General features: G+C 41.4%; 2 protein-coding genes across 2 annotated transcripts; one reads left to right on the top strand and one right to left on the bottom strand.

Annotated features, from left to right (window-relative positions):
* Positions 1-4,918: 4,918 nt before the first annotated feature.
* slc6a1l (solute carrier family 6 member 1, like) lies at positions 4,919-17,084 on the top strand. The gene is made up of 15 exons (XM_080491902.1): positions 4,919-5,202; positions 6,765-7,148; positions 8,534-8,665; positions 9,327-9,427; positions 9,700-9,809; positions 10,089-10,221; positions 11,977-12,111; positions 12,188-12,291; positions 12,365-12,489; positions 12,616-12,728; positions 13,275-13,406; positions 13,685-13,787; positions 14,087-14,187; positions 15,480-15,647; positions 16,194-17,084. Exons 2-15 carry the CDS (start codon positions 6,911-6,913, stop codon positions 16,287-16,289), a joined length of 1,791 nt encoding a protein of 596 aa, XP_080348028.1. The 5' UTR covers positions 4,919-5,202; positions 6,765-6,910; the 3' UTR covers positions 16,290-17,084.
* Positions 17,085-17,863: 779 nt separating this feature from the next.
* Positions 17,864-114,832, bottom strand: iqsec3a (IQ motif and Sec7 domain ArfGEF 3a; the record flags this gene model as incomplete). Its single annotated transcript, XM_080492407.1, has 14 exons — positions 17,864-21,643; positions 26,261-26,304; positions 27,544-27,636; positions 30,018-30,176; positions 30,607-30,706; positions 31,936-32,061; positions 35,557-35,696; positions 38,913-39,079; positions 41,964-42,086; positions 48,498-48,659; positions 56,065-57,356; positions 65,869-66,562; positions 95,442-95,522; positions 114,237-114,832. The coding sequence occupies 14 exons, from the start codon at positions 114,830-114,832 to the stop codon at positions 21,095-21,097; spliced, it is 4,326 nt and encodes a 1,441-aa protein (XP_080348533.1). The 3' UTR covers positions 17,864-21,094.
* Positions 114,833-117,165: the final 2,333 nt, after the last annotated feature.

Here is a 117,165-nt window from a genome sequence, read left to right as displayed (position 1 = left end):
ATAAATAGAAGATTAAAAAAAAAAAAAGGTCAGTGTGGCACAAAAATATGTCATGGAAAAGTATGTAAAAACTATCAGTGTACTTTAAACACGTTTTTTTTTCGGCTTACCAGAGAAAACCCAGATGCACGCCGGGAGAACATGCAAACCAAATAGTTAGGTTGATTTTCACTGGGGGAATGTTAGAGTTCTCAGGCTTAACGGCTGGTTGATTGCGTTTTTCCTCAACAAAGGTTTGTTTAGTCGGGATCATTCACTCCTTATTGTCTCTCTGTCAGTATTCGTGTCAGTGCACTGAAGTATTGTGAAACAGCTGTAAGCCTCCATCCAGGTTTGGGTCCCTTTCGAAAAAAGCATTTCAAGATAGATTTTAAATGTAAAGTTGTTTTGTTTGTCATCACAAATTGTGATATCTAAAACATCTAAAAAGTTTTAAAAAGAGTTACAGTGATTGATGGAGTGACCATATTTGTTAACTTGTTCATCTCCTTTTGTTTCATCTAAACTAACAAAACCAAAACAAAAATTTTGTAAAAAGGAGTCATGCAAATTCTTTTTTTCAGTATTTCTTACAGAAGCATAAAGATTACAGTGTTTCGCTTCCCCGTCTCCGCAAAGCATCTTCTATTACCAGATGTTGCATGTAATTGATGCTTTTATTTTAAAAATATGACAAAACCTTGAAAATCAAGACACAAAAAATTAATCCAAGGAGGTTTTCAACATACACCCAGTAGAAGTTGACCGTCCGTCCTTTCTGTTAATGAAGCAATTCCCACATTTTGTATGTGCAATATCAAATTTATTATACACACAAAGCTTAAGTAGTTCACGCTCATTCAATTATACAGTGATACTCACTTATATATGTATATATTAGGGGGTAAAGGGATACTTTTTCTAGCACAGATCGACTACCAAAGTAACTTTTCCTGTCTAAGCATATTTAACGCTTAACATTACCAATGAAAGTGAAGTTATTTTTCTTTGCTTGTAACTTTTTTTTTACTCAATGACATCTTCTATGAACCCGCTTCACTCGGTGTTGCGTTTCCAGTCGTTACTACTTGCCCATTTGTCTCCATCAATATTTATTGATGGTGCTGATCTTCTGCTGTGCTTCAGCAACAGTTCCCACCGGGTGAGAGAAAAGCAAAGCGGCATGACCTTATTGTTTTTAAGATGAAGGAAACACAGAACGCCACACAGTAATGGATTCCAAAATCCTTCCATATAACAGATTGTAATTTTACTTGATAGCTTTTATGGTGGCGGTGCCTCGCTGTAATTCGTCTTAGGATGCATAAAGGACAATTACTTTGGGTACAGCAAGGTCACGAGGATCCGAGACAGATGCAAAGATAAAGGAGGAGTAAAGGAAGGAGATTAAAGTGAAGCTCGGGAAGCAGAGAAGACTGTGAAAAATCCACATTCATGTAAAAAGAGAAAACTGGAAATGCAGAAATGTGTATGCCCTGTGTCACTCCTGTTCCAGTTGTTCTTTCAGCGATGAAACCGGCTTTTTTCCCCGTGTTTTAAAAGTCATTACCCCGTTCCTCCGTATCTTTTCATCTCATTCTCCTCTTATCTACCCGGGCACGCCTGCAACATATCAGCTTTACCTCAGCATTTATTTTTTTTTAATCTCACTATCATTTCACCCTGCCTCCCAACTCATATCTATACCTTTTCAACTCATTCTTCGCTGAGGTTTCTCAGCCCCCCAGCTCCCTCTCCTTTCATCTCTTCACTCTTTCCCTCTCATTAACGCAATCATGCTCCCTCTGATGTGCACCTCGCCCCGTGTTTGTCCTTAACCTGTGGAAATTTATGCGGCATCCATCGTCCTGCTGGATGAAAATGTTGGTGATATCAGTCTCCTATCTGCGCGCATTCCAATGGCCCCTGGGCGTTCCTTGCTTTATAATAACCTCCGCATTGATTCAGAGGCCGCGACACGTGCTGAGAATTAAAGGGCACTCGCAAGGATGCCTCTAAGACAGACTTTTCCACCCCCCCCCGAAAAAAAACTCCTCAAATTCCTGTCATGGAGATTATTGTGGAGTTGTCACGGCGCCGGTGTTTTGATTTGCATTTTGCTTTTTCATAAGTTCTCTCCTGGTGTTTCATGTCTTTTAGTGTTTATATTCGTCCAGCTCTTTACTCCCTTCTCCGTATACGAGCTTCATCTGTTCAGTCCTGCTGTGTTTCTGTTGTCCCCCCTCTGCCTAAATCTTCTACGTCTTTGTTTGATGTAATGTTGTTTTGTGATTTGGTCCTGGAACGGCCCCGGCCACTGTTTCTCTTTGCTCCTGTGACTTATTTTTTTTTTCTCATTGTCTCGTGAAGACTTCTGTTTTTAGCTTTAACATAATTTTTGTGTATCCAGGTGCTTTGTTTTCACAGCAAATCCTTCTAACTTGCTTTGTAGAATTGGTTAGTATTTACATCCAGTATTCAAATCCTGGGCCTCTCCATTCAAGGTCAAGACTGAACCCAATGCACCGCCAAGTAAGACTAATCACTCATGGACTCATACATCCGCATCTTTAATCCTTTGTTTGTAGTAATCAAGGAAAAACTGATCCATAGTCATTTGTTTATTTTCTTTCAAGTTGATAAAAATGGAATGTTGTAATGTTTTGGTCAAGTTCTCATCTAAAAGGGGAACATTTATTTTGAAAGAGTTACAATAATATCACCATCCATTTCATTTATTTTTTTTCCCCTCCTGTGAAATAATGTTCTAGTGCACAAGGACACACATAAAAGAATAATAAATGACAAACCATCACAATAAATGTGCAGCGCGGCACTGCAGCACTTCATTTACATTAGTACGATAAAATATATGGTATTTACAGAATTTAGCTTTTCATTTTCCCACTACACACAAAATGTGTATGAGTTAGGATTTATGAGCTGTTTCGCCACGATTTTTTTTATAAAGATTGTTTGTCACTACAAGCACTCATTACACAGTGACAGAACCGGCACTCGTACTTACAAATGACTGTGCTGCGAAAGCTTAGATCCAAACATGCTGACTCAGCAGATTAAAAAGAAAAAGAAGATCCCTACCAGGTAAAGCTGCTGTTATACCAAGATTATGAAAAGTTCCCATACAGTAAACATCTTCAAATACACAATATTTATTTTTTCATGAGAGTCAGTGAGGTGCACTTCTGCTGGGGAATATCTTTTCCATTTCAGATTACGAAACATTTACATTTTGACTCAGAGTCTGAACTAGTTCTGTCTTAAAAAGGCAGCAAGCATCAGCGCAGGAACTTAATGCTGTGAAGCAGTACTTAAAAGCAGCATGGCAATATGTAAAATCTTCACTTCTGCCTTTGTTATTTTTCCTCCTACTCCGCTTCAAAGCTTCCTTTTGCCTTTTTTTTTCTGTCAGTGCAATATTTCCATCTAACATCCTCCAGAGAGTAAACATGATCAAATGTGTCATATTGTGATATAATCATAACAAAGTTTTGTTTTCGTGGCATCATGTTGCTGCCCTTTTGCCTCGGTCACCGACATAATTGCTCTCTATTATTCTTGGCGGGGGGGACACTCTGGTTTCATAATTAATCTGCATTGATCGAGGGACGCTGTATACAGATTGATGAAAACCAGCTTTGACAACCCCAATCCAGCCAGTTATCATCATCTGCGCCCACATGGACAATAAGCCTCGCCAGAGATTACAGTGAATTTACTCCTGATAGGAAAGACTTGCCACGGGTGTAATTAAGCTTTTAATATGATTGTAATCTCTCACTTTTGAAACTCTGAGTCTACAGACGCTCCTTTTTTTTTTTTCCGAGTGTTCATTAGTCTTTTTAATTGGGCTGTGATTGAAAATCTACAGCTGATATTAAATTTTGGGGGGTACCTGCAGGGAGGAATGAGCATTTCATGTCTCACATCTAGCTATGTTTACATCAATGAAGTAATTGTATTATAGCCAGCAGGATTGTTAAAAATACAACATACCTTTGTAAACTACGCTATTATTTTAAATATCAAAACATGAACGGAATTATTTCTACATTGAGAACATAATCAAATTATGTCAAGGTTAGACAAATAAGTGGAGAACATAGAGATATATAAAAAAAAAAAAACCTACACTATGGCTCTATATTTACAGTGTATGGCACGAATTCAAACTGACCCCTATAAATATATGTTTCTGAGTTTATGTTAAATAACAGGGATAATAGTTGTTGGATAAATAATTATTAGAAGTATTTTTAAAAACACATTGAAAGTATTACCTTAGCTTAGCTTGGTGACAAATGACAAACACAGATAATTTATGTATTCAAATAAGTATGTGGTATTTTTGATTAGAGATGGAACTGGAGTTGAATATGAATTTACAGAAAGTTTCTGAGTCTATTTAGCTTCTGTTGTGTAAGCTCATATATGTACTTTGTTTACTGTTTAATTCAGTGAATGTGACTTTTAGTCAGAAGAACAGGAGCTGAAAACAGACTGCAAAACTACATTTGGAGTCCCCACTGTCACGAAATAACCATTATTTTTCTAAAAGTGATACCTTTCAAGCAGAGCTGAAGCCACTGCAGACTAGTATTAGGTCACTTATATGTCGATTTGAGCAGGCTGATACTGGCATGGTCACATTTTGTGTTTATACATCAGCAGGGGCCTCTGCCAGCAGCCATCGAGTTTCATTTTCCCAAAACTCCACGAGCTCTTTCACTCATCAGGCCCTTCTCTGTTGGGAAATACCATGGTAACCGTTCTTCCAAGGGCTGACCTCAGCCACCGCAACAGACACAAACGCGCCATGCACAAAGTGCAGACACACACTGCTGCTGGTGTCGCTAGATTTCCTCCCCACCAGAGTTCGGCGATTGACATAATGTGTCCCCCACGGCCACGGGGCCTCACTGGTCAGAGCGGAGCAGGAATCAAAGCAGACGCACAGGTCGAACTTTATTATCAGCCACTCGATACCAGCTGCAGGAAACCCACACAAGCACAGCGACAGTGGGCTGCAAAGTCAAGAACGGGACACCGGCGATACTGTGGCTTCTCTCTCCGGGGATGGGAGACTGACTTGAACTTTTCCTTTGGATGTTGAATTTATAGTGTTAAAAGTTTTAGGACTTTTGGGCTGCTGGTTAAAGGACGGAGGCTGATGACCTGACGCAGGACTTGGACATCTGTCAGGTAGGATTGATCCCCCCCCCCCGTTCAGTACTGCTTCATTTTTACAATGATGGCAGGTTTTCTGTAGTTAATTTTATAAAACTAAACTTTGTGTCCTAATAATAGCCTAAATGAAAACTGCAATCCAAAAAACTGACAGAAACAGCTTGATCTATTTCAAATCTAAATGGACGACGCTCTCAAAGGGAAGTGGTTTGTTTTTGATGTCCACAGACACACACACACACACACACACACTCATCTGGACACAGCTTAAAAGCTCATTTCCGAGTATTTCGCAGTATTATGAGGTCGACACACGAAGCCACAGCACAGCTGCAATATCTGTGTGAGAATTTGTTCATTGCATATGCTGCATATTGCATACGCTTCATTCGCCAAAACTTCCTTTCATCAACATCATCAAAGGATCAAACCGAGGGATCTCGGAAATACAAAGGCTTTTCATCATGATATTGCATTACGAAATGAATATCCAACCGCTTTGAAAAAAAATAGAAAAGACAATGAGCATAATGAATCAGAATGAATTCAGGAACCAAGCTTTTTAAAGTCACGGTACATTTAAAAGTAGGCAAAAACCAGCAAAACTGTGGCCATTCAGCACGGGTTAAGCAGAGTATGTGTTCTTTCAGGAATTTTATTGGCACACTGTCATTAAACTATTTAGAGTATTTCCGGGTCAATCAATATTTGCGTGGTCAAATTCCTCTCAGTGTTCATACTTTCTGACCTGTGATGTGGAACGTAATCTGTAATACGTATTTGTTTCTTCAACTTAAAGTTGATTATCCAGTTAGTAGTCAAAGACACTTTCAATATGTTATCAGCTTCATATCATACGAGCAGTGCATGATGCTTCAGTCGACATATTCTCACAGAGAATTTAAAGCAGAATGGCTCATTTGTCTTTTTGATTTGTATGCTGGATAGTAAAAACAAAAGCAAATACAAGCGTAAACAGTTGTTGACACAAGCCTATCAACCAATTAGTAACCATTTAATACGGTAATCAATTCCACATTTTGTCTGGCAATAGTTTCTGTAAGATTTAGCCCCAAGCAATTGAAAGAATATCAAACACTATTATTTATTTTTGTTTGTTCTATCTTTATGAATAAGACCATTGTTTTTATTCTTCAGGTTCCTATCTGTGAAATCCAGTTTAAATGTTCTGACTTTGGCAAAGACTTTATTGTAAGATAACCTGAGAATTGAAACACAAGCAAGACCAATACAGAACATTTTTAGAAAATCCCTTGAGGGATTTTAATTGGTCACTATGACCAATTCTCTTCTGACTTTAAAGATTTGTCTTACTTTGTGCTCAGTCCTACTTTGTTCTTCCATAAAAGTTGGTTTAGATTTTCATATTCTCAGAGATTTATGTGGTAGCAACTAAGTTTACTTTTTGCTGCCCCAACTGTAAAAATCCTCCAGGCTCCGTTAAAATGTAATTTTACCGTCTATTTCCCTTCAGTAAAATAAACAGAAAAAAAAAAAAAGAAGCTGACTGAGGACACTGCTTACAAAGACAAAATTTGTTTTTCTTATTTCCACAGCCTTTCTGCACAATCAGAGTCAGCACACATTTGTGTGAATTGGTCTAAAAGATTTCGGAGACGCTGTAGGAGAAGCTGCAGAGACGTTTTTGCGGCTGTGAGGACGAGGTGGATTTCTGACCCCACTGGTCCTTGCTGGTCACACAATGGGGAAGACTGGGCAGAGCACGCTGGCCTTAAACTCCCCTTCTGAGGTCAAACAAGCGATTCCCTTTGAAGAACTTGACCCAGTGGCTCCCCCTGCAGATAAGGAGCAGAAAGAGGAGCTGCCTGACCGAGGGAGCTGGAAGGGCAAGTTTGACTTCCTGCTGTCATGTGTGGGATACGCCATCGGTTTAGGAAACGTTTGGAGGTTTCCTTATTTGTGTGGCAAGAATGGTGGCGGTAAGTCACGTGTTAGTATTCATTTTCATCTTTAAAGACCAGGTTCTGCCTCATGGATCTCCAATCAAAAAAATCCCCCATTAAACAAAATTTTTCTCAAAGTTCCGATGAATTTTCATTTAAATGTTTTATCCAACTGAATCTGGTGTAAACAAATATATTCCATGGTAGATTGACATTTAGTCTTTTTGAATGAAAACTTTGTACATCAGCGGTAAAACTTTCACAGAGCAAAAAAAAAAAAAAGGGGGGGGGGGGGGGGGTGACTCCTGCATGTGAACCGATCAATCCCATAGATTGTCCTCCAGCTCGATGAATCCAACATGGGGTTTGTGGTCCCTCGAGGCAGCGCCGGAGATTGAAGCAATTAAGGACTTGAAATACACAATTCTGCAGAATCACATCAGTTGTTTGTGCAGTATTCACTGTGGAGGGGTCACACATTCTATTAAACACAAAATTGGGGATTTCAGTTAAGAAAACCTAGGATCCAGTTCATTGAAAAATACAAATACCAAACAAACTGGAGAGGACTTTAGAATCCTTTCAGATCCATCCATCCCACCTCTATACGGCTTTAACTCACTGGATGAACACTGGGCAGAATACTAGTACTTCACAGGAGAAACATAGGGACTTTAGGTGATGTGAAGATATTGAATAAACCCAAAAACATGTTTTTGGACTGTGGGAACGAACAGTACCACCTACCAACTCATGCAAAGGGAGAACATGCAAACTCTGCACAGAAAGGCCTCCAAGTCCAAACCAGACTCGACCTGGGAGCTTCTTCTTATGAGGAAACTCATGGCCGAATTGACCTTAATTCCTTTATTTTCTTCATTATAAAATCCTTTTTTTTTGTAGTTTTGATATGTAGCCTGACATTGTCAATAGTTTATGGAAGACAGAAGCAGGGGTCTCAAACTCAGATTAGGCAGGGGGCTTTTAGTTTAACTGTATTATGACACAATACTGCAAACAGTTGGTACTGATCTATTTCCTAAATATCGAACTGAAACTATCCAATGAACCAATAAAAAAAGCAGTACTGGTATTTTCCACATAATAAAAAAGTACACACTAAAAAAGCAACAAAAAATGATTTTGTTGCCTCTTTTTAACCCCCACAACTTGCTTTTTTGTTTTGTTTTAATCATTTAATTGTCACATAAAAAGGTATTTTCCTTTTGTGGGAAATAAAATCTAATACAAATGTAATTGTGTTGCATTATATTTTTGGCAAATATATGCATTAGCCTTTAATTTTCACATCAAGTCAAGCCTCGGAAGTGTGGAGGGGGTTTGGGTCTAAAATATGTCATTGCTGTATTCATTCACTCACGAAATGTCCCGTCATGTCTTTTTGTGTGGCGTTGTATTAGGGGCCTTCCTGATCCCGTACTTTTTGACCCTGGTGTTTGCTGGGATACCTCTTTTCCTCTTGGAGACATCTCTGGGACAGTTCACCTCAGTGGGAGGACTGGGAGTGTGGAAACTCCTTCCAATGATGAAAGGTAACTCCCCCCCAGACATATACATGTATCTAGATAGTTAAACCAAAAATATTGGTTGTGCATGTCAATTTAAGTTTAAGATGTTGGACACAAAGCTCTCTCACTTTGTGAGATATTATCCATAGTATAACTTGATTGCCTCTTAAATTGTCTTTTCTTCAGCATTGATATTAAAAAACCTGACGTTTTGCTGAATATGCCCAGTTAACATCAGACTCAGCCTCTTTTGGCAAAAATAAAGGCAAAAACTTAACAGTACTTTTTTATTTAATTCTCTTTTTTTTTTTTTTTTTTATCTTCCTGCTCTAATGCTCAGTTGGTACAATTATACCACTGCCTACAAGCCCAGGGAGCGCAAATGAAGCACAATATATCTGCAGCCCGCAAAGACAGCAGCAGTGATAGTGAGTGCGGTGCTGCACCGACTGAAAGCCACTGGCAAGTAAACATTAGAAACAGCAGGGTAGAAAACAAAAAAATAAAAAACTGTGAGAAAGGTGATGGATGACACTGTATTCCATTTCTCTGTTTCACAAACATGGTGCTGTCAGCACATAGTTACTAACTGTACTTTACCTGTCAGGGCCTATATTGTTTAGTTATTTTAAGTGTTCATTATGTAGGCATTAAAACATAAAGTCTGAGCCTCTTCCTCTTTCAGGTGTTGGTCTGGCTGCAGTTGTCCTTTCTTTTTGGCTCAACATCTACTATATTATCATCATTGCCTGGGCACTCTACTACCTATTCAACTCCTTCGGATCGGTACGTATCATTATACTGGTAATCAGCACACCAAACAATGGGTTAATCACTCATGTGGTTTTAAAGAAGTTGCATTCCAGTTGCAGTCAAATAAACACGTTAAGAGGATCAACATATAAAAAAAAAAACGTGGACATTTTGTTTTATACATGCTGTGTGTGTGTGTGTGTGTGTGTGTGTGTGTGTGTGTGTGTGTGTGTGTGTGTGTGTGTGTGTGTGTGTGTGTGTGTGTGTGTGTGTGTGTGTGTGTGTGTGTGTGTGTGTGTGTGCAGGAGCTGCCATGGCAGAGCTGTGATAACCCTTGGAACACGGAGAAATGTTTTTGTAACTACAGTCTGACGGACACCACCAACCTGACCAGCGCCGTCACCGAGTTCTGGGAGTGAGTCAATGAAGTCTGTTCTTGTTTACACACACACACACACACACACACACACACACACACACACACACACACACACACACACACACACACACACACACACACACACACACACACACACACACACACACACACACACACACACACACACACACACAAATGTATGTGTCTGTTTATACAAAGGCCTTTTAGTGCAAGACTCGTCTGAAGGAGCACTTTTTCAAGGTTTCACTGGATGGTGTTTATGCCTGTCTGATTTCGGCGTATGTGTTTCTGCAGGCGCAACATGCACCAGCTGTCCAACGGTCTGGAGGAGCCAGGAGAGCTGCGCTGGCCCTTAGTGGGCACCCTGGCACTGGCGTGGGTCCTTGTCTACTTCTCAATCTGGAAAGGAGTCGAGTGGACAGGGAAGGTCAGACTCCCTGCTGGAATTTTGCTCCATTCTCCGCTTGGAATTCTCTTACTTCCCCCTCTTGTACGTTAAAGCTTCATTCATGCAAATATGATGAGACACAGAGGCAACGAGGAGGCAGACCCCATGCTGATGCTGCCTGCCAGGATGGGAGGAGTCACTTTAATTGACATATGGTGATACAAGAAAAACTTAAATATCCACTTTTAAAGTCATGCCTGCTAAAGGGCTTGGCAGATCCACGGTCAAGACTGAGGTATAAAAGTGTGTATGGACATAAAAACAAACACCAGAATACAAGCTATTTTTTCAAAACGTTACATGGCATTCATTTTTATTTCATGAGTAACTTTGACCAATTTGATCACCTTTATAAGCTGGAGCTATTGTATTGGTTCAGTGTTTTCACTTCAGTCAGTACAACATGTACAAAGGTTTCCAGGCTATCAATATCCAATCAGTAGTTTCCAGCCTGGGGGTCAAAGGGTTTGCTCATTGCACAATTTCAGGAAGCAACGCCATAAGGTGTCATCCCAGATAGACAATTCCCAGTTAGACGCTAGTCTTTTTTTCCCAGATAGACGATTCCCAGATAGACGCCTTATTATAATAATTGAATTATTTGTAACATTTTAGTGACCTAGGATGAATAGTAATGTATTTTTACACATAAAGACAAATAATTCCTTTGAAAAAGTAGCTCAACAAAGTGTGTGTATATATATACACACACACACACACACACACACACACACACACACACACACACACACACACACACACACACACACACACACACACACACACACACACACACACACACACACACACACACACACACACACACACACATCTACGAATTTAGTTCTCATCTAAAAAGTGTGTTTATTTGACTATTTTTATTGTGGCTTCATCTTTGCACAGCTGGTTTCTTCAACATTGAAACATGATCTTTTCAATCCTGCTCTGACGTTTTGTGTTGAAACTGAGGTTGAACGGTGTTATTAATTCCTGTCAGAGTTGTTGAGTTTAAAATGAGACATTATGAGTTCATGTCAGCCGAGCACGGAGACAAACAACTTCAAATGTTCTCAAAGTGATGGAGACAGGTTTTTGTGTCTCGTTTACTTTTCTCCAGTTTTTCTTTATGCTGTCATTTTTCCCCCTTGTTAACATCTTTTCTCTCCATTCAGTGTCTCCCTTTTTGAAATATAATTTTTTTATCTGGATGATTGAGTGATGATGAACCAAGTTGTGAAAGTTGTTCTACCTAGTGCCTGGGACCTTTTGAATTTGATAAAGTTGAGCCAAAATGTATGAGCAGAATCACATTTACACATTCATTGCCAGGGATAATTGGATTTTAATGTGTGGCATCTGAGAGCACTGAGAAAAATGAATTCCCCCCAAGTCCCTGGCCTTGATGGACATTACCAATTAAGCATAATCATTTTGCTACAGAACTGCACTCTACATCCTACAGTTCTTCCAGCTAAGAGGAGCTGTGGAAACATTTTCCTTGCTGTCTCTTTCTGTACTCTGCAGCAAGCAGGACTGTGGATTCATTTCGGATTTATTGAGGCAAATGGCTTGTCTGCAATTGTGATTCGATTTTAAGCAACTCCAGCTCCGTCTCAGCAGAAAGCGACAACAGAACACAGAGGACAATGCATGCACATATTAGAATGTCTTCCCCTTTCATTGCCAGCGGCAGGTTTTAGTTCAGTCTCTTAAAAGATTCTCTTTCTCTTACAGGTGGTGTATTTCTCCGCCACTTATCCCTACATCATGCTGTTTATCCTGTTCTTCCGAGGTGTCACGCTACCAGGAGCCATTGATGGGATCCGCTTCTATATCACCCCGGACTTCAACAAGCTCATCCGGTCTGAGGTACCGAGTTTGCACACGTTTGCGTCTCGTCACGATCATTTCCAAAGACAAACAGCGGGTGTTTGTTGTCTAACAGGTGTGGCTGGATGCTGCAACTCAAATCTTCTTTTCCTATGGGTTGGGTCTGGGCTCGCTCATTGCGCTGGGAAGCTACAACCATTACAACAACGATGTGTACAAGTAAGGACTGGACTTCTTCTGTTTCCACTCCTTTTGTTAACCGCTATGGTTTATTTGGATCTTTGCTCCTCAGGGACTCCATCATCGTGTGCTGCATCAACTCCTGCACCAGCATGTTTGCTGGATTTGTCATCTTCTCCATTGTTGGGTTCATGTCCTATATCACTAAGAAACCTGTGGCTGAATTGGCAGCATCAGGTACTCTCACTTTAATGGTTCACATGGTTACGGTGTTCTAGCAGATGTATAATTATGTTCATTCAAGCACATTTTACTCTCTGAAAGATTAACTGATCACAATTTGAATGTGTTTGTGACATTTAGGTCCAGGTTTGGCATTTTTAGCCTATCCTCAGGCCGTCACCCAGCTTCCCATGTCTTCTCTCTGGGCCATCCTCTTTTTCTCCATGCTGATGATGCTGGGCCTGGACAGTCAGGTATAAGCGATGCTCTCACATTGCTTGGTTGAGTTATATAGAATAAAGTAGCTCCATTAATTTAACTGATTTTTATTCTACTTAATTCACACTCATTACTTTTTACCCAGCTTCACCGCATTAAAAGATAATGATGTAATTCATAATTATTTGAGAAAACTCAGCTAATAAAGAGCAAGAAGAGCATTTTATCAAAACTATATGACATTGACTTTTAAAAGAAATACATTTAAAGACCGTAATTCATCTCATGTTTTTGTTCCCATCAGGAAAATGATTTAATAATTAATTAATTAATTAATTCAAATAAAATCAATGACAGAATTTCCAAAATCTGTGCACTGAATTCCCATCAAACTTTTGGGGGAACAAGTTGCATGCTGGGTAATGCTTTGAAAAGAAGAAATACAAAGAGTAAAAAAAAAACATGTCTGGCTTTGGTGCTTTGTAATTTGTTTTACTGGTATTAAAAATAATGGAGCAGAAGATTCCCCTCGAAAGTGAACTAGTTTTATAACTTGTGTGTCTTGGTGATGTCGGCGTTAGTTCTGCACAGTGGAGGGCTTCATCACCGCTCTCATGGACGAGTACCCCCACGTGTTGAGGAAAAGGAAGAAGGTCTTCATCCTCATCGTCTGCCTCATCTCCTTCATCATCGGCTTCTCCAACATCACGCAGGTGTTGCACCAAAGTCTCGATTAAATGCACGTGTGAAGGCCTGTAAGATTCAATATTAGATAAAGCCGGTCCTTATAATGCAGCGCATCTTAGCACCTGATCGTTTTCGCCGCTCCGGAGGGAGGGAAAAAAAAAACCTGCTGCATTATACATAATGACAAAATGATCGAACAACAACCTGAGGTGCACATTTATCATGCATATTTTATCCAGTAAAGAGAGGGGAGTTAATATTCAGCCTCTGAAGCAGATATGTGTGTCTGTGTGAAATCTCTCAGGGTGGCCTGTACGTGTTCAAGCTGTTCGATTACTACTCTGCCAGTGGGATGTGTCTACTCTACCTCGTCTTCTTTGAAACCGTTTCCATATCCTGGTTTTATGGTGAGACAACTATTTCTTTATTATATCTAAATGATCTCCAATTAAATGTTACTGGATGGAGTTTAATGCCACCGCGGCTGAAAATATTGGACGGGATCTGGATGAGAAGCACTAATGAATCAAGACATGGAAATTTCCTACGTCGCTGTCCAACAGGAAATTACATGTAGCTGCTATTCATCCTCTGCGATAAGACGGCGCCCACTCAGCTTTCTCTCTCGTTCACCCCTCAAGGCTTTTGTTCTCGTGGTTCTTATCTCCACATTAAACACAAACATCCTCCCCTCTTTACGTCACAGGAGCCGAAAGATTTTATAAGGACATCGAGGACATGATCGGCTACCGGCCATGTGGCTGGTGGAAGCTCTGCTGGAAGTTCTTCACGCCAGCCATCTGCCTGGTAGGAGGACAACGGTTCTGGATTTGACCTCCCCGACCCTTCACCTGCTGAATTCTTTCACCCTGTCAAGTTCCCTTCTACCTCCAGGAGATCTGTGAGCCCATCAGGCTGCAGCAGGTGCCAATAGGCAGAGGATTTATGTCCTCACTCAACGGTTGCTTCTGCCAGGATGTGATTTGCACTTCATGTGGTCGACGTTTGAACCCTCAGGGAAATCAAAACAGCGTCTTAATCTTTTGTACTCTTACAGTGGTAGATAAGAAAGTGTGCCCTGAATGTGGAAATTTCTGTAAGTGGATCCTGACGCAAAGACAAAGAGGGCAATCATTTGAAGATTTGAAGATTTAAGGCTTCTCCACACAAAGCGAAAGGGTGTCAGCTGGTTGGTCCATTCATTTGAATGGAAACAAAACAGATATTTAGTACAGCTACTTGTTTCCCAGATGATGCATCATCGTGACTTTTCCCTTCGACAGTAACTAAACACCTTGACGGGTATCAAACTATCCAATTTGGTTAAAGTAAACATCCTAAAGAGTTTCAGCATCAACTGGCCATCGATATTTTATTATTTTTAATAATTCTTTATTTAGAAAAACCTTATCGCTCTTCATGCAAACACACTAAATTAATTGTGTTTTCAGCCTAAGGCCTCAAGCCTGCATGAATTCATTATTATATTACTGTCTTCCACATCATACTTAATTATTATTCTATCCTTATGTGTTAATTTTGTGTCGGAAGAAAAGATAAAAAAGAGAATTTCATTACTGGAAAAACTGCAAAACACTTGGTGAAATAGTTTCCAGGTCATACACAGAATTTTTATGTATGATCACATATAATTTCTTTTTGGACACATTTTTGGTTAAAAAAAAAATTGTTGAGTTATTGACCATGAACCAGTTGATTAAACTTTGTAACGAACAGAAAAGTGGTAATACAGTTTTATCGACAGCACACAGTGTTATTTAAATGCTTTCATTACAAAAGCAAACAACAGCGCCCACAAGTGGTCTTACAGGAAAAATGACATTCTTTTCCACTTTTCTGCTTTAACCGTGAAAACTGGTCGTGTAAATGCGAAACTTTGCTGAAATGAAAATGCAAACTTCAAAAGCTTTCATGTTAACGGGGCCTTGAATACATGAAGGACTCCCATCAGAGTTGTTGGTCTCAAAAAAGACCTTGAAGACTTGGTTATTTTCTAACAATTAAAGCCATAAAACTCATGTTTTCCACTCGACTGGCTAAAGATTAAATGAGCTAAAGAGTACCATTGTGTTTTGTAGGGGGTGTTCACCTTCAGTGCCATTGAGATGACCCCCCTGACCTTGGGGAAGTACGTTTACCCCCTGTGGGGCCAAGTGATCGGCTGGTTCATGGCTCTGTCCTCCATGCTGCTCATCCCAGGCTATGTCATCTTCAAGTTCTGCACCACCAAGGGCAGCATCAAGCAGGTACAAACCCCTCAGTCTTCCTGCTCTTCTTATTTTTTGTTCATGTATTTATTCAAAATATTAAAAAAAAAAAAAAATAGGAATTTGCTCAGAATACTGCCAAGTAGAACAGATGCAACGAGCGTAAAACAGAGAGTAAACAAATTAAAATGCACGGGTGATTTTTGGAGTGAGAAACAAGTGCAGGGAAGCTCTGGATGTTCTCTTTCTGCAGTCATTTGGGAATTAGGAGAAAAGATGGGTTTGGCTCAGCGCCAACGTCATTATCCTGATTTTAGATAGTGGATTCTGAAGACGAGCACAGCTTGTTACAGGTGATATTTTGATAAAGCTCTCACCTTCCAAAATGTTGTTTCTGTTAGCCGAAAGTAACAAAAAACTACTTTTTTTTTTCATGTCATGCGACGAGAGCATTTGAAATCCAAAACACCCATTAACATTATTTATTGCTTTGTTTTTCGGTTGATCTTAACCGTCACCTCCCGGTTCTGAATTAACTGTTCAGCTTTTAATGAGAGGCTGATGTAACTCTCTTTACATGACCAGCGTTGGCGGATGATGACAACTGCCCAGGAGGACAAGAAGCCATCAGGGCATGAAGAATTCACACGAACGGGGAGCGTGGGCGAAGCGCCTGTCTAGCCGGGATCGTTCAGGTTGAAATGATGTGACTGCCAGGACTTAATGTAGTCAACACTTAAATTCGATAATTGGACACGTGAAGTCTTGTCTTTGGAGTACAGCGTCTTACTGGGAAACCTTCCTCTGTCTTTAATGGTCTGGAAAAAAAAACCTGGCAAATAGAAGAGCTGCAAAAGATTCATCTTACAAAATTCATAGAATAGACCGAATTAGATGGATCCTCAGTGAATTTGTGAACATAGCCCACAACTGCGGTATAGTGTTATGACTGGAAATCACCCTATTTGTAAATGTCTGCTACGGAACACAAGTCCCAGTGCGTTGGAAAGCCTACTATAAATGTACCGGTAACGCATGTCGCTGCACACAAAAAAATTTAACAAAAAAACGTGATGCACATTTTAAATGCAGAATTTATGATGCAATGCACTGAACGTTGAAAGTTTTCCAATAAAGGCAATGATTGTGAAAAAAAGCTGCAAATTCCAATAGATTGATTCTTACTAAACAGCTTTGATATACTTTGAAATTTAGATTTCAATTATATGAATTGAAGGAACATCCATGTTTGTATATACAGAATTGTTTGGTGATGCTATTTTTATTTTTTTTCATACTGTGGATGACAAAGAGCAAAATCTAATTATTTTGTATATGGAAATTTATGTATGTCCAAAAGTTTTTTTGAAAGGATCATTCATTTAACAAGTTATTGACCCACAAACTTGAAGATTAAAACGATGTGAATTGTACTCTTTTTTTCTTTTTCTTCCCCAGTGTCAATAAAACATCTACAAAACAAAATGCTTCTGGGAACTCTACGAATTTCTCTTACATGCTGAACAGCAGAGATATTGTGCTTCAAAACAAGTAGCCAGTGCTTCCATTTTGAATCATGCAACAACAACAAAAAAAAACAACCCCAAAAAGCTTCTTAAGAAGCAACAAAAGCCAAACACTGATCTGTTGGCCAGTGTTTCCCACACTGAAAACCCCACACTGCATGTTTAACATGGTTCCCTGCTCCAACACACCTGATTCTAATGAGTTTCTGCAGAATTGGATGGCAACCTAATTGGAATCAGGTGCGTCTGAGCAGGGAGGCGTCCAAACCAGCACCGTGAAGAAAAGAAAAAACAAAAGAGAAAAGAAAAACACGAAATGTTGCAAACTTTGGACGCAACTGATCGGAAGTTTTGAATTAACTCACTGGAGATTATGTGACTTTCTGGGTTTTTAGAAAAATGGGAATGTGCCAATCGATGCCAGAGACTCTTTATTCCAGAATGATTATTTCAGTTTAGATTTCTTAGGAAAGTGGTGGGAAAAAGTGTTTTATCAAACGGCATAAGATTAAAACTTAGTGTAGTGGAGATAAATCAAATATATATAAATCACGCATTAATGCAAAAACCATGAGTGTGAGAGCAGATATTTCATTTAAAAAGCTGAATATTACACACACGCTCATGCACACATAGACGCTTTAATCACCTGGTTTATTGTGTTAACCAAATAGTTCCGACTTGTGTTTTCTGTGGAATCCAAGAACCGAAGCAAAACAGTGTGGTGAATCGACTTAAATCATCTTTAATTGCATGTTGATATACTGCAAAGACAGGTAGAGAGGGATTCAAAGCCAACTGAGGGAGATGATAGTTCATATTGGTGACACTCATTCTCCACCTCTCCTGTCATAAACAGTCCCACTAAATTTTCTATTTCTTTCTTTTTTTTTTTACTAATATGAGCAAACACAGTGTTGGAGAACCAGACAAGACCCACATGTCATTCATGAAGCGGTGCACTGGTATGGCAGAGCCCTTTTTGTGAGTTTCTTCGTGAAAGCGAGCCTCCACTCCGCTTCCGTTTCATCCGCTACACTCCCAAAAATGCTACATTGGTTTCCTTGCGAGTGTAAATGCAAGTTGTTCGTGTGTGTGCGTCGTCGTCATTTTTTTTCCTTTTGCACACGCAAATCTTTCCCCCGAAATGCTTCAACACATATTTAAAGAAGAACTGTCCCATTAGGGGAAAAAAAAATAAAAAATAGTAAAAGGAAGAAAAATAAAATAAAAAATGGCCATGAGAGAGCTGTCTGATCTGCCACGAGGCACCAATGCATATTTGCCCAACTAGCTATTTTGTGGTTGAAGGGGTGTTTGCTATTAAAATGAAATTATTTATACCATATTTTCCTGTTAAATCACAATCCTTCTTTTTTACGAAAAAAAACAAACCTCCCACTAGTGTGCTCACAGGAAAGTCAGTCATGCACGTTAATTCAATACTTTTGGGATTAAAGGTTCAATAGGCCTTCAAACTAATGTCATGCATGAGGAAATCAATCACATTACCTCTGAAAGTTGATTTAAACAAATTAATGAGCAGCCATACAATCATCATCAATCATTGTAATAATCCATAACAGTGGAACTCCTGATGTAATCTGCTAAAAATGTATTATGTAACCTGGAGGTTTGTATCAGCCGGTAAAAGTGTTAAACTCATTGTCACAGCTCCTCATTTGTCACACTGTGCTATGGAATAATAACAAAAGCAATTACTGGGATGAACAGGGAAGAACAGGGTGGCTTTGTTTACTGGAAAAGGTAGGATGCCGCGCACACACACACACACACACACACACACACACACACACACACACACACACACACACACACACACACACACTTGAACCCATCATCCCTGCCAACCCAAATAACAGATCTTTTTTTTTTTTTTTTTTTTTGTTCCCTCTGCCACCTCTGTCTTTTCACGAGGAGAGACACAAAGTGGGGAAAGGACAGAAAAGATGAGATAGAGACCTCCCCACTGTGCCTTTGTGATTATAAATCAACAAATCAGACAGATGGAGGTCAGAAAGGGTGCAGAGTTAACCGAACATCCATTCCGCAGTACCTGGCGGGGCTTATGTTTTAAAGATGGACACATTCAGGCTGGGGCGGTCGCTGACCTATTTCAGAGTGAAGGGTGATGGCAATTTGAAGGGGGGGCTAAAGGTAGCTTGCTTGTCCTTTCTGACACTGCTCCAATGTGATATTTACAATTTCGGCTGAGGTGAAATAGAAAGAGATCAGATAATGCATTTTTTTTTCTCGTCCCATTCTCATTTGAAGCAGGATAGCCAACAGCACAAACAATATCATTAATGCCAGCATTTGCAATATAAGCTGTGTGTAGTTTTTTTTTTTTTTTTTTTTTTTTTGCCTTTTTGAAAATGTCAGAAGGAAAGGTTAGGAGGAGGGGAAAAAAACAGTCACAAGCATCTGAAACAAAACCTGGGAGTCGTAGCGACATCAAGCGACAGTGTCTGGATGTTTTGTGGGCGGACTCGGTCCTGCATTTATCCACCGTTGGATAACACACAATGGCGGCACGACGTTAAAAAAAAATAGATAAATAAATAAACACAGATCTTGACATTAAACTGTTGTAGCTGGAGGATCTTCATGTAAATTCATGGGTGATTCCCTAAAAAAATAAAATGAAGCGTCTGACAAACAGGGGCTGACAATGCGCTATGTTGAATATGTGATTTGCTGCAGTTTCAGAAAAAAGTTCAAGAGCAGTTTCGTCGGCTCAAACCATTTCAAAATGTGAAAAAACTGTTTCCCCCTCGGGAGAGAAGAGTGGCAAGAATTCCTCAACGGTATTAAATATGAAGAGAGAACGAGAGAGCGAGAGAGAGAGAGAGAGAGAGAGAGACAAACGACAATCAACAGAACCATCGTGGACAGACTTTTTGGCTCGGCAGCAATCCGTGTGATTGGTTGCCTTTGATTCCTGTCATCCTTCACTGTGGCATGATGTATGGAGAGTGACAATTGAGTGAGAGTGCTTTCCGACGATATTGAGCCACAGCACAATGGAGGAGTGGATGACAAAGACTGTTTATCGGACAATGCCTTTTTCCTTTTTTTTTTTCCTTCTTTTTTTTTTTTTTAAATCCAGAGGAGCAGGGAGAAGAGAAAAGGCCCTCCATCACATAAATAAATCAGCAGCAGCACAAATGGGGAGATAGGTTTTTCTTTCATGAAATATCAGTTTTTGCTATTCATTTTTTGTTCTCCTTCAGGGAGAAGCCTGAAAGGACTATTTTCTTGAAGCAAAAGGAGTTTTTCTTTCTTTCCTTTTTTTTTTTTTTTTTTCTCTTTTCTTCTAGCCCTAGCGTTTTGTCAAGTGCAAAGAAGTCAGTGTTTAGTGGAGGCGTATGTAATGTATTTTGGCACACGTTTTCCAGTTGAGTGTCAGCTGTGCACGCAGGTGCGCGTGCAGCACAGTAGGCATGAGAGGTTCGGGGGCGACTGGAAGCGAACAGAAGCAGAACGTCCTTGGTTGTGTGTCCATCCGTTAAGATTTAAAAAAAAAAAAGAAAAAACGTTTGGATTGTTTCATGTATTTCTCTCGTCGTTGGTGGTGAATACTGAAACTACAAGGAATCCATCCACAAACAGAAACATCTGTGAGTGTTTCTCTTAGCAAGAGTCCAAACTGACAAAAAGTTATAGAAATTTGTTAAAACTACATATTTCAAAATACATGTGGAATCAAGTAAAACTTTGTATATGCAGTTTATTTCTTCTATTTCTTTTAAAATCTTGGGTTTTCTTGAGTTTATTCTTCTTAAATATATGCATATAAGTTGTACTTTTCTTTTTTTTTTTAATTATAGCTCTTTCATCTGTATGTATATATGTACATTATGTACTTTTTAAATAGGTAGAGAAGGGGGTGTGGTTGGCGTGAACGCGTGTTAAGGGAAAGAATACTAATGAATCTATTTACACCATGCTCCGAGAGCCGCTTGGGGTCCGGTGCAGACTGAGGCGGGGGTCAGGGGGTATATACTGATGCGGGTGATTGTAAGGTGGCGGCGGGGGAGGCAGCGGCGGCTGGTGGTTGTCGCTGCCGTGGGAGCCGTCCGGCGAGCGGACGGGGGTGGACATGGCGGAGTGACTGAGCTGGTGGTGGCCGTGATGGTGATGCTGGTAGTGGTGGTGTGTGGGGGTTTGGCTGAGGAAGGCCTCCACGCGTCCATGGCTGCTGTTGTCCAGCATGAAGACCTTGACGATCTGCTGACACTGGATGAGTGTCTCTGGCCGCAGGTCAGCCACGCCGACAGCCGGTTGCTGGTGCTGCTGGAGGGGGAGATGGTGGGCGGGGGTGCTCGCTGCGGACTGCAGCTGCGGATGCTGAGGTGGAGGCACCGGCCCCTGGGGCCCCTGCTGGAAAAGCAGCTCCCCCCGGTGGTTAAGAAGGGCCACGCTCTCGGGACTCCGAGCCGAGCTGCTGCTGAGCTGGTACGTCTGAAGCCTGTTGTGAATTGACACCTAGTTTAGAAAACAGCCAAGAGAACAGCATCAAAAGTTATAAGACTGGTTCCTCCTCTAGAATTCGTCAAGCCCTCTTTTTCTTTTTTCTTTTTTTAGGGGGGGTGGGGTGGTGAACGCATAGCACACACACGCACATACACACAGGGCATGCGTGGGGGCTCAGGTGTTAAGGGTCGGTGGAGGTGTAGACTCATCGTGACTACTTTTCACTCCCCTCCCTCCACCCCCACAGCGGAAACAGTGTTGAGTGGATGTTGGGAACAGTAGTGTGTGACTGTGGTGAGGAGAAGAACAGTGGTGGGGGTGGGGGTGGGGGAGTGGGGGGTAAAGAACGACGCTACAAAAGGGGCCCGGTGGTTCCAAAGGGGACACTGAGGGCCCCTGTGTCTCCCTTCCAAACCACTGTGTGGCGCTATGGTGACAGTGGACACGAGGAGACTTGGTGAGGGTCGAGGAAACCAGAACAAAGAGGAAGAGGTGGAAGAAGAGGAGGAGAGGAGGTGGGCAGACTTGACAACCACAGACGTCCACAGGCAACACGCATTTAGAGTGCAGACCTCCACATTTCCTCCAGTTTCCTGTCCTTCACGTGTTTTATTCTATCTTATACTCTTTATTTGATTTCTTTTAGACTTTAGACTTCATTTTACAAAGTGTCCCAAGAAATCATCTTGTAACCTCACACTGCTTTCCTCCAAAAACTGTAGACCTCGGCCAAACAACAATATAATTGAACTTCATTAATCAAGTGCATATAAATAGTGTACTAAACTCACAAAATGTGTGTGGATTATGCAGCCACATGAAGTATTTTCTGTTAGTGTTAGAATCCGTGTCTTTAAAAAAAATGAAATCTCCCCTTGAATTAGCAGGCTGCAGCAGGGAACCATTGAAGACTATTTAACACGAGCTGTCTTAGATGTTTTTGCAAAGCATCTAACTTTAAATCCACAATAATTAGAACTCTGCTCTTTCAGTTGCTATCAAAATCATTTGGGAAAGACCCCTTTTCCACAACAATATTTTCAAGTGAAAACGTAAAAATGTCCTTGTGTTTTTGGGTGTTTACACGACAACGGAAACTTTTTGAAAATGTCTCCCAAGGCGGACCATTTTGTGCAAATGGGGAAAATGTAAAATTAATGTCACATATAACAGTAATCCAATTTTGTCGTCTGTCCATGCAAATTTTCAAGCAGGTACCACTCTTAATATTTATAGTGTATCGTTCCCTGCACTCGTGTGTTTTTTCTTTTAATTCGTACATCGTCTGGAACGAAGACACAAAAACAATGTGTTTTCACTTCAAATATTGTTGTAAAAATGGAACTGAACAGTGTCAATTATTTTAATATACAAGGACGTGTAAAGACGCAGAGCAGGGACACTCCAGGACTAACCTCTAGAAAGCAAGCTAACTGGTTAACCACTATGAATATATGAATCAAAACAAACCTATGCAGCCGACTGCAGCTGTTAACTTACATACTCTATCCTCTAAAGTTGTCAACTTTGTTCTTCAGGATATTGCACCAAAGATCTCGGTTTGAAATCAACTTTTGATCTACTGTACAGTTAAGTGTGTCGATCAGATCATAATTTCCCACCAAACCTCTTCCAGATGGGGACTGTGTGAATGAGGTCAGTGGCAATTCTCCTGCAACATAATAGACCCTTAATGTGAGGTATCTGAGGTAAGAAAGGGCTTTACAGCGGCGTTCTTCATTCACTCACAGCAGCTGATGTAACTCTTATGTGAAAGGACTCTATTAACATTTGCTCTTTTTCAATCTGCCAACTGCTATTTCTCCTCCACGACTTAAAATACAGTATCACTGCGGTCCGCAGCACTTCAGATTAAAAAATAAACGATTTCACTGACTTTCCGGCGCCTTTCAAAAGTTTTAATTTCTCAGGAGAAATCAAAGTTCCGTTTCACTGCTCAAAAATTCTGATCAATAGCCAATGTATATTTTCTACAACCCTGTACTTAGTTGAAAATTGTTATAAATCAAATGTAAGTGAATATCTATTGGCTCTTTAGAACAAGCTATAATATGATGCAGGGAAATATGGAGGGCAACTAAATATTGTTCACACTTGCCAGGTTTGATTTGATTGATAAAACACAGGTGCAATAGCTTTGTTAGTGTGGTTAGTTTGAGCAGATGTGAACGTTGTTATCTAAACCTTGATATGCAAAATCCAAATTGACCACTACTCCTGAAGAGATGGATCCCGGCCAGCACACGTCCAGACCTGCTACAATGCAGGTTAACTGCCTGCAACATGGACCAGTGTCATTTAAATAAACTGAACGTAGCCATATTCTCACTGTCTCGGGAAAAGGGACGATTCTGAGAGTAAAATCTAAACAATTTGAAGATTTAAGAAAAGTGCAAAAGGACCTGCCACAGCTAAACACCATGAACCCTTGGGATCTGAGGCTATATGTAGCTGAACTGATACGCTGCTCCAACTTCGCAATATCTGGCCGTTCCTTTTTGACTGCTGTGTGACACACTGTGATTGCACTGTAGAGTTACTAGGGGTTACTATGATGACGAGTTATATAGGAAGGCAAAGCTCGATACAGCAATGTACCCGTCAAATAAAATATATTTGTTTGTCGTCCTCAGTCCTTGCTGTAAAAATCAAAACTGCAGGTTTCCTTACTGTCGTTTTTCTGTACCATTGTAAACCTGCACTGTGAGCTCAGTTGATGTCATTGAGATCTGCATGCACTTTGCCTGCCTCTGTCTGAGCAGCGTGAGCCTAACTGGTTGCACCTGGAGAACAGCTGGCAGGTTTGAAAAGGACTAATTAGGACAATGGCCTCACCTCAGGTGAGGTGGCTTGTTTTCAGTTTGGCTTTTAGTCATGTTTAAGAATAAAAAATAAGACCCCTAATTATAATTTCGGTTTCCCCACGACCTTGTGTTTGTTTTGTTATCAAGCGCTGGCCTTTCTGTGGTATTTAATTCTAGTGTATTGAGTGTGAACATGAACACAAATTAGGCTAAATATTTTTTATCTAATTGTCCCTGCCGTTTCCTTGGAGGTGGACAATCAGAAATTAAAATTCCTAAACATTATTTACCAAAACTTCAAAGATGAACAGCCTGTCACGAGATGTAGTGTCCTTAGATTTATCTTTTTTTTTTTTTCTGGAGTGAACCATCCTGCCTTGGTAGATAAATGTGTTTGGACAGCTCGCGGCTCCCCACCAGCTCTTGACATTTACTGTGGGCTGCATGGCAGAGGGGAGGTTGGCTGGTGAAGGTAGCTCAGACAACCGTGAAGCCGTGCCGGAGGAGCACATATTATTGGAAAATAGAAGAAGAGGCCTCTAGTTGATGTCAAATAATAAAACTATGTATGTTTGAGGAGGTTTTTAGCAGAAGAAACTATTACTGTTATTCTACTAATAGGGTCTAACTGTTGTGGTTTGTTGCTTTTATACTGAATAGGACACCGAGTATCAAACCTCAGATGTGAATGTAGACCGAGAGACAACGAATTTGCCCTGCAAGCATAAAATGAGCAAATCCTTCACATTGCAGGAAAGACCCGTGTTTCTGACTTTAATTATCCCGTACGTAGTAAATAATGCATGTTTGGCTTTAATCAATGCAGAGGCACTAACGGCTGTGAAAATGAAGGATTTCACTGTGAGGTAAATGTAATTACTCCCGCTAAGCTCGGCACCTGAGTAAAAATTTACAGCCTCAAATACTGCCAGAGAGAGCTGCGAGGAATTAAACAGCCACCGAATGTCAAGTTGACCCTGTGTGCTTGGCTCGTCCGCCCTAAACTCCACAGCCACACACATAAAAGTGGTGGGAAAAGGCCATCAGACGCCTCTGGGATGGTAATTGCACAGTCTCATTGGTACTGTAGTGCAGCCTCCTCTCTTGCTCGCACCAAATGTTCACGTAGGGAAGTTCCCCCCTGAGGTCTGGCACAGGGTGAGGAGGTGACGACTTCGGGTCAAATGAGCGTTAAATTCAACCGCCTGCGTGTTGCTGTGTTAATTAAGGTCTCCATGCTGAATGAGGCCGTACGCGCACACGGTTTATGTATTCCACACAAGTCCCCTGCTACTTTTAGCAGTGACTGCTCGGTCCTCTTTTTTTTTCTTTTTTTCCTCTCTCTTCTTCAAAGCCCCCAAAGGAGTCACAATTTCTGCCCGAGCTTGTGAAACTAATTACAACCTATTCCTTTTAAGGCTTAGAGATAATATTTAAGCCTTTGAGTCTGATGCATTTTCAGTGTGAGGAGAACCTGTTCTTTCTGCCGTGATTGTATTAATTTCCCCCAAAACCACCATCTCTCCTTTTTGCCACGACAATGGATTCCTTTAATTAAATAAATTTTATTTTTTTTGTTTGTTTGATTTGGGTTACCTCACATGCCCGCAGCACTTTACCCAGCAGCAATCGTTCTCTCATACACTCTTCACCCACACTTGCTTGACGCCTCTGGTCTGAGAGATATGACCAGTCCTGGGATTTCTTCCTATCTCATCCTGCTGCTTTCCTGACACACTGTGCTGCCTCTCACTGCGCTGACTTACCTGTTGTTTGGGAAATGGACCTGCCGCTAAGCACTTACCTCGAGTGCATTGTGTCCACTTCTGTCATCTACCTCCTGGTTTCCTAAAGACGGGGGTAAAATGGAAGGAAAGCCAAAAGGATGGGGCAAAGGTGGCAGCAAAATAATCTGTGTTAAACACAACTGCTCTTACACTGCAGCATTAAATATTTTAAGAATATGAATTAAATGGTTTGACTGAAAATGAAAAGAAATGAAAGGTGACTGCTCAGCCTCTATTACTAAGACGAGACTGTCAAGCTCTCGATTTCTGCGCCAACCCAACAGATAACAGTTACTCATCAACATCTCTTGTAAAAGACGAATAAAACATAAATCCTCACGTCTGTTGGCTGACAAGTGTATTTGTTGACGTTATCTAATGCAAAGCCTCCAAACAGGGACTGTGTTAGAAGTTAGAGTCAGAGTCTGACCTGCTTTACAAGAATAGTGTTGCTTTTTCATTTTGAGGTTAAAACCGCTTTCCGACAGTGTTTATCTGCATGTCGTATATGTGGATGAATAAACTTTACTGAGAAAAACATTGAGGTCAGGAACCTTTTTTGAGAAAGACAACAGGAAAAGAATCACACATAAAGATCACTACAACGGAAATTATCAATACATACAGCCATTAGATAATCAGTTGAGTAAAACTACCATTAAAAACTGCAGGAAGAGCTTTCCAAGTTAATTCCTGCTACCTGATTTGGCATTGTCTTTAAATATCACCAGGGAATTAAAAGCAAGGTCTTTAGACATGCTGGTCCCTTTTCAGTGCTGAGTCAACATTCGTTTAGATATGAAAGAGGAACCTCCTTACCAGCCTTCAATTTCATCAGTTTTGGGAGCCCCCAACTTCGCTCCATTCAGAGTCCTAATTATTGTACTTGTCTGAGTTGCCAAAAGTAAAACAAAGCTCAATTCTTCAGAACTTATCGTAAACGTCAGATATAGACTCAAGTCAAGTGTTAAACATGGTAAGTATTTCGTTTTCTGTGTCATGAATTCCGAAACAGAAAGATTTAAGGTTATTTAAGTAAATAAAATTGAACTAATCCAAGGTTTTTGAAGATGAAAAACGACAAGCTTTAAAATGAATATGTTTGTGGTCGCTTTTAGACGATCAATTCATAAAAGCAGAAGGCAGCTTTAATTCACTGTCACGTGCCTCAGTACATTTAGAGTGGATTCGAAAAAGCGGCACGGCACACACACACACATACACACATACACACACACACACACACACACACACACACACACACACACACACACACACACACACACACACACACACACACCTGATGGGGAGCCCTGTTTGCCACGCAGCTCGAGCTGTGTGCCATTGTTCTTTACCGAGTGCGCCTTGGCTCCCTGCTGCTTCTCCAGCTCCCCTGTGGAGGAGAGAAAACAAAAACAAATGATCATCCTCATAATCACCATGACAGAGAGCAGAGGAAGTGGATTAGACGGGTAGACGGAGACGGTTAAAGACTGACACCGTTACCTGACATAGATCCTTCTTCCAGAAGTCGGCGCTTATATTTCTCGTTCATGCACATGATCGTGTCTTTTCCCCCTTCTCTCGCTCGCCTTGCGAGCTCAAAATCCAACTCTCCTTCTCACTCATTAAACTTCACACTTGATGGTAATTACATGCCATTTCCAATCATGATTACTAAATGTTGTTTTGTTTGTAGCACTGCAGCGCTTTCGAACTCTGATGCCTTCTAAAAACTAGTCCTCTATTGAGAATACATTTAATTTGCATGTTTCATCTATTCATTGCAAATACATACATTATAGCTCCATTGACTGAACAGCAAACAAAAACGATGTACTTCATGCATTGTTGGATCTGTGTTGGTAAAGAGAGAGTTGGCGACTGCAATATGATAATCAATTCCATTATAGACCGTCTTAGTTTAAATGGAGCCACGTACGAGAGAAATCCATCCAGCAATTAAACAAAACTCGTAGAAGGGAAGTACACCAAATTGCAGCTTTGGTGTTGCATATTCTGCAAATGTTAATTTTTTCACATCCCGAGTAGAATCCAATAAAAGTGTCTCAACTTGTATTCTCATTTGTATGCGTGTGCCAGCGTACGTGTGTGTGTGTGTGTTTTTTTTTTGTTCGAGGTAGCTGTCTATCCTTTGTGCAGCTCTACAGAGAAAAAAAAAACAAGTTCCTTCTGTCAACCCCTTGCCTGTCTCCATATGCTGCTGCTTGCTCTCCGCGGGCTGCAGGCACCTACCTCTCAGTGAAGGCTGAGGCAGTTGCATCAAATCCCAACAGGGATGCTCTCATTGACGCCCGCAGGCGGGAGCCGGGCTCCGGATCGTCAGGAATTTCCATGTGTGTCTGAGTACATGCGAGTGTAAGTAGCAACGCCTGATTGTCTGGAGAGTCTCTGATGCACGCGAGCCCAAACAACTTAGACGCCTGGCTGCTTTGAGGAAACGTCGGCCTATTTTCACCTTCAATCTACTCCGCTGCCCTCCTGCAGTCTGTTTGAGCTGCAGTGCACCAAAGGAAACAAAATGCAAAAGTGAGTGCACCTACATGAACAAAATAGTGACTCCAAGTCAGTGAGTCATTAAAAAACAAAATGAAGGATGACTTCTGATTCACGTCTCTGATCCAAGTATGCATTGATCCTGACACACAGAATTAACCGGATCAACATTATTTTGATTCAAAACATAATACAATGTTAATCCTTCTTCTGTCACAGGGTGCTTTTTAATATGAGGAATATAGACACTTTAGATTTACCCACAATCCATGAAGGCATTCCAATGAGTTACAGGTAATCTTTCGGTTGTGCAGACTCAATATTATTTATGTCAAATTCTCACTGAAGTATTTCATAGCGTTTATGTCTAAGGCTACTTCAGGACTATTGTGCAGGAGGGCAGCGCTGTACAACAGTGTAGTGGTTGGCACTGTTCTTTATAGCGAGAAGGTCCCTAGTTTGTGTCTAAGGCCTTGTTTACAAGTTTTCTCTGTCCAAATTGTAAAGGGCAGATTATGCACCTCACCACGACCCTGAACTGGATAAGTGGGAAAGAAGATGGATGGATGGAGATAATGCAACTTTTCTGAAATGCAGCAACTGCCCATGTGCACCACGGCCGCAGTAAATAGTTCTTCTGCACTCACGTGAGTGGATGGAAACAACAATGGAGGCCTCCAGAGTGTCATGACCCCCAGTGGGTCTTGATAATTTCCCAGTTGAGAGTCTCCAGTATCGCGAACACGAAACCTTTCTGAACTGAAAATGCAGAATTGATGCGTTTTCACTTGAAATGTCGTTGTGTAAACAGAGCCTAAGTTTGGGGTTTAGGGGTGCAGCATTTTCATGTTCTCCCTGAGGGTGATTGAATTCTCTCGTTTCCTTCTACAGCCAAGGAAACTTGCTTTTTAGGTCAACTGGTGACTCGTGTGAGAGTGAATGAGATTTTCTGTCTTTCTCAACCAGTCCAGGTACAGGACGTGAAGGCTGAAGGTGAAAGTTGTATATGTAGGAGGGCCACAATGATGGAATCCCGTGGGTTTAAACTGGGCTTTGTGGAGTTTGCATTTTTCTTCCTGTGCCTGCTTGAACTTTCTCCACCAGTGGCTCTTGGATGTTAAATGGAAAATAAATTGACATACAGTCGGCGAGCACATAACTCACCATTATCCGGAACAGTGATATGGAAGGTCAATTTCTTCATAGTCCTTTAATGTCTTTTTAAGGAAGAGGTAAATATTTGTCACAGGTACTCACACTCAATGCGTATTTGCTCCATTTCCGACACCTCAGCGATCGATTCTTTCAGGTCCTCCACAAACTTGAGCAGCTCCTCAGCACTTTGGGCGCAGAAGTGGAGTACCTGCTTTTTGTCTGAGCCAAACGGTGAGAGGATGGTGATTCCATGAGGGTAGTCTGTGAAGTTTAGAGGACAGTGTCACTTGTTACTGGGTTTCTTACAGGTGTGAATGGAGCAAAAATGTTGGAAAAGGTCCATTAAAACTGGAGGTGTTTCAGAGCCTTTTTTTTATTATAATTTTTTAACAAAAACAAGCACTTTAGTAGAATTTTTTTATATTTTTGGAAAAATTTCATGGTGAATAGACTGAAGAGACTGGAAGGATGATATTTCAAAAAGTAGAAAGGGACGATGTCGGTGATGAAGAAAGAAATACCCATTGTGCATATATTACCCCTTTTAGATAAATCAATGTCATACAGCCGTTGTCAAATGGATTTACTAGATTATATTATTGAGACGCCAAGGTCAGATCAAGACTTATGGTCTACTCCTTTGATGAATATAATGGGCTTCAACAATGATTTATTTGTCACTGTCACTTACATTCATTTTCAAAAAGGTGAAACTGCATGCCAAGAAGGCCCATGGCTTTGCAGAATGTGTAGGCCGCAGAGCTCTTTTTCTTTGGACAAAGCTTCAAGATCTGCATCGGAAAACAAAACAGTTTTGAATGACAGGAGCCCCCATCAAAATATTTCATTTCTATGTTCTTGACACTTCCGAACTATTTAAATGTAACTAAGATTTCCATATCACAGAGCAGCGCGGCTAAGAAAGAACCTTTTGATCATTTGAAAGTAATTCAAATAGCAGACACTCCATGTTAACATACACTACAACCTTCTTAGGGCTCCAGTTCTACCACAAGAGGCCAAATATGTATGAAGAAACAATGGATTTGCAAGGTTTTTTTTTATCAGGATGTATTAGAGATGTTATAGGTTTTTCATTGAATGACGTTCCGGATGAAGAACGATGAGATCTGCGCTGCAGCGCTACTGTGGAGTATTAAAACCAATATATCACATTAGCAGTTTAAAATGCTTCTTGACATGTTCAAGCAGCTAGAACAGGGGCCCAATTCAAAGAACGGCCCCCATCACTCTCATTTCGTGGTAAAATCTTTCAAACCTGCTTTCAAAGCCGACACGAGAAAATGCTCTCGCTGGAATATATCACACCACTAACTTTAAGTGCCAAATGAACAAAAAAAATAAAAATCCACTGTGATGTTGGAGAATCACTTCTTCTTCCTTTTACTTCAAATCGGCCTTATAAACCTCCTTTCCTGGAGCTCCCAATTACTTTCATGCTTTGATTTAAAAAGAAAGAAAAAAAACAGCTGCTCTGCTGTTTGCTGCGTGGCGCGAGACTTAGATAAACACTTGACGTAATTATGAGAGCAGTTAAATACGGTGGATAGATGACCCCTAATGAGCACATTACGTCCAACATTAAACCCTTGATAGTTTTCCAATCTGCGCCGTGACTCCGGTGGAAACACGGCTTGTAGCGCTGCTTTGCTGGGAACACATCTTTGCTTATGGACGCACTGAAACACTGCGTTCGCCACGATTTATTATTAAACGAAATGGCCAGAGAGGCCTGAGTTATGAAACCACATAAAAGAGGAGGCGCCTTGAAGATATGGCTCGTAGTGGAAGTCGGTGATGGTGCATTGCAGCTGTCACGGAAGAATAAGCAGCTTTGAAACTTGACGGTGTAGCAGAAATATCCATTTCAGAAGAATACAAGAAAAAAACAAAACAAAACAAGAAAAATCCAGAAAAAATTGTCACTCTGAATCCTTAATTATCCTCAATTTAATTGGGAGTAAAAAAAAAAAAAAAAAAAAGCTTTCCGCGTACTTACCACAATGAGATCATTGAAAAGGAAGACTTCTCTCTGGTGTGCTGCTTGTTTCTGGGCCTTGTTGACATCGGTCACCTCAAAAAGTCGACTACAGCAAACTAGTCTTCTATGAGGGACGGAGAGAACCTAAAAACAAACAGTGGAAACAAAGATTCGGGAAGTAAAATTAGACCCTGAGTTATTCTGATGAAATGACACATAAATGATTCAGGAGTGACGAAGACCAAGAGAAACAAAACTGGAGACTTTATGTATCATCTTTTTTGAGTAAATATAGAGATGTTTTCTAATCTGAGGAGGCCTTTATCTCCATGTTTTGTTGCAGGATGACATTTTTAAGGGATACTGGACACACACTTCAATTGTATATTTCTTCTTTTCTCTTTAACATTTAAGAAATGTAGGCATATGGAAGGGAAAAGGTGTGGGATTGAATTTAATCCACAAAAAGTTCTTGTTCAGAATAATCTAAATCCAATTGTAATGAAAGTAATAAATGTAGTCATCAAAATAACGGAAGGCATTTATTTTTGCTCTTTTACATAGAGTAATTCAATTCAATCCGATTCAACTTTATTTATATAGCACCACATACAACACAGTCATTTCTAGGATCTTTTAAAAGAGAGAAACCCAACATGATGCCTACAGGCATTTCTTAAATGTTAAAGAGGAGGATCATTGGAGCGACAAATCAAAGTGAAAGAGTTCGATGATTTTACTGAGCTCAGCTCAGGTTTCGACAAATACATGCTACTTTGAAAAAAGCTTAATCTGTGTCTACTTAAGTTTCTGGTTACTTTAATGTAGTAGCCTTGAACAAAGATGTTGGGAGAGATATCACTACTGCTAAATCTTTCTTGTTTTTTTAATTAATTTTTTTTCCCAAGACCTAAATCTAGTTCCTGGCTTGTACTCGTGACTAAACCGGATTAGCGAAAGTGGTGGCATGAATGCACTCCTCTTGGAGGTCTAATGTAAAGATTTTTTTCAGCTGTCCTTAAAGGCCTGGCTTTGCCCTCTTGGAATAAAGTGCTTTTCCAGGTTTAAGCAGATTACCCTGCAAAAACGGTTCATGCCTTCGGAGAGAGATCTAATCGTGTTCCCACCCTTTCACACTCGTGTCTGACTTGTCTCGCTCGGCTTACCGAGCTCGATCACCGCTGCAATCCAAACAGCAGCAGTCAAATTGATTCCAGAAAAAATACAAATATGCACAACCTTTCTTCAGGTTTTTTGGGGGGGGGGGTTTGTGTATATATGCGTTTCCAATTTTCCCTCCCTCTCCGTGTGAGAAAGATTTGCAATGCACCAGGAATTAACTGTTCCTCTCCTGCTGCTCTCTTATCTCTTGTTTCAACAGGGCATGCAGACTCCAGCTCAACCCTGCTTTCTAATTACAATAATGTCACAGACATGTGAAGATGTCATTAGGCTGGAGTGCCTCTTGCTCATTCGCCCAGAAAAGAAAAAAAAGAGCCCCAACAGGATTATTATGAAACTGTTTGAGAGAAATTTGCCAATATGTTCATTAACGGACGAATTTACGAGACTAAACTCATCTTACAAATGGTAACCTCATCAAATATTTAAGGATATGTGAACAGTGCTCACAGGAAAACTTGTGGATACAAAGCTACTTCATCAAATTCAAGAAGGCTCGCTACTCAGCATTCATTGAGTCATCAAATATTTACCAGTCATACAGGGAAATTTATCTCATGCAGGCGACTTCTGCTCGGTGTTGGAGATAAGAAGTTTACAATATACAATGCAGGCATTCAGACGCCGGCTGGGTTGTGGTTCCAAAGGAAGAAACTTTATCTGCGTCGTCTTCTCACAGCAGAAATAGTCACTTCCTGTCACTACAATCCATCATTGTTTTGGCTATGACAGCAGTCTCTCCGTCATCCTATATGATACTCATCTATCACAAAGAGACACTTCTTTTGAGTTTCAATGTCATTTGGAAGGTTAACAGGGTGTATGCACGATGATCATCTAAAATAAGAATTTACGTTGAGACGCTACCATTTACAGGTATGGATCATGGACACGATTAACCTTGAAACTACCGAGTGGGAGAAATAGGGTGCGTCAGAATAGTCCCTCCTATCTCCTTTCCTATACACTTTCCTTAACCGCCAGAAATGTTTAAGTGGCGGCCATGATAAGGAGCATTGGAATTCTCTATAAGCTAAGGAAAGGAGGCTTGTTGCTTCCTTTAGAACCTCCTTTAGCCTCGGAACCACTGATGCTTCCTTTACCAAAGGAGACCAGCTCATGATGCCCCACAATTCCTTGCAGCAACAACATTTAAAGGGACCCGCTCATCCAAACTCAGGATGACTGAAAAGGGAGCAGATCATGAAAGTTACCAAAGCAATAATCTGCCTTGAACAATTTTAAATAATCTAGAACCCAGATTCCAACTATGAATGTTATGCGTGTGCTGTAAAACGAACACAGTAAAGTTTTTGTGCAGCCTATTCTCAGTTTGGTTCTTTATTCACCTGGCAGCCGTTTTACTTTAGTTCCTCTTTTCCTTTGATTTACATTCAAACCTTGTCATATTTGAGATTATATCGGTGGTTAGAGCCTCAGGGGAAAGTGGTAGAAATTTGCTTTTTGTAGTCCATTTTCGGAAATTTGTAGTTTTTTTCACCACGGCTGACATCACTAACCTGCGCCACCATCGGATTATTATTACGTCACCTAGTGGAAGTACGGTCTGATCGCCTTTCCTTAACCCTGTGACGTCATCCACGGTTATAAGGAGAAGTGGATAGGAAAGGAGAAAGGAGGGACAATTCGGAAGCACCCGGAGACCAAGAGCCAAGTACTGCCTCAGAATGAGTGTCGCATCATAGTTCCTGTTTGCCAGCGCAGTTAATTTTAACAACTAATATATAAGTAGAACATATTCTTCAGCTGTGTCTATTTCAGTGCAATCAGTTTAATATATCCGACAACTTTTAGTCTATGAAATCTTAACTAATTTGTATTTGCTAAATCTTTGATATATAGGTTTGTAAAGTTAGTTGTGGACCTTCAGGGGGAGAAAAAAAAACCTTTATCTGTATTTAATAAATAAAGAAATCAGACGCCCTCAGCACTGATAAAATTAATTCATAATTCCCGAAGCTGTTGAAACTTTAAATGGGCACAGGCGATATATTCCCAAATGGATCTGTGTAATCAGTCAATTATAAAACCAAATACTCTGAAAGCCACAAAGAAAATTGCAGAGAAATACTCCTACCGTGGTTATTAAGTGTATCTTATTTTTAATCTTGCATTAAAGTCTTTTAACCTTAAACTGTTTGAAAAAAAAAAAAAAGACGTGTATCTTGGTTGTTAATGAGGTATACAGCCGGAGTAATGACCTGAAGTAATGATTGAGCTGCTGATGAGACACTTAATGAGTAATAAATGTGCTGCGCTAACACTACCATGGCTAGGTGATGGTGATAAGGGCTTGAATAATGAGTGGGTGACTTGGCAAACAGTCAACAAGTTTTCGTGTGTGTGTGTGTGTAGAATATTCAGTTTTGGTGCAGGTCGAGAAAACAAAACCATCTTCTTTTTCCATATAACGTGCATGTTCCTGTGTCTCCTTACGGTTTTCATGCCTACGATGGACTGCTCGACCTTGGAGACGTAGGTGACGTGGTCTTCGTTGGAGCGCAACTCCCTCAGTTGTATCCTCTCGTAGATTCCCACCACCATGTCTCTGGGGATGTCTGCGCCGTCATCCACACCTTGAACAAGAAAAGGCTGATCACTCGCGATGCGTACACACACACATCACAGGACAGGCTTTGTAAATTTCAGCAGACAGCCCTGTCCGTCTGGAGGAATATGGAGTGACAGCTGTTTTAACAGTGGCAGGGGAGCCATGGCGTCTCCGTTCTGGCTGAAATGCAGCAGGCGACAAGCACGTAACATTAAAATGCAACAAGTAGTGTTTACTCATTAAAAAGGAAAGAGTAAAGGTCCCAAAAAATTACTTGAGTAGTACTTGGATAATGGCTAAGCAACCGTAAATCAAAATATAATCAACCTGTCCAAGTTTCTGCACCAGAGTAAATAGAATTCTCTATTTTCTGTATATGTCAGTAGAAAATAAAGGTACTAAGCATTTTCCAAGCATAACAATAAAATACGTGTTTTTCTTTTCATAAGAATTGTACTCAATTAAAAGTGAAAAGTATGTTTCATTGGAACTACTCTCCCAAGGACCAGTTACACCAAAAAATTACTTCCGTAAATGTAAAGTTATTTGCAAATTTCTGCAAAGAATGTTAGAATCAATACTCCTCTCGCTTCTTCTTTGACTTTCTGCCTTTCATCACCTCCATTAGGTGATGACAGAGCAGGTTAACTGGCGAGTGAAAGGTTGAGATCCTGGAGGATTTCCTGTCTGCGACGCAGACGCAGTTGGAGTGCCGAGGCATGTTGACGAAGGTAAAGCCACATGTCATTTGGCTGACGGGTTGCCCTCAAGATGCTCCCCATTATATCCACACAGCTGCACCGGGCTGCGTGCTACATTGGGTTTTCAATGGGCCAGGATGTGTTTGGAGAAAATGAAGCCGCCACAAGTGACGGCGCAGCGGGACACCGCCGAGACATCGCTGCACATTATGGTGTCACGGGGAGATGAGATGACCACAGGGAAACGTGAGTATAGAGTAATAGGTGGCATTTTTATTACTCTTTTTTTTTATTACTCCACGAAAGACTTCAACTCAACAGTGTACATTGAAACACCATCCATGTGTCTGACAAGAGGCTGGCATGGATGCTTCAATATCTGTACAATTATGTTCAGAAACATATATTACCTCGGCAATTAGTAGAAAAAAAACGTGTTTCCAAGTATTTTATTGAGACACAAAACTAAGAGTTTCCGTCCAAGTCAGGAAAGATAAATCCAAATAGAGCCATTCTGGCGGGTCAACCTCACTCAAGCAGACTGAGTGAATCCTGAACCAGGTCAGCGTCCTGCCAAAGAGCAGGTCACCCCGCTCCGTCCTTCAATGCATCTGCCAGATTCAGACTCGGCTTGGCCAAATCCATAAAACCCCCCCCCCAAAAAACCAGGCCAGATATCAAGCGAGAGCCAATGGACTTTTTGATGATCTGCAAGCAGACTTATCCTCAATCAGCCTCTTTAAATTGGACTCAACAAAAGAAAATGCATCAATTCACTTCCATGTAAAACTTGCTGAACGTGAGGCCACCATGGGGAAACGGTTTGAAATTCCGACACCATCCAGAAAAAAAGAAAAAGAAAGAAAATGTGAATAGGCACACAAGATTAATTATGGCAAAACGGGAAAATCTGTTTTCTGTTATGTTTCCCCTTTGTGGAGCGGCTTTGATGCAGACAATCTGTTTTAATTGAGATAATAAATGTTCCTTGGTTCTTCATTACCACTCGTGTCTGGTGCATAATTGCATTTTAGCTTAGCCAGTTAGCAAAAGAAACTATTCTCCTTGCCAGCGCATGAGACAGACCCGACCGGGAAGAAAAGAGGAGCGAGAAACGGAATGCAAAGAGGGAAAGACGGATGACTAAACAGACAACATAATCGGACAGAAAACAAGATAAGAAATAGGATCGGGAGACACAAGTGGGGGGAAAAAGCAAAGCAGAAGAAAAATAGAGAAACCACAAGAGACTGGCATATTTTAATTTGCATAAGATGTTGAAATTGATTTTCCAACTTAATTTAATTGTGAGGAACAGTCTGGATGAATCTATTAAAGTTGTTCTGCATCGACCTCAGCGGTCCCTGATTGATTGCACAGGGGGAGAGGAAAAACGACAACGCTCCTGTTTCTTCGTCAGCGTTCAGCAAACGAGCATCTGTCTGCATATTACAGGGAGGATTTACAGGTGCTTTTCACCCGCAGCGCTGTGAGTGAACATGTAAAGCAAGACCGGCAGGGGAAGAAATATAACCTTACTCTTATCCCATAAAATTTATGGGGGGGAGTGATTGAATGCAGATCCAAAATCGGTCAGACACTCCTACTGATTCATGGTTGTATCTGCTGCCTTGCTCTAAAGCAGGATTTAGGTGCGTTTCTGATCCTTTAGCATGCGCTTCCTCATCCGGTATTTCTTTATTTGGAATACCACTATTTCACAGTGACTTTCAGCTGCTCCATTTCGTTGGGATTACCACTGCAGGACATTGCAGATTGATGCTAGATTTAGTTAGTTGTCGATGCCTGATGCTTATCGTGGCGAGAAAAACTGGACATTCTGGTTTCTGAATTCTTTCTCTCTCTGGTGTATTTAATTTTCGTGGTGGATTTATACCTTTAGCTGGCAAACAATGGAAACCCTGTTGTGGAATCTGCATTTTTCTTCTCAAAATCTGTCACTGGTATTGACAGTTCTTGTTTTTTTTATTACTTCCCTCAAAAAAATGATTTTAAATGTGTGTTATTGGTATTTTTGAGTTATTGAAGCAGAAAACGAAGATGGCCAACAGCAAACTAAATTGTATCCTGCAATATGTTTTACTTTCAAATGTGTGATCTTGACATTCTTAGCTCTACAAGTGAAGTCTATTTACCCACCCATCCGTCTTCTATACTATTTGTCCATATAAAACAGCTTTGAGCCAATTCGTCTGACTATTGGTGAATCCACCAGGCAGTCACACACGCAGCGCAATTTAGATTCACCCACTAACTTCACATGCATGCCAGAGGAAACAGTAGTACTTAAAGAAAACCCAAGCTTCCACACGTAAAAAATAAATAAATAAATAAAATAGCCCCCAAGCCCTGGCTCAATAATAAGTATTCTACTTTTAGAGGGCTAAACACTGTATGACTGTACCTCGGGCATATATGCACCTAAAACACATCTCCTCCCCGCTTGAGCAGATTATGCCAACTAAATAATCTCATTTTAACTCCCTTAATGTGTCTAAGACAAATGCCACGTCCCGTACCTCGTAGATTGCGTATGAAGTCCTCCAGCAGCATCTTGCGGTCAGGCTTGATGTTGGGGCTGTACATGTCGGTGTTGAGCAGAATGATGGCGAAGGCCAGGATGAAGATGGTGTCTGGATTGTGGAACTGCTGCACTATATCAGGATTACACATGCAGTAGCGTTGGCTGTGGGACCGAAAGCAAGGGGGAAAGAAAAAAAATTAATAAATGGAAGAGAAAAGATAAAACTGTTTCATTTTATTTCAATATTTCGGTACAGCATTTGCTTTTACGTGAATGTAATATATCAAAGAGACATCAGGTCTTTATGTATGATGGATGAAAGCCCTTTATATTGGAGCCCGAGGAAAAGGGGAAGGAGGTGGGAGGAATTGCTTTGGGAGAAGATGCGACTCGGGAGGAGGGACGCATGCATAAGAAAGAAGACACTGAGATACGGTCATTTTAGAAAAGATGAAAAGCACCCGAAGAAAAGATAACAAGTATACCATGAGGATGCGATGCATTATGCTGTAAACACAAAGGGATCTTTCAACATACTACAAGCTCATAAAAGTCACGACACAAGCTGATGATGAGGGTGTCCAACTGAACATGAGAGTTATGGCTTTAATTTCCCCCCTGGCTTCATGTGAAGCTTCGAGCTGCCCCCAGCATTAATGGATTGAACAATGCTCGTATAGGTGAGTGTGTGCGTGCTACGCCGAAATACTGTCTGCTAAAAGAAAAACATTTGAAAAATGAAGTTTGGTAGAAAAACAAAAGTTTTGATCATCTAATAATTGATATTTTCTCCAACAAGATAAACACTGTTGGTTCAAAAGCATTAATTAATATGACAAAGTACTTGTGCAGTGTGATTAAATAAAAAAGTGTGGACTGAACATACAGCTGTCATGTGTGGTTACAAAAACATTTATGGATGCATAGTTTTGTTTTGAATGCAGAGTATATGTGTCTGTACTTAAGAAAACACATTATTTAGTTGGTTAGTTAGTAAATTACTTCGTTTTATTTCATTCATTGACAAAACAAAACAAAAATGTAAACAATATACAGGCAAAAGTTTGTGAACTTCTGAATGAAAGGGAGCAGAAATTACTTTATAATGATCATAATAAACAAAGTCTGAGAGGCCTGCACAGCCACTCTCACTCATATCATTTTTCTCTCATGATACTCTTATTTCATTTCGTTGAATTTTAATAATATGCTGGTTTCAATCAAATTTTCAAATCTTGCATGTGATTTAGATTCTTTTTGATTCCCTGTCTGGATTGTTCCATAAATTTACCCCTTTTACAGAAACGTTCCATTAAAAGTGCAAGGCATCTGTATGAACAATCAGACAAATGGAGGCGTGTGTGTGTGTGTGTGTGCACCATGTGAACTTGGCGTGTGTTTATTCACTCATCATGTTTAAAACAAGGCTGTGACGCTCTTTTGAAAACCCACTCAGCTGTCTGAATGGAAACGAACACCCTTGTTACTGTGTAGTTGCACGTTGGTAACGCTCGGAGGTTTGTACAGCTCATCCATTTTTCAATACATGTGAAAATTTAAAAGCTTTAGAGAATTTCGATAAACTGTTTCAGAAAAAGCACAGAGACACTCATTCACATCTCTAAGTGTGTAAACTGTGACTCAACTGCAACAAACAATCCTGCCTGTGAATCCATGTGTGCCACAACACAGAGAAAAAAAACAACCTAAACACTAGTATTTTCTTATCCTTCACATAAAAACACACAAAAGAAAGAGACGGTAAACTGGCACATGATGCTTCTCACTGAGTGGATTTGTCTACAAATGCGATACTCAGTGACGTTTTCCAAATCAGTTCAGCCTCATTTAGGGCGTAATCAATTAGTCATTGAAAGCTACATTGAATAATTACGGTATGTTTAAAAAAACCTAAACAAAACTAAATAGCTTTTTGTATATAGTATAAAACACATTGATTCTGAAAGATGTTGCTACTATGCAGAAAATCAACCTGAATTTATCTGCAGGATTTGGTGCTGGTTGGTTCATATTTGCTCATTCATTAGTACACTGACGCAGCAGATACAGAGTCTTCTGGCTGCTTTTCACTCCCCTCTATTTTTCTTTTTTTTTTTTTTTCACTGCTGCTTCAAATCCCCTTCACTTACTTTGGAGATTTCTCTCTTTCTGTGTCTGTGTGTGTGTGAGTGAGTGTGTTTGGAGGCCATTCAAAGCCCAGGAGGAGGGGAGGGAGGCAGGCACAGCGAGGCAATGGCGGTTATGCAACGCTGGTTATTTATAAACCATCCTCCCTCTTTCCTTTTTCTTCCCCTCTTTCCTCCCTTTTCTCAGCTCGTCCCTCCTCCTCCACCTCCCCCTCCTGCTCCCGATAGCACGCAGAGTCAGCCTGATGTCCAAACATAATCAGTGCCAACCTCTCTGCCCACTGACTATGACAATGCTGCCGCTTTTCTCCTCATTGGGCACCTTGACAACTGTGACAGGTGGTTGTTACTCCAGTGGGGGGCAAACGGGCAAACAGTTAGTATTAACATACCGTTGCCACAGCTGCACTGCAAATTGTCGCCCAGTTGCAAACTTGTGGTCAGAAATTACACAGCGATATCGGGCTATTCGGTGGATTGTCAACATTTGGGTGTACCGGTGCAGAAAGTAAAGAATAACGTGTATTTGAAAAGGCTTGTGTATCTATGCTCACGGGTCACATCATTTCTTGGAAATGAAAGAGCTTGTTCGCATGCTCCTGTTTGTGTGTGAATGATGGTCAAGGTTATCTGAATGGATTTTGTGATACTCTTGTATACACATATCTAATGAAAAAAAAAGTATTGCCCAAATCACAGCTGCACTTTTCAGGATTGTACTTCAGAAAAAATAAAAACCTGAATTGCATCTGAAGCACCGCAAGACAAGCACAGCCCCGAGGTACTTTTTGAGTGACAGTGTTTAGTTTAGTCTTTTTTTTTTCCTTCTCTCTCCTCAGCATCCCCTTCAATATCCACAGACCCCGAGTTAAACTGTGTGAATTTGTTCTTCTAAGTACCTGAAGGCCTCGATAAGACGTTCCACCTTCTGGGCTTCTCCCTGGACACGGATGTGGGCCTGAAACTTCCTCAGGGCTTCGTCCAGCTCCATGCCTGAGAAATCCATCTCATCCACCACGCAGCTTGTGGCGCAACGGAGAGGGAGAGGGATTAGACAGGAAGCAGGGGTAGAAAAGGACTCGGGAAGAAGAAAGTACATTAAAATTGATTTGCAGAATTCAGGGCAGTACATCCGTGTGATGGTATTTGCTCCTTCACCGGTGGGCTGGATGAACCCGCGTTTGGACAACCAAGATAAAAGACGAAGGCGTCTCACCGATCTGCTTCCTAGTCAAAGCACCTCTCTGCTAGTTGTATGCATTCGCCACGCACTGACAGCAGATATAAGTCTGCAACTGGCTATTTCTCACACACACACACACACACACACACACACACACACACACACACACACACACACACACACACACACACACACACACACACACACACACACACACACACACACACACACACACACACACACACACACACACGAGTACACACAATGCCTTCGAGCAGAAAATCCTCCTATTACCTGACAACCTTCGCTTAATGACTTTAATTAAAAAAAGCAAAAGATGCTGTCCAGTGGGTTCAGGGAAGATAAATACGACATGGGAAATTTAGAGGTTAAATGAGGTTTGAAGTGAAAGGTGACTTTGAAAACAGGGCGAGGGGTTTAAAAGTTTCTCCCTTTTTAGTGTGGAATTTTGTGTTGAGGTAGAAAAGCTGAATGATAATTAAACTATGAGACTGAGGAGGTTTTTTTTCTATCACTTTGAACATATCTATACTATTTAAAAATAAATCAATCTGCCTCTGCCGCTATCAGTCTTTTTTTTTTTTTTTTGGCTTGGGACAGCGTGTTCAAAAGAGAAATAATCGAGTTGATCTCAAAATCCTCAGTACTGAACATGCATCACATAGCGGCGTCAAGACGTCGCCTTCTGCCTCTGATCTTTTCCCTACTGGCACAGCAGAAAATACTAGTGTACATGCCCACACACACACACACACACACACACACACACACACACACACGATACTTTAAGATGGATTACTGGGAACAACGAGAGTTAATGAGGTGAGTACTTGACTGTGACACATGCTGCTCCAGCAGAAAAAAAAAAAAGAAATCAGATAGCTGAGTCTACAGTTCTGCCTTACAGGCTGCATACAACCACAGCAAAAATCTGCAAACAAAGAGAATACACTCAACAACACGCTGCTCAAATTAGTATCATCACTGACCTCACTGGCACTGTTACTACAAGAAATACTCCTCCTACTCACGTTTCTAGTTTCTGCAGTTAAAAAAAAAAAAAAAAAAGCTCTATAAATGAAGCGGTTATTAACACTTATCTTTACAGTTACTCTCATATATAATTTACAACTGCTTCTTCTATCGCAGTCACTGAAACAAATAGCCGTGTAAGTAATACCAGTCATTATACTACCACCTGACCAGTGTGTACTATAAAACTACATCAGCCACAGTTATCACCTGCTTTCACACAGTCTGTAATCATGACTATCATTAGTTAAACCATCTTTTTTTCTTTATTTTATTTTCCAAACACTATTGAAAATCATTCTCACAGATCTTTATTCATATCACTAATAATATATGTCAATAATGATATATGTAATCTATGTTTAGTCATTGTAAGATAAAAATTATAATCACACTTACACAGAATTCATAAAGTCTGTCATATTGGAAAAATAATTTGAATCTTTTGAGTATTCCTTTAGTTCAGTTACTTAATTCAGTAAATCTGAAATTGGACGTAAAGGTGTAGTCTGTCATTTTAAACAAGGGCTTCTCAGTGTGCAGGCTGATGAGCCTGAAACAAAGATAAAATCTGGCTCATCTTAATATGTAGTCTACATTTGCATTAAAGCATATTTTGCAATTCCGATGCAAAAATCTGTGTTTCAATAGAATGTTTGAATTATTTATCCTCCATTTAGTTCTGGTTAAAGTTCTTTAAAAAAAAAGAAAAAAAGCATAAGTTAAGAATCTGGTATTCCCCTGAGCCTCGGCTCTTGTGATGCTGCTTTGTTTCACCTAAAACCCCTCTGACAAGCCCAACGGGAGGCCTGCCCTACAAAGTAATTCACTCCTTACGTCAGTAGAGGTAATAGATAAAGGATCCTTCCTTCCTGCCAATCTTGGGAGTTTAAATGAAGTTCACATCCACTGATTCAACAGTCGCCAAAGTGCTTTACAATGAGAATCACATTCACCCATTCACGCACACATTCACACACCGATGGAGGCTGCCATGCACGACGCTCAGTCCATCCACTGGGAGCAACTTGGGGTTTACTATCTTGCTCAAAGACACTTGGACAGATAGGGGATCGAACCTGCAACCTTCCGATTGAGAGACGACCTCCACTAACTTAACATCCTGTTTAAAAAAAAACTGCTATGACTTTGTTATCGTGACATTTGAGTAAGTTACATTCAGGCGAGGTGGGAGCACTGTTGTTGCTAAGCAACCTGTCATTGTCACAAACGTTTGATTTCCTGTTTATTTCACATATGATAACATTACAACATTTCTTCATATTATAGACAACTAACATATAGTTTACTCTCTATCTTCTCTTTTTGGATATCTGTTACTATTGATGATAGTATACTTTACTGCCAGTACTATACTATACTATACTATACTATATTTACTATGTTACCCATGTTTATTACATTGAGTGCATCACACAACATGCTTCACAATCCAGCTATAAGATGCACCACATCAATACAATTAATCCAAATGACACTATTCTGGCTAATCTGACCTTTATTTAAACCAGATAATTCACAAGCAATAGAGGAGTGGTTTTTAAACATTTACTATACAGTAGAGAATGGGCTTGACTTAATCACCTCTCCTGATTGCTGAGCCCACTCATGACTCACTTCCTCAGGGCCGCCACCTCCCTCTCCCTCCCTCTCCGGCTGTCACTTCTTGTTTATGTGATGTCAGACGAGATGCTCTCTCGCCTGAAAACATCAGCCCTCTCCTCCCCCTCACATCTCCTCCCCACACACGACCGTGAATATACACCGACACGGGAAGTCACACGTGTGCACACACACACACACACACACATATATGCTGTCTGTTGATTCCCTGCCAGAAAATAGGCGCATCTGTGTCCATAGCACAGCTTCACCGTACATTTACAAAGCGACACACACGGTGAGAATAAAGAAGAGGTAGGCCAGATGGAACCGTGTTTTGAGCAGCCAATAAGTAAATGACAGGCTGAAATGGTGCTCATTTTTCACGCTAAACAAGTACACTACCTTATCAGTGAATGAGGCCTTGGGGGTGCAGCGTCTTGTGGAACCCAAATCTATAACCACAATTTGGCTTAATTGACTCGAGACGTTTTAACTATTGTTGTTTATGCGTGGAGAAATGGAAGGAGAATGAGGCTCCATTTGCTTTATAAGGAGAGGAAGAACATTCAAATATTGCGGGAGACTGACAGCTTCCAGATAAACAAAGCACAACTGCACTCGCAACCGTCATATAAAAACACATTGGCAAAAGTTTTTATGCTTTGGCATGCATGCACGCACACAGGCTCCGTAAATCACAAGGAGTCTTTTTTTTTTTAACCTTAGACTGCTATCCCTCACCCGCTCTCCCGTGACTTCACTTTATTGAAAGTGCTCTCACACACACTTTGCACTCTCCTACCATGTTTCCTCTTGAACATCACCTCCATCCCAAGTGCTGCTGTGAAGATGAGAAAAAATATACGTTCGTACATCCCGATGTCACCTGTGTGGAGAGAATATCTGCACCTCGAAGCCCTAAGAGGATAATCCTGTTAATAAAATGTCTTTTGGACCGTGGCCGTGTCTGTTTTAGAAAATATAGACGGTAAATGAAGATGACCCGAGGTGAAAAACTTGAGAGTTCCGCACGGTGTTTGTCGGATTTTGCAAAGACTTAATACGATGTTCCAGGTTTCAGTAACTTGTACAAAAAGGCAGATAAAATAAGACTCTACAGAGCCTCCTGGAGTTGATATGGAAATGGAGAGATAATTGGCGAACAGGAGAATGTAATAGAATAAAAAAGACAATTACTGAGATCAAGCAAGGACGGCAGCGGAAGATGGAAATAAATGTGGAGCGCAGGACCGGGTATAAAAAAGAAAAAAAAGACTCCTTCTGCAGTTTCAAAGTCAATAATGGCAATCAGGTAAATGACCTGGAATGAAAGGAGCAGTACAGAATGAAGGGAATCCTGTGAACACAGGAAGTCCTCATAGTCTCCCCTCATTTATTTAATGAGTAACACTCAACAAATAAAGAAGGATGGACACATTTGTCCCTGTTCTCTGAACCCTTAGATCATTTCTCCTGATTTAGCATTTATGATTGATTCACAAACATCTTTACTGCAATCGTCCAGAAGATACTTGATTAAGTCTTGACCTTTACTGACTAAGGACTTGGCTTTAATCCCAGTTGCAGCAAAGGATCGAAAAATGGAGAGTTACATTAAATACCTAGTATAATGGTCATTACTGTAATGCTATAGGTACTCAGTTATATGTTGTGGCATTTTAGTTATGATGTTCACAACAATATAAAGGCTGCAAAGCACATTTCAGTTCCCTTTGTAGGCTTGACTTAAAAATAAAACAGCTTTCTGATTGGGGTGCCTTCACCAAGTCGTAGCCAGACTTTAAAATCAGTTGTGTTCGATGTTGTCTGTGACCCTGGAAGATCTTTTTTCAGACCTGATAAAGGTAGACCAGATATGTTTGATGTTATCAGGGCAGTGGCACTCTTGAGGCTAAACCTCTCACATTAGGAGTTCAGGTATCGAAGGATATCTAAAAAGCTCTGACGGTCTAACCCAGAATGCACCTGAGGTGCATCTTAAGAAGCGAAAGATTTAAGATCTTCAGAACGAGCATCCCATGAATACTAAGTCTGGATATATCTCTGTTGTTTATGTCACATCCATTTCTTTCTTGGTGCCAAACTGGATCATAAATGTTTTTTTTTGTTGTTATTATTATTAATATACAGCAGGCCAACAGGGAAATATTAGACGGACCGCTCTTGGTCTCGGCAGTGAGCTGTGTGGCGCCTGTGTTTGACTGACAGCGGCTGGCGGGCTGCCACAGAGTCGGCACACCACAGGGAGCAGGAGACAAAGTAAACACAGTTTCGCTGTAGCCTGCATGTCATGAGAAGACGGCGTGTTGTTAACAGTGAATCTGAGGAGTGGAAACCTCGCCACCGAGCCGCACGAGAGTGACGTCCGCCGACACTTTTACATGCAGCTGATTAGATGACTGGCCTTCAAGCTGGCATGGGCAGCTGACTAAAATATGTTTGGTGAGGTGAAGTGCAGGAAAGAAAACTGTGTTGATGAATGTAGGACAAGCAAGTATCCTAGTTATGGATTGCTGGACTCCTGTAGTACGCTGTTGTTTTGGCTCATGGCGACCATCTGCTGTGACTTTGATAAAACACTGATGCTTCTGCTCGATGCAAGATGTGATTGGTTGTACCAGACAAACCGTCTGTGCAGATCTCGCTGTATGCCATGATGTTGTCAGCGAGCGTACAAGTATAAAAAGGAAAGTGAATACACACGTTTACACGCATCAATCAATACACGTATTATATATACATATGTGCACACACACACACACAAATTATTCACATAAAGCACTTCACAATGCTTAAAATAGTTATTGTGGTGGTAGGGCTGCACGATATATCAAAAATTGATCAGCATCCAAATGTTGCATTCATTCTCAACATGTCATTTACATAATTATTTCAACATTTCATCAGACCTGCCAGCAACATGCTGAAAGCTAGAAGCACAAAAACCAAAGAAGAATGAATAAAAACCACAAAAAAAAAGAAAACATTGCTGAAAGGAGCTGCAGATGTGTGATGTCTGTGCGTCTGTAAAGGTCGGCGACATCTCAAATAAATTGAATCAAACTTAACTGCTTTAAGAAAACACATGTCAGCTAAATATAAAAAATATATAAAAAGATCACAAGCACTGGAATCTGAAAGTACAAATTCAAAATCTGGATCAATCCCGCTTGGATATAATGGATATAATCCTTGTGTTTCCCATATTGGAATTGGCAAACCGATCAATTTATCCAGCATTGGGATTACGAGTGATTAAGAGTAAATATAAGTAAATACTGAAGTTATGAAGTGGGTTTTATTTTTGAATTCATACTCTGAGCTGAAAACTAAGCCTCGATGAGATGAAACCAGAGCACAGCTTGTAACTAATAAGGCTCAGAATTTCCCCGTGTGCTAAACCCCCGATCAAATTCAGGGCTGGAAGTAGACCATGACCCCCCGATCTCTCAAGCAACAAAAAAAAAAAAAAAAAAAAAGGGATTACTGAAGAGGAAAATGACCTCAAGTGATTTATGAAATATTGTATGAAATCCCGCGAGTGACTCACTCAAGGACATCTCTGTTGAAGGGCTTCTTGCTGTTCCCGAGGAACTCTCCGATCATCTGTCGGCTCAGGCCTTTCCTCTGGAGCAGGAAGTGAGCCACACCAATGGGCGTGTCCGGGATGAAGCCTCGTGAGATCAGGAACTGAAGGCCCTTGTCGGGGTTACTGTGACAGGGAGAAAACAAAGAACATTGAGAAACATAGTGCAGCAATAAAGCAGTTGCTTAAAGCAATACATTAACACATTTATTCACTGTTAGCGGAAACAATCTGTGTGCACTGGAATACACTGGATAAAAAATAGAGGTCGTCTTCAGCATTTGTCATTTATAGAATGTTGTCATTTCAATCTAAAATATAAAAATTCCTCTCCATGCACGCCTGCAAAGTGTGTGTGGAGGATGATGAATCCAATCTATATTCACCGTCTTGCTGAATTCAATAACATTCATGCAGCTTTGAATTTCCATTTATGTGCGCCGCCGTAACATTTTCTTTCAGTCAGGACTCTCCTGGTTAAACTTTTTTTCTTGGATATTTTGTTAATTTAGTCACATAAGTCAAGTCTCCATGGAATGATTTTGTGCGCCACTGAAGGAAAAACAGTGGATGTTCTGAATCATCGCAGCATCGCTCCAACATGAAAACTACATCATTTTCAAGACATTGTCGTGGCCAGAGGATTCATTGGATATGTCACCAGAACTTGATGACATATTTATTGTTACTTAACAGTACTTAAGTGTTACTTAAAACGGAAGAAGGCCGAATATGACTGAAATAAACTCTCATTCCACTTTGAAAATTCTATTACTATTTCAAGCATAATGAAATGATGATAATGACAAACTTTATATAATCAAGTTTCATTGAATTAATTGAACTGTTATACACTCCTTTTATTTTCATTCAGACTTTTTAAGTGGTTAAGAACTGCATCGGTAAAACCTTTGTGTTCTTGTAAACCTCTGCAAAGTTTTACACACTATACCACTCACTCAGTTCTTAGTGACACAGCTTAGACCCATTTTAATTCCATTATGTTTTGATACTTTCTCATCTTTTTGTGATTTGTGCTCACACGATTGAATTCACCATCGTCACAGTTTTCACCGCTGCACGGCTGCACTCAGGAGAAAACTTCGAATGTCTCTGCTACAACATTTTTTTGGGAAGCAGTTCAAGAGTGTGTCATTGCATCTGGTGCAAGTGGTGCATTTTTAATCAGCAAAGATAAAAAAAAAAAAAAAAAAGGTGCAAAGCCATTATCAGGATCCCTCAACCACACACACAAACACAAAGTCACTTGCAATAGTGTGTACTGTTATGATGTACATCTTTTTATAAAGTGTAATCCTTCAAGGATACTTTTTAAGATGACTCTGCGGCATGAAGCAGGGAGTTGTGTCTTGACTATTTATAACCCTATTAAACACAGGGGACAATCGCTCAAGGGATGCTACCGCATTATTGTCACAGCTCGCCCACTCAAATCAACACACAGCGTTTAAACCACAACCTTTACATAAGCAAACGGTGTGTGTGTGTGTGTGTGTGTGTGTGTGTGTGTGTGTGTGTGTGTGTGTGTGTGTGTGTGTGTGTGTGTGTGTGTGTGTGTGTGTGTGTGTGTGTGTGTCCATCCCACAGCTAATGGGCTTTGCAAGGCGAGGGCAGGACAGAGGGGAGAGGAGGATAAAGGGCAGGGTGGAAGGAGGAGGAGGAGGCTGGAGGAGGACCAGACGGAGCAGATGTGCGGGAGTGGCGGAGTGAGGACAGACAGCGAGGACGATGAACGCAGGCTGGACGGCGAGGAAGCATCCGCTGCGACAGCCTCGGCACACTCTCAGCTTCCAGCTCACCCTCACAGCTGAAGGTGAAGTCTTGCCAAATGAATTTGGCAGTTATCACTCATTTGATGTTTGCCCAACAACAGATGGAGCCCACATGCTGATTATTATTTGCGATCAAAAAATGCATGGCAGGGTGAAGATTGGGAAATTGTGCACTAAATACAAGACAGGCAGATCTTTGTAGACGGTTTGCTGGGTGACGCCGTCCTCATTGGACAATCACATGCATGGACTGTTTGTTCAAATGCTGAAAAAGAATCATTTCCTCACGGGAGCAGCTGGCAAACGTGTCACTGCAAAAAGTTAGCAAATTCAAGAGACAGCAGATCGGATTTATTATCAATCCAACGTTTTAGGTGAAACATTCTACTCGTATTTTGAGTGCAAATGTCATTGTTGCCTGGGATATGCTTACATAAAGCATTTTGGAGGCAAGACATGAGCTACGTGGATATGCCAGGACACTGTAAGTGCTGGTAAAAAAAAGTGTAGGATCGTTGACCTTAAAAAGCTGAAAGTAAAGGAAAATGTTTAATTTCCTTACAGCATCTCATTTATGGTAAAAAAGTGCTGTGAAGAATATTAAAAATGATGCTCTAATTGGCCCGGAGAGGTTCAGAAATACAAGCATGAAGCATTTTGGTAACGGCCAGCTGTTTGTCAGGCTTAAAATATGATCTTATTATTAGTTGTAAAATAAAATGTGGTTCTTTTAGGGTGTAGAAATGTGAAAATGGAGCAAGGGTGCAACACAAGAGACACGCAGTGCTGTGATTCAGGGCGACAGGAAGGGACAGCGCCAGACAGGACCCAGATGTCACCGTGAAACTTCCAAATAAACTGCAACATGCCCAGACATTTTTCACCCTCCCACACTTCTCCTGGTTCCCCGTTGCACCCACACAATCTTTTTTTTTATTTTTTATTTTTTTTACTTTCCTTGCATCACATCGGTGTAGCGCGACCTTCTCATAAATACAATCCTCCCTCACCACCTCGACATCAACTTTTATTGGCTCTGCGTTTCATTGCTAATGGACAGATGTGCCGCAGCTGCAAGTCAGAAGCACATTTTACGACTTTTACAAGCACTCGACTGTCAGCGCGACATGTAGCCTGTCTCTCCAGGTGCACACGTTTCTGTTCCACCGACGGATTGACGGCCGGTTAGCGCCCCTGTGCACTTCTCTAAGTGGAAACTCGATTGCGTGTTGTATCTGTAAACCCTGCAAAACCAAAAAATCGTTAGACTAATGCAGGATCACCGTTGCATAGAACTCCTGCTGCCAATCAAATTCGCTTTTGCTAATTCGGCAATACTGTGATACGGCTGATTTCCTGTTCCTTGTGTTCGCTCTTACTTGTTTTGTTTCAAACACATTTTGTTCTTTGACTCATTCCCAAATCAAGTGAACCCTCTTATGATTAGGACTTTAACTTTATATTTGAACATTTGTAATTTATTCCAATACCACGGTGTGGTTTTTGGTGGTACAGAGAAGTCCATATGACGAACACGCTGGTTGATCATGTTTGTGACTGTAATGACTAATATCTGGACGTAGAGTCATTTTTTAGATATTATAAATAGTCAGGACAGGAATATACTAGCACAATAGCAATGTGTGTTCACCCAGAAACATGTACATGAGTAGATTTCCAAGTTTATGTGTTTGTTTTTTCCTCGATACAAATCTCCACTAAAGTTCAGAGCAAATGAGGGTTAAAAAAAAGAAAAAAAGTAAAGGCGTGCGGTTCCGTGAGAAATTAAAAATGTTTCCTTTGTTCGCCATCTGGATATCAGAGTTTGTAATTATGTGCTGGGTCATTTAGCACCAAGGGCACAATGTTAATTCAGGAGAGGTTTTCCGATGCCCAAACAAACACAGGCATACATACAAATATACAGAGCTCTGTGTGGAGCGCTCACTTTAACGACCAGCAGGTTTCATTAGCTCCATTAGCCCTGTGGGATGTCGTTCTCCTGCTTCCATCCTCACCTATACAGTCTCCATAAAGGTCGGGGGGCGGGGGGCTTTATTTTCATGCACGGTGGGGAGTCGATCTGAAATAACCACAAGCCGCAACGATGACTGATCAATGCTGTCGCTTCATGAGAATGGAAGGAGAAAAAAGTAAATCAAGGGCACGTCTATCTGAGCAACATGAAGAAGAAAAGTCCTGCATAGAAAAAGAAAGATCGACTGAGGAATCTGTCACTCGCGTCCCCTGTCCTTGTGAACATTCCCTGTCGAGGGTGTGCTACCGGCTCCCTCGGCCGTGTCCTTGACACACACTCCCCTCACATAATGGAGTCGTTGTCATTCCAGCCACGCGCCAGCTGAAACTTTATCAAGTGGTCTTTCTCTCAACCTTTTCCAGGCGCTACCTTTCGGTATCTCTTTCAGTTCCTCTGCCTCGCCCTTGCACTCCATTCTCATCTCATGCACGCTCGCTTGTGCGCGCACACACACACACACACACACACACACACACACACACACACACACACACACACACACACACACACACACACACACACACACACACACACACACACACACACACACCCCTCAACCCCAAACTTCTTCACTTTACTTCCAGCCTCTTCATACTCTTCCTGCAAAGATTTCCCCTGTAAGACTAACACACGCCCATGCGCACTCAGAGTTTACACGACGTGTGAGCTTTTTCTTTTTCTTTTTTTTGGGGGGGGGGGGGGGGGGGGGGGGGGGGGGGGGTTGTCGCATCAACAAGCATTACCCAAGTTATAGCCTAAAGCAAACAACTCTGTTTGGGATGCAAAGGATACAACAGTGCAGGTATTAGAGGGAGGTTATGAACTGGTGGAACTAATAAGTCTCAAGCCCGATTGCTCTCTCTCTCTCTGTTTCTCTCTCTCTCTCTCTCTCTCTCTCTGTTTCTCTCTCTCTCTCTCTCTCTCTCTCTGTTTCTCTCTCTCTCTGTCTCTTTCTCTCAGCCAATTTCTTAAAAGTCAGCTTATCTTTCAAGGTGTTTGATCAGAGGAATGAGAAGCAGGCTTGCCAATAGACACAGGAGCTATGGAACTTGTCATTTACCGAATGAGAATCTCACAAAAGTGACAGGACCTCACAGTGAGACTGGTAGCTCTCATTAAACAGTCATTACGATTGTGTACAGACATCACAGCCTCTCTAAAGACATGTAGAAAAGAAGACATCTGAAGAAAGAGATGGATGGCGCTTTCAGTTTAGCTTTTTTTTCTCCTGACACTCCAGCTGCAGCTCATAATAAAACTATCAACGTGCCTCCTTGACAAAGATTCGACTTAAAGGAAATGTGAGCACCGTTACCTCCCTGTTTTGTTGATTATCCCTCCTGTGCCAGCGATTCTGCGAGCACACAGCCCATTCTTTCTCTTCGTTTTCTGGTTTCTTGCTACGGCGTTGAAGCTAATCGGCTTCACTGTGCACGTTACAGCTCTGCAGAGCTTGGCAGTATATTCAGAGAGATAATGTGTGTTTATGACCGGCAATCGTCTGAATTTGTGTGAGATGGCTTAATTAGGCTGATATCGTGACCAAATCTTGTAGCGAGCACACGCCCGGGGGAAGAGAGAATATTTTCCTTTATTGCAATTTTTTAAAAAGCGAGGGAAGCTTTCAGAGAAATGGCCGAAGTACAAAAATCCATTCCTGCTCGGACTGAAATGTTAACAGATTTTTCATCCCGGTTCCCAAGGTGCAGGTTCACACATCACCGAAAGAACTTTTAATTACATTCACGACTCACAGTAGAATGACTAATGGGGATTTCAGGCTATGTGGATCTTTGTCATTATTTTTTGGATTCATCCTTCATGCATTGAAACTAATCGTTGCCCATCTACTCGATCAGCTGTTGAGCTCAGCTTGTTATGTATGTGAGGGAGTCCAACTCATTTGTTATACGATGTGGGGTGCTTAGAGCCTTAAGGGTATGCTCTGGGTGAAAAGCTAATAGAGCATATGGTAAATGCCCGTATTTAATAATTTTTTTGCAAGTGTGCTGTTGGCTGCTCAGCACACTTTCAGGGGTCGTGTAGATGCAAATGCTTTAAACATAAATGTAGTCGGGGCTATGAAGGGTAAACCCACTTTGTGTCAATACACACATTTTTATTTTCTTTGTTGCCTGGCTTTGGTTTTGATATGAACTAAATATTTCCATTAATCGAGGTATTCTCACTTTCAACGACATGAAGAGACACGCGCCTTGAGCTTTGACTGTTTTCTCTATTAAATCAACCCCACATAATTATTCAGTGGTGGCACTTTTGTCACCATGGCAACATTTTTTCCTCCAAATCGATTGCTGCCATGCAAGCAAATTGCACATATCTGGAGCATAAATCTGAACTTCTTATCCGGCTTCAACGGAAATGTTGCCAACGTCAACATCATTCATGAGAAAAAGATCAATGTCTCTTTGTGACCCATTAAAATATTCAATCTGAATTAGTTAAAGAAACAAATACAGGGTATATTTTTACAGATTCTGTATTTACAGCCTGACTTATAAATACAAGTATTTATACAAAACGTCCCATAAAATGAATTGTATTAATTAATTATTTAAGAGCTCTGCTTTCTGCAGGGACTCATGTGCTATGACCTAATCAATAACTAGTCAGAGTCATTACGCATCGATACTCTGAGCTGTTGTGTGGTCATTGGGTTTTCTGTGGAATTGCAGCCGTAGCAGATATATTGGTCACAATCACACAATCAGAATTCAGACGCATATAAAATGGCAGACATTGTATTGAATTGAATGGAATGTGTACTCCCAGTGGAAATGTGCATAGAGGTTGATCGAAATACTGAATATCCACAGGTATCATTTTAACCTCTCGTAAGTGATACGTTTTTTTTTTAAATTATTATTATTATTATGAGGAGATTTTTCTGTCATTTTTCACACATTTTTCTTATTGAAAAGAGTGAAACCTGATAACATATGGAGATAATACATTTTAACCTATATAACATGAGGTTCTGCAACACAATCAAAGTCATGAGAAATGGCCGGCTTGTTGGAAAATTTCAGACATTGTGGGTAATTTATGATTATGATCGTTGTCATCTGAAAATCCGAACATTAGTTTAGAACCCCCCCAAAAAAAAAACTCTTTCCCCCTATTTCCCTCTGGGATCAATAAGATATTTGTATTGTATAACTATATACATTAAAGTAATTTCTGTATGTATAATTGGATATGGTCAAACAACTTTATTATATTTATTCTATACTACCACTCTTTCATTCAAATTCATTTATTGATACCTTTTCATAAGATAATTTGTCTTTATATAATAGTTCAAACATGTTTAAATGAATTGAATATCAAATAAGTGGAAGCTAAAGAAAATGATATATCATTTATGGAGAAGGTTGGATTTAATGTTATACTTCTTCCTGCTCCTTTTTGGACATGCTTTCTGAGTGTAATTGTTCTGATGTAATTATTCACTGTTTGTGTGGTGAAATATGTTTAGTTATCTGGTGTGCACTGTGGACTTGATGTTGATTTTGACCATGTCTGAAATAAGATAAAAAAAATGAAATGAAAAATGAAATTGTGGTGTATTGTACTTATAAGGGCTAAAATACAGTTTTGGTGTGGTTACAATAGTCAGCTTTATCAAACTATCCATTGTACCAATTCAAACAAGAACGAATGAAAATGGCGCACTCACACATTGAAGAGGTTGAGGCCGATGCGGTAGAGGCGTTTTCTCATGACATCCGTGGACAGTGTGGGTGATTTGCAGCTGGCAGGGTTCTCACAGTGGTAGCGTGGCAGGCTGAGGATCATGGCCTGCAGTGCCTCCTTGGATGAGGCCTCGGACGTCGAGCGAGCCTCCGTCGACGTGCTGCTGCTGCTCATCTGCTCTGAGCTGTTGTCCGCGGTCTCGGAGCCGCATCTCTTCACATCCAGGGGCTCCACCACCGGAGAGCTCGCCAGCAGTACCGTTTCCTGCGGTGGAGGGATGTAGGCGGGCTCTCTGGGCGGTGGAATCACAACTCCAACGTCCTCCGGGATTTTGTGAGCTGACATCTTATCCAGAGGAGTCAGAGGAGGCAGTTCCTCGTCTCCTAGCTCCTCTTCACTAGGAGGCGGTGCGGGGAATTCAACATCCTGCTCCTCTAATAGATCTGACTCTAGAGGAGGCGGGGGTTCTTGGGGTGGCGGCGGGGGATCTATGGGCTCGGCCGGGGCCACCGGTGGAGGAGGAGGGGGTTCTTGCGAGGGGGCAGGAGGACCGTAGGCTGGCGGTGTGTTTGTTACGGGGGCGGAGGTGACAGTGGAGGCGCCCTCTTGCTGGGCGCAGCCACCGAGAGTGACAGAAGTGGACGACTCCATTACTGAGGATGAAACGCGAAAGTTCTGGCTGTCAATCTGCACCGTCACGTCTCGAAATGCCATCATGAGCTTGCTTGCACTTCTTGACAGGTCACTTGGGTCCAAAGGGCCTTGATGAATTGTTGACTCTCCCACACCACCTCCTTCTCCAGCCCCTCCTCCTCCTCCAGCTGCTGCAGCCGCCGCCGCCGCAGCCGCTGCGTTGAAGGAATCGGCACTGAACTGATAGGCGCCTCCTTCTTGCAACGAGCACATGGTCTTCAGGCTCCAGTTGCTGAGTGCATCATCTATGGACTTTGCCAGCGACTGGACCTGTTCGGTGAATGAGTCTTCCAGGTCCGTCAGGTTGCCGCCAACCGTGGCAGGCAGCGATGGCGAGCGTACCAGTGGGATGCCTGCCAGGTTACAGCCTTCTGCCAGCGCCCGTTCAGCAGAGAAACCTTCTGTGTTTTGAACACGGACCTTGCGTAGGGAGATACGTCGGGGGAGGCGACTCTCCAGAAGGGAATTGCGGATCTTCTCAAAGTTTTTGCTGAGCTGGTACTGGCGGAAGGCAGTCTGGATCTTGCAGGCGGCACGGCGGGAGATTAGGTGGCCACCGTATTTGTGCTCTAACATTTCGATCTGACAAAATAGAAGAAAGAGGGACACAGAGAGGACAAAGTGAATTAGTGGGAATTTGGTTGTGTTTTTTTCGATTTACAAGAACGTTTTAAGCAGGCCACAAGAGTTAAATAATCAATAATGGTGGTGATTGATGCGTATTATTAAAACAATGCAAGGCAGAATCACAATTCAGCCAGACAAGCAAAAAAAACCCAAAAAACAGACGTTTGTATCTGGACCGCCCATTTTTATGAATATATTAGTGAGTGTGAGTGTGGCTGGCAAATGAATGAGATGACCATTGAAAGATAAAGTTGTTAATATGGAGGGAAGGAAAAAACACAAGGGATGAAGCTTGAGAAATCCCATTTTGGTAAGGAGTGAATACTTTTCAGACATTTCAGTGCTCAATAGTTTCATTCTGTAACCTGGCTTTGTGACGCATATAGGAAAATGATTGCATTTTCTGTCAAAGCTTCAGTTGAAAAGCGAGAGCGCCACAACAGCTGACTCATGGCATTTTGGACAAACTGTTCATTTCTTCAACAAATAGAACTCATAATCCGTGCGGATCCCATAGACAAGTCCTCCGCAACAACTTCAAATTGTCTGAAAATGAACGAATCATTAATCGTGCCTGTGAAAAATTGCTCAAACGCTGTGGGAAATAGATAGAGATGTAATATAACCATCCTCATATGGCTGCTGTTCAAACACTAGATGAAACCTCTTTGAGTTTCCCAGAACAATCAGGGTGTGGGTATCTTTGGAAGTGCCCTGAAAGAGCGCTTATCTTCTTGAGTCACTCTGAAATCCTTTTCATTCAGTCTAAATCAATGAATGCAATTCTGTTTCTCTTCTAACTTGATCAAGGACACGAGTGCGGAGGAAATTTCAGCTTTGAAAGAATGGTCCTGCCAATTAACAGACGTGAAAAGACGCGTCGTTAACGTCCTAAATGGGAAAAAAATCGAACAATGACATCATGTCGCTAACGTTGAGTTCATAAGAATCCTTGTTGGTTGACTCAGGGAGTTTTATACTTCAACTAAAATAACCAACGAAAAGACAAGCGCAGTCAAGATGCATTAAACTGTGACTTCTGGCTGCTTATCTCTGTTTTTGCTTTGGTCCTGTTCAAAGTCACCAATCTACCTTGTGCAGACTTCTCCACGCACACACACACACACACACACACACACACACACACACACACACACACACACACACACACACACACACACACACACACACACACACACACACACACACACACACACACAAATAAAGGCACTGATAGTCGGTAATGGCCGGAGGATTTTGCAATTTGTGATAAGTGGCGAGTTCAACAAGACGCAGTGCCTGTCACAAAATCACATACAAAGCTTTTTAGAAGAGTGGGATGACACTGAAAATCCATCTTATCTACTCCCATTTACATTTCACCGCAGGACCTCCGTGAGCAAAGAGAATATTAAGGTGCTTTGTGGAGACGCCATGACTGGGCTTCACAAAATGAACAGTGTAGGTTTTTTTTTTTCTTAGTTTTTTTTTTTTAAAGTCAGGTAACATGATTAACCTCATTACTCCGAGAGGTGCCCCCTCTTCAGAAGAAATTGTGCAGAGAGTCCCTCCGCCGAGGTGCCCTTGGAAACGAGAGAGAGCCGTCAGCATGGCTGCGTTTGATTAAATGTAGCAGTCAAAGCTTGTTTGTTTTGCCTTGTGCAGAAGCTGGGTCAGGGATGATGAATCGAGCATTTGGGTCACGTTGCTTTCTTTATTAGTGCGTATCTTATGCTCTTTGCTATTCGGATGGAATTACAGTCACTGGGATGATCGGGCCCATGAAGGATGGAGGGAGAAAGAGTCGAGTGGACTGCAGAAGGTGCAGAAAGTGGCATAACAGCTTTATGATACAACACTGCTTCCAGCCACCTCTATTTCTGTAGTTTACTCTTAATCTTTACTAAAGAACCCTTCGGATAAGGGTACACACTCATGGTGAGGGTATTTGTCTTGAACTACCCCATCTTTGACTTCCTAAAAGACAAAACATCCGTGTCGTTTGAATGACAGGCAGCCTCTGCAGTTGGGCGACAATATTGCATTCTCAGTGATAATTATTATTGCCAATGTGAAGACAGTTTTGCAGAAGAGCAGTTTGTGTTTGAAAGTGTGTTGAGACAAATTTGTGGACACACTCAGAACAAAACTCAACTGTAATAAGCCTAAATTAATTCATTGGCAGGCTGTAGCAGTGCAGATGGGTTTAAAGTACTATAGATAGGTAGGCCTATAGTAGGCCTATAGATAGGAAAATTGATTATTCAGCAGGAGGAGGGATTGCAGTCACACAGAAGGTAAATGAAGCGTGAAGCAGGGTCACGTCAGTTTAATGAACTGGTCTTGACTGATCTTATCATTTTTAGGTGCTTTGTTTCTGAATTTCACTGCTTTACATTTGTAGTTTTGCTTTTACTGTTACATTTGTACAATTCCACTTAGTTTTTATTGTCAAAATTACACATCTTCTCTTTGTATTGTCGACACAGCATTTCCCTTCAATCCGAGTCAAATTCTTCCTAATAGAGACGAAATGGAAACTTTGAACTTGAGTAGCTTGGAGAGTTGGTGTGGTTTGTTTTTGTTTCCCTTGTGAAAGTCAAATATCGACTTTCTTGATCTGTTTTGGGTTTCCACCTCAACTTCTTTTTTTTTTTTTGTTTTAATTTTTCACCATTTTAGAATTGTTTAACATAAATTGTGAAGAACCAAATACAGCAGGTGCTAAAAATGCATTTCATTTTTCTAATTCTAATATACATCAATTTAGTAGACGAGTAAAAGTAAAAAAATACTTAAAAAGATAAGCCTGATTTATTCTGTAGGTTTGAAAACTTCACACTTCAGTCATTTCTTTTGGTTATTTATATTGTTCGTTTCTTTCCTTGCACTGTGGGCTTGTTTGTGGGTACAGGTGTTTATGTCTGTAGATATGTATGAATGGACGTGTATGTATATATATTCTATGTGTTGCACAGGACGTGTGGGTGTGTGGGTGGGTGTGGGTGTAAGAGATGGAAGGAAGTAATTATATTATTTATTTGTGACAAGGGGTGAGAGTAAATAAGTTTTTACTTCTCACTCCTTTTCGAATACTCTCTGACAATGTTTTTTTCTTGATTTATTTTATTTTTGTTATTCATTTATTTATTATTTGAGAGGAAAACTTTGTTGTTAATTTTCTTTTCTTTTTTTTATTGTTTCCGTATTCGAAATAAACATTTCAATCAATCAATCAATAGACACCAGTTTAGAACATTTCATGTACTACTGTGTTACTCTGCCACAGTATTGAAGAATGAAGAAATCATACCGGCACATTAGTTCTTTGTAGCATTTGCAGATGAATATGAAAGAACCCTGAATTGACAGGAAGATGGATGAAGGGAGCACAGGGAAAAGAAGAAAACAAGCAGTTTGGGAGTGTTGAAAAAGATGCTGAGCTCCGTAGAAAGAGGTGCTGAGACAAACGACCACGCCAAGAGTGTCAGCGCTGAAAACCCTCTGATCACTTCACTAAAGCTCTGATGGCGGCAGAGATTATTTCAGAGAATTGCGGTGGCACTGGTCTGCTCCTCCTCCGTCACTGAATGGATTTTGACAGGTAGATCAGCGCCACCCTAAGCTCGTGTTCGCCTCTGAATGAATGAAGGTAAAGTGGCGCTGCTCTAGACAATGTGCGGAAAGGAACCACGGTCTGCAGTGACATTTTTCACTGATAGTTTGAGGCTTAAAAGTGAACGTAAACAGACATCGGAGTGAAAGGACAGATAACGGAGGATAAAAGGGATGTGTAAATATTTAAAGAGGAGGAAATTATTCTCTGAGCCTCCTGAAGACAAACATGCTACCAACGACACAAACTGCAAGTATAGCGATCGTTGGATAATGATCTTACTTATATAGGAACACGAGCTCAAATGGAAACTTAATATTTGCGAGTTATACGAAGGGCAAACCGATTTTCTTAGATTAAAATACAGTAGAAGAGTGTCAAGACATTTTTCCCTTCCATTTATAAAATAAATTACTCCATCCGGGTTTCGGAAAAAGAAATGTGGGTTTTAGTCTGGGAAGGTTCGTGCTTCACATGGAAATGACTGGGAAGTTAAGGTCAACCAAAAGTGCAACACACTTCAAGATTTTTCGTTTTCTAAATCATTCAGTGGCAATTTTTTTTGCTATTCAGAGTCCTACAACGATTTCTCCTGCTGCATCTCCTTTATTCCTTCAATTATAACAATACAGCTTTGCTATTACTTCTTTTTGAAACTTCTTATTACCAATATATGAGCAGAAAGACGAGGTAGACTCTCATTAATCTTGGCGGATCATTATAGATTTTTTGAGGCACAGTAAAATTTGGTAACACTGTCATTCTGTCCATCAATCCAACCATTGCCTTTAACAAACAAACTTTATACAGACTCAAAACAGACATATCGCTTCTCCGAGGTAAGAGTACTAACCACTAGATCACTGTCTGTCTGATTAAAATTTTCTTTATCTAAAGTAGTTCATTTAGTTGAGCTTTTGAACGTCAACAGAGCCTGACGTCACTTCCAAGATAACATAATAATGTTAAAAGAGAGTTTGGCCTTGAAAGGAGCTTCATTTGTACTGGTAGAAGAAATAATATCGTGACAGGAATGATATAATTCCTGTTTATATACAAACATTTTAACTACAATGAGAGTATCTATCATCTCTTAACTGAAATTCGGAATCCCAGAGTTTCACCGTAAAAGATGCAAAATAGAGGAGCTGATGAATGCAGATGCAGTAGATGATCAGACTTTACAGGGCAAAAATGCAAAGCCACGATTATTAGCTTTCATGCTCTCTTACAAGCGCCGAAGCATCTGCATGATTAATGAGATCGTTATATAACAGCAAAACTGGGACACAACTAATGCTGACTGCGTTACTAAAGGAGGATGACAATGGGAAAGAGCGATGTCGTCAGAGGGAGGAGATCCGTTTGGCTGATGCATCCTTGACCAAAGTCATTTACGGAGGAAGCGCTGGTGTAAAATTAAATCACTCGCAGACAAAAGCCCGAAGCAATGAACAAAGATTGCTCGGAGTGTCAAAGCGAAACTGCCGTTTCACGAGACGCAAACTACTTGTAAACTTCTTAATGTGCGAGGAGTTGACCACCCGCGCACATTTCAGAGAAATTATGGAGCAAACGGAAGCCATCAGGAAACTTTACAGTGCTGCATGCTTGACTTTATAGAGATAAATAGCTTTTGATTCATGGGAAACGCAAACGTTGGAGCCGAAATTAGCAGCTATTAGTGAGCAGAATGAGGCATTTAAAGTCAGGACTCATCACTTATCACTTCATCAACCCCTTAAACAAAAGAAAAGTGCTGCAGCTCTCCGTTTGAACAGGGACTTCTAAGTAAATTTGTTTGTCTTACATAAACAAGATGAAACACTGTGTGGTTTGCTTTTAAAAGCCTGGGCTGACTGGGTGTATAGTTACAAGGATTTACTAAAAATACCAGCAGCAAATTAGGCAGAAAACTACTGAGCACAATTTAAAGAGAACTTATCATTGTGCTATTGGTGAATTAAGGAGTTTACTTGAGTCTCTGTTGTTGCAGATTGCAAGGATTTTCATCCGTGTGATTCCTATTGTACTTTAAGTTAATAATAAATTGCCTTAAATTGGTTATTTTAATCAGATTATTTCCCACGGACTTATTGGTTTCCAAGCATATATTTTTTATGAACACAATTCACAAGTAATATGTTCTTAATCAGAATAAATTCCAACTTAACGTCTTATTCTTTTACAGTCTCGTTGGTAATCATCATTTCCTATCCATTCATATTACTGCTGCTAAAAACACAAACTATTCTACAGTTTAGTTGCATTCAATTGCTCTTACTGCTGTGATGTTGGGTGTTAAACGCCAGATAAATTAGCTATAAAAGGGCCATAGTAATGCTGACTTGCCATAATATTACCATTACCAGCATTGCAATTAAGGCCTTATTCAAATCATACGACCATTTACTCTCCAACCACTGTTGTGTAACAAAACAACAGAAGGTTTTAAAGACCGCACACTCATGTTGGAGTGAGTTAATGGTCAAATACTTCATCATGAAGCTCTTCCTCACCAATCAAGGTATCGCCCCACAGATCCAATTACCCTGACATTGATCTTGAGATCCATCAGGCTCCAGCAAACCCGTGCTCAACAGACAGAAGATCAATCTCACTGATTGCGTATCTCCTGCCCCGTTGACGGAGAGATAGTAGAGAGGGACTATCAGATGTGAGATTAAATGAATGAAAACAGAGGTGAGAAGGAGGGTCGGGTTGTGAACTGAGGTCCAAGGGACGTTGAATCTCGATTAGGGAAGTGATGAGTGAGGAAATGAAGTCAAAGCTGAGGGTAAATGAAGCTGACAGGGGGTGAAATGTAAGAAACCAACCTAGTCAAAGACATCGGTTACAGTGCCAAGTCAGCTGGAAGTCAGATTATTGTAACTTTCCAACAGAATGTTGTTGTTTTTGAGCTAATCTTGCACTTTAATGTGCTTTCTTCTTCTTCTTCTTCTTTTTTTTCAGAAACAGAGGAATGCAATCCAAATGAAACTCTGAATTTCCTTTCACGGTCTGTGGTTGGCGCACCGAGGCACACCCAGCATATTTAAGACTTCACACCACAGTCACTATGTTTGCTGATTGTTTCGGGTTATTGATTAAGCCTGGCCAAGTATGCTGCGCCACACTAACAGTGAGGGTAATAGGAGTCTCTTGGAGATAAATAGAAAGCAGCAACTTCTGCATTAAAAGGGCAGAACCAAGAACATCCTCAACTGTTACGAGCTGATTTGACAATATTTTCTTGAGTATTTCTTCAGTATTTATACACAGCAGTGTTGTCAGTGGACTGGTTAGCACTCCTGGCTCACAGTGAAAATGTATTTGAATCTATTTTTGGGTTTGGAGTGCTTTTTTTGTACTTTATTCTTCCTGTGAAATCATGGATTTTCTTCAAGGACTCCGGTTTCCTCCCACTGTGTAAAGACAGACATATTCGGTCCCCTGCAACTGTAAGTTGTATTAAACAGCTAAAAAAGATGGATGCTAGGACTGTGGTGCTGCAGTGGTTGGCACTCCTGCCTCTCACAGCATGAAAACCTTGGTATGATACCTCTCCAGTGGCTTTTCTCTCTGCCTCACATAATCCATGTTGGTGATTCTAAATTGCCTGCAGGTGTAAAGGACAGTCCGTCTCTACTGGTTAGCCATGTGAGGAACTGGTGATCTCTGCAGGAGCGATGTGCCCTTGGTTCGGCTCCAGTCTCCATGACCCTCGGGTTAATAAAGCGCCTGCTCTCTCCATCAGGAAACTAAAGGAAAGACTTTACTTTGACCTTCACTGACTTGCAAATGGCATTGAAGGTCCAACCTTGTATTTTGAGTTTGCGGTGCAAGGTTTGTTTAAAAATGTAGCTCTCAAACTCAAACCATATCAAAACGGATGAGAAAGCCATGATTAGTTTACATAAAATGAATCATGTCGACAGTTTTCTTTTTTCGTGAGTATGTAGAAAGTTTGGTGCATTTCCGCTTTACAGTTTCACCCGTCGGACCCAAACTTTGCTGCCTTACCTGGTTGGAGATCCATGGATCGAAGGATGTGGGTAAGATGTATGACGATGACGAAAATGGATGATGAATTGGAGATGATTATGTGACACGGATGAGTTTTGAGTTCCTGATGAGAAGCATGAAAAAAACATAGAGATGGAAACATGAAAACGCAGAGACAAAACACAGTCAATGATCAAAGCTATCAAATTTGCTGTCGTAAGATAGAGTCAGTCGAGTCAGCTTTCATTCTCCATGGGAACGAGGGCTTTTGTCAGTCGTTATAAAGCAGCAGAATAAAGACAAAATGCTAATACAAAAAACATTTTTCTTGGTCCATTGTTTTGATATGAACCTGATGAATATGTGCAACTGTGCCGCAGTAATACACTGCAGTGAATCCAAACAGCAATCAACCTTCTCTATTCCTGGAAAATTACAAAATGATTAAACTTCCTGTGGAGAAAAGCGTGTGAAGCAGTCAGAACATATTCTTTCACAATCCAAATTTTGTGGGAGACAAATTCAGATGATAATGCCGATGAAATGATGATGGCAATGATAATGATTTATGATCATGACATTTAAAAAAAAAAAAAGGTACAATTTTGATCGTCCAAGAGCCAAAAAAGCCACACCATCGCGACAATCAAGCAATAATAAAGATCTCCATCCAGATTTGGCCACCAAATCAAACGTCCTTCTCTTCACACAGAAAAACACCACAGACATGTCGGCGCACAAGATGCACAAAACACACAAGCCAAGTTTACCTTTCGCCCTCCCCTCACCCAAACAACACACCCACCCGCCGCCCCACCCCGCCCCCAACACCCGACAAAACCCTACCTGCTTATTTTTGAGGTCAAGCGAGAGCTCATAGTCAGAGGTGGCGGAGTGTGAGCCGGCCCCGTTGCGCTGCACCCTCAAGGGGGAGGCCGTGTGGTGCAGACTGGCCCTCCTCCCTGCACCACCTCCTTTAGCTCCTCCCCCATCATCGTCCTCCTCTTCCTCCTGCGCTGCCTCGCCCTCACGCCGCTCGGCCTGCACCTCCTCCCCCTCTTGCTTTCTCTTCACATCCACAACTTCTTCTGACTCTTGATTGTCTTTCTCCACCCTTGTCTGCTCCTCCCTGATAGGCGATGAGGGTTTAGGGGTTTCCTGTGGCGCCGCCTCATTCGGAGCCTCCTCTTTGGCCTGAGGCTCGGGTTCGGGCTCGGGCTCCGACTCGGGCTCTGGTGTGGGTGTGGGCTCGGGCTCGGGCTCGGACTCAGGCTCGGGTTCGGGCTCGGGCTCCGGTGTGGGCTGGGGTTTCAGTTCAGGCTCTGGCTGAGGTTTGACTTCGGGGTGTGGCTGAGGCTGAGTCTGTGGCTGTGGCTCAGACTGCAGTTGTGGCTGTGGTGGCTGAGTCTTTGGCTGAGTCTCTTGCTGCTGTGGTTGGGGCTGTGGTTCTGGCTGTGGTTGTGACTGGGCCTCACTCTGCAGCTCCCCCTCTCCTCCCTTCCCTTCCTCCCCCATAGACGATTCTGGAGAAAGGTCATCGCTGCAGAAAGGAGGAGAAAATGCAGAGTGAGGTTGCTGCTTCATCCGTGGTGAGCTCTGACCTCTTCTCCAGGCTGTCTGGGTTAGTGGTAAGAAGTTGACCTTTTTTTTTTTTTTTTTTTTTGTGTATGACCTTTTTTTTTCCTGCTACCAACAGTGTGCAGAACCAGTTCACTGTCTACCTGCTCTCCTATCAACGTCTTTCTTGTCTGTCTAGACATTGACAGACAACGAACTACAATATAAAAGAGTGGAAGAAAAAAAAAAGATTAAACCATTAATTATTACAGTTGAGATCTTCAGAGGAGAAAATGTGAAAAAAACAAAAAAAAACAAGATATTTCACAGCCAATAGTGACACACGCCTACACACAAAAAGACATGGGGGGGGACAGTCATGCAGCTAGCACGAGTATCTCTTCTGGTCTTTCAGACTATATGTGTGCTTGTGTGTAGGTGACTGCTTGTATGTGATAGTGTCAGTGTGGGAGGTGACAGCTATTTGTGGTGAAATAACAACACAAGGTGTGATTTGAGCAAACAGAGTGAAGGTGGTAACCCGTGTGTAATCGGTTTCTGCATGCCAGCAATGGACCTGCTCCTTCAGCCTATATTCTTACGATACCATCCCTTTTATTTCTTTATTATTTTAAGATTTATAAGCTGTGCTGTCTGCAGAGGGAAGTCCCTGCAGTATACTAAAACTGTTGTCAGTGTGAAAAAATACCATCTTTTTAGTTTCAATTGTCAGCCGTTTCTGAAATAATTCCATCTGTTTGACAGTGTATTATTCTTTTAAGCAGTTTTCATTATCAGACTGCCAGAATATCAAGACGGGGGGCTATAAGTCATGTGACTGGATCTGAAGGCTGCTATTAATGTTTATGAGAAGTATTTAACAGACATCTAAAAGCTTAAATATACATATAATACACACACGAACAGACTCAAAGTTGGACAGTGAATTTCATGATTTTGCAATTTCCCAAAACTGCAATTCAGACATTTACACGCACTTCACCAACAACCGGTTCAGCCGTGTTTTACGAATCAAAATCACTCCCCTGAAACAAGATTAAGCCAATTTTTATTTTTAACCCAAAAAAGGATCTAAAGAGTCTAAAATTTTGCGAACTGCAACTAAAAGTTTTCATCAGAGTTATATTGTTTCATAAGCACAACACGAGTCACGGAGAATTTAAGTAAATGTGGCTCTTTGAACCATATGGAAGTATTAAGCCAACGTAAGTAGAGATATTTTACTCTGAATGGAAGTGTTGGACCAACTATAAAAATCCTAATGATCAATTTATCACAATTTCTACATAAAATAGATCCCCTGCTTGTATTTCTGCTTTAGGTCTCCACAGTTGTTCTGTCTGGAAGATACACATGTTTTAAGGCCGACATGTTAAGTATTTCCTGAAAGATCCATTTAATCCAAGTTAGATTTTACACACTAGTTGGCAGTGGTTGTGATAACAGCTGGGCATGTTATTACCGAGATTAAGATAAGAGCTTGTTTTGTTTTTTTCCCCTCTCCTATTGGATCTGGCGATAAGACTGGAGTCAGTGAGCATAAAATCAGGACATTCAGGCAGCCATATGCAAAGTTGAAGGAAAAAGAAAATCTGCATTCCCCAGAGGATGAAGAGATCTCACTGTGGGAATAAGACTTTAGGTGCAAAATTCACAACTCTGCATATTTGAAAAGGTTGCAGACGCTAATATATATACCTCTACATACCTGCCTAATGCATGTTTGCATTTGTGCAGAGATTGGTGTGTGCACAGAGGTTTAAATGAAGAAAAAGAAAAACAAACTCTGATCCAGACAGATCTGTCCACAGCAAAATCCCATCTGCCTCCTCCTCCTCCTCCTCCTCCTCTTCCTCCTCCTGCGCACGAGGCTCACGTCTTATTTTCATCACACATGGCAGCACATAAGCTGGGCGAGAAAGTATCTTCAGCTGGGATATAGCTGGGTCCGCTAAAATAGATCTTTGTATGAGTAATGAATAATGAATCAAGAAATAAAGTCTGCCGCTTCGACACTCAGCTGCAGGTGAGCTTTTTCGTGTGCAGAAAATAGACCTGACTGGAGAAGGAAGAAGACTTCCTTCAGGAGGAGAGATGCTCCGTAGCCTGTCATGTCGGCTTGTGATCTTACCTCTCATGCATTGTGATGAATCTAAATGTATTTTCTTTTCTTTGGAATACCATTTATGGTGAAAGATAATATGACAACCAGCAAGGACGTGTGCAGCTGGATTTTGGTCAAATTTAAATCAAATGAAAGTCATTTATGATAATTAACAGACATATGATATAGTATATTTTCAATGCATGTGTATATAGTCATGTGTACATTAACATAAATGTTAATTCAAACCACTTTGTAGCCTCTTCCAACCTGAATGCACGTCACTCACATTCTCTCTGCATATCAACGCTCTTCATCCTCTTCCATTTAGTCTCCCGCCATGTTCGCTTCCTAACCGTCCGTCCACACACACACACATTAAACATGTATACAGTCTTCCAGCCGCTCTGTCCTCTACCGGCTAATCAGATGGAGCAGGTCCAGGTGTCACCATGAGCGACGAGGTGGAGACGAGCCCTGGATGCCGCCGCTCTCATTTTTCCATATGTCAGTGCTGAAGACGGATGAGTGCCGCGGCCTTTGAATCCGGAGTTTAATTGCAGAGTCCGCAGACGTCTCTTACTCACTGGCACAGCGGCTAATCCACTGCATTCGTCTCTTCAGAGTGAGGTTTGTTTTAGGGTGTTCGCACGCTCGGGGGTGACCAGGTACAAGACCAGTTTACGCCGACTTTCGTCGCATCCATTAGTGAAGTGTTACGTTTCCATGACTACCGAGCTTGAAAACATGGAGAGTGGCTTTTTTGTTTTGTTTTTTTAACTACTGACTGACGTTCCCCCTCAAACCACACTTTCTTTTGCAGCAATATCGCTTCCCATTTTTATCAAGAGCACAACACACGATTTAATTTGGCTTTTACACAGTGCTGATTTTTAAGATTTTTTTTTTAAAAGGAAGCATTCACTAAACATCACATCGCTCTTCCCATGAGTTGTTCATAGCTGTGAGTTTATGAAGTCGTCATCTGATCTGGGTTTGGCTCCAGTTTCAGTCGCAGCTGTGGGCATTTTCCTTTCACCATGTTTGATCCTATTTGAAATGTTCATCTCATCAGACTAAAGCTTTTTTTTAGCTCAAACTTGTGAGCATGATCGGCAATTAGTGTGCATGCCGGTGCAGTTGCTTCCACATCATACATTACTATAGCTGCAAAGCCAACCGACTCTATATGAGTGAATTGCAATTTCCAAGTGTGTCAAAATTCCAAAGCAGCGTAAAAAGGTAAAAATGACCGACTGCATAAGAAAGTGGTGTCATTCTGCTTGACCTTGCACACAATTTCCATACATGAAGCCTTCGCGTCTGTGAGGCGTGTGAGACCCGTTGCAGCACTGCCGTGATGGAAAATGTATTTATAGTCACCGCTTTCACCGTATATCTTTAGATATGGACAGAGCCTTTGTTCTCCAAGTAAAATAATGTGCTCACGTAGAAGCCCTGAGTTCAGTGAAAGTGCATCATAGCGTACTTAAAGGATCCAAAGAAAAGCCAGGAAAAATATACAGGGAAAGAAAATCCTTTTTGGAGCAGTAGTAAAAGAGTGTGTCCACTGCATGTGAAGTTAGTTTTAATTACTTTCATTGTAGACAGATGGTAACTAATGTTTATAGCTGTCTAGATAAACATGATGAAGTGGGCATCAGAAGTATACACCCAATACAATATTTTAACCCCCCTTATTTGTTCTCAAAGCTCAGTGATACTGTCAGCACATTAAGGTAAAACAAAGATAAGATCCACAAAGATATTATCTGCAAGTCTTCATCAGTTCTCCTTTCTAAGTCACCGCAGTTCTTTTAGCCTTGTGGCCATCTCAGTTTCTGTAATAAAAAAAAAAGCCTCTTGAGCGGCTCAGAAACCTGAGCAGAGAAAACATGAAGGAGATGCAATTTGGAGATCCTCCATTCTGTCTGCTATCCAATATTTCTGTTGTTGAGGGAAACGGAACCAGAGGGCAGCAGCAAAGAAACCTGACAAAGACATCTTTCACTTCCTCGAGTGTCAGGCAGCATCGATCGTAGGGAACATGCATGCAGAATCTTCTGTTTCTGCAACTGTGATTAACGACTCACACTGGCATGCAGGCTCGAGGAAATTAAAAAGCGCCCATTGTGATGCGTGAAGCTAAAGTTGGTTGAATGAATGGAGGCGCAAATTACAATCTGTTGCACACCTCTTTGGTAGCAGGTGGGATTGTGAGTGTAACTGTCTCTCTGTGCAGTACTTGTTATGCTTCAACTGCTCCATAACGTCTCAAAACTTCCATTGGCGAATACATAGAAGTGTGCTGACTTTCAGTAGCTGGCATCTCTGGTCACCTTTGTATACAGCTGTGTTTAACATGTTCCCCTTGTTTTTCTGCCGTTCATCAGCTTCAAGCTGTAGTCTCAGATCTAACAGATGGCTGTTAGAGAAGCATCAATTTCTCATCTAACTCTTGGCAAGAGAGCAAATACGCCTAATTCCCAAAAGTTTGCGCTGTGAGAAGTCCGGAAGAAAAAATAAAAATGAATGGAGCTTGCATTTAGGCTGGCACATTAAAAATTGTTTGTTCAGAGCTGTGTCATCTCTATTGGTTTTAAAAGATCCTTTGTTGTGTCTCGAGGGTTGCAGTGAGGAAGACATGAAGATATTGTAATACTGAGTGCTGACTACAGCCCGCATCATTTGTTGCACTGCGTGTAAAGGTGATGACACCGAACAGGAAAACCACAATCTCCATCCAGGATGTGCCCTGATTATGAACTCAGGCACAGCATGCGACTTTGACTTTCATTAACCTTGATTGCAGAGGTTTTGCCGCATCATCAGCAGAGAGGTGTGCGGCAGCAGTGATGAGCTTTCGCACCGTGCCGCGACCAGAGGGGTTCAAGGGGTCTAGCCTCGGTGGGCTGCAGCCAAGGAGTTGCTGAAGAAGGCAATATGCGAAGAAAACCACCTCAGCAGATGTTACAGCAAATGAGATCCCACAAGAAGTAGCTCACTGCTAACCATTACTGCTGCAGAAAGTAGCTCGCTTTCAATCTAAGACAGGGAGTGCATGTTTTTGGTTTTTTTTTTTCATGTAGAAGAATCATTTTCACTGATGTATTTGAAGTCGTCCCCCCCCCCCCCCCCGTTCTTTTCTGCCTACCAAAATAATATCTCTTTACGGCAGGAATCATTCGCCTCGCAACTTATTCTGAACTCCCCTTCACTCCCGTTCCCTCCTCCTTGTATTTCTCATGCTGCTCATAGAGAATTAATCAGTTCATCAGGCAGAACACAAGGGCAGACAGAGGAGCAGAAGCCCCTGCATAAATAGGAATACTTCCTCCTTCCGACACAGGGAGAGGGTAATATATGAGCTAAATTTGCTGAATACATCACTTTGGTGTATTTGAAATTCTTCACAGTCAATGCAAGCTGGAAAAAAAAAAAACATGACTGAGAGCGCTGAGCACAACAGAGAATTCAGGCTGTAAAGGAGACTGGAGAAAGTGTCAGATAGCGTTTGTGTGTGTGATTTCTTTACGTTCCCTATAGTTAAGCCAAACAGAAAGATTCTGCATTGCAGCGTGTTTCCTCACACACTAAAAAAAAAACCAAAAAAACAACACAGATACTGCAAACTCTGCTCCCACAGTGACACAAACTATTCAGCTTTCCTGAAATTATCACCACAGTTTTCCACCATTTTGCCATTTGGTCTGGAGACTGCAAATGAGTTTTATTCCACTTCATGAAGTAGCTGTCACCCCTGATTAAAAATAAAAAATAAAATCCACAAGCATCAAAAAGACCACGGTCTTCTCTAATCACCAGGTCAAGTAACTAACTGATTTTTCTTCTCCAGTTCATAAAAAAATGCATAAAATTGACCTCCTTCATAGGCTTAATTCATGACTGAGCCCTTCGTTAACCACACTTACCTACTCTTAGCTTATTTTGGAGCGCTTCTAAAATTCAACACAGACTGTCAATACGAATGACTTAATGTCTTATAGCTCACAATGAATGTAGGATATAATATAGATGACTATATAGGTCAATGAGTTTGGAGGTATTATGTGAACATTACAGAGCGATGAGAAGTACAAGGTCTTGATTATAAATTAAATAGTACAGTGTCTCTCTGGACTAAAAGGCATCCATCTTATCTCATATGCTTTTTATGGTCAAGGTCAAACGGAGACTCGCGCATCTGCAGCGCCATATCGTCCATAAGAGCTGCCCTCTCGCTTCTACACAGACAATAAAATCTAAAAGGGACATGAAATTTTTTTTTTCCTTCTTTCTGCACATTGCGTAATCTCCGGAGAGACAGCTATACATCCCTGGCCAAGAGGACTGAAGCTATAGAGCATAATGGTTAACAAATATAGCAATTACATGTTTAAATCATGAGATAGGCACTGGGTGACTCACATGACTTTTTCCTTCAAGAAATAATGTTGACGTCCCTTTTACTCTGTGATAAACAAAGCGTGGTAGTGGAAGGTCATTGTGAAACAATTAGAATGTATTACTAGAAAGAAAAAACACTTGGAAAAAGAACGTCATCTTGCTCCGGAACTGGAAGAATATTTCTCTTTTAACGGTTGATGAAACATAAAATATGCATGGAGTCACTACGCTACAGTGGGCAAGGCCACATCCACCCAGTGAATTTCACCTTGAGCTTTGACATGCAGTGATACATGTTGGGGATCGTCTTCTTTGCGCTCTCTGCTTGCACTGTGTGATCAATCTTCAAGTGATAGATTGATTATGGAGACGCCAATCAATACTGCACTGAGTGGGGCGAGGATGTAGATCAGAAGTAGCAATGTTGAGCAAAAAATAAATAAATAAATAAAAAGGGCAAAGAGAAGAAGGAGGAAACTGCAATAAAAAAAGAGATGCTGTCTGTAATTCTGTATATCTATATGTGATCCATACATTCTAAGCACTGGGATCAATATCAACCACTTTATGTCTCTGTTGTGTGCTTCTGGTAAAATCGCTCGGCTCTTTTATGGACATCTTCACCCCACAAGGGTTTAGGAACAAACTACTTGCACATGCAGTATGTAAGTATAGACACACAGAGACCTGAGTAACCACAGGCATTCCCCTGAAAAAGCAATGAAACATATTTACAGCAACAATGGCGCATTTGGGTATAAAAACAGGTTAGGCTCTTGAAATATGCAAGACAGGATTTCAAATTGAATCTCTTCAAAAGCCGTTGCCCCGGGTTGTGGGTAAAATGGAGAGAGAGAGAGAGAGAGAGAGAGAGAGAGAGAGAGAGAGAGAGAGAGAGAGAGAGAAATGATACCATATCTGTCTTCCTCCTATTGTTTAAGTCATGGGCCTGTATGTGTATATATATATATATATATATATATATCTTCAGCTGATATTAACCATACCAACGATGCTATTTCCACTCACCCTCCCTTTTTGTGAGCTTGTCTCTCTCTATCGAGAAGGAAGACAGATATGGTATCATTTGATGTCACAAAATGATTCTGTGCAAGTGTTAGGAACCTTTTGACCAATTCATTGGAGAAACATCATTTAGCTCTATAACATTTAACAACAATGACCTGACAGAAGCCTCTGATTTGCACTGGATTGTGTTGAAATTCGCTGCTTTGAATTAGAATCATTTCTACTGGAATTAGCCGATTGTCAAGTAAATGTCATTCAATGATATTTTCACAGCAGAAAGTCTGTTTTAGATCCACAATGCATGTTATTTCGCTGTCCGTTTTGTTCAGAAACGGTTTCCTTCAGTCCAAAACATTTTAATTGAGATCATATGACTTGTGTGTAGACAAGTGTGTGCGCCTTCTTCTCTCTTCTTTTGGCCTTGTGATGGACTGGTGACCTGTCCACAGTGTATTTAACTAACGTCAGCTGCCAGAACTACAATCATTAACATTTCCCGTCGGCGTAGCCTAAAGATGATTGGCGTCTGATTGGTTCGGCCTACGACATTTCTGACAGGTTGTTGATTATAAATGGCTTTTTTTTCTTCAATCATTTGCACGAGATTAGATACCTTTTCTGTGTCTCGTGTGTGGAATTGTTTGTTTGTTTTGACTCCCTCATCTACTTTCATCCACTGTCGGCTGGAATCGGCTTCAACCACCACAAATATGAAGCAGTATAGGTGATTCACATGTGACGCAACATAGACCCTGTTGGTTCTTTTGGGAATGTTCCTAATTGTGTCTCTGCTGGACAAACAGCTTATGAATCAAGGTAAAGCACCGCATCTAAAAATATCCTTCAGTGTTTGGAACTTACATTCCTTGTGACATCTGCACCACGTCTAAATCTCATTTACCGCAATCCAGGCAGTGGACCTTTTCCAAATCCACATGCAGAGAGTCCAGTACCGTGCCAAGCTTACTTTGGATAGGCAATGTTTTTCTCTGATGTTTGTTTCACCGTTTCTTATTCACATCTTGGTACACATAGGAATTACACCGCTATTTTTAAACGTCATGGTAAAAAAGCATCTCTTCATGGGTGCCTGACAGCGAGGCAGGAAGAAAAGGGGGGGGTCGTGTTCAAGAACAACAATGCCCGAAGAAAAGATTCAGCTGCTGTTGCAAGTGGAACAAACAAATGAAACCCTGACGATTTCAGCAACTAATTGCCTATTATGTAGCCCGTCAGGGGGAAACAGTGACATTTTTGCCTTCTTTTCCACATATGTGGAAACATCCTCTGGCTGTTTCCCAATGCACACATTTCTGTTTAAATTTGGCTCTTTTTAGCGACACAGAATGGTTTATACACTTCTAGGAAAACGCCAATGGTGTTGACTTACAGCAGGTTAGAAAACACCAGCTTTGCTACTGTGGAAGACACTGAGGTTCTACCAATGATATAGATTCCCCTACTCTGTTAGATAACTGTATTTCATAAACTACTATAAATAAGATTTACCTGCTCCCTCTTCTAACGCGGTGTTAATCTACCGAGGGTAAAGGGCTAATATGATATTATAAGTGTCAGATGGTTTCAGATACTGCAGTAGTTGATTCATCGCTATTCATTCCACAGCCGGTACGATCAAAGTGCAGGTCTGACAAACTCAGTCACAACTGGAAACTCTAGTTCTAATGAAAGGTTTGGAGAAATATAAATACTACAACTGACTCGTGAAGGGAATAACACTGACTGTTTCTTAATTAGGCCGATGTTGATGCGTCGATGCTTTTGAAGCTGTAAAAATTACATGCGGAAGTTTGATGAGGGGCCAAATTGCGATGGCAACAAAACTGGGTCAGACCATCTCCAAGGCTGCGCCTCTTGTGGGGCAATTCCCATCTAAGTTGGAAACAAAAGCCGTGGTCATAAATTTATGGCTGTATATATCAAATTCATCTAATTATCTTCTCTTACGCATGAGTGTATCTTTGGGAAATCCATCAGATAACGGAAGATATATTGTGATATAAACTATGCCCCGATTTGCCAATTTTCCCTCTTAAAAATGAAATGAATTTAAATGAAAAATATCACAAAAGTGATACGTGGAGTGTCTTTGGTATCCTGTTACTTGGCTCACAATCAGTGCTGAGTAATAAGAATGCTTTCAAAAGCAACAGCAAATCATCTCCACAACAAAGGGTTGAGTTTTCGAAAAGGATTTTCAATTTTGCCGTTAAAGTGACTCGTTTATTAGATAAAAGATGGCGAGCCACCCACATCATGCACTGTGATCTTGAAACTCCGGGGAGCTCCGGAGATTCACGTGGGCACGCATGAACAAGATTGGAAAATGTAATGAAACGTCCCTTAGAATTAGCAGGTTGGTTTTGATGTGCTGTTTATGAGCAGTGTTAGAGGATTAGACTCTGAATCGGTATGTTTCAAACACCTGTGGTGTAATTTCTTGCCGCAAGGTCTAAAAACAAAAAGGAACACATGCGTAGATTGTGTAGGATTACTGTGGTGTTGTCTTTGGGCGAGAACTCTAAAAGAACCTAAAAAATGTATGAAGGAGTCGAAGATGAGTAAGTAGACAGAATCTGAAACTTGTCTGCTTCAGAAGATCGTCTGCCAGAGTACTGCACTTGCGAAGCCCTTCAGGTTTTGTTTAGTTCATTCTGGGGTCTTTTGCCTGCGCTGTGGTCCGTGGTTTTATCGAACTTTCGCTGAACTGAACTGAAAGGAGACTGAAACCTTTTTCTTTTGTTGTTGTTTTTTTTTTTTTTAAAACAATCTCACTCTCCTTGTGTGATGCGTTAATATTTAAAACGGTGAGCAACAGAGCTGCTGTAATGGCAAGAACGTTTGCTTCAATTGGCATAAATGGAAGCCGTGTGAACGCACAGAGGCCATTTGTCATCAATAAATTACCAATAAATGTGAAGCAAAGCAAAACCAGATTTAGAAGGAAGCCAGTTCAGCATGAAACATTCTGGCCAACGAGTGTTCATTTCTGGGAACGTGGGTGACGTGGGGGAGAGATTTATTGTTGCCTTAAGACTGAACAGAGTGAGAGATGAGTGATGCCGCCCAGTTGAAGTAGGTGGAAAGATTGAGAGACAGGAAGACAAGAGGATGGATTGAGCACAATATAGCCAAGGCGACAGGAGAGAGAGACTTGCAGACTGGCTGTACAAACGGGAGCGATGCGTCAGACGGTCCCAGAGAATGAGACGTGGGGATAAATCCAGACTTTCATTACATGCAGGAGGAGCTTGAGAATAAGTGGCCAAATTTATGCTCCGGGCTGAGAACTTGCTTAACACGCTGTGCTGTGTTGCAATGTGGGACGGGATGAGGATGAAGCCTCCACAGGGGCAGAAGAAAAGGATTCACAGACGGGACAGGTAAGCTCACACACACGTCATGAACGACCAGGGTGCTCAGCGTGCTTCACGGCAAGATGTCGCAATAGAGGAAGTTCCAGGTTGTCGGGGAATGACGACCGATTACAAAAGCAAACAGAAAAATACAAGAGTGAGGAATGGAAATACGACGACATCCAGAAAGACTTGGACTGGGAATGATGAGATCCGGTGAAAATCCCTGTAAATACATATAAAACAGAATTGGGCGCACTCTATTCAATCCTATTCCAAACTGTTTTGAAAGCGTCGCTCCCCTCCTGTTCACTGGGTGTTGAACACACAGGAACCTGTTTTCTATTCGTTGGCAACACCAGTCCTGATTCACTCGCGTGAAACGTTGACAACAGCCAATGGGCTGAGACAATGGCCGCATCCCTTTCTGTCCACTTACCTCCAGCGCATCTTTGCTCACTGATGGCAATGCCAATACGGGCTGGACAATAAAGGGATTGAAAGGACCGCTTGGTTGACATGCTTCCATACACATGCGATTTATTTCCCTGATGGAGATGCAGCTTCCAGTCCGAGGCGCTACCGGGGGAAGAGACCAAACGCTGGGGTGAAAAGTCTGGTGCTTCCAGGTTGCACGGAGCCCATGATTAAGTGTGATAGCCGGCAACTTTCATAGTTGATATATGTTACAAACTAATGCAACCACCTACCATGCAGCAACATTACTGCTAGGCTTTTATACATCCATTTGATATGACCTGTTTCGGTCTCTGGAGAGAAATCTCTTCTTCACAGCTACTCACTTCTAATCACAGGTTAAGTGTTTGGCTGGTGGTGGACACATTTTATAGTTTTATCTCACAAATGCCATTATTTTTCACAAATAATTATTTAAGTTGACAAAAAACTGACTTTTGCCATTGTGTATTTTCCACTGCCCCCAATGGATCGCAAAAAAAATAGAATTTTTTTTTAAAATATTTTATATTTTATCTACAAATTAAAAAGTATTTCTTTATGTTCTTACTCATTTTTACCTTATATTGATCATGAAAACAAAAACTGCAATATCTCAAAATGAGATACTTAAAGATTTGGAGATTAAGATTCTTCATTACTTGTTTTAATGTATTTCTTTCATTTCTTTTAAAGCTTTAATGTATTTATCGTATTAATATGTTTATTTTATTTCTTTGCAAAACTCTTCTGTATTTCTTTAATTTCTTTTATTTCTTTGTATAGCACTGCAAATTGCCCCGTGTTTGAATGGTGCTGTACAGCATAAATAAATTTTCTTAGCTTTGCCTTATGATGGTTTATATGAGTGTATAAATAACTGACAATGCTGTATGTTAAATGTAGATCATGCATTAAAGTTCCTGCTTGTCTTGGTTATCAATGTAAAACCCATAACCGTAGTTCCAGACTGAATAATAATAAATGAGTTTGTGATCTCTGCAAAAGTAAAATAATTCTTCCTGTATCAATCATCTAGACTTTTGGTATTTATTATGCAAAGAGAGAAATACTGCGATACTAACATTGTGTTCAAATACCAGAAAAAGAGAAGAAATTCACCTTCAGCAGCCCCAAAAAGCCAGCTGAGAAGCTACCCACTTTCCTCTCGGTGAAGGAAGCCCCTGTAAACACTGTCAGTGTGAAAGCCACTCTTGCACATACAGGATCATCCAGTTAATACGTGTTTTGAAAAGCGATAAAGCGACAAGACGGGATATTTGCTATCTGATGAAAACACAGTGTCTTACGCCAAAGTAAACCTCGGAAATACCCAGAAATACACACCCAGCACGCTCACACACACACACACACACACACACACCCAGCACAGCACGGATACGTAATGCAGCTAAACCCAGCAGGGGGTCAGGACTTGTCAAACAAGGGTACAGGAAGAGCATGAAGAAAACAAACACACATATCCAATAAATGCACCACATCTTCTTTTTCACGTATTAAAACACACATAAGCTACAAATACAGGTTTCAGTTCTATTTTATTAGAATAAATGTAGATTACTGAAATCCAGGTGGAAATCTCTGCTTTTATTAAAATCTAGAGAAAAATATAGTTATTTGAAGACGATTTACAATATATAAAATAAAGGTATTCACTTTCACTACTTGCCTAAGCCTCCATTTTCAAGAGTGTATGTGTTCATCAAATAAACATCCTCCTCCGACCACCACCAACAGTCATGCACCATGCATACCCATTCATATAAGGCAAGGTGGGTAAAGTGCCTTGCCCAAGGACACAACAACAATGACTTGGATAGAGCGGGAGATCATGAAACCTTATGCTGCAAAATACAGTGAAACGTCCCAAAACTCCAATAGCCGTATCATTTTGCATGTTTTTACAAACTCACCCTGACAGCATGGCTTTGAGAAAGTTTGATAGAAACAGGGACGCTCTCTTTAATGGCAGCATCACTGACATCTTATCTCGGGTCGCAGTGTTGTGTGGCGTCCGCTACACACCTCCTCTGCAGCGTCCGTCATCCTCCGATAAACTTTAGTCTCAGTGTGACGCACTATGAAACTTTCATGAGGTAGTTAGTTGGGACCGTTTTTTTTTTTCTTTAAGTCTCACTCTGTCATTTCCCCTAAACACCTTAATTTCGTGAACACGTGCCCCATGTTTTGCATGAGTGAGCTCTTTAGAGCTGAAGTTGCTTCTAAATTGTGTATTGGGCTCCAAAAGCCAAACGGGACGGGTGATGAATGTGTGTTTGTCCTTGACTTGAGCATTCCGCTTTCATCCATTTCAAGATTGCCTTGACCACGGTTCGTTTTTTTCAAACAATTTCACTCTTGCAGACACACTTTCGACGCTGAAGACGGGCATACTGAAAATTTGTCATAAAATCAATGTTTTCTTTGGAATTTTTACAATTTACTTTGGCGGGCTGGTTTGGAGCTCCTTGTTTGACACTCCTGTTATAGAGGTTTTTTTAATTCATTTATTTAATTTTGATCTGTTTTGAAATGCAGTCCTATTAAGTCCTAATAAGTCAATCGAACGAACAAGCTGGTCTGAAGATGCAGATAAATTCAACATAATGGGTAATTTGCTTTATGGGTAAAACTCAGACTTGATCCTTATTAAGAAAGAAACAACCCTCGATAAATCTCTTGACAAAACAAGTGTTTTGCAGGTTCTTTTAAAGGATTTTGTTTATATGTGAGCGAACTGTGACGAGTCAAAAACACATTGGATCAATTTCACACATAACACTTTTAATAAATATTATAAATGGATATTGTTTCCAGCTACATCAGTATCTTTCAGAGCATTGTTCAGAGCAGAGTTTCAAAAAATCTTAAAAGTTAACAAAACACAAAGTGAAACTATATTTTTCCCAGAATCCCTTTAGAGTACTGACTTTTTTTATTTGGCTGTAACAACGTCCACCTCCTATGTGCCTTGGCACTATATATAACACAGGTCACTCTGAACAGTTTCTGCAAACAACTAAAGGGTGTCTATTTTTCTTTTTCTGACTGAGAAGACAGTCTTCAGATTATGTGCCGTGTGAAGTTATTTATTTCCCTTCCTACCGGGTTGATTTGTGACCAGCGCTTGGTGCTACACGAGAAAGGGAAGGAAAAAAAATGGAGCTAAAGAGGCTGTTTATTTTAACAATGGAAGTGAGGAAGGAGAAGTATGGTCTGGCATCTGGCACACTATTCACTCTGGCACGTTCTCCATTTTCTTCCACTGTCCGCACACAACACACACACACCCACACACCATGACACATGCACCCATATACTCCAAATCGTTCGTTCTCTTCTCATCGGTGAAATTGCTTTCAAGGGAACAGTATTAGAAAAGGTTTCACTCTGTTCATTTGATGGCAAAAAGAGAAGAAAAAAGAAAAGTAAAGCCCGGTCATCGCCAGTGTTGTGTTTCCATTGACTCTACACAGTGTGCCGAGATGCTATCCCGTCAGCGGGCCGATAAGGACAGGGGGAAAATTCAATTACATCTCAGTGAAATGTGAAAGTTTTTTCTTCCAGAGTGAGAGTCCGCCTGTGTCTGTGTGGACCTTCACATTTAATCTTCTCTCTGACAATGGTCCTCTTTGGAGGTTATGTGGGCTGTTAGAGAGTCGCGAGGCTGGTTGGTAATGTCACAGTCGCTCTGTGTCAGACTGGACTTCTACAGAAGCAAACTAATGATGCGTTTTATTGTCATCAAGCCGGGGGAGAAAGAGCTGGATCAAAAAAAGAAACACCTGCTCCGGTGAAATAACAAGGCTGACTTCACATTGTCCTTTATTTTGAAGGGTCAGGATGAAGTTTTACAAAGAGAAGCCACATTAACCTTTCATGCTCATGAGTCACTGATGCTATTTTCGGCTCTCTTGTCTGTATTTTGTTTTTTCAAGGTTCCTTAAAGTGGCGTCATTCTGGAATGTCTTGACGGCCACTTGAAGAGACGAGTGTAAAGTCTGAGTCGTGCCCGGTCCTTCTGGTCGGTACACTGTTTTTAACAAGTAATTCATTTTGAACAGCCGTCACCTCTTCGAAGCGAGGCTCGAGCTGACAGCTTCTGGACAGCTTTACATATATACACACTGCAAAGGATGACTCAACCCCGGCCTCTTTCCACCGAAAAGAAATCACAGAAAAATACAGAAACCTCGGAGTCAAAGACGCGGTAACGAGTACGAGGACTGCTCTTATTCTTTCATTCACGGTAGAAGTATTTACAGGTCCGACGAGAAGTCTTTTATTAACAGGCAATTTTTCAGACATGCGGTCTACGTCCTTTATGTGGATTTTCATCATAACCGCTCAAGTTTATTCACCTACTTTTCCAAAGTTAATTGTTACAGCTTCTCCTCTGGCTCTGTGTGTGTTTGTGTTAAAGTGTGTTGTTTGACAGGAGATTCCCTCACCGACTCCCTCCTGATGTGGAGGATGACCTCTGATTGGCTCAGCTCCACCCACCAGCTGAGGTCACTTAACAGCTCCAGCAGACTCCTCCAGGCGGCTGATGTGGAAAGTGTCCACTCAGTCTGCCCCGAAGAACCTTGGTGTGTGTTTACACTAGTTTGGTTGATCTTTTGAACTCGGCTCCACTCCCATAGTTCAGTGTGTGAATCTTTCGTCAACAGGACCGATTGTCCAACAGTTTGGTGAAGGTACCAGCTGTTTTGTATTGAGTTAATTAGGTGTTTGTTTGTTTCCGGTTTGCCACTTGTTTATTAAATTTGTGTTGTTAGAAAACTTTAGTTAACGGCCTTCTAGAGGAGAATCTGCCTTTTTGTTATATTAAATACAAATGTGTATAGTTGGCATTTGGGCTTCCTTTGTATCCTTTGTTGTACTGTTATTGTGTCTTGGCTCTTTGTTTGATTATTGTAAACCGGAGAACTACTAATAAAAGCCTCACTTCACCCAAACTCACCTGGTGATTGTTACTTCCTACGTCCTTCTCCTCGCAGAGCCGGGCCGTAACAGAATTGAAACACAAAAACAAGTATCTGCATTATTAAACCTCACTTTCCCCCTCCAGTCCCTGATCTCTGTTTAAATTACTCTCCACTTTTTCTTCCGTTACTCCCTCCCTTTTTTTCCTCGTCTCTCATCACAGTGAGCGAGGAGACAGCGGCGCAGGTAGCCTTGTCAGCAGTTTTTCACGTCCTCTCCTGCCTCCGCCCCCTCTCCTCTCATTTCCTTGTTGATCTACCGTCACGAGGCTGTCGGGGAGCTGTCAAGGACAAGGGCTCTACCCAATGATGTACGCCGAAACTGACAAGTCACCCACACATGGGACACTTAATGTCCCTTCACAGGGAACAGGCGGGAGCAACCTGTACTCCTCCAGCGAGTGTGTGCAGGAGAAACGCACACATTTTACCACTCTTAACATCTGATTGTGTATGTGCATAAATTGCTCTGCGTTCCTGCGGGTTATTTGCACAAACAGCAAACTCGGATGTACGATATAGCACCTTGATGGGGGCGCGGTTACGAATGGAGCGTTGAGATTTCAGCATCAAAGACGAGATGGCGAGGCTGGGAAATCTGCTATGAGCTGTCTCGTTTTTATTTTTTTCTCACTTTTAAGGCACTTGTCTTGGCCAAAATTACATCAGAAGCAACTTTTTTTTTTTTTAAATGAAATGTAGTATACACTTTGAGCTGCAGTGCTTCATCTCAGGAGAAATCAATTAATGAGTGAGCTGACTGTTTAAGAGGAAAAAGAAAATGCTAATCTGCTGCAAGGTGCATGCACATCATTTATTAATATTAAGCCTATGTCCAGCTATATCCGCATAAAACCCCAAGAAGCAGGAGTACGGTCCAAAATTGGACTTCAACTTCGTCTACATGGAAACGGGCAAAACTAATCTTTTCTGAAACGCTGCGAAAGCGCACCACGGCCGTAGTAAATAGTTATTCTGCACATGCATAACTAGATATACAATAATGAAGATGGTGGGACTTTCTGAGTACATGCATGGGGTGTAGATTTTAAAGAAACGTTGATTTAGGGCAACCCAGAAGAGTCTTTCTAAGAAATTTCAACGCTGCACCGGCATGCATAAAAATGTGATAGCTTTCTATTTAAAAGGTCAAATCGAGCCTCATAATCTCTGAACAGCTCGGTACCTCCTTTTTGTAGCTACGGAGCAGCTTGTTAAGTCAGACTGAACCGAAAGATTTACAGCTCACACTGTGCACTTTATGCTACCTCTGGAGCCAATGGTCATCTGAGGGCGTCGTGTCCCTTCTGCTTACCAGGGAGTTTGACTCTAATTTTCAACTGTGATGCATGTTTCCAATGTGAAATAGATGTTTGTTGGCTCTAGACTTGAAGCAGACAGCCACTGATAGTTTTAAAAGTCTAACAGGAGGAGTCTAGATGAAGTGCAGAGGGTGCCAATATGGGCTGACGGCCAAAAACAAAAAGATGAGGACACGATGTGCAGCCAAAATGGGGACAGTCACGCACCTCAAAATGTAACCTTTTTTAAAAAAAACTCGTGCTTTCCAGGCAGGATGTATTTAGTATATTCCTGAAGCTGCAGGGTTATTATTAGACAGCGATGTAGCCAACGCAAAGAAACAACACTCATCTCTAGCCATTATATTCTTTCTTCTCTTTATGGTTCATAGCCTGTGTTCTCTATTGCATACATAATCACGCTCTGACACACAGGACATTTTATCTCAGCTCAGGCATGAGTTGTTATGGATCGGCCTATGGAATGGGCCTTTAAGTATCCTGGTGCCCTTGAGATGATGGACTCTCATAACATAGTCAACTATCGAAGACACTCCTCGAAAGAGGGGAAAAGGGAGGACAATATCACTCCGGCGGCATTTTGTGCTCGCAGGCGAGTGTGTGAGGAACTAACCAGAGAGCAATGAAGAGAGAAGTGCTAGATTTTCCAAGCACATATATCATAAAACCCGATCACTGTACTCCAAATCTTTAATATCTAAGATCTTCGGCGGTTGCGGAATGAAAAGATTCACCTGCCCTGCAGGACTTAAACGTCTGAACTCAGGCTGCAGACAAAAGGCCACGTAATCAAGATAGAAATTGAACTCTTAATGACCGCCCAATTTTTTCCCCTGAAAAATGGAAAAACATTAAGAGGAAATGTACATTCACTGTTTTATTTCTTGCAGCGACGGCAGAGAATGGTTATTGCTGCATAATATAAGCCATCCTGCGGCGTATTTCCAGCAGATTATAGCGGTCGCCGCGCCTCGGGGACAAGTAATTCAGTTCCTAGAAATAATCAAAACCTGTGTTTAACATGCATTATGGGGATGGAACAGAAAATCCAAATGGAGGCAGGAAATGGTGCCCATTAGGACCTTTATGTATGTCTCACAAAAGCATTTTTGAGATGTGTGTATATCAAGCCAAGATGGCATCAATAGCTGCATTTGCATCGTCACTGTTATGTAAATTTGATTGCAATCTTTTTTTATTCAATTTTTGTTTTCAGTGGAAAATGCAATACTAAAGAAATATTTTCATTTCTTGAAGTCCGATCAGGAAGAGATGATGGTGTGTCCCACCAACTGTATACTGGATGAGTATGGTTAACACTTTTCAATGTTATTTCAAGGACACGATTATACAAGATAAAATAAGTGAAATGCATCTTAAATTTTAAACTCGACATGAAATGTAGACTAAGCGAATGTCTACTTTGGAGGTAAAAAGACCTACGTTTAGGCATAACTGGCTTATCTTAAAACACAGCCCCTCTAAATGCTTTCATATTGTGACTAAATGTAAGGATTTCCAGTTAAGTGTGAAAAGACGATATACCTCAAAATGCTTAATTTATCCCTTGTAATCTTATTTCAAGTACAAGAAAGTCTTGAAGTGCCACAACAATGCAACACACAATACGTTGAATATATCTTAAGTGGAGACATTGAAATGAGAATAAAGCAAAAGTGTCTTTCAGTGGAAACTAAATTTTATTTAGCATTTGTCTTATTATAAGGCGCCAAACTTGAAGATACTGGTAAAATATAGCTTGAAGTTTTTCCTGCTAATTTTAAGATCTCAATATTTTTGAATGTCTTATTTCAAGAAATCTTACCAAGACAATTTACACTTCCATTATTTATTTATTTTTAGATTTTTTAACTTATTTTAAGGTTAAAGTACCTTGAAATAAGTTTTTATTTTTTTTTCCGTCTGATTTTGAGAGAAGCATTTTTTCATGTGTTTACATGGACTCTGATTGGACCATAAACAGGTTTAAACCCTCCGTCGAGAAATGTTGTTCACATGGCAAGATTATGATTGATCAGCATTTGATCGGATTATTAAAGGTCCATGTAAGAGCAGCTATTGGCAACTAATGCAGCCATTAGAAATTGTGTTCTGGACTTTTATGAGGGTCCTCAAGACCTCCAGAAGGCCTTGCACAACAGTTTTGACAGATCAAGCTGGGCTCAACATGGCCGATAAACAATCTTTGGAGTGCTCCTTTTATAAAAAAAAAAAAAAATGAATACATTACATCACTGTCAGCACTGTGCTTTCACAGCAGTTTGTACTGTGTGTCAAATAAGATCTAAGGACCGGGGCCTGACATTTATATACAGCGACTAAAACTTTGAAGACTGCTGATACGTGCTAACACACACACACACACACACACACACAGTTGTAGCAACTTCATCAAAATGTGCTGTTATTAAATCTCCTCTGCGATGAAACCCTACACCGGCTTCTCTAAGCTGCACCAGTACCACTCCTATTCCTCTCTTTGTGTTGATCGCACTGTCAAACGTGTTGTGGCTCTTTGTGTGTGTGTGTGTGTGTGTGTGTGTGTGTGTGTGTGTGTGTGTGTGTGTGTGTGTGTGTGTGTGTGTGTGTGTGTGTGTGTGTGTGTGTGTGTGTGTGTGTGTGTGTGTGTGTGTGTGTGTGTGTGTGTGTGTGTGTGTGTGTGTGTGTGTGTGTGTGCGCGCTTCGTCTCTGTCGACGGCGTCGCAAGAAACCAACTGATGGGTGACGTCCCGTCATGCTGCTGCACGAGCAGAGTCGGTGCCACTCCTCCGTCTTGCATGAAGCGGGCCTCGGGGTGAAAAACAAATGAGTCGGTGCGTCACTTTAATTAGCAATAACTCCAAGCAGTCTTCACAGCTCCCTTTCATTCATTCACAATGCTGTATTTCAATTTTCAAGTGAATTTGGGTTACTCAAGTCCTACAGGATGTGTTTAAAGCGGAATAAGAACAGAACAAAAACCAACAGCTGAATGGATGGACCCCTGAGGATATGACACTGACTGCGCCTCTCTGATTGGCTCACGGGCAAACGCTCCGAGCCAATAGGAAGACGACTGCAGAGAGCGAGAGAAATGAAACGCCGCGGCTTAGTGACAGATCTGTGTGTATTACTAGTGTGTGTGTGTGTGTGTGGGGGGGGGGGGGTGCAAATCCATACATGAGAGCACACAGATGCTCCTAATTCCGCGGCGTCCAGATGTTTGTATGTTTCTGCCGTGCACTCTGTTCCCATGACGACAGAACAGCACGCCGACAAGGTCACTTTCTCCAGCTGAGGCAGCACGTTAGCACGACCTCAGCATGCGGCGCACTCAGACACATCGGCGGAGGGGGATGAGGACAAATATTAAATTACCGTGTGGAGAGGTGAAGGATATTTGGCGAACGGCGTTTGAGTAGGGCACGTGTGAAATTTAATTTGCAGCTGCCACAGGTGAGACTAATGCCGGGGTGTCCGCCGGTGTGCGGATAAAAGCAGAGGTGATCTTGGACTTTAAAGTTTGGCGTGTGTGTGAGGACTCTCTTTGTGCGGGAAAAACTGGGAGCACGCTGCCCTTGGATGGTACAACCTACATTGTGAGGACAGAAAATAGAAAACCCCAACACCTTTTTGAAGAAGTGGTTTTAGAATTTGGGTGTAAAAATGTCCAAAATGTCCCTTTTTCCTATATGTGGTCCATATCCAATTTATTATGACAGCCTGAATAAGTACTAAATTGGATATATATAAAAAGTTTTTGAAAGTGGTCTCCATCTGAATATCCATGTAGTATTTGTTGGCTTTTATATCATTGGCATGATGCAGGCAGAGGACATAGGACACTACAAAATCACAACTAAAAGAAAGAACATGAGGTTTCGAGCTTGATTAGTGTCTTAGGAGCAAAACATAAACTTGTGTTTGAGGAAAGTGAAAAGCTTTGCTGAGCATAAAGCTCAAGATTTGAACCTATACGGACGGAGCAGTCCTGAGTGACTCGTCTCACTGTTTAATGACCAGCACACATTTTTTTTATTTTCATTTCTGAACTCTGTCATTGACTCCCTTCATGTTACAATCCAACCTTCTACAGCCACACATGCCTCACGTACAGAGGGAAGCATCTTTACTCATATGAAATTTAATTTAGTGTTGGTTTAAGGTCAGGAGAAAGGATTATTTAAGGAGGTAGGTATGGTAGAAGTATGAGTAATGTTAAAAAAAACAACCCTGTGTGGCCCAATAAGACGTAAAAAAAAAAAGATTAAAGACTGCAGGTATGCTACATCAACATGCCCCTGAACATCCTTCAACAAAATGGATCAATCATCCCATCAGTTCTGTGTGTCCCGCTGCCTCAATGCATCATGGTCCCGGTAGTTCTCGCCGGCTCGCCTCCCTCCAGACCCAACCTCTATTCGTCTTGGTCTCTTCCCCTGAAGTGACAAAGCATTTCTGGCTTTGTCCTTATTCATCCCACATCACCTCCCCATTTGGCAGACAGCATGACTCCAGTAATTAGTGGAGTTTATTATTAATTCTAGTGATTAATTACAGTAAAAAAAAAAAAAAAAAGGCGTCTTGGTGAGATGACACAGCTGTCTGCTTGTGCCAGGATCGGAGGTGAATTAATTTCCTGTAGAAACTGTAATTCCTCCCACTGCCATCTCTCAAGGTGCCAGCTTGGCCCTAACCACTTGTGGCATTTGTCAATGCTTTATTCATGATCTCAGGCATTTGTTTTTGCTATTTTTAGGGGTGTCGATGAAAAGTATGACACAAATTTTCTTCATTTGGTTTAGCAGGTGCAATATATAAACGCTTTCCTCCAATTTAACACTCTACAATAAACGATAAGGCCGTTAATTATAATTGCAGCAAAAGTTAAAGATAGCGAATGATGACAAATAATTCAAAATCACGCCTTTTGGAAAAGTTGATTTTTCTACCCGGCAACACTCAATCAGCCCGACAAGAGGCTTTATGGATGCATGTTGATTATCATGGAGACGAAAGCTCCACAAAGGCGCCTCGCTAATTCCCCTTCTGACAAGGTAAATGACAGATTGTGTGCACTAATGAGCACGGGAGGATACTTCATTAAAAGGTTGGTTTATATGTGTGTGCGAGAGCCCTGCAGGAGGACTCATTTAAAGAGGCTTTGGATGTGAGCAACGTGTTTTCTATGTGCTTTTGGAGAAATATCAACCTGTTTGGAAGCAAAATTCCCCCCCCAGGAGCAGGTATGATGCCAAAACCGTGTGCCGTCACCTGCCAAAGGCTTGCCGGTCAATTTATATTTAACCCTGCGACTAAAAAGAGCGACTGCTGCCCATCTTTTCCGCTCCATCATAGGACTCGGTGATAACAAGGGGGGATCATTTTACTTGTCATTTTCTTCAGGGAGACGCTTTTTTTATTTTTAAAGCCGGAGAAAGCAATACATCACATAAGACAGTTTGTATTCTCGCTTAAAAAGTCTCACTCGGCTGAATTTTAAGTGTGTGTGTGTGTGGAAATTATGATTTATTGGGACACAGTTTGGCTCTAAAGCAGGAACGTGTTTGATTGAAGACATTATGTTGCTACCTCACCACTGTCTGGGCTGTTATTCTACAAAGGCCAGTTTTAATGAGCGAGTGTTGTCTTCTTCTTTTTTTTTTTTTTTTTTATGTACAGCATCTTTTTGAAATAGCTCATGAATACACTCTTTTGCTTTTAGTAGACGGTGAACTCACAGTCCTTTCTGTATATTTTATGTCTGCTTGACGTCTAAATGTTTTAATTGATGCACTATAACATTTACCAGGTTTTACTGTCTTCCTTTCTTTTTTTTATGGGTTCATATCTTATAGTTTATTCACATAAGTTCAGTTTGGATTTTTCCCACCCATTTATTTTGTCAGTATCAAGCAGATTTTTGCAGCCCAGTTCCACATCCATCGTCTAGTGTGTATTTTTACATTGCAGCTTTGTGCTCATTTCTTGCTGTGGCTAAAGTTGGAAATTTGCAAGCAAATACTTCACAAAGAGTACATCTGCAGGGCTGAACTGACACTTCTGTTGCTTTTTACAAAGGTTGGGAAGAAATGGAAGACGATGCAGCAAAAAAAATAATTTAAAACGCATGTAAAAATGTATTCTTGCACTAATTGACTGGCTGAGTGCGAGAGGCGTGGCTGGCAGATGAAACACACCTGAACCAAGTTACTGCAATTTGCTGTGACTTGATAATAAGGTGTTGGCTGCATCAGTTCATGTTTTTTCCTCAGTGTGTCGTGTGGTTGGAGCTCAGTGTTCTCAGAGTTCTGTGTCAATTAAATTCCATTTTTTGATGCATTGAGCTTGAATTGTGCCAGATTCTAAACTTCCGTTCTATTGTGTTTTGTATCTGAAGGCCCAGCGGGAGGCAGGCACTGTACCGATTCGTAGCGACAGAGCCTCCATGTTTGTCCCTATACAAATAACTGTTTATTGGCTAAATATTTATATAGTTTTTTGGATCGCTGAGGAAGTAGCTTGCTCTCTGTGATTTGCCGAGTCGTAAAAACACCTTGCAATGTACAAGCCGTCAATATGTCTCCCACACATGCCGTTTTGACGTTGGATTTGGCTGATAGAACAACACTGCAGTCAACACCATCTGCAGACAAAATGTACCTCTGTGGCAGCAGTGTGAGACATCGCTGATTCCCTATAACACTTTAAAATGATTTTGGATTTGATGCCAAATACTCGCGTAAACTTCACAAGGTGGCATCAGAGTGTGAGTAAAAATCTGTTCTCTGGAGGAGAGTGCAAGTACACGCCGACAACTGCAACGAAAATGTTTTTGTTGTGCGGAAACTCAAATCGAGCCACTTGAGTATACGAGGTTGATGTTCTGAGATTTAATGAGAGAGCATCTTTTGTTTCTAGTGGTAAAGACCGGCGGGATTTCTTTGGTTCTAAAAACATTTTCTTTTAAATGTGCATGAAAACAAACCTTCCTCTGGCAGCTTGTCCACCAGATAATCTGCTTTACCATCTTCTCCTGCGTCTTTCTCTCTGCAAGCTTAATACTATTTTCTCTGCCATTTATTAGGTTTCCGGGGCTCCGCGTGTTGAACGCAGCACTTCTCACTTTTGCTGCAGAGCAGAAAGTTAAACCCAAGTTGCCCTATGGATGTGTAAAAGTACCAACAGACCTCGCGAGTGCAGCTTTAGGCCACTGCAGCAGAGGATGGCTTTTATTACTAATTGTAAGGCTGCGGCCATCCAGCACCATCGGCCTGCTCCGTGACTGATTATAGATGTGACTCTGCGACCCCGAATACAAATCCCTGATAGTACCCAAAACCTCTGGTGCCTCCTTAAAGCCCGGCAAGAGTGACCAGGCTGTCGCAGCGACTATCGGGGCTCCTCTGGGTCCTCATTATAAGCGACAGTTGAAACCCTCGCTTCTCTTTTTCAGGCTCACCACTTCCTACTTTCTGCTCATTTGAATGATCCCGCGTTCACCGTGTCATTAGCACCGACTTGTTTCCTGCTTCCCAACTAATCACACGGAACTTCTCCGGTGTAGACAGATGCAAATCAGGAGCAGGGCTGGATTTAAATCATTAGAATGAGTTGTTAGGGAAGCTCATACCGGTGCCCTATTCGAATCTGACCCCTCTGACGTTACTCTCGGAGGAAGGAAATGAAATATCAATGATTGCACTTTGTCAGGTTTAGTGAGTTGAAATGAAGCTTCATCCCTTTCTTGGAGTGAAAGCGAAGCACAAAGAGGTATTGAGTTGTCTCCATCTTTTTTCTTTTTTTTTTAAGTTAATCAGAACGTGTTTGGTGTGCGGCCCCTCAATCATGTAAGGCCTCGCTGCCACTCCTTTCTGGCTTTTTTTACACAGTTTTGCATTCATCAACTTGCATGAAATCTCTCAATCGTTCTTCTTCTTTGAGTCATAAATCAAGTCAAATCCAAACAGACAGAACTGACACATGGGTTTGATATTAAATGTGAGCCGCGGCCTTTGAGGCTATCATCATCGCTCATGTCAGTCATGAGGAAACCTCCATGAAATAACCTTAAACTACGAGAAGGAAAGACACTAATTTTAAGTCCACTGCTTTTCCGCCATCCAAATATTCCAGTGGTGGTTGTATATTGATACACGACTCGGGTCATATGAGGGCAGGGATGGATTATTTTGAGAGGAAAAAGTATTGATAAGCAGTTGTGATCAAGTTTTTTTTTTTTTCTTTTCTTTTTGGGAGGCGGGGTATGAAATTCAATATCGCCTTACAATTGGCTTCTTTGGACATGTGTGCGCATGTAAACAACCAGTTTAAAATTCGCATTTTGTTCAATAAATTAAAAAAAATTCAAGAAATAGAATAATGTAAGTGCTTTTTTTATTTATATTTTCATACAGTGTGTTAATGCAACCCAAATGTTCACCTCTCATCCCCTTCCATAGCAGTATTACCTCGATGACATCAGTACTAAAACCTGTAATCAAGCAAAATTAAAAAAAAAAAACTCTGATTTAGTAAAACATTTCCAGTTTATTATGTCGTTTCCTGCTAAGTCTGTGCGCGGTGTGTGTTTTTGCTGTTGTGTAAATCGCTGTCTGTGAGCCATGTGCACTGTAGTGACACGCCGGCACACACATGTACATTAACACACACGCACGCGCACACACAGACGGACAGGGAGCTATGTGTTTTGATCACTGCCAAGCCAAAGCATGCAACATAACTTTTTTTTTTTTTTTTTTTTTTTTTTTTTCACATGAACACAGATGCATTACATGTGTCAACAAGAAGGCTCACCAGTTTCCAGCAAGGAAAAAGACTCTACAGTACACATCAATGCATTATGGTCAATTTTGTTTAGTTTCTTTTTACATACATACTTAAACTGTAGTTACATGATAATAATCATACATGACTCTTTCAAACTTAACGTGACCACAGTGGAGAGACAAGCCTGAATGAAGTGAACATGAATGACGATGGATGCAATGACGTGTGGGCGCTATGTGGAGTTATGTCGTCGTGATGTGGTGATGCCACGTGAGTAAAATGATCAACAAATCACTGACAACAATGCGGAAATACAGAAAATCAACAACAGAATACAGCTTTTTTTAAAAGAGATAAAGACGCAACAGGAAACGAAACAAACAAAAAAAAAAAGGACAAAACCACAAGCTGCTTTCTGCCTCGGCCCCAGGGGTGTCCTGCTTTGAAGTGGTTCGGCTTCAGAGATCGGCGGGTGAGGAAAGGAGGGAGGGAGGGAGGGATTGTTTTGAGCAGTTGGACAGGGTTGACAAGTCTTGTGCACTTTGTTTGTACCTTCAGTTGATAGTCCCTAAGCACGGAGCAATCGCAAAGCACAACAGGCAAAGTCCGAGCTGCTGAACTCGGATCAATTCTTCTATTTTTCTCCCATGTTTTGTTGTCTTCCTTTTCAATTTCACCTCCGGCTTTGATCTTTCGAGAGTCGCTCCTGTGTAATTCTAACGGCGGCCGACGGAACCTCTGCATGTAATTGATGGAAGGCATGAAGTGACTTTTGTGACAACAGACACTGCGCGAGTTTGAGTTAGTTAATCTGTCTTATAAATGACTTCATGCAGGGTGTATTGCCTGCTCTTTCAAGTTGAGTTTGCCGCTTTCGTCTCTGCCTTTCGGTCAATCGAAGTGGCTGATTTCCAACAAGAAATCCCTCAAGTGTGTATATGTTCTTTCTCATGCACTGAATAAACGACTTGGAAATTCAAAATTGTAAAACAAGGGTGCTGTTGGGGAATGTTTCAATAATTTATTCCTTGTTTCGAAGCGTCAGATAAAATCCATGTCCAATTAAAGTATTGATTTGATCAAAATCAGACAAAGTTTACAACTGGATGCTTATTAAAACACTAAATCGACCAATTTCTATAAAGTGTTTTATAATCCTCTCACCTTATGAGACATATTTTTAAATAAATTTAAAAGCATCGATCTGTTCATGAAACAATGTTTTATAGGCAGATTTTGTTATTGAGCCCTATACAAGCTTGACAGACCATCATCAGTTTGTTAGAAACGGTAAGAAATCACTCTCCCAGTAAAGGGTTAAAAGTGTGAGTGTGTCAGAGCTTCAGCCTGCCGCTCCTGACTGTGTCCAGCGCTGCAAGAGGCCATCATTCCCCATCAATATGTGTTTGCTTATGGGCTATTTTCTGCCAAGCTCAGACAATGCACCAAAGCAATCCTGTGAGACGTGGAGTCCACAACAAACAAACCCTTTTTTGGGTGGATGGCTTAATTGCGATCGACGCGCTTCGGCTTTAAACGAGTGCCATAGTTTTCCACGGAGCTCTGCGGCTTGAGTTCATGTGTGCGTGTTTTCGCGGTCAATTCTGCCTGAAAAGAGCAAAATAACAACCTGTCGGGTGCCATTTGCTTTTCTTTTGTATCGGCGCATCCAATTCTATATTTTGTAGAATTGAACGCTAGATGATAATCACTGGGTCGCCTCAAAGTGGTGATGTCTGGCAGCTAATTATTAGTTGTTCGTATTTTCACATCAGCCAAGTTAAACAACTTTATATATTGCTGATGACCGCGGTTCCATTACTGGCTAATCTGCCATACAAAGATAACAGCGTCACTCTGCTGAATCCAATGTAATATTCCTCAAATGTCTCAGTGCCACTGTTGTCCAGAAAATTGGATTTTGAAGGCTTTGATTTGATATTGTTTCATTGTTCCAGGGTTTCTGGCGGATTTATTCAAACTCAACATGACTTGAACATAAACTGTTGTGACAAAAGACAATTAAAGACTTTGTTGAGTGACTCCCCCTCTCACTGAAGACTCTTCATCCTTGTGGCATAAACCTCGACTGTCCCCTCGAAACAACCTGAAGCATTTGCAACCACTTCAAATTGGACACCACTGCTGGGGTAGTTGTGTTGACTACCACTGCAGCACTGCTGTTAACAGGATGCATGATACGTGGCTGCAATTAAAAGGCTCACAAAAGAAAAAGTAAAATTGCTCAAAGGAAACAAGTGTCAAAAAGGGGGGGGGGGGGGGGGGGGGGGGGGTAAAAAAAAAAAGAAAAACATTTGCACTGATGTTTACAAGGATGCAGTGGTCTTACCTGGGGACACAGGCGGTGGAGGTTTCCCCCTCAGGAGCCTCCGGGGCCGGGCAGCAGAACTGGTGAAGCACTGTTTGGTTGCTGTGTAGAAAAGAGTATGAATGGAATTAGTACACAAAATATTGTGGTTAGATGGCAGTGACATATCCAGATGAAAGAGTATAAAAAAAAAACGTATAAGCACGATTACTGTAACACTGCTTAAACTGAACTCACAAGTACAGTTGTGAGAAACACACTCGAGTAGTTTTTTATCAGTAATTATCTCTGATAAAATAATGTACTTATGGGTATATTAATATATGTAATGTTTCTATCATTGCTGGAGCACCTTGAATTTCCTTTTACTGTTTATATTGATTGATGGATGTGCCTGAAAACACACGAGGCATCATGTACCAATGATCACCAATTTTAACTCCCATTTTGAACTTCAATTTTTTGTAAAACCCCTATCATGCAAGTCACTACCGCTTAATCAATGCAATTATAAAATGATTCAAACAAATTAAGAGAATTGTGTGAAATGAAACTGGTAAAAAAAAAAAATACTTTTAAGACGACAAAGAAAACCAAATAAGTGACAGAAGAGACAAAACACTAAAACATCACCTGAAATCTAATTAAAAACCCAAATGTGAAATAAGATACATATATACTTGTTTAAAAATGCATCATCAGGACTAAAAAAATAAGGTTAAATTTAAAAAAAAAAGAAGCTATATTCGTTAATAAAAGCCAAGCGAGAGAGTTTTAATATACACGGACTGTGTCTATTTCCAGTTAAACTGTCTGTCGTTGCTTTACCTGGTGGTCTGCATCACAGTCGGGGTCGCTGCTATTCTGAACTCTCACATTCCTCATGTCCACTGGTGGAGCTTTGTGCATTTCCCAATTTAACTTTGCACCTGAGTAATTTCCTCCCTCCAACACCTGCTTCCCATTCATCTTCAGACCCAGAACATACTCGCCCTATGTACTCTCCCTCACAGATGTAATCCACCACCACACTCCCTGTTTTCATCCATTTTCCTAAAGAAACTTCTCAAAACAATTATATTGTATTTTTTAGAAAAGACCAAAAAAGAAAATGCTGTTTCAGTCTCTGGAGGTCCTCACACCCCTTTACTCAACCTGGACACAGTGTTGCTGCAAGGTGTATTTATAGCCATGCTTTTCAGGATTACCTTGGCATGAAATCACCATGCCGGCGTTGGTTCGTTTGGCAATCAGAAGACAATGGTGGCCTGGATTTTGAACCACTGACGGCTTTATTGCACGATTTGGAGCAGCCCCAGTAATACCGGCTAAAGACTGATGTCTTAACCTACAGGTTGGGTCTTCTGGGCCTTAACGAGCTTATTTATGTCCTCACGATTGATAGATTGATGTGGAATCAGACACTTAATCCTACAAGTAAAAAATGGCATTTCTTAATTTAAAATTAGGCCTGCCTTGTCTTCTAATTTCTGAAAACCTAACTGAACATGTTTTTCTTGTCATCAGAAGCCATGCTGCGCTGTTGTGATTAGTATTGACTTTGGTCTTTGTGGAGCCTTTCTGTGTGGATTCGCTCCGGTTTCCTCCCACAGTCCAAAACAAAAACAACCCCATGTGTTTGAGGCCAAATTGTAATGTCCAGAGTGCACTGGGATTGGTGCCCACACCTTAAAGCTCATATTTATAAGTCAATTGAACACGTATTCAAATTAATGATGTGGAAGCTCTTAATAGTTTCAAAATAAAAGCTTCTTTTGAAGAGAAGCCTCTGTTGTTAAAAAAATAAATGCACTATTGATACAGATGAAGTGAACGGTTGCATTCAACGTGTTTCTGCTCTGCTTCTGATGCGTATACAGTGTTCGCCTGACATAAAAGAGATAAAGAGAAAGAGACTGAGAGGCTGGATTTGAGTCTTTCATCACCATGGAGATAGACAAGAGTTTGTGCGGCATTTCAGCACCACGGAGAGGGACACACATAAAGAATGTTCGAATGGCTCAGATTCACAGATGCAGCCTCAAGTTACTTTCCGCAAGGTAGTGAAAGTACTAGAACATTCCGATTCCCCATAGAAAGGTATAAATAAGAGAGGTGAGGTAATGAATTGCTAATTTTCTCAATTAGATCTGCGAAAATTTTTTTTAATTACAATACGCTTCTCACCATTATTTCCCAAACTGGTTTCCTTTTTAATGATACGACAATGAATACCAGATAATATCTATCTTTTCAAAATGAACGATTGAAACTAATATATAACGGTAATAATAGTGGTAGCTTATTAATTATCTTACAAAAGACTCCAAAAGCCAGATAAAATGTTTAATCTCTCATGCAACTGCTTTAATGTGTCACCTCATTACTCACAGATAAGTGGTGAGATAGTCGTATACGGCACAAAGTGCATTTTGACTGCTTCCAATCTCCCCCCAGTTTCTGTTTTTTGCAGTTACTGACTGTAGGGTGAGCGAAAGTGCCTTCACACAGATGCAATACTAATCACCTCGGCCATATGCAGTAAGTCATATTTTGATAAGAAAGAAAGAGGGTGAGTTTACAAAGTGAGGAAAAAAGAGCACTTTTAGTTTTTGTTCTGCGGACACACAGGTGAAGTTGATACTGAACTTTTAGCAGGGGAGGAGCACAGGCCATCAAATTTTAATGTACATGTGAGAGAAAAGCTTTCCCGTGTCCCTCAGCTCACTACCAAACTGGCTGCTGCCTCGCATTTTTGCACGTGCCTCCGTCCATCGCTTCCCGCAATATCATCCCTCCCTCCTCTCAGCCTCTCCCTCCGCCTTCGCCGTATGTCGCTTTTACACGGATTTTCCATCACTCTCTGCGGCGTCCCATCCCCCCAGTGTCCTGAGCTCTACAGGCACGGTTTTGCTGTACTAAAGAGGAATTTACTCAATTACTCTTGCTGTCAGATGTGGCCAGGAATACCAGCGTCGGCTCTCTGTATGCTGCGTCCGATCGACCTATCCGTGGACACGGGAAGCCTTGCATTCAAAAAAGCAACAACCCCTCTCTCCGTGACACCTGCTTGTCTTTTTATATGGCAGGAAGACAAACACCCTTTTTCACTTCCTCCACATTGTTCCACGAACACTCCTGCTGGTCCAAAATGCTTTGATTGGTTTAGGCCCAATATACATTTCTGATCATTGCAGTGTCTGAATGGCCAGACATCACAACTTCCTCCAGTTTCCATTATTAAACAACCAGCAGGCGACCTGATAAAGACGCTGTATGTGGAGTTTGGCTTGCCTCTGTGTTGTATGCATTCATATTTTCACCCTATGTTTTTAATTCATCCTTCTCATTGCCATTGTTGTAATTATTCGGACTTTGTCACTGGTCATGTTTGCTGATGTAAATCACATTGATTTACCTCATTGCTGAAATGTTCTGTACAAATATAGTTTGGCTTGAAAAGCATTACTACGCTTTCATCTCCAAACTCTCGTCGAATAAGTAGCATACAGCAGTTCATTATATATTACCCGGTGAACATTTAACATTGTTAGACTCTGGAACATTAATTTATTACTGGAGAAATATCAGCCTCAGTTTATAAGACGAGGAAAGACATTTTAACCATGTTTGAACCTGACATCCTCTCGCGTCACAGTATTAAATAACATGAACTAAAATTGTCATAAAATTACAAGCCATAACTCCTACACTACCCAGGAGTGCACAATATATTCCTCTGGAAATTAGATTTGATGTCACTTTCGTTAAAAGGAAGTGAAAGGCGATAGGTGGGTTGTTGCGACCGGGAGAGTATGACAGCAAAATTAATTCCTATTGTTAATGGCACCTCTAATTGTGCTCGGCTTCACGACCGAGACACCACCACGGACGCTCCTAATAAGTCCAGATGCCGATTAGTAAAAGAGTAGCAAAAACACGCATGTTCTCACAGATAAAGGGTGTGTATCCTGCAGGTCAGCACGAGGATAAACGGGTAACAGGGTATGGGCACTTAATACTATTGTCATTTTAATTCACTGGCTGTCAGCAAACATATACAGGGTTAATAAAACCTGCTTCCATTGACAGAGTTACCGCCTCACATATTGGTAAGGGCTATAAATCTTCATTTAATAAAGACACACAAGCAATGTGTAGTTAAAGACTTGCACCAGACAGGGAACTGGTGGGTACTGGTTTTAGAAAGGCCATTTTTAATCATTAAGAAAGTAAGAGTATTCCATTGTATTTGCTAGTTTGAGTACATTTGGAGCCTTAATTCTCATATCTGTCCTAGATCCTATCCCTGGCTTTCCTTTATTGATTGCATTCATGGGGAGTGTTAATTGCATTCACTTGGAGAGAAAGGACTAACACCCTGATTATTTAGTTAGAACCACAGGATTAACCCATTATGCAGTCTGCTAATGTCCAAAAGTAACACGATCTATTGAGCTGCTCACTAAATAAACTTAGAATTTAATTTAAGAAACATTTCTCATCAAAATCGTCAGTTTTGCACATGTTTATTATCGTGTGTGTGTGTGTGTGTGTGTGAATCCATCGTCCCGAGCACTCCAAAACGTGCTGAGTCAGCCGCCGGATTTAATCAAATGGGAAGTATTTGTGGTGAGGTGCTGCGCGCGGCGGGGTTAGTTGCCTGCGATGACGACGCACATGTGGGCAATGCACCGCACACAGTTATATCAGGTGGATATCCACACAGAGTCAAGCTGTGTCAACACCCCGAGGACATCTCTGACTCATTGATTTCTAACAACTTTGGAGAAAAAAGACAACACCTCACAGGGATATAGTGTCGGGGGGGGGGGGGGGAGATACAGGAGGATGTCTATCTTTCAAAGCACCTTTCCATTTTGTTCATCTTAACCACCTATCTCTGCCCACTTTGATCTCTGCCTTGTTACAATTTTCTCCCCGTTACTTTTGCCATAGTTTCACTATCACCTCCAATCTTTCCACTCAGACAGCTTGCAAACTTTTCATACCCATTTTGCTTTATGACGGGAGCTTCAAAGGCACAGCTGCACTTCAGAGATAGTGCATACCCGACCCAGACGGCATAAAAGTCAGCGATATCATAGATCTGTTTATAGCAGGGACAAGCTCCAGTGATTTGAAAACACTCGCAGCAACTATTAAGTTAAAGAACCTGTCTTTCTTCATCGCACAATGCACTTATTTCTGTGTTCAGACTTTTGCAGACCCCCACCTCCAACAAGGAATCAACACAAGCTCCTCCTACAAATGCTTGCCTTCAGTTGTACACACAGACACACACACGCCACCCACAAACACTGTGTTTGATCAATGCGGGTGCTGAAGATTAAACTGAACTGGCATGACCTCCTTTCTGATCTTCCACACCAGTGACTCAGTTCCCCTCATGGCCTAAGCCCACTAATACCACCTATAAAAAATCTATAAGCTTTCATAAGCTCCTCTGCACACTGGGTTTGTGTGATTTGCACGCGGCGGTTTCATTGTATTTTGTTTTAACTTCTGACGCCTAATGTGTTTGTCGATGTGCTCCTCCTTGTGTTGGCTTCAGCGTCACTGTGTCAATACCTCCCCGGCTGATTCCACTTGGCTCAAGGCGGAAAAAGGATCTGTGTGCGCTGGAATGATCCACTTTCTTGGAGCGGAAAGGGGAAAAATTGGGAGGGCGGGAAAAGGGTAACAGAAGGGGAAAGGGCCAAAACTTGCAATAATTTGTGTTTGGAAACCATTTCCTTGCAAAAAGAGGAGCTGTGAGCGTCACTGCAGTAACATAGCATGCATTAAAACAGCCTGCCCCTTAAGGCCGAATGTGGTAAGTGCAGATAGAGCTGACCTTGATCTAACAAATCATATTCACAACAAGAACAACATCTTACCATCTTTTGGCTTTTCACCTCCAAAGTAGGTCTTTCTGCAAGTGTTTTGTTGCCATTATTTGGTTTGGATTAAAGTTGGCAGTAAACAAGGAGTGGATTTTCATGTCAAGGTCAAATCAGAAAAGAGGGTTCACCTACAAATCCAGTGCAAAACTTTCCACTGAGAAGGCTTTAAAACCAAGCAGCTCATCCAGCCACTTCACACCCAGAAATAAGAGAGAAGGAGAACAATTCCATCGGCATAGAGATGATCACAGTCCTTGAGATTAAAATTTAGGTCAGACCATATAAGTATGCCACAAGTCAGCTTTTCTTTCGAATCGGAGGCTCTTTGATCATGTTAACTCTGAGAATAAAAGGTAACTCCAAATGTTTTTGCAATACTTCTGTTCCATTTGGCAAATTGAAAGTCGCTATAAGTGCCAGTTTATCACGATGTTTAACAGGCTAAAAGTGTGTTGCGCTCCACCGAGAGACATAAATTCAACATGCAGCGCCTCGTGGTGGTGTGAGCACATCTTTGGGAAGTGAGAATGATGCATTAAACATGCATGTGGGGTTGTTTGTTAGCCAAGGAAGATCCTTAGAAGTAAACCACTCATCTCCACAAGCAGTGTCTCTCTTTCTCCTATACACACACACACACACACACACACACACACAAACACACACACACACACACACACACACACACACACACACACACACACACACACACACGCCTCCTATTCTGCTTTAAAAGCCAGCTTCTTTATCAGGCCCTTTACTCATACACACAATGAGCAAAGGGGAAAAAAACAAGCTTTCCCAAAAGGTTGACGTCAGCATGGACTGTCGGCTGTCCCAAGCGGATTAACTCGCCTTCTGTAAGCAAAAACCAAGAGAGCCGGGGATGGACACCAGAGAGTACAACCAATTTTCACAAGAGGAAGCCAACAAAGGGACAAAAAAATCATCCCTGTTTCCTGAGGGTCACTTTAAAGCGGCAATATTTCAGCTTTGTATTTACACTTTTTGTGTCTTGTCGTCGAAACTCGTCTTCCTATTTTCTGACAAATGACAAACAGTTTAGTTAAGTCTTTATCTGACTAGTGGCGGACTTGGCTCACTGTGACCAAAAGCAGGTACATCCTGGAAGGGTCTGTCGAGTCGCATTATGTAATAAGATCGATGACAGACTTTAAACGCCGTTGATGTGTCAAGATCTGAATGAGTCTGAACTTCCTGAAGCTTCCCTGCAGATCAGGTTTCTTCAGGTAGCGTGAAGTTAAATGTAACCTCCTCAGCTACATCTGTAACTCCCAACTGTTGGTCCATTCTCGATAAAACTTCAACGTGGAGGCTTTTGATGGGGGGGGGGGGGGGGGGGGTACCAGCAGAGAATGAGAGATCTGAGCTCGAGGGTGAAAAACCGTAGAGGAGTATTTTCTGGTGTTTGGAGTCGATGAGAAGCGCTCCGTCAGCCGAGGGGGGCCGCGGGACTGACACTTGGCAGAATTTGTTTCAGCTGGAAAAGTTTGTGTGAGAAAATAAAGCGGGTTGTTCTGCGGCTCCACTTGACGCGAGCCGGGGACAGATCGGTTGTCTTTTGGTGGCAGGAGTCACCGAAGCAGCGAGTTTCTTTGTGCCTCCAACTGAAGAAATGAAGCTAACTTCCAGTACTTTTACCCAAACTCAATTCAAATGATTTTCGTGGATGGATGAGATCTTTTCTTTTTTTTTTTTTTTTTGCAAGATTGCTGTCCAAAAAAAAAAAAAAATCATCATTACTGAGAACAACACAAATAACTCAGCCTCTCATGAGAGCAGCAGTTTTTCCTGCTGTTTTCATCTGATCTCCAGCTGGCGCCTCCACTATCGAGCAGTTTTCAGCAGCTCCTCTCGAGCGTCGAGCGACACTGTGTTGCTGCAGGGCCATCTGCCGAAGACTTGGCACTGGGTCAAATTTCACAGATATTTTCTGAGCTTCACGCCGATGCTCGACAGCTATCAAACCGACGTCGCTGTCATACATCGGCCTGATAGTAGTACTGATGAGGAGAATCCCCCATGTACTGGATCAGCTGCAGTACATTTCAGTACATGAAGCCATTTACATCCCAATTACCTGCACAGTTTCAGTCCTGGATATTCGTTGCATCGTGCAAAACCAAGACAAGACCTAGAAAGAGGATGCATGTAAGCAGATGACTTTTTTTTTTTCCTTTACCACGTTATCCACACGCAAACATCTTCCCTGCAGCCCTTCTCACATGACTCATTCAGACCATCTGATTTTCTCGTTTGCTTGTTTTAGGATTCGCTCCAAGTTGAAACCCCATCACGCATAGCGTCAGCCCCCCCACCCCCCACCCCCCCAGTACCTGATGATGTAATACTGGCGTCAAGGGGGCCGACAGACGGCCGATGATGATGATGTAACAGCAGCGCGGGGAAAGGACAAGGTGCTTTTATGATCGTCCAAATGTGAAGGCAATCTATTATTATGTCGCGGATGCTCCTAAAACCCATGAGCAGTGGCATTCAGACTCTTCATGTGGCCTCCGGGAAGAGATGCACGCCGCTGTGTGCCACAAGGCGTACATTAAACCACATGCAAACAAGGATCCACACTCCAAAAGCAACATGTGAAAATCTTTATGTGCAGGTCAAAAGACTTCCTGAATGAACGCATCCCGTTTCTCTTTGATGCACAGTGTAATAAATCATGGCTGAGGCTTGGTTGAGGACCTTGTGAGATCTGCTGGGAAGGCCAGGAGAGGAGAGTGGACGTGCGGTGCCTGTTCTGATCAGCTCCGCGGAGCCGTGCAGCCGGAGGTGGATGACTTTGAACGTTACTCTGGGTGGTAAAGTTAACCATACCTGACATTTCCCAAGGCAAGAGTGTGCCTGTGCATAAGCCTGTCTGTGTGTTCTTGTTAGTTTACAATGCTTCCGTGGACATGGAGATAATGGCGAGCAGTGGCCAGCAATTGAACTCCAATAATATTTGCTCTGAGTTTAAATGACAGTACATTACTCATCAATGCTCTGGAAGAGTGATAAGTGAGCCATCTCCAAAGGAAAATATTAACAAATTTGTAAATACAAAGGAACGTGACCTTGAAAACAAACGGAGATTTAGCAATTTAGAGAAATTTCAATTGATACAGAGTTCAAATGTGATGTCATTCTTACACCCAATACAATAACTATGATCCACTATACATATGATTGTGCTGTAACATCGAATTGCATATTTTTTTTATTTACAGTGCATTATAGATTGTTATTGACCTGCATCATATCGTATCTCACTGCATTGTCTCATATCAAAGGGAAAAATTAAACTAGTCAGTTAAAACAGTATTAATGTGTACCGTAATGTATCTTTACTGCGTAAAACACAAATACAGGGCTGCAGTTTATATTTAATAAAACATATTAGCCCTCTCACAGTGTTGTGCATAATAGCACATTTTAATCAAACTGTTCAACTCTGCACGACTGCATGATTTAGCTGCTTGCCTAAACTCTCTCTGGACACACACACACACACACAGATACACACTGCTGCGCATGGTGCAAGACAATTACTGTTGTTTGTTGAGGGATTTTCAGTGCTAAGCTCTCAGGAGGCGAATTCTGCGCGACAGATGGGTGAACATTTTCCCATAACTGCACACGGTTCCTCCTTGAAGAGAACCTTCTACTTCAGAGTCTTGCCAGGGCAGCACTGGCCGGCCCTTGGGGGAGTGCTCCTCCGCTGACGGGTAAACACTGGCGTAACTCATAAGTGTCCTAAAAATGACTCCATTCACGAGAGTGAATCTGTGGTCAACACATCTGTTTCCTCAACAACGCTGCATACGTTGGACGCTGCTAATTACCCGATAAGAGCACGGTTTGTGCCTCCAGATAAAACAGGTTGTAATGTATTAGAGTGCAATTAAAAGCGAGATACAAGGTGTTTATCATCGGGACTCTAATTACATCACTTCTTTTTTCTTTTTAAAGGCTGTGCTGTTACACTTATATTTGTTGGTAAGCAGCTGTTAAAGTGACAGTCTCTTTAAATTGCTTTATGACTGTATTTTCACCGAGGCTTGGGAGGGTTGTTTTTTTTACACCATTTATGTTTATCATAGTTGGGGGAAAAAATGCCCCAATATCGAGGAAAGGCTTTGGTTTATTCATGACTGTGCGTGTTTACAATGTGCGATCAGACTGAGTGACACCAGATGACAACGACGACGTCTTTTCCATTTTCGACTGCAAGTCTGAAATATGTAGAGTGCATGCTAATGACACACACACACACACACACACACACACACACACACACACACACACACACACACACACACACACACACACACACACACACACACACACACTGCTGATTGCTCATTAAGCCCACTGTTCATTTGCATGGGGAAGAGATGAAATGCATCCATCAGATGTCTGAATTAGTCCCTGTGCAGCTCGTGTGACGTGACTCACAACAAAAAATGGATCCAAATTCTCCCCAGAGCGCCGAGTGGGTGCAACAATATTTACTTATGAGAGATAATGTCAGATGTCAGCGGGATTTGTCAAGGGTGAGGATGACACGTCTTTATTTCAGCAAGGCAGCATGTGGCCCGGGGAACTGTGTGTGTGTGTGTGGGGAAAAAAACAGCCATTCATGTTAATTTGAAATTTACATTTGATTGTGAAATTTTAGAGGAAAAGGACCCGGGGGAGGAAATGCTAGCAGTTCGAGACGTGTCATAATAAAAGGAGGACAACATTTAAGCTCGTCTTCCCTGTGGAGCTTCTTGGTATGTTGTCTACAGTTGATTTGTCAATGACATGCCCGATTATTTTTTACGTTTGTTATATGGTTTCCAAAAATGTGTAGGATGCCAGTAAATAGTACTGAATAGGATTTAGTAAAAATATTAGAAAGGCCTTTGCATTTCCTTATAGTGTGACATCAAATCAAAAGTGGTATTTGCACTTCATTCCCATATATTTCAGGTGACTTTTTGGCCTTTGCTTTCCACATTAAAACACAAAGATACTGTATGTACTTTCTCCTACGGACATCCATTTACGTTTACAGGGCAGGTAAAAACAAAAAACTTTGAAGTGGAACTGTCTCCTGGAACTTTTATAGTGGAGACACCTGGAATAGCAATCCAACTTCTTCAGCCATTGTTCATGATTATAGCACTATTGTTCTCTGCGCACGCGTGTGTAATTTCATTACAGAAACACACGGCAGCACCCACTAGTGGCCCAAATGCTAACTACGTCGTTTCCATGTCATTTCAAGACGCAGAGTAAGCACGAAACGTTTCTGGAATGAAAACGATGCATTTTCACTTAAAACATCTTAAACTTGGCTCATTGATTCATTTAATCTCTGTGGGGACAAACAAGAGTTTACAGTGAAACTATGCTGGATCAAAACGGTGATCCACTCTGAATCTGATGAATTTAAGATTGATCGAGTTATAGCAATTGAATGTACAGAGTTCTGTTTCTTTTCTAAACAATAAAAGTCCTTCCACTCATATTGTTTTATTTAAAGTCCAGCCAGGTTACAACCAGTTTGTATTTCAAATATCATTAATTATTTGACTCGGTATGATTCAATGTGAAGACGTTACCTTTGCACTTGTCACTTTTATCAAGCTCTTTATTTGCAAAAGTATCTGTATTTAAGTTACTTACCAATCTGCCTAAATACATATTTTTTTATTTTAAGATAAGAATTGTTTAGCATTTTACGTATGTGAAAGTGAAGTGCTAAAGAACTGCACATGGTGTTCATGGTAATTATTTGTCAGCTGCGACTATACTGACTCATGCAGTCATATATTTTATTGCTCTCAGTGCAGAATGATTTAATTCAGGAACGGTTACAACTTAATTGAATCACAGCAACACCTCAAACCAGCAGAAATGCTCCGATGAATCAAAGCCAGAGCGAGTCACACTCTGGATTACAACACACACACGTCCACAGAGGACTGGTAAGAGCCTCCAAATTATTCCATATATCTCCCCACAACGGCAATTTTCATGTTCATTTAACACCCCAGCACAAAAAACAGACCCCATCCTGAATATTTATACACAGATGAACACGCACGGTTCGATTACAGACAACTGGGACTGTCTTCCGCTTTGCTCAACTTGTCCATGAAAACAGCTAATATTCTACCGGGGAGTAAAGAATCACCCAGCAGCTACATCCTCAGAGAAATGAAGCAATTTAAAAGCACTACGCACCAAATGGCATATTCACGATTTGGATTCCGGCAGCAGCCACCCTGTCATACCCGAGCAGACGTGACTCCCATTCAGACTGGGGGGGGGGGGGGGGGGGTAAAGAGTCCACTTCTCAAGTTCTGGTGAGGAGGGACATAAAAAGAGAAGGGGAGTCTGACTGAGTGGGCCGGAGAGTCCGTTTGAAGTTCATCTCTTCCCTCTTCTACCTCACACACCGTTGTCTCTCTGAAGAGATGCAGGCAAAGGAACTAAACAAAGTTGACTTTCAAACTCCCAACACAGGAGTGTTTTGAACTCAAATGCAGCTTCCCTGGAATTTACCGCTGACTAAAAGTATTTATGATTGTTTACAAAGGTCAGAAAAAAATCTGCATCTTCAGAAATAAGACAGAAATGGTCGTGGTTTGGGGAATTAACCATGTTTCAAAGAAAACAATACTAAATATAAATATGAGACATGTAACCTAATTTTAGACAATTTGCTTAAAATCTTCCAGCTTATAAATGAAGCGCTGACGTTCATAACTAATATCATTCAATATTGCTCAGCACAGTGTCGAACAGCTTACTTGGGGGAAAGTAAAATTTTCTTTAAATAAAGTTTACCCAATGATGCTTTCAACTCCAAGGAAGGGCAAAGCTTTATAGTAAAGATAATAAAGTATTATAGTGTATCGGCGGCTGGGGATGCCGGTGGCGCTGTCAAGTGGGATAGCACAAGGACTTATGGGATTCCATTTCCAATTGTGTTTCTGTTATTATGTGTTTATGACCTTGGTTAGAGCAGGTTATGATGGGATTGTTATAACACCATAAGTTAGATGGGTGTGGCAGCTCATGGCCTTTATTACACAACTTGCCGGCATTTGTGTTAAGACAATTTAGTAATGATTATATTTCTACACTTGGCGTATATTAAGTCTTAATCACCATGGCGATTCGTAATCATGCCTAAACCTCAACCTTAGAGTTTTCTGCAATTTAGCACTGAGGTTTGTCTTTGTGCACTAATGAAGGAATACATCCTCTCAGTCTAAAGAGCTTCATGTCTGGAACATATGCATTGCTTTGAACATTTAAGCAAATGATGGATATTATTCATTTAAGCTGAGCAATATTGGCTTGCCAATCACTTTAACTCAATTAAGTATATTGTTCAAGGAAAATATATAATAGCAACGCGATATCTGAAAGAAAGCATCACACAACCTTGGAGGAAAGTCGCTGCACAATGGCAGTGCAATATGACGGCTGACATTCATTTGTGCACGAGCAACCGAGCTTTCCACTTCTAGAAAATAGGCCTCACTTTAAACATTTATATCATCGACGAATCAAATTTCATTGAGGACACTTTGCGGCTCTTGATGCATTTCACACAAAAAAAAGGAATATTGGAGTTTCAGAGTAAAGACACAGCACTGAGATCAAGGCCAGCTCTGTTGGGTCAGCTCAGCTAGTGGAGTTTTTCGCTGGCAGATCTCCAGGCTCATTGATCTAAGAGCACCAGAACAAGGAGGCACTGCAGCATCCAGCAGGCCCCTCAGCAGGACGTCTCCGGAATGCACGCGCCGATGTATGCGCGAGCGTATGCGTGCACACCGAGCTTCCCCCCGTCTCCAAAGTGCTATCTCCACATCCCGCTTTATTCCTGAAGGAGACGGTCCCGGGCAGGAAATGGCCTTTCAGATGGCGCACATTCTGCTCTCCAGTTGGTGCAGGGCCAGGAGGAGGGAAACCAGGGCAAGGCGGAGTCACAACCAATGTGGAAAAACACGCGGCCTGCCAGGTGGCAGGCGGCACGATAAGGACTGCGAGCTTTGGAAACAGTTTTGTGCGAGGGGGCAAGAACTTAATATATCTATGCGATTGTGTGTGATGGAGGGAAGCAGCCGAGGAGCACCTGAAGCTACACCACAATCCAAGGATTTTCACCTCAGGCAGTAAGATTGCTGCCTATCAGACACTCACGCGCCTCTACACATGAAAACACACCACCTCGCCTACGCTGATTGTCACTCGCTGCGATTCCCTCTTGAACCACACACCCACACACACACATACAGCAATCCCTCAGCTACAACAGCAAAGCACCGCGTATAGACTGAAGGCTTCAGTCCAGTCAGGAGATTGGTTAAGTGGTAGAAAGCCCGATGGTTAGCGGATGGGTCTGAATACTGATTCGGACTGCAGAGGTGGCTCGTGTAGCACGCTGCTGATTACAGGAAAGGGGGATGGGGCAGGAAAAGAAAGAAGGGGAAGTTCATATGTAGTGAATTAGAAGGCCAAAAGCGATGAAGGGTGTAATGATGCAGGTTGACAAAGGTGTCATTTATAGGCGAAGAGCGAGGTGTTAAGAAAATATGAGAATAAAGAAGAATAAAAACAAAAGGTGGGTGGCAGAGCTGACAGAGAAGGGAGTGGAAAAAAATGAGTAGACGGGATCGCTGAAGGCTTCCTTCAGATCACACGCGCCCCAGAAGAATCTTCCGCCGACTGAGAAGCACGACTGCAACACCCCACATTTTCCCTCTGAGAAGTTCCTGCTCGCACCAGAAACAACTTTTTAACCACCGTTCGAAGCAGCCGAAGGCAGCCTCCATTTGCATTTGGCAAATTATGCCACGGAAAGAGAGTTGGAATGCGTGATGGGAGTGAGCGAGCATTTAATTTTTCATTTAGAGCTTTGCAAATGGATTTTCTGCTGCCTTTTAATCAAATAAAAACACTCAATTGAGCTGGGAAAATGGTCATTAAGCTGGAAATCCATTGCATCCTGATATTCAGGGATCTTTTTTTTCATATCTAATAAAAAAACAACATACCTATGATGAGAGTTTTTGTTATTTCTTAGCTTTTAGGGCTTTTTTATTGTTTATATAACCAATGCTATAACGGATCCTGCTTAAAATAAAATAAAAAGTTGAAGATGGCTCACTAAATTGACACGAGGAAACCGTTAAAATTGTTGCAAATGAAAAAACTGGATTCAATAACTATCAAAATAAAAGCCTGTCAAACTTTAAAGGAAGTAATTATCATGTATTCCCCACAAGAAGGCAATAGAATTGACTCTTACTTACATCACAATAGAACTGCAAGTTGCAGGGCAAAGAGAAATACTCGTGAACGCAGATGTTTTTTAAATGTCTGGTGAGTTCGCGACACGTCAGAGCATCCATTACCAGCTGTGCATCGCTTCCCAGTGCAGCAGTGACACGGCGACACATCGCCGCGTTCTTGCCAGGATCAATTCTGCAAAGTGAAAATTACGATGCCGCTTCACATCTCCAGCATTTCATGTATCGCCGCTTCTACATCACATCAGGCATGAGATCGTGTACAACTATATTCTCTGGAGTTCCTTCCTTGCATTCATCACTCGGTCTCATTGCTCATCACTCTGCTGAGCTGTCAGGGGCCACGCTTGGTAAATCACGAGTAAATCTACTAAGTGAATCCCCCTCTGACATTTACTTTGTTCAATGTATTGTGTAGGGTCCGTGTGTGGTTGTCCCTGGTTTATGGCTCAAAGGAGCTGCAGATTTATTTTTTATTTTTGTCCATAATGATATGTACTAATCGTAGCACACACTCTTTGGGAATTATGTCTTAATGGCGGAATAAATCAATCTGGATTAAAGGAAACAATACACACGCAGCTGAGTGGAACAGATGGGCTCATTGTGGTGCGTTTCGTGTGTTTGTGTGGGTGTGTATATGTTTGTGTGTGTGTGCGCACGCAGCACTGACGGAGGAAATTCCTGTGACCTTGATCGTGTCAAGCAAAGAACATCCATGATTCTGAAGCGCAGTGAGCGCGCCCGTACATGGTGACGGTTTTCCTGTTCTTCAACTTTGCAAATCTGAAGCAGAAATGATTTATTGGGACTTTTATGACGTTGGGGGAGAATACTGAAAAGGTTTGTGAGACTAAAATTAATGCAGTTAACATTCACGAAGGCAATGGATAGATGGATGGATGGATGGATGCCATGTTTGGTTATTATATGACACAACAACCTGCTATTTAAACGGGTGTACAAAAGTTACTGTGTTGAGTGAAATTTAGTTTCCTTATGTTTTCTTTAAATCGACTCACTTTCTTGTTAAGGCACCATTACTCTGATCAAGAATGTCTAGTTGCACTTGCGTTATAATTTGGCTAAACAATGAGGAGAAAGGAAAGTGTTAATGGGGCAAATCAGCAAAGTCGTTCGTTTGGTTCAGTTTTTTACAAAAAAACTTCCATCAGAGTACTTTTTACCTCATTTAACTGTATGATGCCAGTGTTACTGTGGCAGTGGGATTTACACCCGTCTGGGGTCATTAATGCACCAACTTCTCATATTCGCCTCCACCAAACCAGAGTACAGGAGACTGCTGACAGTGGCTGTGAGGCCAGTGGTTGTTCTTGTGTCCTGGGCCTCCAGCTTGGTAAATATTTCCACTTTTTCAGGAGGCGACAGTCACGTTTTAGCTGTTTGATTAAGGCCATTTTTACACTTTAACATCAAATCATTGATTATTTGTCCCAGTTTATAAAGTTCCTTGAACTTCAGTCTACATTCACTCTGCGTTTTCAACAGGTTATAAAGGTCCAGACTGTCAAACAGGAAGTGGGTTAAAACGGATGGCACCAGATGTTTTGGATGTAATAGATGAAATGTGTCTTTTTCTTAAGTGCCGTGACACAACTTCCATTGTTGATTTTACTGTGGGATGGTAAAAACAATGTCCTGAGTGTATTTTCATGAATGATTGTGACTGGAAGCCTTATTTGGTGGAAGGCATGAATGTTTTGATCTTGTGGAAGGAGCATCAGATTTGTAAAGCTGTAAATCATCTCGAAATCGGTGCGTATATATGGATCCAGTGCACATCATTTCTGTGTTCATGGATACATTCTCCATAATTTCGGAAACAAAACTCATCTTTTGCGTTCATGTGATAGGTAAAACCTTTGTAGGAAAACAGATAGTGGATGGGACGTTGCTCCTTTACCACATACAGAGGATCCATAATTATTTTATCTAATTGAATGTATTGAATGTTCAAATCCATTAAGACAGCGGCCAGAGCTTACAACAGGAGCTCAATTACTTTTTAATCATTTGATATCTTAAATTGTGAAAGGTTTAAAGAGATGACGATGTCAACCACCCTAAACCTTGTCCTCCGGGTGCGTGGATCAGATGATTAACTACTATCAGGAAAGTTGCCAATATATGTATTGATTTTGTTGATGAATCCAATTCTGAGGTTCCTCATATATTTCTAAGCGATCGCTCATGTTTTTTTTTTTTTTTTTTTTTGTCTGGTTCCTTCGAGTCGTGCTCCTCCACCGTCAGTCACGTCTTTTCAGCCTGAGTCTTAATGAGGAACAAGCTTGTTGTCGTCCCACCCGTTGCACGTACAGTCAAACCTCCCCGCCGCTGAGTTTCAAACACTAACGATGACATTTTTGCCTTTTACGCCTTTAGGAGCAGGAGCTTTGTTTCAAAAACGAGTCTTCACAATGTCACCGCGCTCTCCTGGCATCTGTGAAAGTGCGCCCTCATCAAGGCCTGAAAGCAGATGCATTTTTAAATAAAAACACACGGTGACACTGGATAAATGAGCTCCGGAAGCTCACGAACATAAAACACCCTTTGGGTGCAAGTCAGGAAAAAAATAACTAAAGCTGGATCATTTATCTTGACTCAAGTCATAAAAAAGACTTTATCTCCAGTTTTCAAAACAATCACAGACCACCTTTTGTGTTGAATTAACAAAACAACCGTGTTAAGAGTCTGGGTCCTCGCAATCAATACCCATTTAAGTATTCGATTGATTTAACGGGGCAACAAGTGGGAGAATAATGTGGAAATACAGGAGGAGCTTGAATTACCTGTCAGGAAATAAAGCCTCCGTTTGTCAGAGGATGTGGAGTTTCTCAAAATCAAATCATGTCCAATCCAGCAGCGGGTGGGCTTACCTTTACCTGTACGCCATCTTCCTGAATCTACATTACACAGTAGAAGTTTTTTTTTTTTATACTCGAGTATAAAATTTGGACTGTCTTGGCGTCTTCCTCAATAAATCTTTCCAAAGATTTCATCTGGCGTCCCGTCCTGGGCGATAACAGTTTATGACAATACTCGTCCATCTGATGGCCCTTGAGGATATCACGTTGACATCTGGCCAAACACATTTGCTATATTTAGACTGGAGGAACTGCCAGTGGAGTACATTGGAGAAAGACACCTTATTGGGGTCACAGAATCTAATAATAAGCCTTTTCTTGCGTGTTTTATAATCAAGCCGGACAGTGAGATGTTAGAATGCAGTTTGTTTTGCCGTGTACAGAGAGCTGATGCCATCTTACTGGGGTGAAGGGTAGCTACACCCTGAACAGGTCACCACACAGGCAGTCACAGCTACAGGCAATTAACCTTCAATGCAAGCTTTTGGAAACAAGTACCTGGAGAGAAACCACACACACACTCACAGGGAGGACAATATATTCTAAATCAAATCACACACAAAAGGTCGCCCACTCTCCCATGACTCAACAGAGAGGTTCCTGGCAGGTGCAAGGACGATTGTTGGGATTATCAGGATTATTGAGGTTATTAAAACATTATTGAATCGGACTAATAATATCGATACTCACTCCGCTTTCCTGGCCAGTCCCACGGAGCGGCAGAGAGTGGTGGGAGTCTGTGGAACCAGGGACTTGCAGCAGGGGCTCCTCTTGTCCTCCTCCGCGGAGTCCGGGCTGGCCTGGTTTCCTTTGGGCGACTGCGGCGAGGTGGGCACCAGCTGCAGCTGCTGCGGGTGGTGGGAGGACGGCGCGGGAGGAGTCGGGTGCTGCTGCGGCGGGGCCGATAAACCGGTAATCTGCTGCGGATGGTGCTGATGATGCTGCGGCTGCGGTGGCGGCGGCTGCTGCTGCGCCTGCTGTCCGAGGTGGACCGCGGCTTTGTTACTCCCCGGGTGCTGGTGGAGGTGGGCCGGCGCCTGGGGACTGACGCTGCGGTGAGTCGGGTGGTGGTGGTGATGGTGCTGCGGCTGCTGGGCGGGCTGCTGGACGTAGTGGTGCGGGTCCCGCAGCTGGCGGTTCTCCCCGATCAGGTCCTCCACCTTCCGCTCGAGCTCGTCGATGCGCTGGCGCTGCGTCTGGATCAGACTCTGCTGGTTCTGCACGATGGTGGTCAGCTCCTTCAGGTAAAGAACGGCTTTCATTGGATTATCCAGCAGGCTCTCCATCACTGACTGTGGCTTGTGGCTGCGTGCCCGGATGCGTGGACTTCTTCTTCGGCTGTTTCTGGAGCTGTGCGCGCCGTCGATTGGGGCCTCGGAGCGGTGCGTAACGGGGATGCTGTGGCGGCGATCTGACGCCTTTACGCTCCGGTGAGGGTGGGTAGTCTCTCTCTCTCTCTCTCTCTCTCTCTCTCTCTCTCTCTCTCTCTCTCTCTCTCTCTCTCTCTCTCTCTCTCTCTCTCTCTCTCTCTCTCTCTCTCTCTCTCTTCCAGAAATGGTGCTGATGCAAGGGGGGGATCAACATCAGCGGGAAGTGGGCGGGCCCGTCGTGTTCCAATGACGTCAGCACGCAGGCAAATAACAGAACATTTCCAGTTTTCCCTGGACTTAATCAGATTTTTCCCAAAATCTCATTAAAACACCTAAATTGCTTATAAAAAAAAATGACCATAGTTTAAAGTGAATAAATCATTGCCATGCCCTGGTCCGGATATATATTAATCAATCAATCTTTCTTGCTCCAGAAGCCATCCATCCATCTATGCCAGGGCTGTGAAACCTTCATGACCAAAAGAGACGTTTTTTTGTGATTTTTCATCAAATAAAATTCGTCTATCTGAAATGGAGAAAAAAAATCTAATAAAAAATGCTTTACATAATAAAAACTAACATGTTTCAAATAATTTACAGTATTTCGTAATTTTTTTTTTGTTTTTGCTTTTTATTGTCAATTGGAGCAATTTTTCCTTTGTTTCATGTTTTTTTTCCCATTTGTACTATTAATATTCATCGTCCTATTAGAACAGTTTTACCTTTCTTTGCAATTCATCACCTTCTTGGACTGTTTTTAATGATTTATTTCAGTTGTTTTTCCTGTATTATTTTTTTTTTTAAAGTAGTTTGACCTATTTTATCAGTTTTTAGCCAATTTGCCTCATAGTTTTTTTCAGCCAGACCATTTTTGAAAAACGGTGTGATATGCAAACAAGATAAAAAGAAAACGTAGCGAAAATACTTCTTATTACAGGAGTTCTCATAGTGTGGGGCGTGAACCACATTGCTGTTTCCCAGAACTTAAATCTTAACAGCTTTTGGCAATAATATGAATAAATTGTATTATGCTTAATAGAGGGTTTTAGTTTCATCTAGTCTAAATTTGTTGTCACACTTTCACTAAAGCTTATACGATAATTTTCATTTGTCTCCATTACACTTACAAGGAATTCTGCAATGAAAATGTGTGTTTTAATAGAATAATTAAGTTTTATCTTCCAATTATTTCTTTTTATTCCAAAATAATAGGCATAAAAAGGCAAAAGCATACCCGACTTGATTTCTCCTGCCGCTGCACTACTTATTGCAGCCATTGCAGCTATTCATTTTTGCGGATTCAAATATATGCCTCAATTTGCTCAGACTTATCCCAATCCACACTATCACCATTCTTTCCAGCGATGATTCATTTGATGTTCTACCTAATTGTTCCCATCCAGAGTTTTTTTTTCTCACAGTGAAATACGGATGTGCCTTTTCTCCTCCAGCATGTGAGATGAGCTACAGCTCTGCGAGTCCCTGCTCTCCATGTGAATGTGTGATGTGATTAGTATTGCTCTCTGTGATGTTACTGTGGCACAGCAGTCAATGTGGGGTCGTTTTTTTTTTTGGTTTTTTTTCTGAGGTATGTTTCCCTGCAGGCATGGAAAGAATCTAATGGCTTCCTCCAAACATTGCTCAGTTAGGAGCGCCGTGCAGAAACGACTTGATAAAATATTAATTGCTATTACACGAGGTGGCTCTTCAGCACGACAATGTGCAGTATTTTCCGGGAGGTTTCCATTGCAAACAAATCACAAAGTTTGTAGGGAGCGGGGCAACTCTTCTCTTCCCCTGCTTCTGAGGAGATAGCAGTATGAATTTTGCAAATTGAATCAGGCAAACGAGGGTGCTTTCCAGCCTTTGCCTTGGTATCTCTGACTTTACCAAAAGGGAAATATATCTAAATAAATTTTAAAAAGCCAGTCATCCAGACAGTTAGCATGCAGACAGAGCAACCGAGGGAAATGGCTTTTAGGCTTGCAGAGATGATCCCTCTTGATACACACAAAAGTGATATGTCACAGAGGGAGCACTGAGCTGCTATTCTGACGTTGCGTTGAAAAAATATGCTGAAATGTGTGCTCTTCACTGTTTATGTGCAATAATCCAGGGCGTGGAAGATGTAATTAATTGTCGTTGTTAGTCAAAGCTTATTAAGACGGACTGCTGGTTTTGACTAATTCTGCATTGTTTATTCACGATTAGTCTTTCTGACACCAAAGGGTGGCCACATTCAGCACGAG

The sequence above is a fragment of the Lipophrys pholis genome (assembly GCF_963383615.2).
Source record: "Lipophrys pholis genome assembly, chromosome: 22".
In the NCBI taxonomy this organism is placed as follows: domain Eukaryota; kingdom Metazoa; phylum Chordata; class Actinopteri; order Blenniiformes; family Blenniidae; genus Lipophrys; species Lipophrys pholis.
This window is presented reverse-complemented; position numbering and strand designations above follow the sequence as displayed.

Coding starts and splice junctions, on each gene's coding strand:
- slc6a1l (XM_080491902.1), top strand. CDS start 6,911: ATGGGGAAGACTGGGCAGAGCACGCTGGCCTTAAACTCCCCTTCTGAG. Junction 12,490..12,615: donor GGCTGAATTGGCAGCATCAG/GTACTCTCACTT, acceptor TGTGACATTTAG/GTCCAGGTTTGGCATTTTTA. Junction 13,788..14,086: donor TTCCATATCCTGGTTTTATG/GTGAGACAACTA, acceptor TTTACGTCACAG/GAGCCGAAAGATTTTATAAG.